Raw genomic sequence first — 144,179 nt, 5'->3', positions numbered from 1 at the left:
AGGATTTCAATCACCCTGTAAGGAGTGAGCCTTGTTAAAGGACTTTAGACCATTCACTTGGAATGTCACCCGGTTAAAGGATTTACAAATGACTATTAGGTCAACCTTAATCCAAAGGATTTACCCTAGACTGATACAATTATTAGAGAGTAACAATAAGGCTTTGATTTAATAAAAAATTACAACTCCATTTGCAGATTACAAATCTTTATTTCAGTCCTCCATTCTGCTTGGCTTTCACACTCTTCAGCTCTGATAGTTTGTTCACCCTTCAAGAATTCATACCCTTAAGCCTTCTTGCTTAACATGCCAATGTAGACTCTTCACTTAGGTCACTTGATGAAGCAATACCCTTGACTCCTTTTCTTCCTTAGGTTCTCGCACATGATAACCCTTTCTTCTGACCAGTCATCCGTATAAATAGAGAATTAAGATCTTGTGTCGTTTATTCTCCATCGTCCAATTTAGGGTTAGGATAGATTAGGTAGGATTCAATGAATCTACTCCTCATTCCATATCACTTCTAGAAATCCTCTTTAAATTTGCCTCAAAATGGTTTACCATGAATTCTGTGCTACCAACTCATAAATCTTATCTTCCACCTAGTTCACACAATCCAAGAAAACAAACTTGTCGGCTCAGATCCATTGAATTCATGATCTGTCTAATAATGATGGCACTCAAAATTATCTAGCTTCTGATGCTCGACACCAACTGCATTGCTTAAGATCCACTAATAAATCACTTGGCATGAACTAAAGTTTACTGGTGCTCGACATCAACTAAACTTTACTTAGCATCTACTATTTTGCTTGACATACACTAAAATGAACTTTTACTCAACTCCAACTGATTTTCTGCTCGGCTTGCACTAACTTTGCTCAGTACCTACTATCCATTTGGTCAATCTTGGTAGACAAGCTTAGTTTAACTTGTTCTTCTGAACTTTCTTAGTGTAACCAACCTTTGCAACCTTAAGTAGATTATCAATGTACTTTGATATCACTGTGTTAATTGATTCTTGTACTCCTCTTTATATCATAACTCAACCTTTCCTCTAGGTGCTTTTGTTACATCTTTTTGATCAAATCATCTTCATCAATCAAGCAAGTGATAGTACTTAAATCATAGAAGTAGTTGTCTTACCAGCAAAAATCAGGTTTGAAATCAAGTTTTCAACAATTATTTCAGCAAACCCACTAATAAACTTGTGCACAAAATTTATCTTCCCAAAGAAAGATTTGATCTCTTTGTAACTATGTGGAGGTGATAGCTTTAGAATGGCTTCAATTCTCTTAGGATCAATGGAAATTCCAACTTCAAAAATAATATGACCTAAAATCTTTCCTTTTGTGACTCTGAATGAACACTTTTTAGGATTTAATGATATGTCATATCTTTGACATTGATTGAACACTTGTCTTAAATCAGCAACATGAGTGTTGCAATCTTTTGAAAAGACAATTAAGTCATCCATATAGATCGCTATACACATGTTTATTAACCCCTTGAATGCTTCATCCATATAGATCACTATACCATCACTTGATTATACCCTAAATATCAATCTAGAAAAGACATCATTCTGCATCTGTTCACAATTTGTAATACTTCATCAAGTGAAGGTAAAGGATAATTATCCTTCAAAGATGCTTGGTTCAAATTACAGAAATCCACACAAAGGTGAATTTCTCTAGTATTTTTCCTTATTGGAACCAAGTTAGTGACCCATGTAGAATGTTGAATTGGAAAATTAATTTTAGCATCAAGCAACTTCTTAACTTCATTCATTATCAATGGTTCAATAATGGGATTGATCAATCTTTTCCTTTGACGAAAAGGCTTGGCATCTAGTTTTAATGGGATGTCATGAGTAATGATTTCAAGATCATAAGTTGTGAGTTCTTGATAACTCCAAGCTATGACATCTTTATATTCCATAAGCAATTGAAGCATGCTTTCTCACTCTTGGACAGTACAATCCTTTCCTATTCTTACCATCTTAGGATCTTCTTTCATACCCAGATTGTGTGAATCACATTCCTCAATCCCTTTCTCTTCAATAATTCTTTTAATGCAAGATGATTCATCTCTATCAAATATGTGTTCTAACTTAACCTTACCCTTAGGGATAATGTTAGTTTTCAAATTGATAATCCCATATTCATCTTCAAGTTCATCATCCTCACTTTTTCCATTAGGACTATCATCAATCTCTTGCCCTTTGAAAAGAATGTTACACAATAAATTCAAGAATATGCTGGTCATCTTGGAAAACTTGAAAGTTCATGATATTGTCTAGGATAGATGGGGCAACAACCAATTCTTCTAAAAATCTTTTCAGTTTCGTTCTTGCAACAGGTTTTAATGCACTAGCTAAAATTGCCAGGGCATTTTCTACCATGTTTCTCCTTCTTGGAATGGACTTTATGTTCAAAGCCTCAAAATATTCCATTAGATCCCATACTCTTTTCTTGCAAGCAAGTAATTTTCTATCATTGCAAGAGTAGATTGATTTAATCTGTCTAGTCACCAATTAGGAGTCTCCTTCAATAATGAGAGTTTTGACTCCCTTTGCTAATGTGAAGAGAATTCCACGAATCAAGGCTTCATATTCAGAAACATTGTTAGTACTATTGACACAAGAGTCTGCACCCTCTCCTGAGGAACTACATCTCAGGAAACCTTGTGCAACATAGAAATGACCTCCAAGTGTGGGAGTTGTGCTATGAGGTCGAATCTCTAGAGAAGGTTGGTTTCCTTACTTTCAGGGTGCACCTAAACCACTACTTGAGAGGAAAAGGGAGAAGGAGAATTGAAAGAAAATACAAAAAGGGAAAGGGAGGGGGGGTGATGCATCAAGATAGAATGGTGGTTATGACTCTATCCATGTATGCACAACACATCAATGAAAATTCTAGAATACACTAGTCTCGACTCTATTCCATCTCCAAGAATCCACATGTAGGTTTGAATCTAGTTGAAGTGCTGAAAGGAAAAATATCTTCACTTATACAAAAACCATCAACAGTTTGGACACAACATACAAACCTTGAAAACTAGAAAGAAACACCCACCAAAAGGAAAGATACATGCACATTTGACAAATGGCAAGAAGAGGTAAGGAAGGAAAACTATTTCATTAATGGAAGGCAAGGAATACAATTGCAGAGCACAAGGCTATTGCAAGTAGACATAATAGAACATAGAAGAACCCAGAAAAAGAATTTATAGCTGCCTTTTAAAGAGTTTAGGCATAACTCAGATCTTAACTTGAAGTTCAAACCCCACAAGATGGAGTCAAGTTGCAGAGAGAAACAATAAATGGATATCAAATCTAAATCTGATCATGAAATACAATATGCTACAGAAGTGACGGGAAGAAACCAAAATCAATGCATCCAACAGTAAGATATCAAATTCAAAAGATATGATCATTACATATAATAAAGAAGCATGGAGATGCATAGATGGCATGGAACAAGGCCCAAAGAATGTCATTCAAAATTAAAGATCAATCCTTGTAATGTGCCATGAACGCAACAAATAAATCCACACCACTGTAAAAAATGTGAGATGGGATAACACGCAAGTTAACCTGCTGCAAAAATATAGAGTTGACCCACACGAAATAAATTTGATTTGCCCCCAAAGGTTTCAACCATTGATGTAGATCTTCATTTTGGAACGAATGGCTCAGATGCTATGAAAATCTCCCCAATAGAAGAATAAAACACAACCATAGATCCAAGATCTCCACATAACCATGAACGACTAAGATGCATCCGTAAATATCCAAAGAAGCCCCAATATCTAATGATCATCATATCTTCGCAAGAGAAAAGGGTAGCAATGCAAAAATATGACCATCATCTGATTAAAAGCAACCTAGCATAAGAAGGATCTGCCATGTGGCATGCAACAGTTGGTCGGCACATTGCTTGAATGTTCAGTTGAAGAGACAACAATGATTTTGAGATTTCAAAAAGAGTAGAAAAGTCACTCTCTGAAATGGAAAAAATGGTTAACGCGAAATGTTAACCCCAACATAAAATGCGCATTAACTCGTAACTCAGCACATGAAGGAAAAATGAGCCAACACGGCACATGAAGGAATTGAACTAGCTCGGCACATAAAAGACCCAAGTTAACAAGAGATGTTAACCCGATCGAAAAGCATGTTAACCCACATCCAAGAATCTAGGCCATTGAAGATCTCTCAAGTCGATTATCAATGATGGGCTGAATGGGGGGGCAAAATGGCCAAAATGTACATCTAAACTGTAATCGATATGCTTCATAAAAAGTCCTACCTTTTGGATTGATCAACTCAATACTTGCATTGGCTCCTAATTTGCATTTAGCACCGTCAAACCTAAGTGTCCAAATTAATTGTTCTTGTTTGGGCTTTCTGGACTTGTGCTTATTCGTTTGAATCTTTTCTTTCACTTGAGCTTTGAAGGATTTTTTCTTGGGGACCCATTGTAATATCTTATGTGGGGGGCTTAGCGAGTTGCCATTCTTTATCTTTGATACGGGGGATGCCTATTTTTCTTGTTGGTCTTGAATCTTCGTGATCAATTATGTAATCTTGTCAATTTTAGGTCTAAGATGAACAACCACAAAAGTACAACCTTGACCTTTTATGAAACATCTTCTCCTTTGAACTTTGATCATCCCTGGTGGTGGAGAAGACAAAGCCCCACCGTTAGAAGAGGTATCACTATAAGACACATTGAAATCTTCCAGTTCCTCTTCAACATTTTGCACATCTCCTGATATGTAAGTGGAACTTGAATTTTCCATGGGTACTTCAATTAAAACTTGAGCACTTTTGAATTGTGTTATCTGAGTCAACACTCTAGCAACTACTTCGTGGCAATGCAAACACTTGAATTCAGAATGACTAACTTTATGTAGCCTACAAAATCCTGAAAGGAGCAAGACATTTGGATCACTTTCATCACCTAAGTATTGTAAATTTGACACCATGTTTTCTATGAACTAAGTCATAATATCTTCTTTTGGAATAGGGATCATGGGTCTTTCCTTTCAATCATCTGGTGTTTTGGTTGAAGCTATTTCAAAAGCCATCACTTTGTAAGAGCCCAAATCTGACTCTAGAAATGTCACCTCGTTTGGTGCATTGTATTTAGTGATCATAGTCTTCAACTTTGGCTCAACATTTATCTTGATTTTATTATTCAACCCATTGCAAGGTAGCCACAGTTGAGTAAAGTCAGTTGAGAATCATCATCCTAAGCATTTTGTCCATTCTCTACTTCGCAAATATTTGTGTGTTTTAGGAATTTTAACCACATGTATGTCTATGTTTCAAGAAGACATTTTCATAGACATTACCCCCTATATCTACTCTACTCATATGATTTTATCTTGGACAAAAAGTTTTTGATGTTGGCCTTCTTACTTATTAGAACATTGGAGAATTCTTCAAAAAAATTGGAAGATTAATTTAAATGAGCACTCCTGATTAATCTAGTTAGCTCACATTTACCCTTCCCTATATTTATGTTACCCTAGCTGATAATGTTCTTAAGATATTGGAAATAATCATATCAATTATCATGTTGTCATTGATGTCAAACCTTAATTCGTGAGATATTATGCTAATTTAGTATAGTGTCATATTATTTGATTGATGAAGATGATTTGAAGAAAGTATAATGATGATGAAAGTGTTGTTAAATTTATGGAATTCAATGGGCACTTGATGACTTAGACTTTGACAATATAATGTTGATTTGATTATTTTACTTTACATGATTTTATTTAAGCATTGAGATCATGTATAATCAAGTGAGGAAGTCATGAAGTAGATGGGTAGTTGAATGAAGATCCTCACAATTTATTGAGCTACTATAGTGCTCACTAAGCACAGGTTAAAAAAGTGAAGGATGGATAGTAGTAACTAAGCAAGAACAATGTTAACTGAGCGTAGCATTGAACAAGTAGATGTAATGTTAATTGAGTAAGGAAATGAAGAAAAATTTGGAGGAGAATTGATTTGAGGCCAACATTTGATGAAAATAAAGACTATTCAAGAAGTTTTGAAGATAAAGATGAAGTTAGTTATGAGATCTATAAATAGAGAAATTCAAAGAAGATCTGATGGAGGATATTTGATGATTTGAATTAAAGCACAAATTTCAAGATGGTATGATACTCAAGTGTCTAGATTCAATGAATCTGAGGTAGATGAAGATTAGATGATTGTGATTAAGTGGAAACACATGGAAGAATATGATGAAGCAAAAAAAAAAATGTGATCAATTTGAAGAAGAAGATTGATACCCAGAGGATAATTGAGCAGAACTGCATTGTGAAGATCAATCAAGAGAAGTGTTATGTGTATGTGAGTGGATTAGTCCAAAGGAAGAAAAAGGAAGAAAGAGGCTGCAAAAAAGAAAGAGATTAGAAAAATAGAGATCTGACCAAGAAAAGGTAGTGCTACTATCAACAAATCATTTCAATGTTACTCTCTAATCATTGTAGCATAAAATCTTTTAACCGAGTGGACCTAATAGTCTTAATTGTAAATCTATTGTATGGTGACATTCAGTTGAATATTTTGTAAGTCTTTTAGAGAAGACCACTCAAAATATTTTGGAATGATAAGGTCTAGATGATCTTTGGGGAAAATCCTCTAAAAAGGTCACATTAACAATGTGTATGTAACATTTACCAAGATTGGTTCTTTAAAGAGCTCACTTCAAAAGAGTAAAATTTTGGGGTTGCCAGTCCCAGGTGGTTTTCCCCTTAACAAAGTTTCCTCACTAAAAATACTTGTGCCAAATTGTGTGGATGTTTTTTGCATTGTATGTTCATTCCATGTTTACTTTTTATTTCTACAACTTGGTATACTCAGAAAGTTTACTTGATAATCAGTATATGAAGTTAATAGTTTAGTGGAATGATTAAGTTGAATATTTGATTTGTTTACTGAGATAGTTAAGTTAAAGTTTAAAGTGTTAAAGTTTATGGGAAAGTGTTCAAGGACTCATCTAATAACTAATTCACACCCCCTCTCTATTATCTAACAATTGGTATCAGAGACAAGTGCTTGAAAGAGAAATTTTTAAGGCACTTAAGCTAAAGATCTGAAGATGTATAAGAGAGAGGTACCTAAGTTGAATAAGGAGAGATTTTCATCATGGAAAAACAACATTATATTGTACCTATCAAGACTTGGAGATTATGCACTATACTATTTGGACAACTAGTATCAGTCACCACAACTTGGCCCTATGATAGTGGATCAGATGAAACAAAAGCAAGAACACAATATCCTAATGATGGAGATTGCTTCTTCTCTAAATGATGTTGATTTTGATGAAGTCAAAGATTGTGCTACTACTAAAGATATGTAGGATAAACTAATACTTGTTTGTGAAGGAGATTAAAATGTGTTGAGAGATAAAGCTAAAATTCTAAGAGGAAAGTATGATGACATGAGGACAAAAGAAGGAGAGAACATTTCCCAAGAAAATAACTGAATCAAGGAAGTTGTTAGTGCCATCAAAGCTAATAGAGTATTCATAAGTGATGAAGAGGTTTTAAGTAAAGTACCAAGAACCTTTTTTCCTATTTATGCAATTAGAGTATTGGCTATTCAAGAATTTAGCTATGCTTGGTAATGTTCTCACTCTTGATGCTTTGGTTGGTAAATTGACTATATTTGAGTTAAGTAACTTTGATAATAATGTACCTAAATTTGAAAATGATTTCAAGATATCACTAACTATTGGAAGTTTAAGGAAAGATAAGTGTAGCAAGGATGATAGTGATTCAAATTCAAATGACAAAAAGATGGATGAGATTGAAGCATTGCTGGCTAGGAAGCTACCAAGAGGTAAAAGAAAGTTCAAAGGTAAACTATCTCTAATATGTTTCAAATGTAATGAAGTTGGTCATATTGTAGCTAGATTTTCTAACAAGAGTAGGAGAGATAAGAATGACAAGAAAGAGAACAAATATTGAAGGAGAAAAGACCACAAAGACAAAGGAAAGACTTCATGTTACATTGTCGAGGAAGAACACATCGAGTCAGATTACGATGATGAGAATGAAGGGGAGGAATTTGTATATGTTACTTTTAATGAAGATTTAGAGGAGGAAAGGTATAAAGAATAAAAGAACCCTTATTTTTCATGTTAGCAAAAATTATACCTGGATTATTAATAGTGTCTATTCACATCACATGACTGGTGACATAGATAAGTTTGGTAATTTAGAGGAATATGATGGAAGATTTATGAAGATTAGAAATGATGTTTCATGTGTAATGAAAATTAGAGGTTCACTGATGTTGAATGACAAGATAATATGTGATGATTCTTATTGGGTTCAAGGTTTAAAATATAAATTGTTGAGTGTTGCACAACTGAATAACATATGTCACCAATTGGTATTTTAGAGCATAAAGGTAAAAAATTTATGATGTTGATGGAGGCTTGATTGTAACTAGGGAACATACAAGAGGTAATCTAGTTTACCTACATTCCACTATAAGTAGATGTTTGTTTGCAAAAGTTGAAGATGCATGGTTGTGGCATAAGAGACTATGTCATGTGAACTTTGATAATATGATTGAAGTGAGTAAAAAGAAGAAAGTGAGAGGTTTATTGAACTTGCATAAACTTGATAATACTATGTGTAAACAATGTCAACTTGGTAACATGACCAAGTCTAGTTTCTCAACTAAGTTGAATTCATCTAATGATATCTTGGAGTTGATTCATACTGATTTGTGAGGTGCCATGAAAGTTGAGAGCTACTACGGTGATAGATACTTTATTCTATTTGTTGATGATTATTCTAGAATGATGATTGTAATGTTTATGAAGTTCAAATCTTATGCATTTGATATGGTCAAATGGTATAAGGAAAGAGTTGAGAAGGAAACTGGCAAATAGTTGAAATGTTTGAGATTTAATAGAGGAGGTGAGTTTATATCTAATGAATTTACTAACTTTTTAATTGAGCATGGAATTAAAAGGCAATTGAATGCACCTATAACACCACATCAGAATGGTACACCCTCAACTAAGTTAAGTTGAAAAAAGGTACAAACAAGACACCATATGCACTCTATTATAGTCACACACTAAATGTAAGTTATTTTAAATCTTTAAAAGTAGGTGTTATATTCATAAAGATGCAAGAAATGGGAAGTTTGATTCAAAAGGCGATGAACATATATTCTTAGGATACTCTAATAGGGGCAAGGCATACAAATGTTTTAATAAAGTAACTAACATAATGGTTAAAAGTGAAAATGTAAGAATTGATGAGTTTGTAGATAAGAATGATGAGTAGAGAAAGAAATAGCCAAAAGATTATAAAAAAATTGTCTATGTACAAGAAGGAGCACCTAATATTGTACCCAAAACTAAACTAAATCATTGCAGTGGTACACTGTGAAACAACAAAAAGAAACCGAACAACTTCATGCATTACCTGAGCCACATATAGGGCACCCCAAGCACAATTTTGAGCCCCAACCGAGTGCTAATAATGCTAGAGATCATAAAACTAAGCCTATTTTAGCAAAGTATGTCAAAAGGCATCATTCACATGATCAAATAATTGGAGACATGAGTGCAGGAGTTATGAAAATAAATAAGTTGAGAAAAAATACATGTTGAATTGTTGATTTTGAGCCTAGAACTGTAAAAGATGCACTTGAGAATGATGTCTAGATCAATGTTATGAATGAAGAGATATATCACATTGAAAAGAACAATACATTCATACTAGTATCGAGACCCAAAGACAAAAATGTGATTAGAACTAAATGGATATTCAGAAACAAGTTGAATGAGAAAGGAGAGGTTGTGAGAAACAAGATCAAACTTTTATGTAAAGGTTATGCACAAGAAGATTGAGTTGATTGTGGAGAAACCTTTACACTTGTTTCTAGATTGGAAGAAGTGAGAAGAATATTGGCATATGAAGCTTACAAACTATTCAAAGTCTATCAAATGGATGTCGAGTCTGCATTTATGAATGGAATTCTAGAAGAGGAGGTCTACAATGAATAACCTGAAGGATTTTTAAAGCCAAATGAGAAGCACATAGTATGTAAAATCAACAAATCCATGTATGGATTGAAGCACACACTAACAACATGGTATGAAAGATTTCATTCCTATTTGATTAAAATTGGATTTGTTAGAACAAGTGATAATAGTAACATGTACTTGAAGAGTGAAGTTGAAGATATGATCCCGATAATAGAAATATTTGTTGATGACATAATATTTGGAGGTAATAATTTGTTATGTAAGTCATTTTCTAATCAGATGAGTAAAGAGTTTGAATTGTCCATGTTTGGTGAGATTAAGTTCTTCATTAGTTTACAAATCCATCAATCAAAAGGAGGAATATATGTGACTTAGTCAAAATACATCAAGGAGATTCAGAAAACATTTGGCATGGATGAGTCAAGACCAATCGACATTCCTAGGGTCACTGGATGTAAATTTTCTAAGGAGTACAACTTGGCTGAAGTGAATGAGACTCAATACATATCAATGATTGGAGTGTTATAGCATGTAGTTCATAGAAGACTTGATATTGCACATGTTGTTGGGATAGTTGTAATATTTTTAGCCAATCCTAAGGAAACACATATGATTGCTATCAAGAGAATACTCAAATATTTAAAAGGGATAGAAGATTATGGATTATGGTATAAGAAAGAACATGATTTTGAGCTAAGAGTCTATATTGATGCTAACTTGGCAAGAAATGTTGATGACAAAAAGAGAAAAAGTGGAGTTTTCTTTTAGGAGAAAGACTAGTAACATGGATAAGAAACAAACAAAGTTGTATATCACAACCTACTATTGAAGTTGAGTATGTTGTCATTGCAGTAAACTATTCAAACATTGTATGGATTAATAAACTATTGGAAGTTTTGCAAGAGGAAGTCACCAAACCTGTTACTATCTATTGTGACAATAAAAGTGCTACTAACATATCAAAGAACCCTATGATGCATACAAAAATAAAGCATAAATGTATCAAGTATCACTACTTGAGAGAATTATAAGTTAATGAAAAACAAGTCAGATTGGAGTATGTGAAGTCCAAGGAGAAAATAATAGATATATTCACAAATCCATGACGAAGGATGATTTAGAGTATTTGAGAGGTAAGTTAGGGGTCCTTCCCCTATCAAAGATCCACTAAATGAAGATCAATTTTGCATCAATTCATGGATTATCAAAATATATTTATGGAGTTCACTCTATAGGAATTATTCCTAGAGTTGTGAAAATGTTTGTAATGAAGAAGATATAATTATTACATGCAAGGTACAAGGTATAACTAAAAGGTTTTATAATTTTCTCATTGAATCTTATAGTTACCTTTGGAATTTCTATCAAAGGGGGAGAGATTTAGTAAATGGGGAAGAGACAATGAAGCAAGGAAGCTAATATCCTATGGAAGATTAGGTAAAGGGGGAGAGATGTGTGTGCATGAAAAAAGAGAATCAAAAGTAGGAAAGGAGAGTGATTTTAATGTATGGTCAAAGGGGGACTATGAAGAAATGGAGTTGATGTTGTATGAAGAAGATTATTATTGTATGAAGATGTTGCTAAACACTGAAGTATATCCTAAGGGGAAGCATAAGAATGTTGCACATTGAGAAAGAATACCTTATGCAAAACATAGAACCTTATAAAGAACAAAGATCATGAAGTTGCAAAGTACCTGATGAAGACAAGGGTAAGTGCACAAAGTTGTGGTGCCAAAAGGGGGGTATAAGTGGACACATTTTTCCTAAAATCTGCAAATTTTGAACTTCAACAAGAATTTGAAGATAGTTACGCTCAAAATTTTCAGATATGACAAAAAAAAAAGTCGTAGTCCTTTGAATCTAGTTTCTAAACTACTATTTTTTTTTCAAAATGGTTTAGTTTTAGGTCCTCAAAAAAGGGGGCCACAAAAAGTGGTACTATTTATTCCAAAAAAACATAGCACAGTACAAAGTGTGGCCCCCCTAAAAATTTAACTTTTTTTTTGAAATTTTTTAATCGCTCTGGTCAAAAGTTACTTAACACTATGTAGTTTTTCACAGATTTTTCGAGTAATTTTATAATTTCTATTTTTTTTTAACGAATTTTTTAACTAGACACATCCCTAAAACATGAAATATCTGTGTGCTCCCCCTAGAAATAATTGAAAACTAATCTAAAATCAAAACTTTTTTTTTTCAAAGTGTGTAGAATGGAGTCTAGTTTCTAAAAAATTAAGTTGTTACAAAATTCGATGAACAAGCTAAAATCTATAGCCCAATTAGTACGTGGTGGTTTTTGACAAAAAATGAACATACATTCAAAATAAATTATAGATGAAAGGCTTGAAATAGTTCAAATTAAAAATAAATTATATGGTTAGATAGCTAACATAGAGAACTATAATGCTATGTAACCTGATCTTATCGATACCCAACCACGAGAAATCTTGAAGGGGAGCACAGAAGAAAAATAAATCATTTTTTGTATGTTTGCTGGAAAACACGTCTTAGGCCTGTTCATCAAATCCAAACCTTTGGGTTGGATCTCCAAGGCAAAACCAAGCCTTAGGCTTGGGTTTGATTAAGGTTTAAATAGTGCATGCACCCTATAGCGCGCACGCGCTATAGCGTGCACGCGCTATTTAAACCTCAGCTCTAAATAGCGCATGCGCACTATAGGGCGCAAGCACTATAGTGTGCATGCACTATTAAGATGTAAGTTGCAAAAGAGAACTAGGTGGGGGGGGGGATAGGGGAATGGCTATGTGTGTGCATGAAAGAGATAGAGAGAAAGTAGGGGATAAGAGAGGGGAGAGAGTACAGGATGGGAGAGAGAAAGTGAGAAAGATTAGGGGTGGCAAAGAGAGTATAGGATGAGAGAGAGAGAGTAGGGGTGGCAAAGAGAGGAAGTGTGAGAGAGAGTACGGGTGGAAAAGAGAGAGTGTGGGATGGGGGAAAGAGATTTAAAGTAGGGGATGGGAGAGAGAGGAAGTGTGAGAGAGAGTACAAGTTGGGAGAGAGAGATTAAGAGTAGGGGATGGAGGAGAGAGAGAGTAGGTGATGGGAGACAGAGTGGGAGAGGAAGAACTTGAGAGAGAGGAGGATGGGAGTGCATGTGTGTGAAAGAGAGAGAGTATGGAATGGGAGAGGGGGAAGACAAAGTAGCTCAAGAGAGAGTAGGGGATGGAAGAGAGAGTAGATGATGGGAGAGGGAGTGGGAGAGGGGGAGACAGGGGAGAATAGAAATGTGTGTACGAGAGAGAGAGAGAGAGAGAGAGAGAGAGAGAGAGAGAGAGAGAGAGAAGGGGATAGGAGAGAGTGTGAAAATTTAAGAGGGACTAGAGGGTAGTAGAGAGAGAGAGAGAGAGAGAGAGAGAGAGAGAGAGAGTGGAGAGGGAGAGAGTAAGAGTGAGAGTGAGAGAGAGAGAGAGAGTAGGCAGTGGGAGAGGGAGTGGGAGAGGGAGAGAAAGTGAGAGAAAAAGTAGTGGATGGAAGAGGAGAGAGGGGGGATGGGTGTGTGTGTGTCAAAGAGAGAGAGAGTCAAGAATGAGAGAGGGGAGAGAGAGATAGAGAGAGTAGGCAATGGTAGAGGGATGGGAGAGAGAGGGAGAGAGTGAGAGAGAGTGAGAGAGAGAGATAGTAGGCGGTGGGAGAGGGAGTGGGAGGGAGAGAGAGGTGGAATGGAAGTATTTAAGAGAGATAGAGTAGGGAATGGGAGAGAGTAGGCAGTGGGACAAGGACTACGAGAGAGAGAGAGAGGGGAGGAATGGGAATGTGTATTTATTTAGAAGAGAGATAGAGTAAAGGATGGGAGAGAGTGTGAGAGTTTGAGAGAAAGTAGTAGGGGATGGGAGAGAGAGTGAGAGTAAGGGATGGGAGAGAGAGAGAGAGAGAGAGAGAGAGAGAGAGAGAGAGAGGAAGAAAGAGAACTTGAGAGAGATAGACAGTAGGCAGTAGGAGAGGGAGTGGGAGAGGGAGAGAAATAGGGGGGATGGGAGTGTGTGTGACAGATGTAGAGAGTAGGGGATGGGAGAGAAGAAGAAGAGTGGGGGGATAAGAGTGTTTGTATCTATGAAAGTGAGAGAGTAGGGGATGGGAGAGAGTGTGAAAGTGTGAAAGTAGGGGGTGGCAGAGAGAGAGTACGATGATGGGGGAGAGAAAGTAGGTGATGGGAGAGGAAAAGAGAGAGGGGGGAATGGGAGTGTGTGTGTGTAAGAGAGATAGAGAAGGGGATGGGAGAGAGTGTGAGAGTGTGAGAGTAGGGGGTGGATGAGAGAGAGAGTACGATGATGGGGGAGAGAAAGTAGGTGGTGGGAGAGGGAAAGAGAAAGGGGGGATGGGGGTGTATGTGTAAGAGAGATAGAGTAGGGGATGGGAGAGAGTGAGAGTGTGAGAGAGTAGGGGATGGGAGAGAAGAGAGAGAGTAGGGGATGGGGGAGAGTGTGAGAGTTTGAGAGAGTAGGGGATGGGAGACAAGAGAGAGAGAGAGCAAGGGATGGGGGAGAGAAAGTAGGCGATGGGAGAGAGAGTGGGAGAGGCAGAGAGAGCTTGTACAAGATGGGGGAGAGAGAGTAGAGAGGGAGAGAGAGAACTTGAAAGAGAGAGATAGTAGGTAGTAGTAGTGTGAGGGTGAGAGAGAGTAGGGGGTGGTAGAGAGAGTACGCCAATGGGGGAGAGAAAGTAGGCAGTGGGAGAGGGAGAGAGAGGGGGAATGGGAACGTGTGTAAGGGATAAAAAGTAGGGGATGGGAGAGAAGAGAGAGAGTAGGGGATGGGGGAGAGAAATTAGGTGGTAGGAGAGGGAGAGGGAGAGAGATAGGGGGGATAAGAGTGTGTGTGAGAGATCTAAAGAGTCGGGGATAGGAGAGGAGAGGGGGTGAGAGAGGTAGAGAGAGTAGGTGGTGGGAGAGGGAGGGTGAGAGAGAGTAAAGGATGGGAGAGAGTAGGAAGAGAGAGAGGGAAGGGATAGGAGAGAGAGTAGGGAGGATGGGGAGTGATGTGTTTTGAGATAGTGTGTACGCACTATCTCAAATCACCAAAAAATGGCCAAAAACCAACCTTGGGGCCCATTTCATCCATTTTTAACTTTCGGTCTATTATGCTCTCTATCATTCCGACAGAAAACACGGGTTTCAACATCTAGCAAACACTATTTCAACACTTTTGGAAGCTAGCAAACACCAAATTCAATCATTGGATATGTGATTTGAAGAATTTTTGAATATTCTTTTAATAGAAAAGGTTAGTGCAATCCATTTTAAATATTGTTTGTCGATATATAGATACAAATTTGATTATAATTTGATATGTTATGTAATATATATTGAATTCATTAAAAATTGTATATTTGAATGAAATGTTATTTCGAAATGGTTAGAAATTTGACAAGTCATTTGATATATATTGTGTATTCATTCAAATAATTATAATTTTTATATGTAATTGAATAATTTGTAATTTACACATTTTAAGTAATTCGGATGTTTGAATAATTTGACATGTAGAAATCATCATCATGCCAAGGAAGAAACCAAAGATTCAAACAAATGCAGATAGGGAGAGAGATTTCACAATTAAAAGAGATAAAATGAAATTACTACGTGAATAAAGAAAATTTCAAAGCAATGATGAAGAATTAACTTTCAAAGAGGATCAAGAACCACCAGTACAAAGAAACAAAGAGGAAGAATTAGAAAGACAAAGAGAACGAATGAGATTGTTATGCTCAAGAAGACAATTGAATTGTGAAGCTACACCATCCTCCAATGTTGGAGTCATATCGTCCGCTACACCATCTTCGAATGTTGGAGTCATATCATCCACTACACCATCTTGCAATGTTGAAGTCATATCATCCTCTCATGTTGAAGAGACACTGATTTATAGATCCGACGATATACACACTCCATCATGTCATGTTGAAAGCACAACATCAACACATCAAGTAGGTGATATTCCATCTTTTACATCTTATTGCCAAGGCACATCGTCTTCAGTTCAAGGTATGCAATACACTCAACCTTATATTGATGTTCAAAATGTTGAGAGAATTGAAGAGATTAGAACACCTTCTAGAATTCGTTTTAGAAAACCAAAATATTTGATTGATATTGATACTAACATTTTGAAATCAATGCCTGACAAGATTAGCAAGCGTACTTGTCAAAGAAAAGTTAATCATATGTGAAGATTATTTTTTGAAGAATTAAATATTACAGGTCAATGCCAATTATTTGTTGAAATGATGAGGAATTTGAAATTTAGGCCTATCATGAAGATTCTTGGGCTAAGAATGATGGATGATTCAAATGAAAAAAATATTGTAAAGAATCTAATGAGTGCTTATGACAAAGTGGGTTCTAAATCACGCACCAAAGATAGTAATATCACAAGACGAGTACTCACATTGACAATAGTAAGTAGCCAAATGAAGAAAGCTTGAATCATGAGAAAGACAAGAAAAACATTAAAAATTGGTAGAGGTACCTTAAGGAGAGCCATGCTAAGGCGTGAGAGATTAGAAGATCCAACAAAAAATGAGTTATGGACATTTAGCAGTAGACTACCATGAAAGGATAAAGAAATTAGTGAAGCCTTGAAATCATTGATCGAAGATTTTTGGAAAAATAACACATGTGTTTCTCCTAATCAAAGAGATGTTGTAAGAAGGAGGATTGGTAGCCAAAATCGCGAGCCACATGCGAAACATTTTTTGGACTCAACTCAGACACAATTTTTTGCAAAATTTATTGGTATGTATCCTCAAATTTGAATAAGTCAAAGATTTTTTGAGATGGGTAAACCTTTTTATGTGAAAATAAATCACACACGCACAACTTGTTGTTGTAGGATACATATTGAATTTTCTAACCATTTTGATGTTTTTAGGCACATATGCGTAGTTTTGCATTCTCAGTTTGTTTTGCAGGATTGTGACATAAAAGAGCCACCAAGATCTTCAAGGGAATTCATATCCAACATTTTATGTGAAATAGGGGACGGCCAACAATTTTACAAGACATCACGCTTGGATGGTACCTGCTTATTTTGTGGTTCTTTGCAACTTTTATCAACTTGTCAACATATGGATAGTACACATGCAATTGGAAATGAAATAGTAGATTATGAAAAATTCAAGACAGTGACATATGCTCTAAAAGATGGGAAACATGGTAAAAGATGTGATCTAGTTATTGAAAATATTCTAGTGTATGAGTTCATGAAGATTTTTCATGAAAAGATTATGTACGAGCTCGATGGTTGGATTTGCAATTCAAGTTGTGCAAGGATACATTTCCATTGGATACCATTGTTTTGGTTGTAGATTTTGCAGAGAACTACACACTACAACCACAAAATGAGGTGCAAGCAAAGTATTATACATCTCAATAGGTTTCTATATTTGTTCACATAACATTCATGCATTCACCTACAAGTATAGAGGATGACAGGAAGATTTTGAGGGAGTACCATTTTTACATTAGCAATGATCGATCACATTCTACGAAGTTTGTACATGGTTGTTTTCAACTATTTTATGGAGATTTGGCAAACAGGGGCATATCATATCCTCAACACATTATTTGGTCGGACAGTTGTGCATCTCAATTCAAGAATGCACAGATGTTCTATTGGTTGAGTAGGATGCACAGGTTGTGTAGAATTCAATATATGTGAAATTTCACAGAGGCTGGTCATGGTAAGGGAGAGCACGATGGTGCAGGCGCATGCATTAAAAGAGCCTTGGCTCGTGAGGAACTAAAGTAAAAAGATGGAGCAATATTGATAGATGCAAAATCCATCGTCCAATGGTGTAACGCTACAATGGGTCCAGGTAAGGAAGGTGAGTCTACAGTTTGTAGATTTTTTTGGTTGATAGATAATACTAACATTGCACCATATCAAGATTGTTGCACACTAACAGGATCTAGTGAGTTACACTCTTTTAGAAGCTCTGATGCAGGTTCATGGAGTATCCACACAGGAAAAATGGCATGCTATTGTCCATCATGTGCAGAAGAAAATTGGGATGACTGTGAGTCAATTGAATGGGTGGACAAATGGGATATACGGGTTTTGGACCCAATTGACACCTATCATCCCCAATTGACACCTATTATTTGTGTCATTGTGTTGAAGCCAAAAAAAAATTGGATCACTCGATTATAGATGGTGAATGTTTAGAGTAACATGTCGGTGCGGTGGTTGTAATAGGCACATGGCTTAGACGATATCCTATGAAGAATCCTAACTTGTGGTTATTCGAGGATTGGCAAACAGAGAGGAAGATTCTTCATTATTCAAACCTTGTTGTCGCATCAAATGTCCACTTGATAAAATATGGTGGCAAACCACATAATAAGATTCTTTGGAAAGTTCGCGAGTCAGACCATGAGGCAATACTTGAGACATTAAAATGTTGAGCAGATCCAGTTGGCTCATTAGATTGAATTGGGAGAGAGAGAAAAAGTGATCAATTGGATCCAAATACAATGTTACAACCTCTTCCCCAAGACTATCACATGACTAAGGTGGACCGTATTGTTATGATGTATAAGTGATGAGATTTAGTTTTGATTTGTTTGGAATATAGATACATTATTTGAATTTATATTAGATTCTTTAATAGGACCCATTTTTTTAATCTTATCTTAGATTTGTTATTGTGCTAATTCTTCATTTGTAGGTCACCAAAGAAGAGGGCTAATAAAGTTGATGCACAAGTGATAAAGGGCGAGATGCCAAAATCATCTGCGAAATGGTATTATCAATTCACATCCTCAATATTTAATAGTGTTCTTTGTTCAAGTACCATTGTATGATAATCATCTTATGCCTGGAATTGCAGAGGTTAAATTATGTCAATACTAAGGTTTGTAGCATCAATACTAAGGTTTTTAGTATCAATTGGTCACGCTAAGTATAGTAGTTGTATCATGAATCCTTCTGAACCAATATGACTAAGATTCTTGGAAGAAGACTAAACCATATCATCTGTCTACTCCCTCTTTATATAAGAGTTTTTCAAACAATGAGAATGAAACATTGATTATTACTCCCCCCTCAATGTAAAATTCTCATTGATTGCATTTAGTAAAGTTTTAAGTCACTATCAACCTCTATATCATTGTATTCTTCTTATCATCAAATTACACAACAATGAGAATATGAATGATGACTTCTTCACATGAACCTGACAATTATAAATGCTACACCTTAATAAATGTTTGGGCTTGGTCTTTACAATTCAAGCTTATAAAACAATACATTGGCTTCATTTTTATTTGGAAGTATTTATTATGTTTGTTCCAAAAGTCATTCTTCATTTGCCAATATGAAAATGCGACTATCATGAAAGGCATAGTCTTATAATTTGTAATTTGTATAATGGTATAAAAGCTTGGTTGTGGGTTTGAATCCATTTCCCCCATGACCCTCCTTCTCATGCATTTATTCTATTTATTCTTCTACCTCCTCCTCCGCTTGGCCATTTTGCAACACCATCTGGATGGAACTCTAGTCTTCCTCAAAACCATTATACATGACCTCTCCTTCTTCAAGATATTCTATAAAAAGTTCCTCAACCCTTGAACCTTTCAAAACCCCAATCTCAATGGAAGGCTTCTAGACCAAAGGAACTAGTAGATCCAGTTCTTTAAGAGAAAGAGACAACAAATCCAATTTTCTAGTGACTAGATGGAAAATTGGGGAAATCATTTCAATTAGTTGTAAATAGAAAGGAATTATAAGTAAACTATATCAATATAATAAGTAACTTAGTAATTATATCAATATAATTTAATTACTAAGGAAATGAATTTATTACTCTAACATATAGTACATTATTTTGCAGACAAAGGTGTTGAATTTGATGCTTAACAGATTTACATACATGTGTAATAAATAATAAGTGTTGTAGCTTTGGGATCAACACTATAAAATGAAGGATGTCATACTACATTCACAGAGGTACCAAAATATTTTATTTGATATGGAGACAAAAGAAAATGTGTATTCTTCATAACTGCATTTGAGTCTCATGTATTATCATTTTCAGCTATTGACATCAGAGATACTTTTACATCTTCATCATTGTATTGATCAACGAGTCCTTATTGCACTCACTAGTTCTAAGCCAATGACTAAGCTATGAAGGAGTTTACATTAAAATTTCATTAGTACTAGAATTCAATATAAAATTCATAGGCACAATCGAGTGGTAACTTTGATAGTTTTTGTAGGGTCTTATTATTCCTGACCATCAGTGTATCCCTGAGGTGTATATATAGAGGAATTATCAACTAGCTATAAGAAAATATTAAGTTTTATGTGTAAATATATTTTATTTTTTTATATAAAATAGTTATTTATTCATATATAATTTTGATTGTAACATGTTGAGTTACAAAAGATTCTAGACTAATGGACTAGTGAGCATGTTAAGAAGACCTCATTATATACACTGGTCATCTCCCACTTGTTGGCAATTAAAGACAATTAGGCATTTATTTTGTTCCCCTAGTTGGAAAGAGTATATATCTAATGATGTACATTTTACACCTATATGGCATTATTGGGCATATGTTTTGTATAATTTTTTCTATGTATGTCATTTTTTACATATATTTCATGTATGACATTATTAGACATATGCTTATGATGTTTCAAATTATTGATAAATGAATTATATGATATTGTTAGACCTTATGGAATCAACTTTGATTTTTTGTTATCACATTGGTTTGATGCTTGTATTCAATCAATCAACATATTTTCCTTTTAATTCTTCCACATTTGGCATATCCATCTAACAATGAACTTATGATACTCCCATCAAGAAGTGCATGATTGCATGATTTTATGGTAGATGTCCCTCTCTTTTTTAAACTCCAATTTTATTCATCTACATGAGTAAGGGAGATCAATTCCATTTCTTTCAATTGTATTTAAAGGTCATTAAAGTTTTTTCAAACAATGTGATTAAATAAATATTATTCAGCATTTACCTCTATCATCAAGGTTGATTCATTCCTCCTCTTATTTTACCAAATAATTTGGATGAATCGCCCATGGCTCCTTACATTTCTTGAAGAAAATTTTCAAAGACTTTGCAACATGTCTTCTCTTCTTCCATATAGTTCATGTTCATTAAAGACATTTGGTCAAACAATATATATGCTTTGTATATTCTCACAACACCAATAGTCATGGTACAATGCTTACAAGATCCATAGTTGAAGAGAAGCTATGTGAAGCTTCTAGAACCATGGACCTATAATTAATTTAGTATTATTGCATCCATGTTACTTATGAAAGTGGAACTTTCACATAGATAAGTAGGGAAACCAAAATTGAAAGCCAAACTTAACATAGAAAAGTAAAGCAAGCCTCAACTATATTCTCATTAAACACTATGAATTCAAATATCTTTGGCAGAGCATATCTCGGAGCTCATGCAAGATATGGATGAGGTTCCAATTCTTATAGGACCGTGTTGCAGAGACCTACAATAACCTCTCTCACTTTTTGGAGATCGCATTCCGTTTTCATTCTACAATGCCATCTCGAGTGATGTTGAAACTTGCAGTGTTGGCCAGTACAAAGTTGCCAACTGCCAAATCTCTCTCATCTTTCGTCATGGGATCAAACTGTCTGCTCCATTAGCTCTGGGTGGTCGGGTAAACGCTAGCCCCAACCTCGTCTTGTCCCCTTCAGTGCTCGAACATTCTTAGGCACGCTGAACCGGAATGTCCCTAAGGGTCACTAAATGCCACAAGGCTGCAATCTTTGACGGGGCATATCTCAGAGCTCGTGTGAGATATAGATGAGATTCTAGTTCCTACAGGACCATGTTGCAGAGACCTACAATAACCTCTCTCTCTTTTTGGAGATCACATTTCTTTTTCATTCTACAATGCCATCTCGGGTGATGTTGAAACTTGCAGTGTTGGCCAGTACAAAGTTGCCAACTGCCATATCTCTCTCATCTTTCATCGTGGGATCAAATTGTCTGCTCCATTAGCTCCGGGTGGCCGGGTAAACCCTATCTCTAACCTCATCTTGTCCCCTTCAGTGCTCGAACGTTCTCAGGCACGCTGAACCGAAATGTCCCTAAGGGTCACTAAATGCCACAGGGTTGCAATCTTTGACAGGGCATATCTCGGAGCTCGTACGAGATATGGATGAGATTCCAATTCCTATAGGACCATGTTGCAGAGACCTACAATAACCTCTCTCTCTCTCTTTTTGGAGATCGCATTCCATTTTCATTCTACAACGCCATCTCGGGTAATGTTGAAACTTGCAGTGTTGGCTAGTACAAAGTTGCCAACTGCCAAATCTCTCTCATCTTTCGTCGTGGGATCAAACTATTTGCTCCATTAGCTTTGAGTGGTCGGGTAAACCCTATCCCCAACCTCGTCTTGTCCCCTTCAGTGCTCGAACGTTCTCAGGCACACTGAACCGGAATGTCCCTAAGGGTCACTAAATGCCGCAGGGCTGCAATCTTTGATGGGGCATATCTCGGAGCTCATGCGAGATATGGATGAGATTCCAATTCCTACAAGACCATGTTTCAAAGACCTACAATAACCTCTCTCACTTTTTGAAGATTGCATTTTGTTTTCATTCTACGACGCCATCTCGGGTGATGTTGAAACTTGTAGTGTTGGCCAGTACAAAGTTGCCAACTGCCAAATCTCTCTCATCTTTCATCATGGGATCAAACTGTCTACTCCATTAGCTCCGGGTGGCCGGGTAAACCCTATCCCCAACCTCGTCTTGTCCCCTTCAATGCTTGAACGTTCTCAGGCACGCTGAACCGGAATGTCCCTAAGAGTCACTAAATCTCACAGGGCTGCAATCTTTAACGGGGCATATCTTGGAGCTCGTGCAAGATATGGATGAGATTCTAGTTCCTACAGGATCATGTTGTAGAGACCTACAATAACCTCTCTCTTTTTTTGGAGATCGCATTCCATTTTCATTCTACAACGCCATCTCGGGTGATGTTGAAACTTGCAGTGTTGGCCAGTACAAAGTTGCCAACTGCCAAATCTCTCTCATCTTTCGTCATGGGATCAAAATGTCTACTCCATTAGCTCCGAGTGGCCAGGTAAACCCTATCCCCAACCTCGTCTTGTCCCCTTCAGTGCTCGAACGTTCTCGGGCACGCTGAACCGGAATGTCCCTAAGGGTCACTAAATCCCATAGGGCTACAATCTTTGACGAGGCATATCTTGGAGCTCGTGCGAGATATGGATGAGATTCTAGTTCCTACAGGACTATGTTGTAGAGACCTACAATAACCTCTCTCACTTTTTGGAGATCGCATTCCATTTTCATTCTACAATGCCATCTCGGGTGATGTTGAAACTTGCAGTGTTGGCCAGTACAAAGTTGCCAACTGCCAAATCTCTCTCATCTTTCGTCGTGGGATCAAACTGTCTGCTCCATTAGCTCTAGGTGGCCGGGTAAACCCTATCCCCAACCTCATCTTGTCCCCTTCAGTGCTCGAATGTTCTCAGGCACACTGAACCAGAATGTCCCTAAGGGTCACTAAATGCCACAGGGCTGCAATCTTTGACGGGGCATATCTCAGAGCTCGTACAAGATATGGATGAGATTCCAATTCCTACAAGACCATGTTGTAGAGGCCTACAATAACCTCTCTCACTTTTTGAAGATCGCATTCCATTTTCATTCTACAACGCCATCTCGGGTGATGTTGAAACTTGCAGTATTGGCCAGTACAAAGTTGCCAACTGCCAAATCTCTCTCATCTTTTATCGTGGGATCAAACTGTCTGCTCCATTAGCTCTAGGTGGCTAGGTAAACCCTATCCCCAACCTCATCTTGTCCCCTTCAGTGCTCGAACGTTCTCAGGCACGCTGAATCAGAATGTCCCTAAGGGTCAGTAAATCCCACAGGGCTGCAATCTTTGACGGGGCATATCTCGGAGCTCGTGCGAGATATGGATGAGATTCCAGTTCCTACATGACCATGTTGCAGAGAACTACAATAACCTCTCTCACTTTTTGGAGATGGCTTGCTTGAGAAAGATGTCTGTGTTCTTATTGATGGGTACTAATGACTGTCCACATTTAGTTCTTCAATATCCTATTTGACAAGCTTTCCATAGACATTTCTTTGCCATACTAAGTATTTTTGAAAACATATTTGAGTAGAAGCACTATAGTAGATAATACATGATGTTTTAAAAAATAAAGTAATGGGTTAAAGACTATTATTTTCAAGGTATTATGTCATAGTATTTTAATTGTAATGATCTTAGACTAATGATATTCTTGAAGGTAACTTTGACATGCAGCAAGAAAGACAACCTACAGCCAAGGCTATATTGTGCCTACAACCAAAGCCATACATGCTCACAACCAAAGCCACTAGTGCACATAGCCAAAGCCATGGATGCTTATAGCCAAAGTTACAAGTGTTCGCAGCCAAAGCCATGAGTACATGAAGTCGATGATCACAATTGTTTACAACTATTCACCAGAAACAACTCCTTTGCATTTTTTGAGAAATACTAATAAAGCAAAAAATAACATCTACTAGTTCATAGACATAATGGCAACTCTCTAGCAATTGAATTTAGTTTCATACATACACATATCTAATTTAATGTCATACACAAACATATCTAATTTAACGTCATACATGAACAAACATATAATATAAAATGATAACCAATAATGTAATATACATTAACAAACACATAATATATTATGATAACCAATAATGTCGTATATGAACAAACATATCATATATTAACCAATAATGTCATACATCAAATAAATGTCATACATCAAATACAGAATGTCATATGTACATCAAATGTATGTCAAATATGTCTCTCTGATGCCTATATATATACATGGGGAAGGAAACAAGTCTCTCTATATATATATATGTATCGAATATCTCAACTACATCTTTTCCTTCCCACGAGGGGAAGGAAACAAGTCTCTCGACATCCTCTGCCGTCGTGTGGAGGGAGACAGTGGAGATGACAGGGCCCTCCTGACACGCTCACTTGACCTCTTGTTGAGGCTCTTCTCCAGGTCCAACTAATACAAAGAAAGTAGATATGAATCAATATTTATTATATGTTGAAATCAAATATATGTACACACAAAATCAATTATTTTCTTACCGCCAACAAATAGTCACTCTGTAAGTCCACCTCAAATGCTCATGGACGATCAGGCGTGACAAGACCCTACAACAATTCAATAAATATAATCACTTATAAATAACATTAGAAATTTTGAGATTAACTATTATAAAAAACAACTAAAATGAAGAAAATTCTATCATACCTCCATCAGTGGCTGTGAGCTAGCCACAGCTGCGACCACTCCACTATTAACAGACTCTTGCAAATGAGGAGGTGTGTCTGACATCATGAGCTGCATGTCATACAATACACGTTATATCTAACATGAAACATGGAATAAATATAATCAAATGAATTAAATTAACATGAAACAACTGTACCTGTGTGAAGCTCGTATGATGTCTCTGCTCTGTGTCTATGGTAAAGGTTGAGGGTCCTGTGGAGAACTGATGTACATGCATAATTTTTTTGTCAATCCTTAATATGATTACATAATAAATATATGTATTAATTTAAATGATTAAATTGATACATACCTCAGGACTCGTCGAAGGGACAAAAAATGGGCCTGGAGGATTGCTGCTAGGTCCAGCAACACTTTGACCCTAAATTTTGAACAATGTCAATAAATGCTAATTAATTAATCATTCACTATACATATGAAATGTGATCAAATTAGCAATTTACTTGTGTGTCAATGCCAAATGTCTCGTTCAAGAACTCATCGGTGACAAGCCCATCATCTGCAGCATCTCCGGCATGAGTGCCAAATGTGCACAGGGATCCGCATGAAGTGCACATGTGACCATGACGCATAGAAGGATGCCCCTCAACTAATGGGCTCGTGGAATGGATGAGGGTCTGCGTCAAAGCATTAATGGTCCCTAGAGTGCTGGCCTCTACATGTTCCTTCACAACTGAAGGAATAATCACATGCTCGTGCTGTGGATGGACCACAAGTGCCCTAACTACATTAGGGTCACGACATGCTCCTGGCCTCTCAAATGATGACCCCCCACCTCTACCTTGGAAGTCTAACATATCAAAATAATTGGGGATCTCCCCAAGGACAAACTCACAATATAATTTCTTCAAAAAATACATGGGGACCTCGTGATTGTTGCAAGGAGGGGCATCAAAAACCATCCACCATCTATCCCAAAAATTATTTCTAATAGCATCGTGTATACACCAATGGATGGGGAACCGTTTAGTACCCTCTCTAATAGTATTTGGCTCATTGGGTTTTCTAAATAATGCACATATACTACCTTTTGATATTTCTTTTTTTTTTAACATCTTCATATGACAATTTATTTGCATAAAATCTTTTTTGTTCATCCCTCTTAGCCCGCCAAATATCTAACTGACCACTAACTGAGGCTATTTGAGTGTTAATGGATTCGAGGGATGATGCCAATTGAGCCCTCATTAGATTGGTTTGTCTGGATTCTTTCAACCGAGCAATGAGTCTTTCTAATTCAGTTTTGCCTCTCTGTATTTCATTTCTTATATTTTCTTGTGTGCCTGGTGGAGGTCTTGCAATTGGTTCGAGTTGTGGAATTTGTTGTTCTTCTTGAGGAGGGTTTTGATTTTGAGGTTCTTGAGGGTTTTGTGGATTTTTCGGTTGATTATGGACATTTCCTGATAAAAAATCAATTGAAATCCAACTAAATAAATAAATCTAAATGAAATTTGTAAAAACCCTACAAAAGAATATCAAAAACCAATAAAACAATATGGAAAACATATTAAACAATGCAAAGTTAAGTTTATATCACTTACCTCGTCGCCGTTAGTGTGTTCGTTGTCTTGGATTTCATCGGTGAGGAGGCATTTTGGCAAATGGTGGTGAATTTTTGCTATCAAACCCGCGTACGCGCTGTTGGAGAGCCAAAAAGCAAAATGAAAATGATGGGCCGTAGGTCTGCAGCCCATCATATAACTTTTTTGATATCAGAATAGCTCGTACGCGCTCTTGAAAATTAGAAAAAAAAAAAAAAAAAAAACCTTGTCATCTTTTTGGCACCACAACTCGGTGCATATGCCCACAAAGAACTGAAGATGTTTATGGTATCTGATGATTTATTGTTTCATAATGTAATGATATGTAATAATGTGTTTCCATCAATTCCAAAGGGGGAGATTGTTAGCCCCAACTGATAATGTTGTTAATGTATGTGAAAGAGTCATATCAATATTTATGGTGTCACTGATATCAAGCCTTAATTAGTGAGACATTATGCTAGTTTAGTAAAGTGTCAGATTATTTAATTGATGAAGAGGATTTGAAGAAAGTATAATGATAAAGAAAGTGTTGTTAAGTGTATGTAATTCAATGAGCACTTGATGATTTAGACTCTAACAATATAATGTTGATTTCATTGTTTTACATGATTTGGTTAAGTATTGAGATCATGTATAATCAAGTAAGGAAGTCATGAAGTGGAAGATAGTTGGGTCACTAAATGAAAAACCTCACTATTAACCAAGCTACTAAAGTTGTCATTGAGCACATGTTAAGAAAGTGAAGGATGTATAGTATTAACCGAGCAAGAATAATGTTAACTGAGTGTAGTATTGTTTGAGTAAATGTAATATTAACCAAGTAAGGAAAGGAAGAACGATTTGGAGGAGAATTGATTTGAGGTCAACATTTGATGAAAAAATGGATTGTTCAAGAAGTTTCGAAGATAAAGATAAAGTTAGTTATGAGATCTATGGCTAGAGAAACTCAAAGAAGATTTGATTATTTGAACTGAACTACAACGTTCAGGGTGAAGGTGTGATACTCGAGTGTCTAGATTCAATGAATCTAAGTTGGATAAAGATTAGAAAATTGTGATTAAGAGAAAAACATGTAAGAATCTGGTGAAGCGACAAAACATTATCTATTTAAGGGATGAACAATTTGTTCATTATTGCTGATCGGTTTGAAGAAGAAGATTGATAGCTAGAGGATAACCAAGCAGAACAACATTGTGAAGATGAAGAAAGAGAAGTTCTAAGTTGATGTATATGTAACTAGATTAGCTAGAAGGAAGAAATGGAAGAAAGACTATGAACAGAGGAAAGAGGATGAGAGAAATGGAGATCTAACAAAGAAAAGGTAGTGCTATTCTAAACAGATCATTTCACCGTTACTCTCTAATCATTGTAGTAAAATATCTCTTAATCGAGTGGACCTAACTATCTTATTTGTAAATCCATTATATGGTGACATTCAGTTGAATGTTTTGTAAGTCCTTTAGAGAAAAATACTCTAAATATTCAGGAGGGATAAGGTCTAGATGATATTTGGTGAAAATTCTCTAACAAGCTCACTTTAACAATACGTATGTAACCTGTAACAAGGTTGGCTCCTAAAGGGATCACTTCAGTAGAGTGAAATTTTTGGGTTGTTGGTCCCAAGTGGTTTTCCCCTTAACAAGGTTTCCACATTAAAATTACTTATGTCAAATTGTGTGGATGTTTATTATGTTTCATGTTCATTTCATGTTTACTATTTATTGTTGCAACTTGGTATACTCAGAAAGTTTACTTTGATACTCAGTATATGAAGTTAACAACTTAGTGAAAAGATTAAGTTGAAGATTTGATTTGTTTAATGAGCTAGTTAAGCGAAAGTTTAAAGTGTTTAAGTTTGTGGAAAAGTGTTTAAAGACTTGTAACATAAGTGGTTATAATTGATTCACCCCCCTTCTCAGTTATCTAACTTATATATTGACTCTCATATTAAATTGCAATGTTTGTATTTCGAACCTCATCGATGCAAGAGCATCTAAGATGTAAGAACAATCTTGCATCACTCAAAAATATTCCCTTTTCAATAAGGGCCAAGAATGTCAAAGTTACTATTTCTAGTAAGTTAGCATTTATGCACACATAGACATTAAAACTTATTTAGGCCCTCATAATGGTGAAATGAAGTCAATTGTGAAGCAATTGTGTCAATATGATTTTTCATTTAAGAGATTAATATTTTCATTTTTTAGAACTTCAAAAAAATATTCAAAGTCAAATTTAAGGCACTTAGCGCCCGTTTGGTTGTAGGTATCAGAATTAGAAATTAGAATTAAAAATAGGAATGGGAATGAGAATGAGAATGAGAATGAGAATGGGGAGAGAATGATAAATGACAATTCTATTCATGTTTGATTTACCTAAATTTGATTGGAAATATGTTAATCCATTGATTGATTATACAAAACTAAATTGGAATAAGATTAAGTTTATATATTTTTTATTTTATTTGTTTTAATTTATGAGGTATAAAATCAAAGAGGAGGTTCTCAAAATGGGGGATATAAAATGGAAAGATCAAATAAGCAGTTGGTGTTTTTATCCCTCAGAGTCATCCTACAATATGACCGAATGGTCACTGTTAAGCACCATCAATTTGCATAATTTATATGGACAAGCATGATAACCACATTTCAATTCATTATCTGCATACAAATATTGCACAGGAAGACCAAAATGCATTACCATTATTTTGATTACTATGGCAGTGAAGAGAGTTGTCGTATGGTAATAGGTGCAGATTACACATTATCTCTGAAATACAAAAAAAAAATGTAGTTTCTTAATCAAACTAGAGGATCGAGAAAAATCTTTTATCTATAACCACACCTTAAAACTTCAATCTTTCATTCCTCTCTGTGCTAATCCCAGTGAATTAAAATTTGTATCCATGTGTATATGAATGGCTTGTCCTCAATCATTTATTGTGATAATGATTCTTCAACTACTGTTATCACTTTAGTTCCCAATTGATACATTCACACGCAGCTTATAATGGAACTCCAAATGGATAAGAAACTACAAGTGGTGCTTGCAGATGCAACAAATATGGGGGAATGATGAATCTGCAAATAGCCATAGGATGTAACTGAAAAATATTCCTCTAAGCAAGGGAAATGTGATGTGGATTTGAATTTCAAAGTGAAGCTGGGTGATTTGGGGCTTGCTTGAGTGGTGGTGGCAGCAGGAATAATTGAACAGCTGATGTGGCATCACATCATTGGTTACTTTTTAGATCAAATGGTACATTTTCATTCATTTTTTGGTAATCATCATTGTACTAACAACTTTAAAGTCACAAGTATTGGTACAATGTTGTCAAAAAAATTGGACATTAAGTCAGCAAGTGTAGGTATAAAGTAAACAATTTCTATCACAACCATTGGAACCCGTTCAAGTACTAGGTCCTCTCCCCTACTGAACTTTTTTAGGAAGCCCCCCTCCATGAGACCGCACCCTTAGAGGATGTTGATGGAAATAAAATTTGGTTAAAAATAAAGCGTTCCTTGATAGACAAATTTTATTGAACACCTATTCTCTAAGAGATTTCCAATGATATATTATAGTTGAAAATAAAATGGTGAGATCAAAAGTTATGACCAGAAGCGGTTGTACTAACAAAATCCATAAAATTGTCAAAATATATTTTGACGGAGAAAATGGATGGTTAGATTTATGGCACCCAAATGGAAATCACACTTTCTAGAATATTCTTGTGTGGTTAAACATTCTAGATAAAGAACACAAGTTAGGGGGTTCTAGATTACAACTCTAATAGTGCAAATCATGGCTTTGGCCTAGTTGATTATTGTAATGAGGAGTCTATGTGGCTAGAGCATGCTATTTTTTAGGTGCTTTAGTTTTCTTTTAAGAAGATAACAAAAAACAATTGTTTCATTTTTCCCATTTACTATCGATATTTGTGTTTGGGTTTGTAAGGGGAACACTCTTCATTAAATCTTATCAAGGTTGAAGCTCCGAAGTGTAAACAAATTATCAAATGTCAAGTAGTTTGCACCAAGACTATGGTTGTGGGTTTATGATAAACTGGGAGAAAATGCTTCTATGAGTTGTATGAGGTAGGCATGGTAGAAGGAATGTCGGTAAAAGAAATATTATTCTAGAAGAGGATTTTAGAGTTCTCAAAAGGAAAGAACATGCACTACACAATGAGTTATGAGGAAGAGTGGATCTAAGAACACAAGATGTAAGTAGTGACAAGTTTGAAAAACATCGATCCAAAGGAGAAAATGAAGAAATAAACCATAAAGAGAATAGGGCCCTAAGGGCCATCTCCAAGATTCAGAAAGACCAAATATTGAGATATCTACTTTTTTTGGTAATCTAAATGCATAGGAGTTGATTGATTGGATGAATGATCCATAGGAGTATTTTGAATACAAAGAAGTAGAAGATCCTGCAAGGGTCAAATCTATTAAGACCAAATTATAGGATCATGAAAGTATTTGGAGGAAAGAAGTCTAGTTAGAGAAACATATAAGAGGAAAATAAAAAATAATAAGGGACTGATTGGTAGATAAGTCGAAGAGAAAATTCATTCCTATGGTATATGAGTTTATTTTGTTGAAAAGGATACAAGGGTTTTAGTAAGATTAAAAATTAGTCAAGGAGTTCACAAAGGAGTTTAACCAAATAATGATCAGAACAAGTAATTCTAAGACCAAAAAGTAAAAGGTTTCCCATTACATAATGGATTGAAGTCTAGTACCCAAGAGGAGCTAAGTTTAGTGAGAATATCTACTATTGAAGTTAAACAAAATATTTTAGAGAAAGCAAAGAGGAAGGGGTCATGATAGAAATACTAATAGACAATCTTATGGATAGAAATACTAATAGACAATCTTATGGGGTTGTAATGAAAAACAAAAGATGAATGAAGAATTGATGAGTGATCAAAATCAAAGAAGAGATAATGCCTACCATATATGAAATATTGGCAAAGAAAAGTAAGGAAAGAATAATTAAAGACAATATATTGTCATGCTTCATTTGTTTCATTCAAATACATAACATATATATATATATATATATAGGATTTTGATCTCCTATAATGTAGGAACCAATTCCTAATAATTTGAGTTTTTGTAACAACTCACACTTGAATCTCTTGCATGACTATTTATATACATTATTTTTAACAAACCATAAGTTAACTATATTATAGTCTAACAATAATATAAAGTTATTTGTCAACAACCTTGCATAGCTAACCTAAACACCTAGACAAACAATAATTCCCAACACCCCCTTAATAAACATGGGGTGAAAGTACATCACGATACTTGATGACCACACTATTATCAAACTCTATATATTTTTATTTTAATAGTAGGGACAAATACATCTACTCATGTCAAACAATAGTAGAACTAGCCTCCCTACAAATATTACTTTCATCCAAAAATAGGGACAAATGCATTTACCCATGGAGTATCCATTAAGGATAGGTACTAAAACACCTAATGGATATGACAAGCACATCTATCCAAAACCAACATCATGAACAAGAGAAAACATATACTCATACCAAATATGATTGGGGACAAACACATTTAATCATAATTACCAACTCGTGTGACTGGGGACAAATACTTCCAATCACTTTACTAACTCACTAACTCATGTCCATTCACTAACAACCAAGAAATGTTATTGGGGACATAGGCATCCAACCACAATATAAAAAGTTTGAGAATCAAATCATCATTGTTGTGTATGCATGCACCATTGTAGATCAGTGCTACTCTAACCACAAATGATACAAGATGCTTGTCATTGCCCCTTTCAAACCGATCTTGGCTTTAGTCTTTTTGATACAAGTAGTTGTCACTAAAACAATTCGGCAGCCTTGACTCTTGAGAAGTCACTAAATGTCCTCTAGCCTCCACTGCCTCTATCCTCTAACATAGCTAACAGAGTTGCTACTTAGAAAATATTCATTTAAAGCTCAATTTAAAATGCCTTCAACAAAATGGATGTTGTCTATGAGTGAGAGAGTGAGAGTGCATCCAATTCTTTTTTTTTTTTATACAACTGGACTCAATGACGCTTTCAAATACTACAACAATTTAAATTCAACCTGTAGATTATCACTAATACTCAATCTAAAAAGAGTGGATTCGCCAAATTAGAAAACCATGTTGCTTTTCTGACGAAACCACCCATAGAAAAATGAATGGGCCTCCAATGAATCATACACAGGCACAAAATGAATGGGCCTCCAATGAATCGTGCCTGTGTATGATTCATTGGAGGCCCATTCATTTTTCTATGGGCGGTACCTTCTGCATGTGTTTCTTTTTCTCAGCTATAGTAGCAGCTGCCCACCATGCACCTTGCACACTCACCATTGGTTGTGCATTGATAATTCCAGACGTGATTCCTTCAATAGAACATTCAATTGTGTGCAGAAAAAATAAAACAAAGGCTTCATCATAATCTTTCTACTTTGTTGCACCGACTTCCTCTACATTTGCACTACGTGCTCATCTACTAATCTTATATGGCTCAGCGTTAGTCTCTTGTTATTGCATATCTGAACATAAATGACCAGCACTAGGGGAAGCTGCTAAGGAGAATATGGGTAGACACAACTGAAGCAAGACTAATTAAAAATAATATAATGTTGTGCTTCATTTCATTCAAATACATAACATATATAGGATTTTAATATCATACTAATAATATGAGTTTTAACAACTCACACATCTAAAATCTCCCATACAACTAATAATCAAATTATTCTAAAAAATTATATTGACAATATTATAGTCTTAACAATAATATAAATTTGTTTGTCAACAACTTTATAGATAACCTAAATATCTATGTGAACACTAATATCCAACATAGCATTCTTGTAACCAAAACAATGAAGATCAAAGAGGAAGGGGAAGAGGAGGACAAGGATGAGGAAGATGAGGCTTCCATGGAAACATGTTTCTCGTGGAGAGGAGGAGGACTAGGGTCTTGAGGGTCCCCAATGTCAAGAGAGAAAAAACCAAAGAGAGTGTAACGCACTAATTGCCCATGTATATGAAGATCTCAAGTTTTCAAATTCAAAGGATAGAAAGAGAGGAGAGATTTTTGTTAATAAAAGAACCTTGTTAAGCGATAAGAGCAATTGGTTTTAAGAAAGAATTTGCTTTACACAATGTGTAAGTGTAATGGTAAAGTATGCAATGTTATTAAAGATTATGGTAAAGTGTGTGATTGGCCTTCATAAAGAATTTATGCACATCCTTGATCCATGAAACATGATAGGGTTTAGGGTGTCTCAACCTCTGCAACTGCAACTTTGTAACCAGCTTCTTTGATGATAAATTTGTTGAACTACCACTATCAATGATCACTTTGCAATATTTTCTTGCCATCTTACATTTGGTTTTGAAAAGACTTCTCCTCGCGACAAGTTGTTCATCAACTCTTTCACTACACAAAGTTCAACTTACCATCAGGTTTTCTCCAGCCTTTGGTCCACTTGGTGAACCCTCAAGATCCCTTTGAATCACAACATTTCAGCCATTATTACCTTTACTCTTCCTTCCAGAATGTTTATATTCAATGGCTCGATACCCTTCTTCACAACATTTAAAATAGTTACCATTAAATCCTCCTCTTCTATAACCACCTCAGTAAGAATTATCTCTTCCTTGGTAAGAACTACCACCTTTCTACTTGGTCTTTCCTTTCTCATCACTTTTCCATTTAGATTTGTCTTTATCTGGTACTATATTGTCAGATATGCCACTTTCTCCATAAGATCTACCTCTGCCTCTATGAAATTTACCACCTCTACCTCTTTATCTTTATTTATGCTTCTTTGTCAAGATCTCAACTTTCAAAGCATATTGATATGCTTCTTCTACACTATCTAATTTCACAAAACTTATCACATCTTGAATTCCAGATCTCAATCCATTCAGTTAGATTACAATTTTTTCAACCTCATCATCCATGTGTCCATATCTGATGTCCAATCTATAGAATTCCTTAGTGTATTCATGACTATGTATTCCTTCATAGTCATGTCCTTTTGTCTCAAATTTTGCATCTTTCTCGACAAGCTAACTTGGTAATCAACAGGGAAGAACTTCTTCTTCACCTTGTTTACCATTTTCGACTAGGTTTAGATCTTTTCTTTTCCTCTTCTCTATCTGTCAGTTTGCAAATTCTCACACCATAGTGAGGCATGACCTTTCAACCTAGTGGCTACAATCTTTTGCTTCCTATTATCAGGGGTTCTTTCAAACTCAAATAACTTTTCCATATCAGAGATCCAATCCAAAACAACATTCATATCTAAATTTCCATCATAAGGAACAACTCCAACAACATGTTTTAAATGTTCCCTAGATGGAACTCTCAACAATCTTTCCTCGTCTTAATCTTCCTTAGGTTTTGGATTAAGGTTTGGTGCCAATGCTTCATCATCACTCACATTATGAAGATGTGCTCCTCTCCTCTAGGTTGTCTTTGCATCATCTAATTTGGTTGCAATATGTCTCAACATGTCCAATATGGTATTATCAGCATTTTCTCTACCTCGAACCATTTTGATGAAAAGGTTCTCGCAAGATTGTAACCCTCTGTTAGTTATAGGTCAAATCCATAGACCTACAACCAAAATCAATCAGGGTTCTACATGATCCAATCTCCTTGAGGACAAATCTCAAGCTCTGATACCAGCTAATGTAGGGATGGTTGGAAAGTTAGGGCCAAAGGCACACCTAATAGTCCAAACAACTTGTTGAGTAAACACAACAGAAGTAAATAACAAAGAACAACACCAAGGAGAGAAGAAACAACAATATCTTTATTGATCCATCATAATAGCAACAAACATGCCCAACTATGAGCCCTTCCAAGTTACGGCCAATACAAGATCAGATATACATCAACATACATCCAACATGATAGGACTGTGATCAAATATCCCGACTCTCACTTGCTAACTTCTATGATTCTTCTACTTGATCTTCTAAGTCATTCTACCTCTAAACCTAAACTAGACTCGCTACTTATACTTGACAAAAATGGCTTACAGAAGATTCTAGATCTTTATAATAGAGAAGGTCAACCTCACAACGGTCTACATGCATCCCAATCCATGATCCTTACATTAAATTCATAGCTTGAAATAAATCAACAAGTTGGCTCTTTGTAAGGACCAACACAGACAAACTCGGTCAAAGAAGGAATCAAGCATCAAAAAACTGGTGAGGTCTGTAGTGCCTCTCCCATTCGACTTTTGTAAGTCGTCTTGATGGATGCAACCTTGCTGATCTTTTGTTGTGATGGATCATGATTGTGACCCTGAGTGGTCTACACCGTCGAGGTGTTTGGATTTATGTTTCTTTATCAATTGCGTTGATTATGCTTTTGACTGATCTTTGAGATTATGATGTGATTTTTGGTTCACTGAGGTTTGTGCCAGTGGTTACCCGGATCGATGTGGTATCATGAGGTTGTTCTGTGATTTCCTTGAGATGTGTGCAGAGATTGCACTGTGTACTGTTACCATGCTACACTGGACTAGGTTCCTGTAGCAGTGGTTAGTCATGTTTATGACTGTGTTCGTTTATGTGTTTTAAGTGCCTTATTAAATGCATTAATGATTAGAAATGGATTATTCTTGTTGGATTCTTTGGTTATGTGTTGCAGACATTTACCTTGTTATATTTCTGATTAGAAAGATATTTGTTACTCATGTTATGTTCACATTTGAGAGGACCTGAGGGTCAGATGTTCACTTTGATTTCAGTATCATAGATTTTAGACTACTATGCTATTCAGTTAATCATATTGCATGATGATGCCATTTTGAGATGACAGTGTGTTTCATGATAATATCTGGTTCTCTGGTATTTGGACATACCTCTGATTTTGTTATGTGATGGAATTAATGCTATGGTTAGATTATTTTAATATAATTAAATAAATGGTTAAATTAGGTGATTTAATGCATTTATTGCTTCGGCTATGTTATTATATGCAATTGCACTTGATCGTGTTGTTTAGTGTGCAGGATTTATATCCCTAGCAGTGGCACATGGAGTTAGTGATTCAGCCTTTCATATTTTACCAATGTCGTCCTTGTATGGTCAACGTATCCTTTATTAAAATGTTTAATTTGAACCTTTCGGTGATTATTAAATTCGAACTTATTTGCATTGTGTGATTAGACCAGTAAGCGTGTCTATGCATTTAGAGGTTCGCATTGTCGCGAAAGTTGTTTAGGAGATTTATGTGTTTTGGGTTTTCGGGCTTTTTAATTGATTTATTTTAATTTCTGGCAGCTTTGCCATAGATGAATTCCTATTTATAGGAATAGCCTGTTTTCGTTTGGGTCAATTCAAGGTTTAACTAGATTGGCTGGTTAAATGCCCTAATCGATTATTCACCCGAAAAGTGAATAAGTATCCAAAAAGGAATTTAATTCCTCACTTCTCACTTTCAAATTGGAAAGTTGGAGAGTAAAACCCAAAATCCTCTTCATGAGGATTTACTGTTTTGTTCGTTGCGGGAGCTACGGGCGTGGGATCGTCGCAAGGTTGAGTTCGTTGGATCTAGCTCGGGGAAACTTTGGATTGCCGCAATTTTCAGCTACTTCTGCGAGATATTTATTTTATGGTTCAGATTCCTGTTTTGCCCTTTTGGCTGTGAGGTAGGGCTTTCCTATTTTGTTGTTTCTGCTCTGTTTCAGCTTCTATTTTTGGTAGCCATTTGTTTGGAGGCTGAGAACTAGTGTTCCCCTCCGTTTCTGTATGTTAGTTCTACCTGGTTGGGCGGGTATGAACATTTCCCTGTTTTTGGGAAGAGGGTTTGGGATTTTACGCTATTATGCTGGCCTTTTTTACATACGGTGTCCGATTTCATTTATTTTTGGATTTTTGGAGTTTTTGAACCCAAAGGCCAAATGGGTTTTAATTTTGTAGTTTTCCAAATTTTTGGGGTTTTTACCTCGTTTTGCATGCCGCCTTGTTTTCTTGAGTTTTCTTAGCACAATGTGGGTCGTGGACTTGATGATCCATTTGGATATCAGTCAAACCACTTTTGCACTTTTATGTTGCATTGGGATGCGTGTTGCATCCGTACTCCCGACGTTGTGTTCGGTTGAGTGATTTTATACTTGTTATGATTTTTGTTGGACCTTTGCTTTCGTTTCGTGAACGCTAGGATTCGTGTAGAATCCATACTCTCGGATTGAGGCCGGTTGAGTGAGTTCATGATGTTTGGTCTTGTTACATTATTGGGATTCGTGTAGAATCCATACTCTCAGATTGAGGCCGGTTCAGTGATTTCATGATGTGTGATTTTATTAGCTTTGGGATTCGTGTAGAATCCATCCTTCCCGTGTTGCTTTCAATTGGATGTTTTCTTTGCATTGTGTTCTCATTCCTATCTTTGTGTTATGATCTTCGTGATGGTGGTGCGCCACACATGAGTACGTACGCGTACATTTGTTGGGTGACTTGCGAGGCCCGATCTTCCGTGGATTTTTCGGAAGCTATGATCATTGGGGTTGGGATGGGAGTATGCATGCCCACGGGCACTTGTCGTAGGATGAGCATGGGTAGGGTAGGGTAGCATATGGAGGGGGCTTCTATCTTGTAACCTGGTGACTACTTCCCGGTTGGCAGAGGAAGTTTTATATAAGTCATAATTAAATTAAAAATTTGGGTGGTAATAAATACAAGATAATTAAAATGTGTGGGTTGTGTGCCTTCCGTTGTGAAGAGTAGCTGCCCTAGGTTGTGCGCCTTTTGTTGAGAAGAGTAGCTGCCTATACTAGCTTGGGCTTGTCGATGCCAAGTGACTCTCCATGATGTTAGTCTCTACATAGTAGCCTATTGAGTGTCTGACCAGGACCTGTACTCCTTGCATTGTCTTAGGTGCTTGGTTGCAGCCATCATACTATCTGGCATGAGTGTTAGCCATGGATGTTGTGTTTTATGTGTGTTTTGTGGTTGGATCATTATCTCCATCAGCACGGCAGGTGTGGACCTATGGGTGCCACGTGGTTGGGAGGCGTAGCTACCTTCACCACTGCTAGGGATCGGTGTACAGAGATGATCTTTTGTCCTAGTGCGACCATTGCTGACTTGGTACTTCGAGTTCTGGAGTATGCTTTCTTGTGATTTATGCTTTCATTGGGATGCTTGTATATCATGTTTAGATGATGTTATTTTATTTGGCATATTCCCTTATTATGATGTTTAGCATATGATTAGATGATGTGATTTGCTTTAGTAGTATATCTGGTGCTTACTGTCGTTTAGCATGTGATAGGTGATGTTATCTACTGTAGGATTATCTTATGCTTTACTACTAGCATGTTAGATTTCCTTGTGCTTATATTGTTGCATGTTTTTAGTAGTGACGTCCCTATTACGACAGTACCGACGATCTGGTCTGTGGCTTGGGATGTTACGTGCGGGGGATGGCTAGGATCCACGATGGTCTTATGATGCTATTGACGGTTGGGAGGAACCGCGTACTTAGTTTGGTTGTTTTGTTCCTGAGATGTATTTTTGTACATTGCGATGTTGCTTTTGTTCTCTGCAATGTTTATATTCAACGTGTTCTTTGCTGTTGTAGTTTAGATGGTTTGATGTTCTTCATTTTGTGTTGTTCTTGCACTCGAGTGTTCATTCCTCGAGCCTTTGTGGATCCGGTACTCCCCGGTGTGGAGCTTCTTTGCTCTATTTTGGTCCTTTTTGCTTCTGGGAGTGTTATTGTGTTTCTATGGACGACATTTGTTCAGCATGGTGCGACACTTTAAAAAGTATCGCACGCCCATGCAAACTATGTCGTACGACACTGTAAAGTATCGCACACCTTCTTGAGAAATGTCGTACGACACTGGAAGAGTGTCGCACACCTTCTTGAGAAATGTCGTATGATGCTGAAAAGTGTCGCATGCCTTCTTGAGAAATGTCGTACGACACTGGAAGAGTGTCGCACGCCTTAAGGAGAAGTATCGCCCTCCCTTAGTAAAAAGTGTCGCACGGTTTTTGTGAAAAACTTGCGCGTGCCATCAGCGAGCACTTTTCTTCATGATCTAATCTTTTTGAGAGTGGTTTTGGATACCCTTTTGGGCGTTCTTCGACCCTATGCTGTTGCATTTTGAATTTTGTCGGTTTCTCTTGAAATTGAGTTTTCGTGTTTCTGTTTTAGTCTCTTGGGGTTTAAAATATATCGTTTAAGTATAAGTTCTTATACTTAAGATATATTTTAATATATGCGACAAATCGTTTGAGATAGGTTTCAGACCTCTCAGAGATAAATTATGGATTCTAGGAAATTTCAAGGCTTTAGAAATCTAGACTTAGCCAATTTTCAAGGCTTCAGGATTTCAGGCTTAGCTAAATTTTAGGATTCTGCATTTTACCCCAGCTTGGTGTTTTATTGATGAGTGGTCTTTTCTTGTGCCCTCATCTTGTTGTGGTGGTTGTTAGCTTTTGTTTGGGTGTGTCAGTTGGGTAGTGGCATTCGGAGGTTCATTGGTTGTCAGGATTGTGTTGAAGTCTTCCGTTGTGATCTTTGTGATCCTTGTATGATGTTGTCTTGTGCATTCATACTTGTAAAAAAAATATCTTGGCTTAATTTGAATCCTTGTTTCCAAGGATCTCCGGGCGGGGCATTACATTTGGTATCAGAGTCCATGTTCAAACATTGGGATCTCTGTGTTTATGTTGCCATGTAGTTGTTGCTACGTTGGTTGAGTGCAAGTTTCTTGGTGAGAACTCGTGATCTTTGTTGCTTTGGTATCTTCTTGTGATGGACTTGCTTGTCTGGTAGATGTTACTAGAGCAGTGTGTGGAGAAGGAAGTGATTCTTTCTGGCTTTGTAGGTGGGATCGTTGTGCCTTGTTTGGTTGGTTGCGTATGTGACCCTTTTTGGATGGATCCATTGATTGGTTTCTATGGGTTGGCTTGTGTGCCTCTTCTTGTTTCTCCTTGTGGGGTTAGGTGCATTGTTTCCCTATTTTCTCCTTATTGTAAGTAAATAGACGAATCTTATTGTGATTCTTTATTTTGTTGTTATAATGATGAAATGGTTCCTTTCTTTGGAAATGAGTGTTTATTGTGAATCATTGCAAAGTAGTAGTTTTGCATTATATCTGTGGGTTAATGACTTAAGTCCCCAATCTGATTGTTTCTTAAGCTTATGTAAAACTGTATTAATTTGATGGATATCTAAATGTTGCATTGCATAGAAATTATTGTTGTCTGCATATGCATGAGGTTACTGATGGTATACTTCTTGATGTGTGTGAGCGTGTTCTCTAACGATGCTAGGATGATGTATTCCTTAGCATTGGGTGGTGATTTATCCCTCTTGTGTGACTGTACTCAGTCATCACTTGTAATGTGATTTGTTTGATGCCTTATTTTATTTGGTTGGAGGTACTTTCCTCATGTTGTTGGGCTAGCATTGGTTTTCAGTATTTTCCTCTCTTGGAGTAGTCATCAAATGTTATCTATCACTCTCTTTGTGACAGTTGTCACATTTGACTTATTGTTGAAATGAGCTCTTTTTGGTACTTACTGCTGGAACTGATAATTCCCCCATTTGGGCTTTTGATTATGTTTCATGATGATTATTCTGGATGTGTTTTATTACTGCCCAGTTGTGTGTTGTGATTCTATCATGTTCATCTCGAACCTCTGGTAGTACGTTCAAGGGATAATATCATGGAGAACATGCTAGTGTGTCTTTGTTAGATCTAAAGTTGTTATTGTAACTGAATGGTTTAAATGGTGATTAAACTTAATGTTATTTTTGAAAGAAATTGAAAGGTATGTACTTGTTCTATAGTGACTCTTGGACCCTTGCTTGAAAATCTTTCAGTTCATTATGCATTAGTGCTTATATTATGCTTAATTAATGAATTTATGAAAGAAAAGTAATGATGGTTTCAATGTGTGATTTACCTTTCATTCCATGCCTTATGTTGTTTTGGGCATGTGTGCTCTTGTGTGGATTTGGACATTTCGTCTGTTGCTTGTCTTGGTGGCCAAGGCTGTTGGTTTTGTCTTTGTTGTTTTGATTTGAGTGGTGGCTCAGATCGTAGGTCTTGGTCTCTCTTAGTTTCTTCTTGTTGTAGTCCTTGTCGATATCTTTTCGACGCTTTTCAAATGGATTCAATCTGAGTCCGACTGTGAGGCTTTGGCTTTTGGAGTTGTTGATCGATGTTCTGGGTACCTTTTCGAGTAGAGGCCAATTCAATCATGACATATCGTATTTATGGCCATTGGAGAAGTTTAACTCCTCATGTTATTCATAAAGTAAGAGTTATCTTGTCTTCATAATCTACTAGGTACTTGTTGGAGTTCGTGCTTGGGTTTTTGTGTTTCCTATTGCACTGACCCACCCTTGTGAGGTGTAGTGTGGTTTGTGAGCGTTCCTTGTTGTGGATGATGTTGCCTTATCATTTGGGAGTGACTCAGTTCTTTGATGAGTCTACATTCTCCCTTCTGGATGTTGACCTTGGCACATCTCCGTTTTCTTTCCCTCTTGAGAGAGTAGGCTAGTGTGGTTATGCCACTAGCTCAGTTAGTGTTCTCTTGTGAGTATGTTGATGGTTAGGGGAATTGTGAGTTCCCTAATACATCTTGGGCTGATTTTGTGCAGAGGTTGAGAGAGACTCCCTCTCAGTCCTAATACTCTATAGTATCCTTCTCCCTAAGCTTATATCTTCATGTGGACTGTCTCAGTCAAGATTTCTCTTAAATCATTGACTTGAGGCTGGAGATTAAGTTTAGTGGTAGTTTGGGTGTAGTTTTCCTAGCATGGTGCTAGAGGGACATGGTATCGTTGGACACATGTTACCATCTTGTGAGTTGGTATGCTGACATTTCGTGATTGTGTCCACTGACGAAAGTCTTTGAGCCTTGTGAGAAGGTGATATCTTGTCTGGTTGGGTTATGTTACCCTAGTTTCTAGTGGTAGTTGAGCTTTTGTGCCTTGGTGAGGTGTTGTGCTCCTACGCTTGGTGGTGAGCAGTCTTTTGGAGTGTGTCCTTTTGTTGGTAAACTTTCATCCTCTTTGTTCTAAGGGTGAGTTTACGTGGATTCCAGAATGATCATGTGTGACATGATAGTATTCTTGGGAGTTTGGGATGGTTATTCCCCATGATTCCAACTTTTGTTGGAAGTGCTTAGTGTTTTAACTTGGTTTTGTGGTCATGTGGTTGGGCACTTGTTGACAAGGTAGAATGGCTTGTTCCTTACCTTGTATTGTTGACTCTATGGCTAGATGGGTTCTTCCTAGCGCATAGAAGGTTCCTTGTTGGAGGACCTTGTGTCGGTGTGACACCCATTCTCTTGTGGTTAACCTATTTGGGGGCTAACGTGATGGTTTGAGAATGTTGGAGTGATTTGGGTTTGACTTGTACAGAGTTGTTGAGTCATTCCTATTGCTTGCTTTTGATTTTTTTCTTGGTGTGTTTGGTTTCTATTCTTGGATTGCAGACTTGCAGACTTCCAGGAGTAACTCAGTCACTATCGTACTTGACAATCACTACGCTCGGCCAATACTAGAACTCGCCAACAACTGCAACTCAAAAATAACTAAAAGAATGCACAAAGTAGGGTAGGATATCAAGACAACCCATGATGCTCTTGAATCGCACATCAATGACCAACTCCATGATCTACTCTTTCTTTTACTTCACAAAAAGGTTACATATTCACTTTTACAAATTACAAGTATTCACCACATCATGTTTACATATACATTTTACATTTCCCTCTTCAAGGATTTAATCATATAATACAAATTACACCAATGATTCATCGTCATGAAGCTATACAATTAGATACAATGAGCCATAGAATCCATATAGCCACAAGAACATAAAGTTGTAGTAGGATACCACATCACATAGAATGATCCTTACTATAGTAGTGAGACTTGTTGTTGGGAATCCCCACCATATCTTTTCCCTCTAACCAAAGGGTTTCCACAATAAATAAAAATTGGTGTTACTTCATCTCTTGTGTGGATGTTTGATTTATTTTACTTCTATGCATTACTTTTGATTGCATGTTTAGTAATATGGAATATATCAGTTAAACGATTGGATTTTTTGGTTGCATAGATACACCTCCCCACACCCTCTTAGTGTTATATAACATCAATAGATGTATATGAATATAATCTAGAAAAAAAATATATGCTAAAATTAAGAAAGAAATATGTGTACCTCGAATGTGGAAGAAGAGGAATAAATAGACAAACTAATTTTTGTGCTTGCTAGAAGTCTTGAATTTGATTTTTTTTGCATAGCACAACAATAAAACCCAAGATCCAAAATTGGTCTTTCTCAATTTTGTACCAAGTATAGGTTTCCAATGGCACCCTTTACTCGAGTATAGGTCTTTTGCACCCTATGCCCAAAATTTCAAAATTGAATAAGCGAAATGTTACACCAAAAACTTTGGCCAACCAAATCGGCAATCAACAATTTGTTCTTGCACATAGAGAAGGGGAAATTTATTTCGAGGAAGGGGCTTTCGTTGGTCAACCCTATTTTATGAATTGACCTTGAATTGATTAAAATAAAAGGAACGATATCACATAGTAAAAAGTAAACAATAATGAAGTATATCATACCATGTAGATGTGATTGATGCTAAGCATATGATCAATAATGTTGATGCAATAGCCTTCAATCAACACAAAACCAAAAGGAAATTATTGATGACAAAACCTTTTTTACTAGATGATTGTAATTTTCCTCAATAAAGAATGAAGAAGAAGAAACATTTCAGTAGATGAATGGTAGATCTTCTTCTTTAATGGACAACTTCTTTGTCTCCAATGAAGAAAGTAGCTAGGTCTATGGAAGGAAATGTTTGATGAATGATGAAAGTCTTGAATTCTCAATGAATTATGATGGATGGATGCCTTTGAATTCTTTCTTGAAATTCTTGAATGCTTTCACTTGAGAGCTTGAGTTTTATTGTTGTGCATGGATGTCAAACTTGAAATTTAGATTATATGCTTAGTGAGAGATGTGAAAATGAGGGGGAAAGGCTTCCTTATATAGTGATTTTGGAGGTCAAAATAATAAAATGTCAACCCAACCTGAAGGAAGGAAATAAATATTTGGCATTGGGCCCCAAAATGCCCTATAATTAGATCCCTTAAATATAGGATGTCCACGACGACTTATATGCAGAGGCACAAATGTTTAGGTCTCGATTTGGAGTTCAAAGAAATGTACTTCTCTCGGGGTAAAAATGGAAGAAACAAAGGGTAAATCATGTGAAAAGGCTGAAATGGGATCAAAAGTTAGTGAACTAGGTAAATAGATGGATAAATGAGAAATTATTCGTAGGGTTTAGAGCCAACATAGAGTTTTGAGCAAGATTCAAGGAGAGATAGGTCCGTGATTTAAATGAACATTGCAATTAAATGCAATGGAAGGACCTAATTTAAGAAACCACACTAAGGATGGCTAAAATGGTCTCAAAAAGAGCACAAGCTAAATACTTAATTTTTAAGAATATACATGAATAAATGCATATTGACTCTAATAATGTCAATTTGGAATTTAAGGCCACAAAGAAGATATTTTCATATACAATACCCCCTATATCTACTATAATTATATGAGTGTATCTTTGACGCAGTTTATTTTTATTTGGCCTTCTTACTTAATAAAACAGTAGAAAATTCTTCCAAAAAATTGGAAGATCAATTGAAATGAGCACTCTTGATTAAGCTAGGTAACTCACATTCACCTTTCTCCATATTTATATCTTAACTCTCATATTCAATTGCATTGTCTGTTTTTCCAACATCATTGATGCAAGATAATCTAGGACGTAAGAACAATCTTGCATCACCCAAAAATATTCCATTTTCAATAAGGGCCAAAAAATTTAGGGTTACTATTTCTAGTAAGTTGGCATTTATGCACGCATAGACATGAAAACTTATTTGGGCTCTCATAATGGTGAAATAAAGTCAATTGTCAAGAAATCTCAATATAATTTTTTATTTAAGAGATTAATATTTCCATTTTCCAGACTTCAAAAAAAATTCCAAGTCAAATTTAAGGCACTTAGAGGTTGTTGATGGAAATAAAATTTGGTTGAAAATAAAACATTCCCTGACAGACAAATTTTATTGAACACCTATTCTCTAAGAGATTTCCAATGATATATTATAGTTGAAAATACAATGGTTGGATCAAAAGTTATGACCACAAGAGGTTGTACTAATAAAATCCACAAAGTTTTCAAAATATATTTTGAGGGAGAAAATGGATGGTTGGATTTATGGTACCCAAATGGGAATTGCACTTTCTAGAATATTCTAGTGTGGTTAAGCATACTAGATAAAGAACACAAGCTAGAGGGTTCTAGATTACAACTCCAATAGTGCAAATCGTGGCTTTGGCAATAGAACATTCAACTGTGTGCAGGAAAAATAAAGAAAAGGCTTCATCATAATCTTTCTACTTTGTTGCATCGACTTCCTCTACATTTGCACTAAGTTCCCATCTACTAATCTTATATGATTCAGTGTTAGTCTCTTTTTATTACATATCTGAACATAAATGACCAACACTAGGGGATGTTGCTAAGGAGAATATGGGTAGACACAACTGAAGCAAGACTAATAAAAAATAATATAATGTTGTGCTTCATTCAAATACATTATATATATATATATATATATATATATATATATATATATATATATATATATATATATATATATAGAGAGAGAGAGAGAGAGAGAGAGATGAGTTTTAACAACTCACACAACTAAAATCTCCCATACAACTAATAATATAATTATTCTAAAAAATTATATTGACAATATTATAGTGTTAACAATAATATAATTTTTTTTGTCAACAACTTTATAGATAACCTAAATATCTATGTGAACACTAATATGTAACATAACATTCTTGTAATCAAAACAATGAAGATCAAAGAGGAAGGGGAGGAGGATGAGAAAGATGAGGCTTCTATGGAAACTTGTTTCTTGTGGTGAGGGGGAGGACTAGGGTCTTGAGGGTCCCCAATGTCAAGAGAGAAAAAACCAAAGAGAGTGTAATGTACTAGTTTCCCATGTATATGAAGATGTCAAGTTTTCAAATTCAAAGGATAGAAAGGAGGAGAAGTTTTTGTTAATAAAAGAACCTTTTTGAGCAATGAGAACCAATTGGCCTTTAGAAAGAATTTATTTTTCACTATATGTAAGTGTAATGGTAAAGTATGCAATGTTATTTAAGATGGTGGTAAAACTTGTAACATTATTTTAGAAGTAATGGCTAGTAAAATGGAGTTAGAGACAAGAAGGCATCTAAAGCCATATTGAATTGGTTGGTTGCAATACCACAAGGTTTTGGTCAACGAACAATGTTTAGAAAAGTTTAAAATTAGTAAGTATCATGGTGAGTTTATGTGTGATATTATGCCTATACATGTATGTCATATGTTGTTAGGAAGATCATGGCAATTTAATTGTCATGGAATTTATGATGAGCATGCAAATAATTACTTGTGATGACTCCTTATAGGATCTTACCTATTTTTATTTTTAATTCCCCTTTTAGGATTTGAAATGTACAAGTAGGTCCATGGTATTTTGTAATGTTTTGGGCTAAGTGAATGTCAATTATCATATGTCAACATATTTTAGAAATGATACATACTTAAACTTCAATTCTTAATCCTCTTCTAATCACTAACTCTAAGGTAAACGGTAGAATTATTGTTGCTCAAGTACAAAAGCAATCAACTTCAAGCTCCCTCATGGTTCTCACCTATACTTGGACTCCTTCACCCCAAAATGGTTGAATTACTCCTTCCCTTGTGCAAACTTTTTATCCACTTGGTTCTATTAGAGAGTGATTAAATAATTGATTTAGTATATATTATCATCTTTACATCACAAATATATGCTAGTGGCAATGCTTCTAAATAAGCATCCATGTTTGTAATACATTTAGAAATTATTTAAGTCTCAATTCCTTACAATCTCTCATAAACTCAATCCTAGGGAAAGCATGGATTTATTTTTCGTAGGGGGTTTGATGCCAGTACACTCTTTGGATTTACTCTATCTCGCCCTACACAACACCAACTATCAACTCCGAAGACTATATCAAGAGAGTAATGACCCTCTTGCATATATTCACACACACACACACACACACACACACACACACAGATATATATATATATATATATATATATATATATAATCCCTTATTGTCATTAAATGTGCACTTCTTAGTATATACATAAGTCGCCTTCATGTTTATATGGGAATTGCTACTCTTTCAAAAAATCACAACACTTCATAATCACTGTCCTTTTGAAAAGTCACAACCCTTCATAGTTATAACTCTCTCAAAGAGTCACATCCTTTCATCATTGCTTCCTTTAGGAAAATTCACTTATTTTCTTCACATTCCTTTCCTTCTCTATTAATCCTTCTTTAACTCTTCCCTTTTCCTCCTCTTCTTCTTCCCTTTTAAAAATGAACTCTACTCTATGTTATATCTTATTCTCAAAGAGTCACATCTCTTTATTACATATCTCTTGACCTTTCTTTTAATTTAGTTTATTTATATTATATTTTTGATTTACTTATTTATTTTATGTTTATTGTCATTTATTAATAAATTATTTAGAAAGGATACAATAATTTATTTAAATTTTTAAAATGATATAGTAGACATTTTTAGCAAACTTTGCTTGTAATATTATCTACATTTTCACAGTATTGTTTGGCCTCCCCCCTTCCTCCCATTTTTGTGTCTCCTCTCCTTATATGGAGAATGAAGATTGCCATTTTTTCTTCTCCCTACATTCCAACTACTCCCCAGTTTGGCAATCCCTAGTTCTAGGTTATCGCCAAACAAGGAAGAAACTCCTCTTCAAGAATGCCATAAGTGTCATTCATAGATCAACCATGGCTCATACAAAGAAAATCCCTCTGTTGTTGTCTAGATGGGAGTGGTGAGATTGTGCTAAACAAATCAAGAAGAATCTCGTGGCCCATGTTATCCCCCTTAACCAAGCTAGTCCACGCAAAGTGGTAAGTGTTGTGGTCATTCATGTTTTATCCTCAATCTCTTCCTTTGCTACTGGAGCTAATAAAGTCCCTTTAAGTAGATCATTTAATGACAGTAGTAAAATTGTGAATCCATGTAATTTGGAGCCCCCCCAAAACCCTATTAGCCACAATAGAGAAAGGTGAATGATGTTTCAAGTATGGGTTTTGATGCTTAGACTTCATCAAGTTCTTACAAACTACTGGCACACTGGAATGGTAGAGATCATTCAAAAATGGTGGATTGGTGGGTCATAGCTTCCTTTAAATAGGTAAGTATCTCCTACATTGATTGTGACTTTTATTACCCAAAAAAATTAAATAATTTTCTGATAGAAGAAGGCAAGATATATTGTGAGGGTTCTCCCTTCCTCTTCTTTGAATTGGATCCCATTTTCAATCACCATTACTATGTTTTACAAAGGAAAATTATTTGGTTTAATTTGGGGACTCTCCCATTGCCCCTTCTTAACAATGATTTCCTTCAACACTTAGGGGATTGCTTTGGCTCTTTCTTGGGGTTTGAAAACCCTAGCTCCCATCAAGAGGAGTGTAAGATTCTTATCTTAATTAATCCCTTCTTTAAATAATCAAAGATGACAATTTTTAATGGAAACACTTCTTTCAACATTTTTTTGAAACCCTATTATGGTGTCATTGATGATATAAGGGTTTATCTTTTGGAAAAATTTCTCTTTGCAAGATATTCTACAATCCCTAAATTTAAGCCATCTGACCCCCTCTCCCCCACGTCATGCCCCCATTATCAACTTCACTAATCTGCACATTTTAGCCTCTATATATATACACCAAGCCTCGTCTTTGCCTTCCCACCCATCCCCTGCGCTAGCTTTATGGTCTGTAATTATTTCCAACAATAACCTGGAGAAATTAACATCCTCTCCTCCCTCCCCTTACTAGTCTTAACAATAGTGAAATAGTCATTTCTTCTAACACCCTACATCAAAATATTCCATATGGGTTTTCCCTTTTGGACATGGAACAATTAGTTTCCCCTCCACTGAATGACCCCACTTAGGCTCCACCAACCCTCACAATTAACAAGTTTGACACTACCACCAAAGAGGAGGCTAGAGACATCATTAATTCATTGCATACTCGACTGATGCAAGTTGATGATTTAATGGGGGAATTCACATATACCCATAAAGAGGTTCAACAAGAACTTTTCATGTGGAAGGAACTTGAATCTCACATGCTTGTTGCCCAACCTAAGGTTGATATAGTCTTTTAGGAGTAGACAAATACTGAACAAATTCTGATGGAATTGAAATCAATCTATGCTATGACCGACATCAACCATATGGCTAATCTTTCAGATATTTTGTGCTCTCCTTCGTCGAAACCTAACTCCAACCCTTGTAATATAAATGAGGAGTTGCCTTCAAATTTAGATATGGGAATGGAGCACACGGAGTTGAGTTCACCATGCCCTCATCCATTCCTAAGCTTAGCTAACAATACGCAAGGGGAGAAATCTCCTAATTGTGCAAAAATTGCTAAGAAAAGAGGCAGGAAATCCAAATCAGATCTTAGGAAACTAGATGGTGAGGCTAGTAACCAAGCCAAACTCACTGCACTTTTTTAGAACGGGAAGGGGAAGGGCCTTCCACCTCTCAGTGAAGATTACATCTTGGAACATTAGGGGATGTAATGCCCCTTGTAATAAATTCTTATTAAAGTGTTGCCTCAAAACCTTAGCTTCAGCAATAATCCTCATCCAAGAAACAAAATTGAACTGATAAGAACTAACTAGACTTGATAGGAGAATGGGCATATGGAAGGTTTGGGGTCATCTAGTTATTTATGCTTCTAGGGATGCTTATGTGTATGTGGAACCGAAAAATGGTTCATTGAATGTCACCCAAATTGGTTGAGTGGCTAGGTGAAAAGCTTATCCTCTTTTCTTTCCTTTATTCTTATCAACATCTATGGTCCCATATCCTCCTCTGGGAAACTTGAGGTATTGGGGGGAGGGGGGGGAGGATATCCAAATTTCTTTTGGCACACCAAAACAATAATGTCATTTTAGGAAGGTACTTCAATACCATCTCTAATCTAGATGAAAAGATAGGTTATATTAGGAATTTGAGTCAAGCATATCGAGATTTCAACCAATGCATCATGTCATGTAACCTTCTAGATATCCACACCATTAATGGGGTGTGTACTTGGAATAAAAAGAGGTCTAGATCATATCTCAAAGCTAAAAGATTGGATAGATTCTTGTTCTATGGGGATCTAGCCTCCTTCAATCATCACCTTTCTACAGAGATCAGTGCTCTATCAGGCTCAAATCACTTCCCCATTAGGCTCAATATCTTTAAAGAAGCCAAACCCAAAAGAATCCTTTCAAGTGTGAGAACATGTGGTTTCAAGATTAAAACTTCCTATCCCTCCTTGGAAATTGGTGGAATGGGTTATCATTTTAGGGTTCCAAGATGTTTTGTTTTGTGTCTAAATTGAAGCACCTGAAACTAAAATTCAAATAGTGGAACAAACTCTCTTTCAAAAATATTTTTGAAGAACTCAATAAAGAAGACCTAGATATCATGGAAATAAATGAATAAGTATTAATTAAAGGTATGGATAATGATCTTTATTTTTGGGAAAAGGAACTTCTAAACAAGAAAGTTGACCTCCTCACAAAAGAATAAGTTTTCTATAAGGATAAATCCAGAGAAATGTGGCTTTCATGGGGAGACAGGAACACCAAGTTCTTCCATAATAGCTCCAAGATTAGATACTCTTTAAATAGAATCACTAAAATTAGAAATTCACAGGGTATCATGGTGGATGAACTTGAAGCTATAGCTTTGGAGGCCATCAATTACTTTAAGGAAGTTCTTAACAATTTGAATTTCTTTGATCTAATGACAGGATCTGCTTTGCTAAACAACATTCTCCATCTGGTAACTAATGAATACAATGCATTTCTGAACAAGAAATTCACCAAAGAAGAAATCAAAATGGCTATTTTTCAGATGCATCTAGATAAGGCCACTTAGTCCCAATGGCATCTAGGCTGGCTTCTTTAAAATGTATTGTCATTTCCTAGGTGTTGAGCTTTGGAAATCCATTGAGGGCACCAGAAACTCGGGCAATCTCCTAAGAGAAATCAACCACACCTTCCTCATTCTCAACCCAAAAATTAATGAGCATTACACTTAAGAGAATTTAGGCCTATAGCTTTTTGTAACACCATTTACGAGATTCTCACTAAAGCCTTGTCCAAGAGGTTGAAAATCATAGTCGCTCTCATTATCTCATAGGAGCAAACAAGTTCCATCCCCAATAGATCTATCATGGATGGGATTATCATCATTCAAGAACTTATTCACTCGGTTCAATCTAATAGAACCCCTTGCATGTTAGTCAAACTAGACATTCAAAAAGAAAATGACAAGGTGGATTGGATTTTTTTATGCAAATGTATGGAGGCATTTGGGTTCTGTAGGCAATGGATCCATCTCATTTTTAGTTGTATCTCCTCTCCCAAAATGTCCATCCTCATTAATGGGACTCCTGAATGACTTTTTAATGTTTCTAGAGGCCTTATACAAGGGGATCCTATCTCTCCAAATTGTTTGTAGTTATGGCAGAGGCCTTTGGTAGACTTGGCAATGCCTCTCATGACCAAAGCATATTACATGGCATCAAAGTCACTGATGGTGTACCTTAATATAACTCACCAACAGTTTTCAAATGATACCATTATGTTTGCTTATTGTTCTATAAATGAAGTAACCTCACTTAAGAACACTCTTGAGAGTTATATGAAAACCTTAGGCTAGATCATTGATGTTGATAAATCTGAAGTCTTTTTCATTAACTCGTATCGGTGAATTGAAGATAGGATTTGCAACATTCTGGGTTTCAAAAGAGAGGCATTCCCATGCAAATATCTTGGAATACCCTTGGACAAGGATACTAAGTCAAATAATGTCTTGTCCCATATTATCTCAAACATGCATAACATGATGGACAACTGGAAAATAAGGTGGCTATCTAATGCAGGTCGTTTAAGCATGATCAAACTATTAGAGTGGGGTTATTGTTACACCAAAAGATCGATCTGTCAATGCCCAATACAACCACTCAACTTATAGTACACAAGAGGCGGTTAAGCCCTTGTCACAAATCCTGAGGGGAGCGCTAAACAAATTTCCAACAATCTCCCACTCAGCGTTACCCGAGGGTCTGAGGATTTGAACTTTGACCAAGCTTTGATACCACTTGTTAGAGTGGGGTTGTCATTGCACCAAAAGACCAATCTATCAATGCTCGATACAACCACTCAACTTATAGTACATAGGAGGCGATTAAGCCCTTGTCACGAATCCCAAGGGGAGCACTGAACAAATTTCCAACACAAACCTATCTTTTTGGCCCTACCCTTGTATCAAATGTCTTACCTCCCTTTAACCTCCAAAGCCAACTCTGAGTTGGAGAAGAAGGCTATGAATTTTTCTTAGCAAGGGGTATCCTAACAAAAGAAGTTGGCCTTTATCAAGTGGGTCAATATATGCAAACCTTTCTCATGCAGTAGTATTGGGATTAAGAAGTTTTTATGGAAAAACAAATCTTATGGTGCTAAATTGGTTTGGAGATTGTTCAATGAGTCCAATAGAAAATGGACACAGATAATTTATCATAAATACCTCTCACCTCAAGACCCACTCTGCATCTTTAGGACAAAATCTCCACCCAAAGGATCCAAAATTTGGATTTTTATGATAGACAACAGGCATATCATCAATCAATACCTAACTTGGGACATCGGGAATGGCCACTCGACCTTGTTCTAGCAGGATTTGTGGGGAGGTTTCCCTCCCCTCAAGTCAATTATCCCCATCACCATTGTCAATTCCATGTCAACAACATGGGGACCCCATCTTAGTGATTATATTACTATATCTAACAATGATTGGGACATTGATTGGAACTGGAAATCATGGGAAGATACCACCATTTCCCCAAAAGTAATAGCTCTCCTGGACACAATACTTATGGAAAGATAGATATTTCCTAAAGCCTTAGAGTATTCATTGATTTGGACCATAGCCAAATTTGGTAAATATAGTGTCAAATATGGGTACAAAGCTATAACTTCCCAAATGCAGTGGTCATCTACAAAGCTCCCCTTATATCTATGTTGGGATAAATCATGTCTGCCTAAGGCTGGAATGTTCCTATGGGTTGCCACCCAAAACAAATCACAATGGATTGGTTCAGTAAAATTGGTTTTGAAGGTCCCTCCCGATGTGTCCTATGTAAAAACCATGAGGAATTAGTGGATCATTTTCTACTGCAATGCCCTTATGCTCAACAATCCTAGACATGGCTCTATAACAAGTTGCATTTCCAATTAGCCTTACTCAATAACCTCTCTAGTCATCTCAAAGCCTAGCCCACTAAGTCCAACAAAGATACTTATGATGCTTTATGGAGATCTACCCCATCAATCTTAATATAGGAACTATGGAAAGAACGCAATCAAAGAATCTTTTAGAACATTGAAATGAGTATCTCCTCTTTGCGTAACAAGATTGAAGCTTGTATTGTAGAAATTATTAACAATAGACTTCGCTCCATTAATAATTTTGAAGGTAATTTTTCAGACTGAGATTCTCTCATTAAGAAAGAATTATTTGGTCTAATTAACTTTTTTGTGGGGAAAGGTGAAGCCACCACCAAGTTTAATTGACAAAATTGTATATGGACCCCTCCACCTCCTTCACGCTTTAAACTTAACTTTGATGGAGCATCAAGGGGTTATCCTAGGACTATTGGGATTGGCTTTATCATCCATGCCTGAAATGGTAAAGTTTGTGGTCATGGTACTAAATCTATCAATCCCTTGACAAACAATTTTGTTGAAATGGAGGCTCTTATGGAAGGTTTAAAGGCTTGTAGATTCTTTAATATAAAAAATTTGATTATAGAAGGTGACTCCTAGATCATTTTAAATGTCATCCAGAAAAAAACAACCCTTAATTGATCTCTCAATTCTAAATTAGCAAGAGCACTAACACTTATAGACATTCTTAATAAATACAAAATTGTCCATATATAAAGAGAGGGAAATTTTCAAGAAGACTCCCTAGATAATCAAGGGGCAATGGCACCCTTATCCTTGAATATCTACATAACTTTAGCCTCTAACTCGTAAACATTTTTCTAAACCCCTCCTAATTTCAACCCCTTTGCATAGTTCTTTTACACATTCCTTTATAATTATCACTCAAAATCATTAAATTGAGGTGCCTTGTTCGCTTTTGGGAACGATGATTTAATGCCTTCTTTCTATGTGCTACGGAGATTTATGCGATCCTTCTCTTTGATAGTTTTATCATTATTTATTGATTAATTTAATGCCTCACCATAAAAATAGTGGGAAATGACTTCTCCCTGTTGGAAATGGCTTGAATTATGCAACATCCTCTTTAAGGCCCACTTGGTGGCGAGTTGGGTCTAATCTTGAATAACATTGATGCAAACCTCTGCATACGGAATTACAGTGATTTTGGGGTTTTCAATAGGATAGTAGAAGTCAAACATATCCTTGTCATCAAGAATGAGGTAGAATTTAACTTAAAAATTGCCTCCATTCGTTTAAGCCGATGGTTTCTTTGGATGTTATGAATATCTACAACCCTCCACAATGTCATGGAATTGCACAGTTCCTTCCTGCAGACCATGTGGATGATAGAAAAGTTATGCTCGACTCTTCCTCTGATGAAGAGTAATGGGGACTAGCTACTAGTTTTTTGCATTTTTGGTTTCTTACTTCCGTTAAAACTGCACCACTCGGTTACTATTGTCGTCATAAATTTTTTTTTCAGATACTTATATATGGTCTCATTAATACTATCTTTTATGTTGGTATCTTCTCTAATTCAATATCATATGCTTTACTTATTTTGCAACCTTACTAAAATAGGGGTAAAATTTTTATTGAATATCAAAGAGAGCTGAACATCACAAGAAACAAAGAGAACTACATAGCTTTATCCTGGTCCACAAGTTGAACCAACATCTGAGATAAATCAAGGGGAAGCATCCTAAGATCAATAATGTTCGAAGCCAGCCCCTACTCAGAGACCCATTTAGCCAGACAATCAGCCACACCATTCCACTCACGAGGGATATGCATTACTTATTTTGCAACCTTGTTCTTTCCGTTATATTCCAGTTATATTAAGTGCATTTGGTTTTTTATGGCCTTTAGAACCTCAATATTACAATGGGCTTGCCATCTCTCCATAAATACTTGATTTCATTATATGGGGAAAGTTTTCTGTAATTTCTTTTATTTGATAGTGATGCTCATTATTGACGACCTTGTACCAGTGGGCCTCTGGAAGGTCTAAGTAGTAATGGGAAGATGGGTCTTTCTTTCTATGTTTCGTTCATCTTTATTCAGGTGCTAGACACCCAGCTGCCTCAATTTTGTTGTCTAAAAAGGGGCAGAGAATGGTTATCTTTGCACTATGTGATGGCCACCTATAAATCGATGATTGAGTTAAAATTCTTCATATTATCATGCGGTTTATGGGTATGGATGCTTAAGAAGGTTTGATATTTTGTTTCAACCACAATTATTTTGGCCATTAATGCTTTTCTGGTTAGGCCACGTAACTCTCACGATTTATGTCAGATTGGTAGCTTGAGCTGGACTTCAGTCCAGCTCTTAAAATATTTTGTCTGACCTGACATGCAGCCTGTGTAACATTAGACTCATCTGGATATTTGGAATAACTTAGGATTATATTTGGCTTTATATTGTTACTACCGGTTGATATAATTCCATTTTGACATGGTTTGGTAGAGCTTTAATGGTTTCATCTTAAATATCTGCTCAAAAGATCGCTTCTAGGAGCAATCTATCATCCCTTCGGGGCAGTCGAGAAGCCTGTTGGAGCCCTATTTCCATTTTCTGGAACCCTCATTCTTAAGGGCTTTCTCCCCATATATTCCCCTGCTCCCCTGCTATATTATACTCCTGTGCTCTCGGCAACCATGAGTAGATTTTCTTGACCATTTTATTTTAAATAGGTATTGCTTAAGATGTTTAAGGTATATGGTTCCAGAAAAAGCCAGTCAATTCCCTTTCAATAATGAATGCCTTTACTTGTTATTCTGGTGTTGGAGCAAGCACCCCTCTGGTGCTCAATTTTGGATACTAGGATGGTGAATTTGGCTCTCTAGCACAAGAGTTGCATGTAACCTTTATTGGAGCTGAGCTTCGTTTTGGGTCTCCTTGTTTCAAATTGGTCTCTTGTCAAGTGTTGGGGAAGGTATGTGGGCTTGCCATTATTAGTTTAAATCTGCAGGATTACATGTCTTCCACCCAATTTGGCAAGTGAACCTCTTCCCCATTTAGGGAGATATTTTATTAAGACTCAAGGATGACCTGGCGATTCCCATCCTGATATCCTTTCTTGGTTGTATCATCTTGATGCATTGTTTTGGTCTCACAAGTAAATTCCATTTAGGTTGTTTTATCGTTGTATGGATTGATTTAGTTCCTCATTATCTCTAAGGGAGGGGGAACTATTTAACCTCTTCTAATAACCCCTAACAAGGTCGGTCTGAATTTTTTTTCCTAAAAATTCTCTTTTATGATTTGAAATGCATTTAGATCTATGGTAATTTGTATTGTTTCAAGCTCAGTGAATGTCGATTCTCATATGTCAACATATCTAAAAATAATACATACTTAAACTTCAATTCTTTAATCATCTTCTAATCACTAATGCTAATGTGGATGGTAGAATTAATGTTGCTCAAGTAGGAAAGAAATCAATGTGAGGCTCCCTCATGGTTCTCACCCATATTGGGACTCTTTTGGCCCAAAATGATTGAACTACTCCTTCCCCTATTGCAAACTCCCTACCCACTTAGTTGTATTGGTGAGCCATTAAAGAATTGACTTAGTATATATTATCACCTTTATATCACAAATATATGCTAGAGGTAATGCTTTTGAATAAGCTTTCAATTTTGTAAGATAAAATTGAAGACATTCCAAATAGTCAAGTGCATTGCAACATAACGAATTAGCAATACATTGAATATATGGTAAAACATAGAGGAATGCATGTTTAAGACATCCTAGTTGTCTAAGACTAAGGTTGGCCAGCCTGGTTTTACTCTCTTAAAATATAACAAGGTTACTAATCAAATTACCCAAAGTTTCTAATATAAGAAGATTCATGTTGCAAGAGCAATCTTGAATCACCCAAAAATATTGGTCTTTTTCAATAAGAACTAAAAATAGTATGATTACTATTTTAGTTATTTGGCATCTATACACGTATGGACACAAAACTTATATAGACATTTAAGAAATCACTTTAATATCATTTGCCATTTTATAAATTTTAATATTTCCATATTTCAAAACCCTTTGGAAAATGTTCAAAGTCAAATTTGAAACGCAACTTTTAGATGGGCCAAAAAATTATTTAAAAAAGAAGAACTTTCCTTGATAACCACATTTTGTTGACCACCTGCTCTTTAAAGTGCTTCCCAACGATATATTATAGTTGAAAGTCTAATGATTGGATCAAAATTTATGGACCCGAGAAGTTGTACTACCAAAACCCACAATATTTCCAAAATATCTCCTTGGATTGGAAAATTAACAATTTTATTTTGGAGTGCTTGAACGTACGTTACACTTTCTAGAGCGTTCTAGCGTGTTTAAACATTATGAATAAAGAATGTAAAGTGGGGGATTTCAAAAGAAATCTCCAATAGTGCAGATTGTGGCTTTGTCCTTGTAGATTATTATAATGAGAAAGTTCATGTGGTTGTAGCATGTCATTTTTTTTTATTGTTGTAATTCCATATCATTGTATACTAGAAAACATGTGTTTTCCTTTTTGGCATTTTGTGTTGTCATTGTGTGTTTGGGTTTGTAAGGAGTAGTACTCGTCATCACTCATCATCACTTATATTGTGAGAATCCATAGTAACAACATAAGAAACAAAATTTATAGTTTAAATTTACCATGTATATATAGTGTGAGAAAAATTGAAACCTATAGTTAAAATTTATTGTATATACATAAACCAAGACAAGCATTTTTCTTTCCTTTTTCTTTTTTCAAATTGAGGAAGCATAGAAATTGCTTGTACAAAAGTTAAAATCCTTGTTCTTTCATCCTTAGTATTAACATTTAAAAAGAAATCAAAAACTTATCTCTAAGTAAAATACATTATATTTCCACAATCCATTGTAAGTGCAAATCAGTTTCGTGGTTTGATTGTGTGCATATTTTTATCATCAATGTTTCGGATCACACATAGTGACCCATCATAAGAATAAGGAGTGCTAGAGGGAAAAAAATGTAAAAAAATACAATACTAATTTTTTTCTTTTTCATTTTATTTTTTTCTCACTTCAAATCTCTTAAGCCACAAAAAATTATATCATCTTGCAAATCAACGTTCTCTAAAATTATATTTTGAATTCAAAAATACCTAGTGTTTAAACATTAAATACTCAAACAAGTGTTGCAACCATGAACAATTAAAACAAGATTTGCACTTGATGTTCAAGCTGAACAAGATAGAGCAAATACAAGATGGTAACTGCCACAACGGGGGTGGCATAAACTTAATTTGGATCTACCATACCGAACCCAAACCAACTGGTTGATGATTGTGGTATTTGAGAGTCAAATGGAGATGAAATTGCTCATCTCTCTATGCCTTTAAGGCAGACCAATAACACTGTTAGTTCCACACACTTTTATTGGGCCTAAGGCTAGGTAGGGAGCCAAGATTGACAGACTCCAAAAATGAAGGTGACTCAACAATTGTAGTCAATGCACTATGCATATGGACCACTTCAAATTGAAAGAAAAATGCATGATTGAGTTCTCTTTGGAACTCTTGAACAACTTCTTTAATGACTACACAATACACCATGTTTACTGTCAAGCCAACTTGGACAACTTGGTTGTAGATGGGACTTTAAAAAAAAAGTAATTCATGCATTATTATGCCCTGACGTGACTAGGCGTGATTAATCATTAAGTTTCTCATAATCAACTCAGAAAATACTGGAATGGGCTATTCATAGATGTGAACATTTCGATTGTATTGCCTTGTTTCTAAAGTCAATTACCATCATTCTAAAATCACGTGGTGAAGATGTTAGAATATAAAGTCCACCAATATAATTGAGAGGGGGGGAGGGGGAAGTGAATTAGTTATCCAACTATTATGACAATTATCAACTTTATTAAATCTTAACCATAACAAGATACTCATACACAATAACACGAGATATGTTTAGGGAAACCCTTGATTAGAGGGAAAACCCAGGTGGGGATGGTACCCACAAGATGATGTACTAATATAAATATTTCTTGTTTGAGGATGGACCCTGTTAGGAGTTTATGAAAACATTTAGTACATATTAGTCCCTATTAGGAGTTTCCAACCCTGTTAGGAGTTGTAGAAGGCAAGTGGACCCACTGTCCAAACAATTTCAGGGGCAAGACCAATGAACCCACTCTCCAAATGATCTTTGTATTATTCCTTGCAGAATAATAGAATTGAACTATACTTCTCCTTCCTCTTCCTCTGTCATGTCAACCAGACTTCTACTCCTTCTTATCTCAATACCAGATTGCCAACTTCACATCCAATGATCCCTTAGATTGCTTACTCGCATTTACCAAATACTCTGCTTCTTGTTCGCACTCTTCACACTTGATTCACACTGAAATCATGCTTTACAACCAAGGAAAATACTTTCCTTTATACCAAGTCCTCAAAACAATTCCTTGAGTTGGCCTTGAGGCTTTCTAAATTAATTATAATAGGACCACAAGATAATTAATTATTTCGTAATCACATAACATTGTCAGCGCATAGTCTTGACAAGTTCTCACGTGTGCGACTCTAGGACTTATGCACTCGCTAACATCATCATGAGACTGTCCTTTATCACTATCTAACTTCGCATGTCATGATTATATCTTTGTTAGAAGATACAATCTAATCATCAAAAATTGCTTCTTAGGCACTATGTCTCTAGATTGCTCTCTGTAAATCTTGCATATCTTCTACATAACATTGATTTACTTTATGCGCACTTAACCTCATCATTAGGACATAGTGTAGAACACATCTTAACCATCATCTGATCATCAAACCTCTATCCGTACAACCACAATCTCTGTCTGCTACTTTGTCAATCTTCATAGAAACCATACTATGTTCTCATCAATGACAAACACAATCATGAATGCAACATGTCAATCATGCTACATGTACTCCAATGCTTAGGATACTCCCCCAAAGGAATACCATCAACATTCATGCTAACAATCTCCCCCTTTGACATTGATGGCAATATAGATGAAAAACATCTAAGTTCCCAAAATACCAAACATTACTCTATTGTAAGTGTTGTTCTAGTCATCTTTTCAAATCCTCTTCATCAATCAAATTTGAAATCCTTTAGATCACTTCTTTATTCTCATCTTTTAGGACTGGCATCAATTGTTCACATGCTAAACAACTCTTAGCTTCTCCTCCATACATTAATCGGTACTTATCTTCCCCTTTAGGCATTAATAACTCTTCAGGATGTGTATCTCCCCCATAGAGATATTCCTTCTCCTTACAAGAATCTTTCTAAATCCCCCTAATAAAGATATTCTCATCTATCCATTAGGAGTTCTTTCATACGTCTCCCTCATTGGTATACAAAGAGATGTTTTTCATGTACACATCTCCCATATTGACATCAATGACAAAGGCCTCATTATATCAATCATCTGCTCCAAGTGTTCAACTAGCTCATGTGTCTAAAGACATTGTTCAAGTCCAATTACCAAGAGTCCTTAATAACTCTTCTCATCACAGATACTGCCCCATACAAGAAGCATCAACATTTAGTCCAATCAAACAATAGTGCTCTGCACCATTGGACTGATGCAATCTCTGCATCATCTACTCTGAAGTAGACAGGGGCATAACCCCAAGCATACCTGTCAAGTACTCAAATGTATCTTTAGGCAAGAGCTTTGTAAAGATATCTACAATTTGATCTTTAGTACTGACATACTCTAATTTGATCTGTTTCTCTACAACCTTCTCTCTCAAAACATGATACTTAATAGATATATGCTTAGTCTTAGAATGCAATACAAGAATTTTAGACATACTTACTAACTTGCGTTCCACAATATATGATAATAGGTTCTAAAAATTCTATCACAATGTTCTTAAGCATGTGCTTCATCCACGTGACCTGATTATAATTATTTGTAGTTGCTACATACTATACCTCAGTTGTACTCTATGAAATGCAATCTTGTTTCTTGCTTAGCCAAGAAAACAATCTTCCTCCAAGAAAGAATGCTCCACCACTAGTATTTTTTCTGTCATCCATACTACCTACCCAATCCGCATCAGTATAAGAACATAAAGTGAAATCACTTGATTTGGCATACCATATCCCATAATCAGATGTTCCCTTCAAATATTTGAATATCCTTTTTACTATTGCATAATGATACTCCTTAGGATCATCTTGAAATCTAGTTACAATCCCAATTGCATTTGTTATATTTGGTCTACTGTGAGTCAGATATTACAAACCTCCAATCATGGATCTGTACTTCTTTTGCTCAACTATATGTGTCTCATCTTTGCTAGATAACTTATGACCAGTTATCATTGGTGTACCAATAGGCTTGCAATTTTATAAGCCAAATATTTTCAACAAGTTTTTCAAATACTTAGCTTGTGAAATGAAAATGTCATCATTGTTTTGCACAATCTGCAAATCTAGAAAGAACTCCATCTCACCAATTATGCTCATCTCAAACTCATTCTTCATTTCTTCAACAAACTTATCACTTGCTTCATCATTGCCTCCAAAAATTATGCCATCAACCAATATCACTATTACCGGTAAACCATTCTCAATTTCTTTCAAGTACAAGTTACTATTTGTCGTAATTTTAGCAAATTCAAGCTTTTCCAAATACTTGTCCAATCTTGCATACTAAGTTCTAAGTGCTTTCTTTAGATCGTATAGAGCTTTCTTCACTCTGCATACGATATCCTTGTCTTCTATCAAAGGAAATCCTTCAAGTTGCTCAATGTATACCTCTTCTTCAAGTTCTCCATTTAGAAATCATATGAGCAATATAATCAGCAACCATAACAAGATACTCATACGCAATAACACCATATATGTTAACTAGGGAAACCCTTGATTAGAGGGAAAACCCCAGTGGAGATGGTACCCACAATATTATGTACTGATATAAATATTCCTTGTTAAAGGATGGACCTTGTTAGGAGTCTATTAAAACATTCAATACATATTAGTCCCTGTTAGGAGACTTTGAATCCATGTTAGAAGATTCCAACCCTGTTAGGAGTTGTAGAAGGTAGATGGACCCACTGTCCAAATAGCTTCACGGGCAAGACCAATTAACCCACTGTCCAAATGATCTCTATATTATTCCTTGTAGAATAATAGAATTGAACTATACATCTCCTTCCTCTTCCTCTGTACTGTCGACTAGACTTCTAATCCATCTGATCTCAATACCAAATCACCAACTTTGCATCCAATAATCCCTTGGATCCCTTACTCGCATTTACCAAATACTTTGCTTCTTGTTTGCACTCTTCGCACTTGATTCACATTGAAATCACGATTTACAACCAAATACCAAGTGCTCAAAACAATTCCTTGAGTTGGCCTTAAGCCTTTCCGAATTAATTATAATAGTACCACAATAAGATAACTAATTATTTTGTAATCACATAACACTGTTGGCTCACAGTCTTAACAACTTCTCACACGTGCGACTCTAGAACTTGTGCACTTGTTGACGTCATCATCAGACTATCCTTTGTCATTGTCTAACTTTGCATGTCACGATTATATATATGTTAGGAGATACAATCTAATAATCAGAAAATGCTTCTTAGGTACTTTGTCTATGTACTACTCTCTGTAAATCTTGCATATCTTCTGCACTACATCGATTTACTTTATACACACTTAACCTCATTATCAAGACATAGAACACATCTTAACTGTGCGTCATCTGATCATCAAACCTCTGTCCGTACAACCACGATCTCTCTCTACTACTCTACTAGTCTTTATAGAAACCATACTATGTTGTCATCAATGACAAACACAGTCATGAATGCAACATGTCGATCATGCTACATGTACTCCAATGCTTAAGATTATCCCCGAATGGAATACCATTAGCATTCATGCTAACAAAAGAGAGATCTCATTGAAGATATAATCGCTACACTAATGTGCAATATCAATGACAAACACAGTCATGAATACAACATGTCAATCATGCTACATGTACTCCAATGCTTAAGATTATCCCCGAAAGGAATACCATTAGCATTCATGCTAACAAAAGAGAGATCTCATCGAAGATATAATCGCTACACTAACGTGCAAAGATTTCATAATTGCCACATAGAATGGATCACATATTTATGAATCCAACTCGGGTGAATTTCATTAAGTACCTATTGCCTTGGCTCACATAAGTTTGCAGAGGGAAGCCACCAAAAGTCTTTAAATCCTCTTGCCTAAACAATGAATGACATTTCAAATGACACAAAGTTGGAGGATTAAAATGGCAGAGCTAAATACACATGTAGGCTCGCTCGCTCAAAACTGCCTCTCTTTCTTGGGGGACTTACAAAGCATAAATTAAAGATGGTGTTTATAGCGCCTAATAGCTTTGATTGTAGCAGCGATTAACATGATCTTGACTGCAAATTTCATGTTGTCTTTGGGCTGGCACAAAGTCAACACAAATATATCCTTCCAATTTGTTGCCTCTTTTCTTGACTTGGAGGTGTCAAAAGCAGTTGTTGCCTCTTTTCTTGACTTGGAGGTGTAGGAAAGTGATACATCTAATCTTTTTGGGTGGACTAGAGGAGGTAATCTAGGTGACACACTTTCATGAACAAATCCCCAACCTCTTGGACATTACAAGGCTCTTAGAGCATGGAACAAATGTGTTGGCATAAATTCATCGTCAACCTATACTCGACCTCCATTCAGCAACCAAATGGAGGATTAAGTTCAAATATTAGTATTATACCTTGGTAATTATGTCTCTTTTGGGTGGTTTTGTCAGCCCCTTGCACCATTAATTAATGTAATATTTTTTTCCCTAATATATATAATACAAAGTAACATGATGTTGTAGCTACCCTATCCCAAAAAACCAAGAGTTACAGTCTAAGAAAAACATTCAATAATAACATATAACAATGAAAATGGAAATATATTGTCAAAAATATTGAACCATTGAATACTTAAAGTGAGAAACAAGAATGTATAAGTAAATCTATTAATGATTACCTCGAAGGCCTAATGAACGCTTTAAATGTTAATTCATTAAAATTGTGAAATCTTCTTTCTCCTTTTCATTTTTTAAGAACCCACGTTGTTTGTGACTAATATAACCTTAATTTTTAAATGTGTTTTGTTTATAGGGGATGGTTTTCTTTCAAGCAGTTTCTAAGGCAAGGTCGGGGGGATGAGTTCTTGGTAAGACAAAAAAAATTTGCCAACTTTGGGAATGGCCAAAGGGCGACAAAGGGGACATCAAAATAAATAGAGTAAAATGGAAATATATAGGAAATTTTCCATATATACATTACATTCATAGGAAACATTTATAAAGCATGTCATTTATAAATCATATCACCTTGACATATGACATTTCAATAGTCAAACTCAATGTTCAACATGCATTTATTATTTGGAATTATTGTCACTATGCATGTAATTTCTAAATAATAACATAAAAATTTGAAATACACATTTATAATCCATTGTCAATAGCAACAAGAACAATAACCCACCTTCAAATTAGAACACGCTTCTATCATTTAATTCTGAAACTACTCCTAAGCCTACACCTTCAACTCATTATAAGTGGACTAATATTAGTACAAAAATGTTTGTGACACAGTTCCAATCATGATATAGGCCTATTACAATCAAATGTTACCTTAATGCAAGCTCCATTATTCACCATATCTTCCACAAAGGACTCGAATCAACCCAGAACCAACTCGACACTAATGTATTGCCACAAAATGACATAAAGTGCATTTTCTAGGTCTGTCATGCACTTTCCAAACTTTCCCAATACCTTGGTAACAGTATTCTATATGATTCTGAGTATATAGAATGATTGTAACAACATTCTTAATTTAAATATTCTTAATGGAATATTGTCAAATACTAATCAGAAGTCCCAAAAAAGAAAGAACAACTCCTAAACAGTAATAAGCATGTTAAGGCAAACTTGGAAGGAGGGGCCAACTTTAAAATTAAAAAAGATTGGAGTTCTATAGTAGAAAAATGTGTTTTTTAAGTGTTGGTGTTGCCTATCTCATTGGGGACGCCCATCCGTTCCAGGGACTTCCAAGGCATTCCCCAACCGTCCCCAAAGAAAGGGCATCCCCAAACAAGATTTCTGAAGTCCCTGAGTTTCTCAATAAAAGAGGACGGGTTGGGAACGCCCCCTAGCTGTTCATAAGTCTTGGAAATGATTCTGGTCTAGGGATGGGGGCTTTTAGGCGAGGCTCGTGTCCCCTATTAATTGCTTTCTAAGTGATAAATAACATGATTGTGTAGAAATATTTGTATATGTCTTTTTGGCATTATGTTTCATTATCAGTACCATATCTAATGAGTAATTTATTAAATACAAATTGAGATTATATGATGGGTTGTTACACAATTAAAATTAAAGATGTTCAGCTAGCAATTAATAGGATATAGTATTGCTATCCAACTTTACTTATAAACGTGTTAATAAGGTGTAGGAAAGTAATGGTGCCAGTAGGAGAAGAAAGAACCATCTAGAGCAAATTAAAAGACTTCTTTGTAAATATATTTAACCATTACTGAATTAGGAAGCAACAACATTACTTCATTTGGTGACTACGGTTGGGGGGATTAACTTATAGGCACTTAATTTTGAGTCGTGTCATGTGTAAGTGGGGTTTAGGATTGGGGAACCCCTAGATTTAAAATTCGGATGAAACTTTGAATGGCTCATTAAGGAGTGATGTTTCGTTTTCTTGTTTTAAATGCAAAAATGGATCCCCAATGTCTATACCTTTAAGGTAGGGACTTATTGGGCATGACAATCTTGCTCTTACTAAAGGCAATGATGAGAGTGTCGGTGATTTGAACTAGGAAGGAGGGTGTACGTAATAGTTTTTGCAGGATTTGGGATGTGAGAAGACCCATTAATACTATAGGGTTAGTATCCCAAGTTGTCTCAAGATCATCCCTCAATGTCCCCAATAAGTGGTAGAGGGAGAAGTCTCAACATTGTTCCCTGGTTATGTTAAGCATCCCAGAAATCTCCCTGTTCTATTGTTGGCAGTGATGTGCTCACAAACATCCCTATTGCCATCCCCCTCTTTAAGTCTCTAAAATAACTTGCACTTAAAGACAAGGGTTTTGGCCCCCGTGGAACTACAATAATCACTCAAATCAGTACTTAAAAAATGTATTTTGAAGATTTGAACTTGTAACTTTCCTACAAAAGCTAATTGATTTACTACTTGAGCTCAGACCAACCAGATGTATTATTATCCTAGTTTATTTGCAGATCATGTTTCCAACTCGTCAGATTTGGAGAGGCATTACATGAGGCCAAAAATTATAATGTATTAATAAATAAATAAATCAATATCACATCAAAAAGTAGTTAGAACACATCTGAAAAAGCACCAGTGTTTGACTGTACCATGTGACAGAACTATCTCAAATTGTGATATTGCTATCAGGATTTAACTGTGTGATTTTTGAGTCAAACTCATTGACCCATGTTTCATGAGTAGTGATTCAACATGAATCCATCTCTCATGAGAATAAATGGAACACTTGGCACTCATTGGATCTAGGTGATGCTCACAAGGGTGAAGCACCGGGACTTCCCGAGAGGTCACCCATCCCAGTACTACTCCAGCCTGAGCATGCTTAACAACGGAGTTTCCTCCATGGTTAAACCCAAAGCTTGCAACCCCATTTGCAAAACCTTCACCAATTGTTGTGTCTTATGAACCATTCATCAGAAAGCCCCTTAAGCTCATCAATTGATAAGTAGGAGATGATTTCCACAGCAAGTCAAATTGTGATATTGCTATCAGGATTTAACTGTGTGATTTTTGAGTGCTAAGTGTTCCATTTATTCTCATGAGAGATGGATTCATGTTGAATCACTACTCATGAAACATGGGTCAATGAGTTTGACTCAAAAATCACAGTTAAATCCTGATAGCAATATCACAATTTGACTTGCTGTGGAAATCATCTCCTACTTATCTCAAATTGCTCTAGTTTAAGGTTTGACAGCAGGTACCCAGTTTATGAATCTTCTCTATTTCTAAATTAGAGGCATATGTAAGAAAGACAATCTTGCTCTGAAAATTCCAAATTGTGAGATTTATATAGAAGACGCAGAGACACTGAATTGTATTCAGTAGTCTAATGCAAATCTAGAATGCATTATTTCAAGTTTTCAACAATGCTAAAAATATCGAATTTCAAGATATGGTAACCATATATCTCATAAGTAAACTTTTAAGAAGCAAACAATTGAGAAGACATTAATTGAATGAGTAGATAATTACAAATTTCTGAGGTCTTCTTAGAAGCATACAAATTTAGCTTGCCAATTAGTCCCTAGCCAGAAATGGCAATTACTAAATTTTTTTCACTCGTACAATTTAAGATTAATGTGTACACTTCTCATTTGCTGAACTACTACACTAATCAATAAGTTAAACTACCATACATTTGATATTTCTATTTGTAATGAAACCAATGAATATCCCAAAGCACCCTAAGAACATTCATATTCACTTAGGTCAAGATAAGAGAACTTTTGCATATTAAAAGATCTAACTACACACTTGCAAACTGAACAGCAAGTTGGGGCAAGTTGATTCCCATGGAATAACTTTTTATGTAGACATGCATATTTGACACTTGGATCTTGCAATTGCCCTGAAATGGCTATTGATTGAGCATATTCTGACAATTTTTCCTGCGAATGTCCTAACTTTTGAGTGTGATACTTCTTATAAAAGGAAATAAGAAGCTACATCTTTAAGGAAATATTTTAAGCATTAACAAAATAACTTCAAATGATGTATGTCTAATTCCAGAATTAGTCGCTTGTTGAAGCCTTAGGAACCATATAGGAAGAATGTGCTATAGAGTATAAAATAAAAATGAAAGGTTTGCACAAATAGATTGGAAAGAAGACGTATATTAGTATAGTTGTGCCTGTTCAGAATTGGAACCATTGATGCTTGTGACTCTGGGCTCCATCTTAGATTCAGAATTTCGTAGCTGTGAAAAAGGTTTCCTCAAAAACCGCCACTTTTGAGGCTTACTCAATCCCAGAATCTTCTGCTGCTGCTGCTTACGGAATATTCTGTTGGCACGCCATTTACCACCTCGCCAGCCAAGCCCATAACTGTCATGCAACACCAAAGATTATTTTCGTTCCATTTGACAACAACAGAACAAAATGACAAAATATACTTGAATAGAAGAAAACAGAATAATGACAATCCAACAGCACACAGGCAGATAAGAAATTGTCAGGCACAGTAATAGAAGCACCAACCTAATTATCGACTTTGAGAAAAAAGGGCAATTATAGAATATGATAGTTTTGAAATTCCTATTAGGCTTTCTGAACATCTTTACTTTATACCTTTACCATCACAAAGGATATTCCTGTTGGCTAAGCCTAACACTCTGCAAGTAATATTTTCATATTATTTTACCTTAAAAAGAACTCTTATCACATCAGACAGGTTTAATGTGCACTTTGTCATTAATACAATATTTATTACAAATGAAAAATGTCAAACTGGAGTTGATTTATAATTATTTTCTTATCACACCAGCTAATCAAAAGGAAATAAGACTGGCAAATTACTAAACAATGATTTTGTTGATAAGAACAATATTTGCAGCATATAAAAAATTATAACATTTCATTAGGATCAAACTATTTACTTTCTGATTTAGCTTAGTTACTGGATTTGCATGCTGGACACTGGACCCGGATTCGGGTCCGATCCGGGTCCAGATCCGTGAGGATCTGGGCAGAATCCGCAATCCTGCTTGTGGATCTGTCAGGTACTGCGGCCCACAGATCCTGATGGATCCACAGGCAAGATAGAGGATCCTGCCCAGATCCTCGATGATCCACTGCCGATCTGCATGAAACAGAGCAAAAAAAAGATTCAAAAGTGGGCCCAATGAAGTTTTTAAATATTTTTTCTTTGTCCAAACCCTAAAAACGACCCTTTAAGTCATTATGCAAGTTCATTTACACTCACACTTTCTCTCCATTTTGCTCTCTCGTAATTGCTAGTTTGAAGTAAAGTGCTTGGATTCAAAGAAGATCAGTTGTGGAGCACCAAATACCTTGCAATAAGTGTTTAAGGTATGCACTTCAACCATATTCTTTAGTTCTTTCATAGATTATTGATTTATTTCTAGTTTTCCAAATTTTCAAATTTTTGTGTATGTGTGAAGCATGGCTTTCTATCATTTTTTTTCTAAATTGCAAGAATAGAACAATGAGTAGTCAAGTCTCAGTGGGTGGGGCTGGATCACCAAGCTTCAAAATTGATAAGAGTCTCCTTTATGGAGACACACAACGAGTCACACAATGTCCTGGGGGTGGGGCATACATATGGAAATGTAAATATTGCAATATACAACATAGAAGCTCCTATTCTCAAGTGAAACTACATTTTTTGGGCCCTGCAAGTGAAGGAATTAACATGTGTTAAGGTAGTGGGGAAGATAAGAAGGGATTACCAGCTGCACAAATAACAGCGTTAGCAAAAGAGCAAGAAGATGCTGATAGAGCAGTTGCAAAAGCAAAATGTGGTGCTTCCAAAAGAACAAATACACCAGCACCACCATCCAATCAAACAAGCACAAGAACACATCCTTTTTTGTCTATGCCAACTACAAATGATGAAGATGTAGACCCATCTCCACTCACCCACAAGAGAGGCCCACTAGATAGGGCATTCCAAAATGAATTGAGAGATGTTGCTAATCACAAAATTGGACATTGTTTAATTGCACATGTTGTTTCATTTAATTTTTTGAGATCACCTTATTTTAGGGAGATGGTGCAAGCAATAAATGAAGCACCCCGTGATTATAGACAACCTGGTTATGAGAAGTTGTGCACTACCATACTACATGATGAGAGGAAATCTATAGAGGTTGAACTTCAACCAATAAGAGATTCTTGGGTTCAATCAGGTATCTATTATTTCAGATGGTGGGAAAGATTGTAGAAATTGTCCATTGATCAATGTTATTGATGTTCTTGAAGGCAATTGATTGTGAAGGGCAAGTGAAAGATTTAGAATTTATTTCACGCATTCTCATTGATGCCATAGAGTTGGTGGGTCCTGATAATGTTGTCCAAGTGGTCACGGACAATGCAAAAGTTTGTAGGGCTGCAAGGATAATTGTAGAGTCTAGATATGCTCATATCTTTTGGACACCATGCACTGTCCACTCTCTCAATTCTATGATGAAATCAATTGACACCGAAATAGATTGGGTGAAAAAGATATATGAGGAAGCTTAAGAGATTCAAATGTTTGTGACAAATCACCACATGTCACAAGCAATTTTTAGGAGTTTCTAGGACTTGGAATAATTTAAGGTAAATTTGTATATTTAATATTCAATTATATATTATTGGATTCCATAATTTATTTATTTTTTGTTGTTTACATTAACATGTTTTAATTTTTAAATGTATTACTAACTTGAGTTTAACATGTTCTTAGGTTGCTGAAACCTGCTTTGTCTCTCACACAATAAAAATGATGCTAGATGAGGATTGGTGGGATCTTGTGAGTTATGTGTTAGAAGTCACCGATCCAATAATGGCAATGCTTCGCTTTGCAGGCAGTGATGAGCCATGCCTTGGGATATTTACGATTCCATGGACACTATGTTGGAAAAAATTAAAATGGTAAGTTTTACACTCTTTTACAACAATTGTTTATTTGAGAGATCTCTAGATTCTAAAGTTTAAATTGACATAATCACTAATTATTATTATAATTTATATCCCATATCCTAGGTCATACAAAGGAGGGAGAATGATCCTTAGGACAACGAAGCAATTGTTCATCGTCAATGGAACAAGATGACCACACCTTTGCACCTCCTTGCATATGCTCTATCCCAAGATACTGTGGTGCTTATCAAATGCTTGCGCTTATGTTATCCAATGTTTGTGCTATTGATATTTGATAGTGTTCAATTGTCTTTTGTTATCCCCAGGTACTATAGTGCAGATGTACTTCACCTTCCAAGTAGAGTACCACAATTTAGAGATGCAAAGGTTGCAAATGGGTATAAGAGGGCACTAGCTAAAATATTCCAAGATCCAAAGATTGGGGCAATTGTGAGGAGTGAATTTGTTGCCTTCATCTCAAGTGAGAATTTCTACCCTGTTGCTATAGCAGACCAAAGCAGGATGGATGCCATCAAATGGTGGTACCTTCATGGGCAAGCCTTCATGTACCTCCAACCTCTTGCCATAAAGGTTCTATCCCAAGTAAGTTTGTAAAATTTAGCACCTAAAGTTGATTTCTTAAGCTTAAAGTTAACAGTCTCAATTCTTTGAATTTATCTTGATTGTTGTATTGATATTTATTATTTTTTAATTTCTCTTTAGGTTGCCAGCTCATCTGCAACTGAGCGGAATTGGAGTACTTACTCCTTTATCCACTCAGTCAAACGCAACTGGTTGGCTCCAAAAAAAGGAGACCTTGTTTTCATTCACAACAATTTGCGCTTGTTGTCACAGAAGGATCCTAAGGACAAGAAGGGGCTCGAAAAGCTTTGGGATGTAGCACCCGAGACTCTTGATCTAGACATGACCATTCAGAATCTTGTTCGATTCACTTTGATTGATGTGGATGATGATGAGGAGGATTATGAGTTCACAATCCCCTCTACTACTAGTGGTTTGGGTTCCTCTATGATATAGATGTTCAACAATCTTTTCAGCAAGTTTGGATTTCAGCAGTCTTCTCAATAGAAGTCATATGCTCCAATTATACCAGTGATCCCTGTACAGACACCTCTAGCTTCTCTTGTAAGATCACCCAGATTTGTAGATGCTTCACCTAAGTTTGATATAGATTCTTAAGATGAGGAACTTGATCATAGAGCATCTCCTGACACTAATGTTGGTCATTCTCCTCTCCGACCTAAGTGGTGGGCTAAGACACTTGTTGATCTTTGTTATGATGAGCTCATTGATGGGAGAACTGCTCATAAGAAGAGCAAACCTACAAAGTTTGTTAACTTTGCTATCATGGCCAACATTCACAGTGCATTTGAACCTCAAACATATTTTGAGGCTAAAGGAATCCCAGAGTGGGAACAAGTCATGACATTTGAACACCCGAGCCTATTGTAGAATAACACCTGTGTCCTTTTTGATCTTCCACCAGAGAAGAAACCCATTGGCTGGAAATGGGTTTACAAGATCAAATACAAATTTAATGGTACTTTGGATAAGTACAAAGTTGGTTTACTTGCAAAGGGTTTTTCTCAACGTCAGGGTATTGATTATGAGGAGACCTTTGCCTCTACTACAAAGATGAGCACAATCAAATTAGTCCCAGCGATGGTAGCATAGTTTGGCCGGAAGGTCCATCAGATGAATGTCAAGAGTGCTTCCCTAAATGGTGATCTCCACGAAGAGGTCTACATGACGCAATGTCCTAGTTTCAAGGTTGTCGGTAAAGAACATCAAGTTCTCAGATTAGTAAAAGCTCTCTATGGCTTGAAATAGGCCCCTAGGGCATGGTACATGAAAATTGATAAATACCTCAGTGATCAAGGCTTCTAGAGGAGTTCTTCAAACTCAAATTTGTACATCAAGACTACTAACAGTGACATCATCCTTTTGATTATTTATGTGTATGATTTGATCATCACTGGCAACTAGTGGGCAGCCTCATCTATCTCTCTGCTACTAGGTCTGATATCAGCTTCACAATCAACTACATCTCATGTTTTATGACAGCTCCTAAGGTTGATCATTGGATGGCAACAAAGCGTGTGCTTCATTATGTCGTTATGTGAAGGGCTCTATAGATTTAAAACTTCTTTACTCTCAAAGTACTAATCCTAGACTCAGTGGGTTCACAGATTAAGATTGGGTAGGCTCTGTTGAAGATAAAAAGTCAACTTTTGGATATGTGTTCAGTTTGGGATTCGGTGTTGTCACATGGACCACTAAGAAGCAACAAGCAATTTCTCTCCTCTATAGAGGCCAAATACAGAGGGACAATCAAGGCAGGTTCTGAAGTTGTTTGGCTTCATCGGATGCTTGGGGATATGCAGATGTCACCAGCAAGACCGACCACTTTGTTTGTTGATAACGAAGGCGTTATTAAGTTAGCACGGAATCTAGTCTTCCATGAACGAATCAAGCATGTGGATGTTCATTGTCACTACATATAACAGCTGGTTGAAGACGAGAGAATGGACTTGCAGTATGTTTCTACCACGGATCAAATTGCAAACATTCTCACCAAGCCTCTTGGTCCTGATAAGTTTGTTAAATTCAGAAGACAGCTTGATGTTGTGGATAGATTAACCATTAAGGGAGGGTATTACGATAATAGATAAGCTTCTATTATTAGTTAATGGTTGTTTATTTGTAACCTATTGTAAATATTAGAATGTTCCTAATATTAGTTAGTTTGTACTTATCTATTAGCTTTCTTTTAGCTAGAATAGAATGTTTCTATTCTTAACAATTTTTTCTGAAGGAAACATTGTTCTATCCTTTTGTGTATATAGATCTCTCAGTCTCTATTAATAACAAGCAAATATTTACCAATTACTTCATAATAGTTGTGAGGTTTTCACACCATGGCCCCATTGCAAATGGGGATCCCTCTCTTTTTTCTTTAGCAATAGGGGTAATTGTCTTAGATGGTTGTGGTTGGTAGCAATTTTCAAGTCTCCTATTTGAGGAAGTGAGTTTGTGCAATTTTGGCCTGCTAGAAGTCAAGTCTCTCTGGGATGTAAGCAAAGTTGGGCTAAGCTAGTCATAAAGATGGAGTTGGCATCTAGTGGTTTGTGAGGAAATGAGTAAGAATCATTAGAAAATCCTTGTTCTAGCTTCAATTTGACCTTAGAAAGCCAGGATAGGTTGTGGGAGTTAGCTATGCTAAGGCTTGTTGAACCTTAAAGTTTGACTAAGGCTGGGATTTTTTGTAAACCCCCAAAATCTAGAATCGTTATAATAACTACTATGAAGCTGAAACCTATATCAAACATCTTGACGGTATTTAACTAAGACCTAAATGTTATATTTATATAAATCCTCCTGCCTCTTGAGTTGAAATTATGATTTCTGGCACAATTCCTCTGATTAGAGGATTTCTGCCATGAAAATTCCTATCAGAGGAATCTCCACCCAGCTTTGAATCCTCTTTTTTATGCAAATTCCAGTTTAAGGAGAGGATTTGGCATCATGATCACCTAAGAAAATTCAGATTGAGATCAAACAAATTCGATAAATTAAGTCCAAGAATTCAACCTCGTGACAACGATGTCAAGTTCAAGAGTGCATCAAATTCAAATGAAGCTTGTGAATAGAAGTTAGTAAGTTTAAGTTTAATCTTAAGTTTAAATTTAATATATCTCATAAGCTAGAAAGATCAAAAATCTATTTTCATTGTACATTGTAAAGCCAAATCTTTAGAAGTAGAAAAGTTGATATCCATTGAATGAATAGAGTAAGTCCCCTAAGTGATTTACAAAAAATCACATTATTTCATTGAGCAGGTGTCCACAAAAGATGGAACCTTGAAGTAATTTTCTGATCTTACACTACAAGGTTAGCATGGGAGATGGCCTTATATCAAGAGAGGATTGAACAATTGGTGTTTCACTCAAAACATTGAGTGTTTGATTTTGCATGTTGTAGTGGAATAAAATCCACAACAACAAGTGGCTTACTTAATTTGAGGTAACCAGCCTGCTGCCTCTACCTAACTTATTTTATTCCACTTCACATACAATGCCTTGAGATAAATTTTACTAATAAAAGAAACATTATAGATTGACAAGTTTATTAATTCTTGATCAAAGATATATAATAACATCTATCCACATTGCATACCAACTAATTGTCAAATCACAAGTTTTCTGTTTGCCTGAAAGCCGATATATCTTATATCAATCTGATCTGCTCTTTGATGCCTTTTATTTGAAAAAAAGTTCTTTATTCTTCCCTTTCTTCCTTGATCATTCCATCCCTTTAATACTTTTTTATTTTATTGAGGATAAAGGTCTCTTTAAAAAGAGACATCCATTTAAAGGGGGTCACGTCTCCTCATTGCTGCCATATTATTCAAATGAGATCTGCACTTCTGATTAGAGATTGAATTCTTGTTTTTCCATCCTCCCCCCTGTCAATTGAATTGATCTCCTCTTTTACATCTTTAACTATGGAAAGTCACACCTCTTAATAAGAAATGAGTCATAACTTTTTATTGCTGCCTTTTAAGAATAATTAATTATTTCCAGACTTATCTAATTTATATTTGTTAGTTATTACTCCATGAATTTCTGAAACGATGATTCCCCCCTTCGATTATTGACATTCCCTCTCATATACCTTGTCATGCTCAAAGGACGCATCCCTTTATTTTCTGCTCTGTTTTAAATATAATTTTTAACTTTTATTGATATTAGTATGATTATATTTTAGTATTTAGAGAAATTGCAGGAGGCAGGAGAATAGCCCATGAATTTATCCATATTTCAGATTTTATTTTTATGTCTGATCATTGTCACCTGAGTCTGTTAATCAACACCTTAACAGAATCACAGTTTTATTCCATCACTCAAGTCTAAGGATTACGATTTGACTAGGAAAAAGGCTGCAATCTAATTGTTATACAAGCTTCTATCTATCTTGTAATGGTTAAGACATGACACCTGTAATGTCCCCTTCCTACCCAATTAGCAGGGTGAACCATTAGCCTAGACAGTCAAGTTTCTGCAAGCTAATGGGTAAGCGAATAAGGAACTCTAGAAGCGTTCTACTTGACTTTGGTGTAATATTATAATTTAATATTTTATCATTATGCGACCCAGGACTTCATAATTAAATAAAATAAGGTCCTAAGTGAGAAATTAAAATAATTCATTTGTGCTATTTAATTAGTATAAAGTAAGTTAATCAAGGATCCCACCATCAAAAGTTGTTCTTAAAAGGGGGACCCCTAGGGATTGGAGAGCAAATAAGTGTGAAGGTCCTTAAGTCGTCATGACCCTCTGTCAGGCTTGCTTCATTGGAAGATCGATCAATGAATGCATCCATTGGCTATGGTGATCATGTGCAGTAAGATCTAGATAGCAAGATCTGAACAGTAGTATGCAACATGAATGATTCTCTTTTCAGTGTTCTTTGTTGTGCGAATAAGAAGAAATTTTACATTAACCAATGTTCCATTCCCATATCGTGCTAGAATGACTAAAGAATAGGCCAGCTTCCAGTGGCAGCAATGGTTGTCTATGGTATTTGAGATTGAGTGACAGCAATGGATAACAATGACTACAATTAAGAACAATGTGCTCTTATGCAATGTGCTTTTTAGATTTGTGATATGTATGTTGATTTCAATATAACTTCCCTGATGTACAAGCATAGTGTTGAACAAAAGCACCAGAGTAAGTCAGTTAATGGATCTTGGAAGGGTTCGTGTGAGGATCCAGAAAATCACACGAAGTGGACAGTTGAGAGAGTCTCTTCTTTGAAGGTATTGTGTTTGTTATGAGTTGGTTTAAACAACTCACTAGTTCTAGAGTTAGGCAAAACTGTTTGGAGATGGAAGGCATTTTCCTATATTTATGATATGTATTGAGTGTTTTGTGTGTAGAAACAAGAAAGACCGTACATTTTGTCACTTCTCTGACTTTCCCATATTTTCTAATACACCTCTGGATGACATCATTCATCCTTTATTCATCATAGAAAATTGAACGTCTTTTGTCTCACAGACCAATTCCCAAGAAGAGGTGTTAGATGATCAACCTGGTCTTTTACACAAATTAGAGCCACTTTTTTATAGAACGAGTATTTGAATAGGTAACTCAGGGCAAGCCAGTTTCCCTCTGTAATTTCTCCAAAAATTCATAATACCTATGTTTGTCTTAATTTTGAGCTTTATTTATATGAGAAAACAAAGATTAGGTAAATGGAGAAAAAACAAAAATCCCCCTACTGTCATAAAGGGAAAGAGGCCATACTTTCCTCCATTAGGAAAGGATTCTTGGTGACTTTTAAGAAGTCAAAAAAATTGCTCTTCCCCTACTGTCATAATGAATAGAAGCCATACTTTCCAACGTTAGGAGAGGACTTCTTGGTGACTTTTAAGAATTCGACACTGCTGAAATGTGGTAAGAGGTGAGAAATATTTTGGTATAACAGAAAGCATGATTTTATCTTCTAATCAGGTCACCTGATAGCCCTAGACTATGTTTCAATGTTTGACCCTCGATTCCATGAGCCCCACACACCCCAATACCATATCAGCAGGAATATGTTTGAGATCAGTTCCCTACAGAATATTATACAACCAACATAGGAAAGGTTCAACTGGATTTTCAGGTCTTAGAGGAAAGACTGCTACAATCTACTACTATTAAAAATGCAACGAACAAAGAAAATTGCAAGAGTCTGAGAAGCAATGAAATAGGAACCAGCAAGCATGTGGAAGCTTCAAAAGACCTACCCTTGTGGGACCTTAGTTTTCTAGATCCTTTCTTTGCCTTTGTCCATTATGATACAAAGCAATAAAACCAGTAATCCATTTACATTCTAAAGTTGTCTGTTGCAAAAAAATTGATTATAATCTGACAAGTAATGTATTGTTTAAAATTGGTGTAATTTTGGATCAGGGCAGAAATAATACATAATATATTCAGCACAAACTTAAAACAAACATTAAAGCAATCCAAGAGAAACATTAGGAAAGGATCTTGGTATACAAATATTCATTTTAATCCCATTTGTGAATGTGAATAAATGAAAAGGACCTCCCAAAGCAATAAAAATATTGGCACTAAATTGATCCTAAATAATATCCTGTCAACAAATAAAATTTATAGACATACCCAACAATTAGGGAGGTTGCTGCAGTTGCTGCAAGAGCTTCATAGCTAACATGTCCAGCATTGACTATTTTCTTGATTTGCTCCTGCTCTACATGATGAGATTTGTTCATCTGCAGGCACCCAAGTATATCAGTTTTCTTTCAGTTGTAGCATCCATAAAAAGACCTGAAACTGATCGAATTACAAAAGAGCTTCACTCGATACAAGTTTCTCAAACAGTCAATCTAGACTATAACCAATGCTCTGGCTTTAAAAGCACAGACTTTCATTCCAAAGAATATGAAGGGAATCCTGCATTGCATGCATAGAATACAGGTAATATGGCCAAAAATCTGCCATGTTGATTGAGCCATATGGTACCATGACTAAATAAGAAAAAAAAATAGTATGTGTACATAGATTGGCTACTGTAACAAGATAAGTAAATATGATTAAGTTCCATTGACCTAAACTTGATTAAGACATTTACAATGCTGATAGTCTCTTTGAGCACACTGTGAGGAACCTGAAATCAGGCTGCCCATGCTCTACAAGGCCACCAATCAAGCCAACGTGCACCTATATTAATAGTAGAGGAGAGATGTAAGGAAGGCTACTGTGAAAGACACAATGATACGTCATCAATTTGCTATTAAGGGACTTGTCAATTCATAGAGCAATTCAGGGGCCACAACGATACGTCATTTACTCCACATGAATTAACAAGCATCGAAAAGAATGTGATCATATGAGTCAGTCTCGGAATTCAACAAAAGATTCAACAAGGTGTTAAACAGAATCCCAGGGAAATCAGGCCGGTGGATTCTTTTTTTATTGACTTTTATCTAAGCGCATTTGATAGTAAGACTCATTATGAGATAAGGCCTCATAGGCCTAGTTCTCTACCACAAGCTTTCAAGATATCCACAACAATAGAGAATGACAGAAAAGCAGCTGGTAGAGTAAACAAGAGAGATGATGTAAAGTTGTATAATCCTAAAGCCCCCAAAAAGGACAAGTTAAAAGAGATTATGGATATGCTTAAGGATATAAAGAGGAGGCAAAACAGAAATGACAGACCGAGGTTACATGGCATGCCATATAATACAGATTGGAAAGATGAAAAACCAGAGAGACCAAATCATGTTTAGGATAATCCTGATCCGTTGAAGAAAGTTAACATAGTTGAAGATGAAGCATGGTGTGGAATTTGCAGATTACCTCACACACCTGAACATTGTGTTGTTGCACAATATAGTTTAGAGGAATAAAACCAAGAGATGGAGGATCGACATACAATTAATAGTTTGTCATCCAAACCTTTATGGGATAAAGATGATGAAGAGTATTGTGATGAGGATCGTGCTTCAGATTTATATTCAAGAAGACTTAATCAACATCATCATGTTCAGCAGGTGTTTTCTAATGAAGAGGAAGTGCCTAATCTTACAAGGTTGACAAATGAGGAAAGAGAAGCCTATAGTATTGCAGCTATTGAGCATGCCAAACAAACGTACCAACGAAGAAATAAACCCACTGGTACGGATCAAGGTAATCTTGTTGGCATATTTGCAAAAGCGACGCAGCAAGGAGATACATCAAGGAAGGTCAGTAATCAGACCCAAACTAAACAAGTAGACAGCTTTCAGCCTCCTAAAATAACCAAGAAATCGATCAAGCAGAATACTTGTAAGCAAGCTTCTAACTGTCACTCTTTTATGGATCATGCATTGTCTCAATTAAAAATTAATGTCCCGCTAATGGAAATGATGAAATTTCCTGATTACAAGAAGGAGACCGTGAAGACTATATCTATTGTAGAAGATGTAAATGATGAAAATGATAAGATGGATAATGAGGAATCTCCTATTGTGTATTTAGGGACTACATTAAATAAAAGCCCTAATCAAGTGGATCCTTTTTATTTAACTTTGTTGATTAATAATAGATTAGTTAAGAATTGCATGATTGATTCTGGAGAAATGGCTAACAATATGTATGATAATGTAATAAAGGAAATTGGTCTAAAAGTGGACACTCCTTATGGAAAATGTTATGCTATTAATAATAGATCTGTTCCTATAGTTGGTATTATGAAGAATGTTGAATTTAGATTTCCTGCATTTCCTCAGATTTCACATAGGACTGACAATACTGTTGTAGAAAATCCAACAAACTATGGCATATTACTATCTCGACAATGGTCAAATGTGGTCAGAGGACACGTTTAGCTAGATTTATCTTATGCTACTATACTAGGAGGTGGCAAAAAAATCAGAATCGAAAGGAAGCCAAGATCATATTACTTAGTTGAAGATTTTAATGTTGATTCCGATGTTAATCTGCGATTCTAATATGGCTAACTTTCAAGAAAGTATAACTACACCAGCTTTAAATATTGTTGACCCGATTGGAGTACATGTGCAGGAAAATCATGGTAACATATGGCGAATGTGCTTTGATGGGGCATGCAGCAAAGAAGGTAATGGGGCTGGTGTCATCTTTGTTTCACCATCGGTTAAGACCTTCAAATATTCATTTTTACTGAATTTTGAATGCACGAATAATACCTCTATATACGAAGCACTAATCATTGGTCTAAACATTGCAAAAGTACATGGTATTAAATTGCTTTTTGTTCTAAGCGATTCAGATTTAATTGTATCTCAAATCAGAAACAAGTTTACAACTAGATATCTTAAATTAAAACAATATAGAAATTATGTTTGGGATTTAATAGAATACTTTGATGCATTTTCCATTAAATGGATAGATAGATCTAGTAATTTCCTTGCTAATGTAATGGCTAACCTCGCAATTAGACACAAGGATTTTCTCCTTGATGAAATTGTGTAGGTGGAGATGAAGAATAGGCCATTGATACCTGATAATGTGCAAAATTGGCAAGTACGATAAAAACATTGATTGGAGATTCTAGACTTGCGAGGAAAATTATGAAGATCAAAACATTGATTGGAATGGGTATGTACAAGAACAAGATGGTAAGGAAGTCTTATTTGGTAAAGAAATAGTTCAGCTTAAAACAAATAAGATTCCTAAAGCTTTAGTAGCTTTGTAAAGAATTTTTTATGAGCAAGAAAGTTTTAAAAGAGCAAGTTTACTAAAGTTCAGAATGATGTTGAAGAAATTAATTTACGAACCGAACATGCTCCTAAAAATGTTTTCATTGGTAGAAAGTTATCCTTTAAAATAAGGTCTGATTTGGTTTCACTGTTAAGAAAATATAGTCATGTCTTTGCTTGGAGTTACCACAAGTTGAAAGCCAATAGAAGGACTTTGTTCCAACATGAGAAACCTTTACAGCCTGATGCTAAACCTTTTAGACAAAGACAACGACCTATCAATCCAACTTTAGCCTCCAAAATGAAGAAATTATTAATTAAATTAAGAGAAACCAGAATTATTAAACCTATACGGCATTCAACCTGGGTATCTGATCTCGTTCTAGTTAGGAAGAAAAACAGTGATATTAGGCTACATGTGGACTATAGAAACTTAAATATTTCATACTTTAAAGATAATTATGCTCTACCTGATATGGAAATTTTCTTACAGAAAGTAACTGAAAATGAGTTACTATTCATGATGGATGGTTTCTCAAGGTACAACCAAGTTAAAGTCAAGGAGTTTGAACAATACAAAACAACATTTACTACTCCTTGGGGGACTTATGTCTATGCCAGAAATGCCCTTTAGTTTGACTAACGCAGGGGCCACTTTTTAGAGAGCAACGGAAGTCACTTTTGAAGGATCGATTTTATTTTAGTAGTGTATCAGGATGACCTTACTGCCTACTCTAAGAAAGCAAAAGACCACTGTCAACACTTCGAGAGTTTTTTTATAAGAGCCCTTGAATATGGAATTTCCCTCAATCCCAAAAAATGTCACTTCGAAGTAACCAAAAGGAAGCTTTTAGGACATATTGTATCTAAGGAAGGTGTAAGAATAGATCCCAAGAAAGTGGCCACCATCGATAACATTAAAATACCTAAAATAGTTAAAGCTATTGAATCATTTTTTTCACAAATTTATTTTGCAAGATGGTTTGTATCCAACTTTTCTGAAATCATCAAACCAATAGCTAAGATGTTGAAAAAAGGGGCTAAGACGTCATGGAACAATGAAGCCATAGACACATTCGCAGCAATAAAAAGGCAATTAAATCTCCTCATTTTAAGAAGCCTTTTTTTCCTTTTGCGTCTTACCATGCTATAGTAGTAGTGATGCTACAAAAGAATGAAGAGGGTCATGAACAGCCAATTGCTTTCTTCAGAAAAAGTTTGCAAGCCGCCGAGCTTAATTGTGACATAAACAAAAAACAAGCCTATGCTCTTAACAAAGCAAAGCAGAGATAGTTGCTTATGTACCTAATGCAGCTATTAAAGACATATTTAGACAATCAAAAAATAGTGGACAAAGATGTGGATGGATAAATCAAATTTAAGAGTTTAACATTCATATTCAAATTACAAAATTGGTCAGAGGGTAGGGCTTAGCTAAACTCATGGCAGAAACAAAATTGGAAGCTGCACAAGTAAAACAAGTTGATCTCAAGCATACCAGCGTTAGTATCGAAAGATGTCCTTGGTACAGTGATATAGTTTTCTATTTAAGTCATATGAAATGTAATGGAAACTTCAATGACAATCAAAAAATAACCATTAAGCTTCAAGTTGCAAAGTATGTCCTAACTTAGGGTGACTTGTACTAGAAAAATCAAGATAGGGTTTTCCTTTTCTGTTTAGATATGTATCAATCTGAGACTATTCTCAAAGAAATGCATGAAGGAGTTTGTGCTGGCCATTTTGTAGAAAAGACTACAGTGCATAAAATCTTACATGTAAGGTACTATTGGCCACAGCTTTTTAAGGATTGTCATACCTATGTAAGAAAATGTGAAGCTTGCCAGGAGTTTTCTAGGAAGCTAAAATACGACGGTGCCCTTCCCTTAAAGACCTTACAAGCAGAAGAACCCTTTTAGATGTGGGGGATCGATTTTATAGGAGAGATAAGTGACAAATCGAGCGGAGGTCGTAGTTGGATCTTGGTGGCAACCGATTACTTCACCAAATGGGTAGAGGCCATAGCTACCCGATAATCCACGAGCAAGGTTGTGATTAAGTTCCTTACGAAGAATATCTTAACTAGGTTTCGAGTTCTGCAAAATATTATTGCAGACAATGGTATGTGTTTTAGGTCTAATCTGCTTTCTGATTTTTGCAGGAATATTGATATAATCTAGCAACAAGAATATCCTCAAAATGATTAGAACGTTGGATAATAACAAGCATGCTTGGGATTCTAAATTAAACTTGGCGTTATGGGCTGACAGGATTACAACTAAAAAGTATACTGGCTTTTCTCCTTTCAACCTAGTCTAATATGAGGAAGCAAGACTTTATCTCAGAAATTTATTGCCAGTTTATAAATTTATGAATGAAGATCGACTGGAAGATATTGATTTTATGGAAGAAAGGTTGAATGCGTTGGTTGAACTTGATGAGGCCATGAGGTATGCACAGGAACAGAATATCAACAAACAAAAGCAAGTCAAATTTCTCCACGATAAAAAGGCTTAAAACAGATCTTTCAAGATAGGTGATTGGGTTTTTAAATGGAATGCCAAAGATCAAGATAAAGGTAAACATAGTAAATTTGAGGTCTTGTGGTTAGGACCATTCATTATTTTAGAAAAGGCAGGACAGCACTCTTCTTTTTTTGCAGGATACGTACAGATACATGTTGGATTTTCCTGTTCATGGACAATACTTGAAGCCATTCTTCCAATCAGGACATTCAGGGGATTCTCTGTTCCTTTTTCCATTTTCTTTTTCATATTTATTTGAAATCTTTTTGGTATTACTACATGGACTAATTGCTGCTGTTTGTTTTGTCTTTTGCTGGTCTGCTTCACACAGAGATAGCTGGGATGCTCATTGTGCCCACAAGGGGCATATGTCCCCAACAAGAGCCACTGATGGAGCCCCATTTTTAAAAAAAAATGGGCACCTCCTTTTGAAAAAATCACTAATTGACTAAATTGTCATTGATTTTAAAGCTATAGTTTACATTGCATTATTAGCAATACCGTAAGATATAATTGAAATACTCTTCATTGTTGTACAATCTGGAAGTATTACCTCTCTTGGAAAATAAGTTCTTTTCACAAGCTGTATGGTCACCACTAGAACAGGAATGCAATGTCCACATGAATTAAGAGATCTTCAGATGTTGGAAACTTTATAATTTATAGTTGACTATATGTGCAGTTGATTTGATATCCTTTGTGAATACTAAAGTCACATTAAAATTGTCCACATTTTATAACATATGGAGCGTGCAACTTCAACGAGTATCTATAGAATCGCAGGATGTTTAGAAAGTCAATCTCTATATGAATCATTGGAGGTTCAATCTAATAAGCCAGACATGTTGCTTCTTCAATGAAGATTTGCAATAACAATGAACTACTCATTCTTGTTGTTAGTGTATATCTTCAGCGGTCAAAATTCTGCTTCACGTTGTCAGCATGTTAATTGGCGGCAGGTATGACATGCAAAATATGAATATGGGGCTAAGGTTATTACATAAAGACGATACACATGTAGGTCCCAACAAAGCCTTTAATGTCAATTGTCAAGAGTGTTGGGTGTTCATTCCCAAACAACTTGACTCGTCAACAACGCCTCGTGGTGCAACAGGGTTCGGGCCCAACAGGGCTCTCACCCTCTCTGGCGCCCCTGTCCAGGGGACTTGGGCCTAGTCCGTCGCTGAGGACGCTTCTACAGACTACAATTCGACAGGCGCGGCCGTCAATTTTCATGCTAGGCTCTTCCCAGTTTGCTCGCCGTTACTAGGGGAATCCTAGTAAGTTTATTTTCCTTTGCTTATTGATATGCTTAAACTCAATGGGTATTCACGCCTGACTTGGGGATGCGGTAGAGATGCAACATGCCTGCACTGCGGCGGGCTACTGGACCCAGAATAAAGTTCCTCACGAGGAATCGTTCGATCAGCGCAAACCAACGCCGACCTTTGGGAGCCACTGCTTGTCGCGACAGATCAATGGACCTCGTGCTCATTTCAGCCAACCGTGCCACTTGCAGACACGGACGGCCATCTACGCTCCTCGCTGGGGAGGGCAATTTTGTAGTGCGACGCCCAAGTAGACGTGCCCTTGGTCGAGGCCTCGGGCGCAACCTGCGTTCAAAGACTTGATGATTCATGAGATTCTGCAATTCACACTAAGTATCGTATTTCATTACATTCTTCATCGTGGCAAGAGCCAAGATATCCGTTGCCGAGAGTCGTGATTTTGTTATGTTTTTGTCTTTCGGCGACCTAAGTGCGCAAGGCGCTGGATCGCACTTCATTCTTTGGATTTCTAAGGTGCGCGATGCACCCGCGTGTTGGCTGTTGACACATCCTGAACCCCAAGCACCCAATGGGTGCGACGAGGAACACTGTGGTGTGTCCCCGCCCCATCACCTCACAAAGGTGGTAGTCGACGCATGGGAGAGCCGTGTCATCGGACGGGGCCTTTACCCCGCAAATCACGCGAGTGCAACCATCCTAAACATAGAACGCTCCAAGCGACAAGTTAACACACCTAGGCAAGGCAACAGGGGGTTGCGGCAGTCTCGACTTGCCACCGTCAAAACGATAGATCCCTGGCACAACGCCGCGCACGCGATCGGGCCATGAAATCTCAACGGGGGACAAGGCCCGAACCCCCTCTGAACTACAACCGAGTTGGGACCTCTTGCTCTAATGCAGACGTTGTTCGAAGGCACCAATTGTAATCTAGATTACATCCGAGTCTCTTCGCCCTGCGGGGAATCCACACTTTCGATCACGACATTCGATGTGACCCTCGACCTTGACGCCGCTGGAACCATAGCTTGGCTGTCCAGCACATCGTTGCAGGGCCAAGTGTCCGCGCGTCTCCGAGATTTTGGGAGCAGGGAGGAGGCTAGCTCCATCCCCTACACGATTCAGGGTCTCGCATCAACAATGATCCTACCGCAGGTTCACCTACGGTAACCTTGTTACGACTTCTCCTTCCTCTAAATGATAAGGTTCAATGAACTTCTCGTGACGTTGACAACAAGAACCGTCGTTGTCATTGTGATCCAAACACTTCACCGGATCATTTAATTAGTAGGAGCGCTGGGTGGTGTGTACAAAGGGCAGGGATGTAGTCAACGCGAGCTGATGACTCGCGCTTATTAGGAATTCCTGGTTGAAAATCAATAATTGCAATGGTCTATCCCATCACGATGCAATTTGGCAAGATTTCCCAAACCTTTCGGGCTAGGGAGAGAAACTCATTGGTTGCATCAGTGTAGCACGCGTGCAGCCCAAAACATCTAAGGGCATCACAGACTTGTTATTGCCTCAAACTTCCATGGCCTAGGAGGCCATAGTCCCTCTAAGAAGCTGGCCACGAAGGGGAACCTCTGCATAGTTAGTTAGCAAGCTGAGGTCTCGTTCATTAATGGAATTAACAAGACAAATCGCTCCACCAACTAAGAACGGCCATGCACTACCACCCATAGAATCAAGAAAGAGCTCTCAATCTGTCAATCCTTACTATGTCTGGACTTGGTAAGTTTCCCCATGTTGAGTCAAATTAAGCCGCAGGCTCCACTCCTGGCGGTGCCCTTCCATCAATTCCTTTAAGTTTCAGCCTTGCGACCATACTCCCCCAAAACCCAAACACTCTAATTTCTCAGAAGGTGTTGGCAGAGTCCTTAGAGCAACATCCGCCGATCCCTGGTCGGCATCGTTTATGGTTGAGACTAGGACGGCATATGATCGTCTTCGAGCCCCCAAATTTCATTCTTGATTAATGAAAACATCCTTGGCAAATGCTTTCGCAGTGGTTCGTCTTCCATAAATCCAAGAATTTCACCTCTGACAATGAAATACGAATGCCTCGGACAGTCCCTATTAATCATTACTCCGGTCCTGAAGGCCAATGGAACAGGACCAGACTCCTATCGCGTTATTCCATGCTAATGAAGACACCAGTTGTATAGGTGGTTGAATATAATGGCCATGAGTTCAAATTGGTATAGAGAGTTCCAAGTGGGCGGCTTTTCTTATATGGATAAGGAGCATCAACTAGTGATTGTAAAATGGAGAATATATAGCGGTGTGACCTGTTTATGAATACAACAATAAGATGAAGCTTTGCAGATAAAATATTTACAAGAATACGACATCACCAAATCAAAGGATAAATTGAGATACTTGCGATCAGTTTTATAAAAGAAATGCTCAATGAAAAATTCATATGCTATGTACCATGTCAGCAAAGAGTCAGAGTTTGTGCATTTACCTTAATAGAAGAAACTGGAATATGAATGCCCGGTATGTTTTTGACAAGGATCAACAAGATAGTATATTGTCAAGAGAAAAAGGCATACTTGTGCGATGGGTGAAATATTTGTGAAGTAGGTGACAATGAAAGGAAGCCTTGAATCTCAAAATTTTATTGTACCAAATAACTGCAATAATGGTGCAAGGTAGTAAAGATCTCTTCTAGCACTCTGAACGTGTTGTCTCTTGTAAGAAAGAAGCCCAATATTGTCCCAAAGAAATCAAGCCAGTATCATCTGAAACGGAGAGAACTGAAAGTTGGGCTCAAGCAGAAATTTATTCTCATGTTTTTGGTCCATCTCATTCAGGAAGATCCCTTTCTCCAGCATTGATATGAAATTCAAGAAGCTACAAGCCGTATTATCTATTATTAATCATTAAGGCATGATCTTTTGTCATTTATATCTAATGCTCTGGTTCTATTGCAGGTTTAATAAATGTACAAGGAGGAGCAAGAGCCTATGTAGATGCGGAGCATAAGAATTCCAGTGAATGCAGCACGAATTACTTGAACCATGTTTTGGCCACCGCTTAAGAGCATAAGGCACATAATCATAAACTGCCGCTTATACCAAAACAAAATTATATTAAAATTTTATGTTAATTATGGTCAGCTATTTGTTAGAGAGGGGTGCGATGCTCTAGAAGGCCCCCGATACTCTTCACAAATGTATAAATATGGAATATTAAAGAGAAACAAGGACACAAGCAATATATATTTTAAGGATATATACAAAGAGAACTCTGAAAACTTGAGAAATGTTAATTAGTTCCAGCATGCTGATGTCCGCTATTGGAGCATAAAAGTTCCTTTTGATTAATACAGTAATCTCTGCTCTTGCTTTAACAGAAGCAAAAGATTTAAATTGCAGACAGAGTTGATTATTTATAGTTGCCACAAGGATTGGCGAATTGTTCATAAAGAATTCTGGTGTTGTAGACCTTTTGTAAGCATTTTGAGTTCGAATGTCAGGGCTAGCATGAGATACTTGTATGTTTCCGTAACCCTGTGTGATTGATCTTCTCTTGCTAGAGGTTAAAATTCATTCATACTGACTCAGAATTGCATATTCATCAGAACGTTTGCATACTGGATTTGAGAGCAATTGATAATTATTATCTATAAATATTTTGTCCTATAAAGTTATATCTAAAAGCTTGTACTGCAATAAATTTTTGTTGCCTAGGTAGAGCAAGGCATTTAACGTTTAATCTTCTAGATTAACTTATTTAATTTGTGGCACCAGATTGCTGTTTCAAGTTTTTGCATTCCACCTTTACAGGAAGCACTTCACTTATGATTGTAACACAGTACATTTTCTATTTTCCTTAAGCACACGTTTTTAATGAGTTCAAATAATCTGATGTTATATTATTTTCACAGCAGTATAGTACATATTTATAGCAGTACCTATTCTTTGAACGGAAATATATAGCAGTACCTATTCTTTGAATGGAAATATACACTCTTAAAGGGCTGAAATAGATCTTTTACGTAAAGCCTAATCTCCATCAATATTTGAGGCTGAAGGCTCATTATTTTTGAATAAATCACCACTACTTAAATAAAGGATCAGTTGTGAGTGTGATTGAAGTATCATTTACTTGGCTCCTGTTTAATTGGCTCTCCTTATAAAATAGAATTAAATTAGATTGGCGTTGCGAAGTTTCTCAAATATAGGAGATGTAGATAGTGTCGTTTGCTATCCTACAGGATTGTATGCTGAAACTGTTATCAAATATTGACTTTATATGCCCTCTTCTAAACAAGGCACTGATCCGAGAATTGTTTCTTAAATTCTGGATCTATCTTTAATTGATATGCTTCTCGTTATATCTATCATTCCATAGTATTATGAACATCTCTACTTTCAAGTAATTATATTCGTAATCATTTGAATTTCAGAATTAAAGAGTATTTTATCAAGAGACATTCATATTTTAAAGCTGTCAGTAAAATCTGAAGTGGGCGTATCTTCATACATCAGTCTTCAGTGGTGCATCTTATAAGTCACCTTAATTTCTTGCCATTTGGAATATTTTTATTGCATTTTTGATCAAATCATCTGCTATAAACATCCTTGGACTTCAGTGATTTGTTCGGGATAAGGTACATCCGTCTTGGCCATGAAGAGCCAAAAATGTGGAGGACTTGGATTGAATCAATCAGTTCTGTCAAGTTGGCCTTCAACCCATTGGAATCCCAGCATTGAGTTGAAAAGGCTCATAGGATTCCAATCTGTGGTTCTGGGAACCAACACCAGGAACACCTGAATAAGATTCAGGATATCCGTGATCAGTTGCTTACCACTGGACACAAGATGGAGGAAGAGGACATTGTGGTAATAACCCTCAAAAGTTTACCCAAGTCCTCCTATGAGCATTTTATCGAGACTCTCAACATCACTTCTACTAGTGTTGATCTGAAGTTAGCAAATCCCTCCACACTTACTGCTTTAGCAAGATCGATGGAACAACAAAAAAATGTTTGAGGAAAAATTATAAACCCACAAAGGAATTCCATGCAACTTTGCAAATTACAGAAACATAGTTTTTTTAAGCAAAAAAATTAAAATTATGAATACCCAATAGATTTTTTTTTAAGGAAAAAGTTGAGAAAACCCATTAGAATTTTTCTAAGGAAAAAATTATGAAAACCCATCCGAATTTTTTAAGGGTGGCAAAACACAAGAGTTTGCATGTAAACTAGCAAATGCAAGCAACATGCAAATACATGCAACAAACATGCAAATACATGGAACCCTCATAAAATACCTCCAACGATTTTTATTTCTAAAAATCAAAAAGCAAACAATTTTATGAAATCCCATCGAACTATTCTGATACCATGTTATGGTAAATCAATGTTGCAATTGTATTAAACAAAGGAGATGAAAGTTCCTAATATAAATTTACAAAGACAATGTTTCTAAAAGAAACAATCGTGAATTAAAGACGGAAATAGAAACTACTAAATAAACTAAAGACTAACTAAGATGACAACTAAAGAAGCATTATAATATTCTAACAGTATAGATACATTAGAGCTTGTTGGGTCTTGTTGATGTCAGTTTTATACCACTACATAACATATAGCAATTGAATACTTGATATAGAATACCAAACACTTAACCCTCTCTTGAAAAGAAAATACTCATGAAAAACATGAGAAAACTCCAAGGTTTGAAGCACCACGTCTCTCAAGTAATGAAATTTGATTTCTATGTGTTTGGAATTGTTATGGAAGACAGGATTGATAGATATTTTGATACAGCTCTCATATTAACAAAAAATTGTGGTAGAATTCAAAGGTTTTCCGAATACTCCTGTGAGAAGTTTAGGAAGCCATACAACTTCTCGATCTGTTGTACAAACAGCCACATATTCAGCCTCAGTTGTGCTTTGAGCAACACACTTTTGCTTCCTACTACACCTTGAAATCATAGCACACCCAAGGCTGAAGCAAAAGCCTATTATACTTTTCCTGTCCATAATGCATCTAGCCCAATCTGAATCAGAAAAACCATGAAGTTGAAGATCATTGCAAGAAAAATTCAATCCATGCTTTAGAGTGCCACGAACATATCTAAGAATGTTTTTAGCTGCGATAAGATGAAATTTCCTTGGCTCACACATAGACTAAATCAAGGTATTAACTGCAAAGCAGCGAAGCAGATATTAGGCCTAGTATTGACAAGGTACACGAGGGAACCAATCATCTGTCTATAGAAAGTGCAATAAATCAAATCTGAATCAGCAGCAACTTCTTGTAGTCTTTTCAAATTTGCCTCCGTAGGAGTCACATTTGGTTTGCAATCACGCATTCCAAATCTTTTAAGAATATCTACAACATACTTGCGTTGGCTGAGAATAATCTCATCAGACTTTTGCCAAATTTCCAACCTAAGAAAGTAGTGCATTAATCCAAGATCTTTCATCTCAAATTCAGAAGTCAAGTCTTTCTTACATTTGCCTATCAACTCATCATCATCAGTAATAAAGAGATCATCAACACAAAGAACTAAGATCAGCATGAGATTATTATACCTTTTAAGATAGATATTTGGATCAGCTCCACTTTTTATAAATCCCAAACTCAAAATATATCCATTAATGCAATCATAACAAGCTCGAGGAGCTTGCTTAAGACCATACAATGCCTTTTTCAACTTGCAAACATGAGAATCTTTGTCATGAATTACAAATCTTTCAGGCCGTTCTACATAAACTTCTTCATCAATGACACCATTAAGAAAGGTTGTCTTGACATCTATTTGGTGTAGCTTCCATCTTTTAACTATTTACTGCATAGGTTAATTAAGAATTGCACACAGACAAAAGCTATTAATTAAGAAACGCACACAGATAGTGAACATGAACACGAACAGCAGAACTCTTCTTATTTTATTCGCATATGCCAGAACATTACATTATGCTTGAATGATCAGATCAATACAATGCTTCCCGAAGGGGTTATAAATACTTTCCGAAGAACTTTCCCGAAGGAGTCCATCAACCATATACAACATGTCGCTACATAACAAAAACCTCTCCAAAGGGACCTGTCGGCTACATAACAAGAACCTTTCCAAAGGGACCCGTCGGCTACATAACAATTTCCTTTCCAAAGGGACCCGTCGGCTGATACACAATTTCTACCAACGACATCATCCCCCCCAAAAAGAAAAGTCGTCTCCTGACGACTACAGAACAAAACTCAAACAACTAATACAACAATATTGATCTGCCACATCACTTTCACATTCATCCCGTTGCATCTATAGCCTTTGCTAACACAATACCGACTCCTCAAGTTGACCTTGATAGCCACCTGTGTTGCTTTCTTTGCTTCCAACTCCTCGATACCCTAAGCCAAGTGTCGTTGCACTGCCTCCAACTGGATGATCAGCTCCTCCCGAGCTCTCTACGCATCCACCAAGATAGCCTCATGGCCAACACCTACTCTTAGTGCCTCTGGTACACAGACACTACATGCCTACAGCAGCTCCAAGTCTACTCAATTGGTCAGACTCCCACGACTGATATCCGCAATGACTGGGGGTCGACGGGGTCGAGGGGCAACGCCGCGCCAAGACCAAATTAGCACTCCGAAACCCACACGAAACTTCATGGAACACACTATTTCTACAATTTCTCCTAATCCCACACTCTTTCTGGCAATCGTTAGTGCTTCCCCTTCCCTATGGCATCATTTGATACTCATTTTGAGCATTCTTGATTTGTCGACTTTTTATTTTATTTTAGAAAACCTCCTGTCACTCTTCTGTGCTACCAATGTACAGCTACACCATACATCCTCCACCGTATCGACTCCTTCCTTATGCAATATCCTCAAATGTTACTAAATCAGAATGTCATATCTTGTAGAAGTCGTACGCCCAAACCTGTGTAATCCATATGCCATAAAAACCCATGCAACATTTTATGCAAAACTCAAACCTCACAAGGCAAAATCCGTTCAGCAACAATATTTCAAGCATATAATGAAATCCTATTAAACTGCAATCGAAATCCGTACGGCTTCAATGCTTCAGCCCACACCCAAAATCCGTATCCCAATCTTCAAAAGCCTAAAATCCGTACAATACAAAATCCAAGTCTTTAAAAAATTCGTACACTACTTATTGAAATCTGTATGGTGCAAAAACAGCTAGCGAATCATACGCCAAGAAAGTCCATTCGCCAAGTTTGTATTTGATGTGCTCTGCAAAATCCGTATGGCAAATAGACTTTTATAACATCCGTATGGTGTGATTTAGAAAGCCATACAGAGCACAAGCTTAAAAGCCGTACGGTGGACCTCATTAGAATTCCCGACTTTGGAAATCCGTATGGTGACTCTCTCAAAAATCATACAATGTCTGTCCTCCCAAAAACCGTACGATAGCCAAAACCGTACATTGCATCTTCATTGAAATTTTCGTACGCTACTTTGTCATACCTTCAGAATCTGTACGTCGTACAGCAAGCAAACAATAAATTCCGTACAGCGAGGGTGTTAAAAATCCGTACGGTGCTCCAGTAAGCAGCCTTCAAAAACCGTACTCTGCCTCTAAAAACCGTACTTTAACTCCAAAAGCTTAAAAACCGTACACCACTTTCAAATATTAAAAACCATACACTAACTCCAAAACCGTACGGTGAGCAGATTAAGAATCCGTACGGTGCCTTTTTTCAATTTTTAAAATTTTTTTTTTTGCTTTTTTCTTTTTTTTTTTTAATTTTTTTTTTTTTTTATGAATAGCAAAGTCAATTTTCCCTTCGACCGTCATCATTGTCGGTTTGCAACGACGAAGGGGTCGCCCGAAGGCCATTCTGTGACGCAGAAGTCTTCTAGCCGTGGTATACCTTCAACTTCAAGCCATTCACCGCCTGAGGCACTTCCTGTCCATCCAAAGTCCATAATTTTATTGCTCCATTGTCCCCTACTTCCCGGATCTGATACGGCCCGACCCACTTAACTTTGAACTTGCCTGGTTTGATCTCATTCCGGTCATCGTACTTCAACACCCACTGTCCGAGTTGAAACCTGCTACGCCTATTCTATGTCATCTCCATATCACCCAATTTGTTCCCGAAGCTCACTACCATGGACTCCGTCAGCCGTCCCTTCTGTCCGTCAATAACACATTCACTCTGTACTGCTACAACTTTTATTGAACCCTTCCGCTTTGTTTCCTGTGCGGACCGTATGATGTCTTCCTTGCTACTGGCACCTTTCTACTATATCTGTGGTTTGACGTAATATTTTCTTCTTACGCGATCGTACAGTGGAATCTTTCCTCCTTTCGGGTTCATACTGTGTGTTCTTCCCTTCAGCTTCAGTCATACCCGCGTTTCCTTCTTCGGCTTCTCTGTGTTGCTTCGAACATTCATTTCCTCCTTTGGTTTCTCCAAGTTCCTTCGGACATTCATTTCCTTCTTCGGCTTCTCGGTGTTCCTTCGGACATTCATTTCCTTCTTTCTTACCTTCGTCGACTCATAACATATTACAGCTCGAAAAGAGTTCGTAGTCCTCTATCTGCCAGTGGTAAAGACCGTTCACTAAATCCAAATCGTCGTCTGTCGATCCTCCTTCCAACCGCAAGACTCCCTCCTAATCTGGTTCCATATTCTGCCTCCTTTCATCCTCTTCTTCTTCGAAATCTGACGATAGAGCTTCTTCCCCGACCATTTGAGTGTGTAAATCAATGACGTACTTCCGGCCTTTGCTTTCAAGCAATAAAGTATTTTTCTTCCAATCGTGTTTTGCCTTGGCTTGTATTAGCCACCCTCGGCCCAGAATGGCATCATATCCTCTCTGCTTCAGTGGGATTACGACAAAGTCCAACAGGAACGGTTGTGTTCCAATCATCACTGGTTGCGCTGTGAGTACTCCCAATGGATTGATTCCATGTTGATCGGCTGTTAACAACTGGAAGGTAGGTGGCCACAATATCAACTGTCCCAACTTTTTCCAAGTATCCTCTGGCAGCACATTGACACCAGACCCTCCGTCCACGATCATGTCCGTTAGCACAATCCCACGAATGCCCATTTCAACAACCGCCGGATAGCGTCTGGATAAAAGAGCTAATAGCATCAAATCTTCTGCACTTGCGCCACTTTCCTTCTCCTTTTTGTCCGCTGTACTTGCTCCACTTTCCTACTTCCATGTTCTCTTGGTAGTTGAGCAGCAGGAACGATGTTTGTGAGTGTCGTTCAAAGCTGAGGCATAGTGAGCAATAGATCATTTATCCTAACGGGTATCTTGGCTTACAATATTTGCCGTACAATATTTTGTTCTGCGCAGTTCCGTACGGAGGTACTCGGCGTGTCCTTCAGGTGTGCCATTTCTATTTGCGTTGCTCTCTGGATCTTTGCCCATGCTTCCTCCAGTCTCTTCTTTTCCTCCGTCGGATCAGGGTATAGCTTTACTTGCGTCCGAGTGATTGCCAGAACTTCTTCCTCGTCCGTCCCGACGGTAATCAAGTTTACTCCAGACTTCGAGCATTTAGCATTGTCATGATCGCCAGGTCCACACCATCGGCATAGCAACTTTGGTGTGTTTGCCATTGTGCACTCTCAGGCGAAGTGACCCCACAGATTGCATGTGCGGCATTGAACTATCGGCCGACCATTCGCATCATACTGAATTCGACTCCTTCCGCCATTATTGTTGTTGCTGCTATTGTTGTTGTTTTGACCGTGTCGGTTGTTTCTATATCCACCCGATGTGGCACCTTCCGTATTGGTGTTCTCGTTCCCTCCTGAAGGGGATGCCTCCTGTGTCAGGAACACTTGCTGCGGTGTTCTTGTTTTCAAATTGAAAGGGCATTCCTTTACCGAGTGTCCCATAATCTGGCAAATCTCACAAAATTGATCTTTTGGGCAGGATCCCTTCGTATGGCCTTCTTTCTTGCATTTCATACACCATAGGTCATTTCCCTTAGTCTCTTTGTTCATGTTTTTGAACTCTTTCATCATCCGAAGCATTTCCTTCTGAAGAGAACGGACTTTCTTGCTGCTGCCTTCATCGTCGCTGCTATCTTCTCCTTAAGGCTCATCATCATCTGAATCAGATGAGTTGGTTTTCTTCTTCTTCTTTGTCTTTTGTTCACTTTCGAGGTTTAATGCCCAATTGTATGCTTTAGTATATGTCGATGGTGGCACAATCTTCATATCTTTCCACAACTTCAGGTGAAGGCCTTCAATGAACCATCTTTTCTGGAGCCCATCTACCGGCTTATTCTCCATTTTACTGATTAGGTCTTTCAACCTCCTGGCGAAGACCCGTACTGTTTCATTCTTCTTCTGCTTGGTATTGAATATCTCATTGACGATCTCATTATCATCGCGCAATATTTGAAATTCTGCACAAAACTCCTTAATGTTATCCCAAGTGTTTAATTTCTGCGGATCTGTGTCAGTAAACCAATCAATCGCAACACCCCTTAGGGTGGCTAGAAACTGTCGGACCCATTTGTTCGCATCTATTATGCCATTCGCTCTCTAGATCGTTTCACATGTTTTACAATGTCGAATGGGATCAGCTACTTCATCACCATCAAATTTAGGCAACTTTTCTTTCGGACCTGCCATTATCACTGTATGTTGGGGGTTTTGTTGTGTACCTGCGCTGTTTTGCACTCTCGCGCTGTTTTGAGCACCCGCGCTGTTCTGAGCTCCCGCGCTGTTTTGAACACCCGCACTGTTCTGCACACCCGCGTTGTTTCCAACACCCGTGCTGTTCTGGACACCTGCGTTGTTCTGCACACCCGCGTTGTTTTCGACTTCCGCACTATTTGGTGAAAAAGAGGTTTCGTCAACCGAAGCTGTCCGTTCCGGAAGTATATCTCGGACGAAGAGGTCACTCCATGCTCGTGCTGCCTCGACACTCCGAGCCGTGCAAGTCGATCTCCTTCCGTCAGGATTCTCTTCCCGTGGCGTATGCAGGTTCAGAGACTCCTCCCTCGCTTCTTCCACCAAATCAAACCGTTGTCGAGTCTCCTTCAACAATCCTTCCGCACTCTTGTTTCCGTCAGCAATCTTCTGAAATCTCCTTCGACGCTCTGTCTGCTGTGCTAGAATTCTTTTTCCTTCAGCTTATCCTTATTCTTATTCAACTGATTCGGCATTTAATTTTCATTCGCTTGCCTGCATACCAGGTCCATCGGGCAACGGCGCCAAATGTTTACTGCATAGGTTAATTAAGAATTGCACACAGACAAAAGATATTAATTAAGCAATGCACACAGATAGTGAACACGAACACGAACAGCAGAACTCTTCTTATTTTATTCGCATATGCCAGAACATTACATTATGCTTGAATGATCAAATCAATACAATGCTTCCCGAAGGGGTTATAAATACTTTCCGAAGAACTTTCGCGAAGGAGTCCGTCGGCCACATACAACATGTCGCTACATAACAAAAACCTTTCCGAAGGGACCCATCGGCTACATAACAAGAACCTTTCCAAAGGGACCCGTCGGTTGATACACAATTTCTACCGATGACATTAACAGCTGCAATAGCAATTATAGTTCTAATAGAAGTGCATCTAGCTATAGGAGCAAATGTCTCATCATAATCTATACCTTCTTTTTCAAAGAAACCAATAGCTACAAATCTAGCCTTGACTTTGTCCAAACTCCCATCAGCAACATGCTTAATTTCGTACAACCACTTAGAAGAAATAACTGATTTACCTTTGGACGAGGGACAATCTCCCAAACATCATTTTTCATAGTTGAATCATATTCCTCCAACATAGCATCTTTCCAAACTTGTTGTCCTATAGCTAAATCAAAACAACAAGGTTCAGAGTCAATGATACTACACATTAAAGCAACATAACCATCAAAATTCTGAGACCTTTTACTTTCTCTAAAAGTTCCTCGAGGAGCCGAATATTTTTCAGCATCTTGCACAATATTTCTAGCCCACATAGGTCTTTTCTTTTCATTCAATGGAACACTAGGACCAGCATCTGAATCAAGCTGAATTTTAGGAGGAAAATCATTAGGAGAATCCTCCCTCTCAAAGTGGCTAGGAGAAGAGGGAGCAGCAAGAGGAAGATCTTGAGAGATTTCTAGAGCTTCCACATCAAAGTCTGAAGAGGGTTCAAAAGATCTTCTTCATACCAAATTTTCTTCAAAGGAAACATCACTGCTTGTCTCAATCATCTTTTGACCTGGAATGTAAATTCTATAAGCCTTAAAGGATTCACTGTAACCAACATAAATCCCCTTCTTTCCAAAGAATTCTAATTTTGATCTCTTATCTTTAGGAACATAAATGTAAACTGAACAACCAAAAACTTTAAGATGACTTACATCAGGTTTGGAACCAGAAAGGCTTCTTCCAGAGTCATGTTATTCAGAACTTCACAAGGACTCCTGTTTTGAACATATGTTGATATGCTACAAGCTTCAGCCCAAAGAAATATCTACAAACCTTGATCACAAAGAATGGCTTTAGCAACCTCAACTATGGCTCTGTTTTTCCTTTCAGCAACACTATTTTGTTGACGATTGTAAGGAACGCAAAACTCCCTCTTGATTCCTACTTCAACGCAAAAGGATTGAAATGCACAAGAAATAAATTCACCCCCATTGTCAGATCTGAGAGTCCTGATTTTTTTCTCTGTGCTGTTTTCAAACAAGAGCTTTAAACTCCTTAAACTTAGATAACACTTCATCTTATTCCTTAAATTTAAGAAAGAAAATCCAAGTCTTGCAAAAAAATCATCAATAAATGTGACATAATACCAAAATCCACTTGAGGAAGTTGAAGACATGGGCCCACAAAAATCAAAATGAATCAACTCTAACACATGCTTAGCTCTACTTTCACTTGAGTGAAAAGGACCCTTAGAGAATTTACCCAATGCACATCCTGTGCAAATACCATCATGAGTAGCACTGAGTTTAGGAAGACCTAACCAGCTTATCCATAGTAGAGAGAGATTTGAAGTTGAGATGTCCAAACCTTTTATGCCACAACAAATTATTATCACAAGCATCATTATTCAAAACTTGGATTGGATTTGCTGAAAGTTTGTAGAGACTTTCATAGCAAACTCCAATCACTTGAGCTGATTTAAATTCAGAATTTTTCTTCTAGGCAACCACTTTTTCATTAGTGAAAGCAACATTAAAGCCACTCTAAGGCTGAAATAGAAATTAAATTCCTCTTGATTCCAGGGACAAATAAAACATTGCTAAGTAGAAGAGGTATACCAGAGCTTAACTCGAAGGAAGTGTTACCAGCCCCTTTAATGTAGTAGGAAGCATCATCTCCAATAATAACTTGTAGGTGAGAATCCTTTTCTTCCAAATTTAAGAGGTACTGCTTATAGCCTGAAATGTGACACAAAGCACCACTATCTATCAACCAAGTATTGCAATCTGTTGGAACATTACTGGACAAGGCTGAAATGAAAGGAAATCCTTCTGGATAATTGTTGGAGTCCTTGAATAGAGACGAATCTTTCACATCAGAGATAGTCACTTGGTGATTAAAATTCATAGTACACTTTCTAACATAATGACCATATTTTTTACATCTAAAACATTTCACTTTGGACATATCTCTTTTCCTTTAAAAATTAGAAGAAGAAGAGGAGGGATACCTATAATCAAAGCTCCTAAAATTCATTTTCTTTCCTCTTTTCTTAGAAGTATGAGTAGCAAGCACTTGATCCTCCTCATTATGAGATTGTCGAGAATTTCCTCTTGCCTCCAACCTGCATTCTTCTTGAATAAAATCAGATCTTAGACTATCGAAATTTGGAAGCTCACTTCTACCAGTGATACCTTGACTGAATGATTCCCAAGAATGTGGGAGACCACTCATGGTCAACATGACAAGTTCTTTGTCATTAATAGATTCTCCAATAGTATCCAATTGATCTTAAAATTCTGAAATTTTCAAGAAGAAAGAACTAATGGAGTCTCCTCTACCATTTTGATATGAAGTTGCATGCGAAGGGCAAAGCTTGTGCTAGTTTATTAATCTCATACAGCTTGTGAAGGTAGTCATACATTTCTTTAGCCAATTTTAGCTTAGATATTGCAAGTACAATGTAATGTCCCCTTTTTGGGACATTAGAAATATTTAAGTACACATTTATATGATATTAAAATTGACTATGAAACAGTGGACTCTTATTATAAAAGGTCAATTTAATATTCAAAGTGGACTAAAGATGACAAGGAGAGATAAGACGAAAAGCCAAGAGGGAAGTCAAAGAGTCACAGCTGTGAGAATAAAAGAAGAGACTCTTTCATTTGGATGTTTTTGGTTTTATGATTCAAATTACAGTTCCTCTCTTGCGAGAGTTATTCGGAAAGCTTTAGCTTTCAGCCAGTGTGAGGACGTAGCCTTTTGTGCTGGCAAACAGTGGACGCAAACACATTGTTCGTGGAGATGTCAAATCAAGTGGCTCATATGCGCTTATAGATTCTTCTCTTAGTGTTCCAATTTGACTGTAAAACTGTGTTTAAGATTGGGTTTTGAATGTTCATTATTGTATTGCTGCTGTATAATGCAATACCAAGTTTTGAGGAGTTGTATGAGAGTTTACTGGTTTTATACTGTTGGTTTGTAATACATTTTCACACGCTTGAATTCTGAATATTATTTTGAGAAAGAGCGGGTTAAAATCTATTGGGAATCTACTAGTTTCTATTGTGTTTCGTAAGACATCTACCTGTGTTTAAGTTCTGAAGATATGGTTGAAAGGAAATCGGGTAAATATCCTATTCAGGATATTTCATACAAGAGGATCCTTCATAGAATCAATAATGATCCTCTTGGCCATGATTTTGTTCTTCTTCCAAGTTGCCTTTGCTACATCATCAGCAAGCTCTATAACTTCAGATTGCACAGAGTCAAGGAGATCATTTTCTTCAAGAATTAATAAAATCCTAGACTTCTAGTATACAAAGTTTGAGGCTCCCTCCAATCAATCTTCAACCTTAAGATAGAGTACCATATTGAAATGAAAAAGAACTTGCAGACTAGACACAGGAGAGAAACATTGGTTCAAGCTTAAAGATACTAACCAGGCTCTGAACCATGGTAAAACTAGAACTAGAAAATAAAGTTTAAACATTGCAAGAAATATACCTTGGGAAAAGACCCCTAAAGAGAAGGAAACAACCCAGCTTCATTGATAATCACATAGAGTTATACAATCATACATCGATGCATATCAAAGATGTATAAAATGCATAGAATTCATCTCCAGCAGTCAAAGAACTGAATTCCCATGAGACAAAATACTAATGATACAGCCAACGATCATGCTCAGTCAAGAAAATGCACTGAAGCAATCAATCGAACCACATACCCCCAGATGGCCGCTACAATAAAAATGAAGATGATATGTGATCTTTTAACTACACCAACGCAAAGATTCATTTCATCTTCTTAAATGTTTATGAGTGAATTCTAGAAGTGTGGAAATGAATAACAAGGACCCCATTTGATGAATTGTTCTTTCCCGCACACGAGATACACCAATGCATTTACACAGTGAGCATAGTAATGTATCAACACATATACCTAATGTATCAACACATATACCCATCTTTAACACACAAGCATAGTAACATTCTTTGAGCAGTGGAAGAGACAACAGGAGACTCCTTGCATAAATGAATTTGTCGTTGTCATTACTTGGAGATGACGGTGATAAGAGAAGATACCACCTTCACGTGAGCAGTGGTTAGCTGGAGACAAACGAATTTCTGCAAAATAAATATGACAAGCTGACACCTGTCTATAGGTTATTGTAACAGAGACTGTTATATACAGAGTTCTAAACCAATAAAACCATTAGAATAATTACTTAGAGACTGATATATACATGATTGTAAGATTAAACATATCCGAAGCTAAATGTCATAAATCCTTTGAATTTCATATAATGCTATAAAATTTAACAAGGGGCAGGCCAGTTTTAGACCAAAGTATTCCATTTTGCAGCGTTACTCTCAGATTCCTACTTGAAAAAATATGGAACAACCACGGGAATGATGGTTTTTGTTGTTTTGAGGACTTTAAAAAGGCTTTTGACACGGTGTCGCATGATAAACTCTAGTATAGAATGGAAGAGTTGGAAATTCCTAAGGAACTTAGGGATGCAGTTCATAGACTATATGGTCATGTTAAGGCTAAAATTAGAACAATAGAGCGGATGTCGAAATGCTTTGGCGGCGACATTGATGTCAAACATTGTTGTCCGTTATCACCAACTTTGTTTGGGTTTTACATTGACAAGCTGGAAGAATGGTTAAACAAGTCCAATGGTGAGGGTGGTGCAGCTAGCTAGCTATGTGATAAAACTACTTTTATATGCGGATGATCTCATCATTATTGCTAAGACAACCAATGGCTTGAAAGAACACCTGAAAGCATTAGAAGGTTTTTGTCAAGAAGTGGGGATGCAAGTAAATACCAGCAAAACCAAAGTAATGATCTTTTCTTTGAGAAGAAATAGGAAACCCTCTGGCAAATTTCTCTTTGAAGGTAACCCTCTTTGTAATGTTCCGTTCTAGAGTTGCCTTATAAAGTCCTGTAGTATGTCTCAGGTAGTCTTGTCGTGTGCTTCAAGTAGTCTGGTTGTGTGCTCTAGGTAGCATCGTTCAGTGCTTCGAGTGGCCAGTGCTTCAAGTCCATATGGTATTACCTTGATGGTCGTACGGTAGAGTGTATGGCCATATGGTGTATAGTTGTACGGTGTAGAGTGGAGGCTACAGAGTGAAGATCAAGTTGTGAACCGGATGGTGTACGGATTGTAGGAAAATGGCTAGTAATGCAACTAGGACTTAAAGACCCAAATTCATCAAATAAAGCCAAAACACGAATGGAGATAGAACATACATAATCTTCAAATAATATTTGCCACAAGATGGTGCTCTGATTTGCCAAAACTGAGCGAAGTATTACAAGCAACAGAATAGGGTGAGGGTTGAATCCCACCGAAACTAGAAAAGCCAAGTAGGGAAGACCTTTCACTTCCGAAATGGTGAACAATAGAGAATCCCAACGGGAATTTGCAATACAAAAGAAATAATCCAAATTGCATACCAACGACTACCTACAAGCTCTACTTAAATTACCGTCAAGGAAAAACCTTTTCGAGGGTGTACAAAGATAGCCGACAGCAACACTTACCAACAGAAACTAAAATAAAAATAGGTCCAAGATATATTAAATTAATCAGAACCACAAATACAAATATTAACTTGGGCCCCATATTTATTGATTAAATTAAACTATTAAATTAAAAATTGGGGACATTACACTCTTGAGATAGTGAATGAATACAAATATTTGGAAATCGATTTTCAAAACAAGCTCAACTAGGAGACATGTAGAACAGAAAGAATTTAGGGGGTTGGAAAGCAGTGTATTCTCTATAGATAGGATTGCAGAATTATGGGATTGGAAGACCCAAAAAATGTTGTTTAGTCTACTCGTCACCTCAGTGGTCTTGTATGGGTGTGAAATTTTGGAAAGCAATATGTTGAATCAAAATTGGAGATAGGTTGAGAGAATACAAAAACATTTTATCATCAGCAGCCTCAAAATCAAGACAAATGTGCCTTACCAGATCTTATCCCCTTAGAAGTCGTTGCAATGGTTCAACTACTAAGTTACCTAAAGAAAACTCTGGGTATGGAAAACCACCACTGACCTGAATTGGTCGTGGAGGAAAGGCTAGATAGGAGAAAAGACACATGGATGAAGCAAAACGACAAGTGGATGAAAAAATGGGGCATTAACATTCAATTACTAATGAAGAAATAAAAAAGTTTGCTTGTGAAAATTTTGAAATATCATATGGACAAAGCACAATGGGTGGAAAAAATCTTATTATATCAAGGAATTTAACCCCACAGCAGATCATATGAGGAAAAGGCATATATAAGAGCAAAGATTGAACAGAAAGCAAAAATGCTCATAGCCCAACTTAGAACCGGCTCCCATCAGCTGAGATGTGAAACAGATAGAGGGAGGGTTCCAAAAGAGGAATTGGAAAACTGGCCGTGTGTATTCTGTGACATGGGGGCTATTGAGACAGAGTACCACTTTATCATGGAGTGCTCAACATACAAAGACATCAGATTTGGGTATGCAAATATTCTAGAGGGCAGGCAATTTGAACCAAAGTAACAAGAATCGGAATCGGATCGGAATCGGCAAGGCTGAATCAAATCGTGAATCGGCCATGAATCGGAATCGAATCGGCCATGAATCGAAAAATTTAAAAAACCCTTGAAATTTAGTGAGTAACTTATTTCATAAACCCTTATCGCTGATTCGATTCACCGATTCACAAAAAATCGTTTGGCTTGAATCGAATCGCCGAATCGCGTGAATCGCATGAATCGCCGTGATTCTTGGAACTATGATTTGAACTACATATTTGAAGAAAAACAGTTAGGCAACACTACAAATTTGATTATCGAAATACACTGACAAAGAGACGACTTAATCAAGAGGTTACAACTTGCTTAAGTTATCTTCCTCCTTTCCGGGAGTGTGTACTAGCTTGTGGGTCCCATAGGTTGCTTTGGACTCATAGACATTATTACAACCTTTCATTCATTCATTCATGGATTAAGGAGCTTTCAAGGTCGATAAGGCTCTCCAATGGGGATGGACAACATTTTCCAAAATTCTCGTGCAACTCATTAAGTGTTGACAATAATTGCTTTAGGAGATATTTTGTATTTATCTTTCTATGTCTGAGACAATCTGCAAGAGTATTGCTGGTTCCTATTTTCACATAGTGAGTATGGTATCATGTGATGCTGTGAAGTTGAGTAGACATATTGTTCTATGTTGTTGTGGTGTTGTAGTTTGACCACTGGTTTTATCTTATATGTTTTCTTGAATTCTGCAAAAGTATGAATGATAACACTCATTGTTGATGATACCCAATGAAGACTTACTGTCAGACATTGAGGCTGAGCGATCATGTTTCAAATAAGGAAATGCAAAGAAGTTGCTAGCTAGAATTGATGAATCTAGATTTGTACATGCTGATTGCAATCTCTCTAAAATTCTATGCATGAATTAGAATCAATTCTTGAGGAAAATGTATTTCAAAATCTTTTGGGGAAAGCGTTGCAAAGTGTGCATGTATCGTAGTTTGGGGTTACCTCTCGTAGAATTTTGCAAAGCCCTTTCATGCTTGTGAACAAAGTTCCGTATAGCTTTTGAGTTGTTTCAGATAGATATATTCTTGGGGGCGGCATTCAGCATTTGAATTGTTTGAAGAATTATATACTTTGGTGGCTATATTTGAATTGATGAGTCTGGCGAGTAAAAGCTGAGTATAGCTTGATGGTGATAATAGTGAAGAGACCAAAAATTTCTAATGTTAACTGGTTCATCTGCTTAAGCTGGCATTTCCCTTGAGAAGAAGGTATCTCCAATCATTGTATTATCTGTGATTCTTGCTAAGAGGCAGTCTTAGTGTGATTCCTCTTGAGAGGGAGTCTCGACTGAGAGGAAGTCTTAGCATCCAGTTGTTCTTATTATGTACTTCAATGCATTTTTGTCTGCCAATGAGATATTTGAGGTAAAAGCCCCATGTTAATGTGTTCTTCTCTGCAAAAGAAGTTTGAGGTGCAAGCCCTTGATAATGCATTCTTCCCTGCAAGAAAAGTTTTAGTTGCAATCCCTTGCTAATGCATTCTTCCCTGCAAGAAAAGTTTTAGGTGCAAGCCCTTGCTAATGCATTCTTCTTTGTGAGAGAGAAGTTTGAGGTGAAATCCCATGTTCCACCCTTTGGGAGTAGCAAAGGTGGATCCACCCTCTGGAAATAGCAATGGTGGATCCACCCTCTGGAAGTAGCCATGGTGGATGCCATGTGAGAGACTCCATGACTTAGCACTTGTGTTTATTCACCCCCTTGGAAGTAGCCATGGTGAACATCATGTCGAATGACTTTGTGATGCTATCCATTGAGAGAATCCGTGAAAAAGTTTAACTTCTTCAAATATGGATGTAGCCTTTGTGGGTGTCATGTTGAGAGACTCTATAACATGAATTTCTGGAAAGATACCTCCCTAGCTAAGAGGGAGTGTTGATGTATTGGCACCGGGAGCTTCTTTCCCTCCTAAATAAGAAATATTTAGGGTTAATATATGAAGTGACTCTCAGTTGGAATCTAAAGAGTCTTCTGCATGAAGACAAATGGTTCTTGTTGTCTCAGCAATTTGAAATATATATAAATATTTGTCTTGTGTGTTGTGTGGTAAGCTAGCCACACATTGTAATGCTGGTTTTGTGTGTAGTTGTTGGATTGTTGGTTCAGTTTGGAACATTGTACTGAGACTTACTATTTTATCAATAAAACATCATTTTTGTGTGGCTGGGTTTCTCCCCTCAAGTTGGAGGGTTTTCCCAAGATAAATGTTGTGCTTAGTGTTCTTCATTCTGACATGTTTTGCTACTTAGTTTGATTCCTGACTTAAAACATTAAAATACCTAAACTAACAATGTAGGTAGTAAGTTTTAAGGCACAGAAACAAAGAAAAATACCAACAATAACATTCAGATATAAAGAAAGCCTGAAAAATGCTAAGAAATATTTTCTAGTTCTGTTTGTTAATCTAGAAAAGTGAGTACATATTCGAATATTGTACCCATAACACTAAATGTTTTTTCTATTAATGATATATCTATGCATCTGAAACTATTCAAAAAATAAAAATACAACCCAAAAAAATTCTCAACATATAATAACCTAGTTTGAACAACACACCACTGTGAGTTCAAACAATATAAAATGAAGATAAATAATAAGCTAAAGTTCTTTGCAAGTTTTATACAAGTGGTTGAGTGGCATTCAAAGAAGATGCAGTAAAGACCTACAGCTTGCTCAATTGAGTCAAGGCGCTGTTCAACCTTTGATTGATGAAGGTATCTTAAGGAATACCCTGCAAGAAAAGTTGCTTGAAGTCAAAGAACTGTGCTAGTAAGAGACAAGGATTATGGAAGCCTATGAACTGTTGAATATATTGAAAAAAGACAATGAAAACAATCAAACAAGTTCTAAACCTGTTTCCAATACCATATCTAATATATTCAAATTAGGATATTGCTTGATGACAATTTTCTCATGCACCTTCAAGCAATATTAGCATATTCCACAATTGTTTCTTAAGTATATAAGTTCAGATTTTTCATGTGTTCATTGAGAATACCAACTGATAGATTAATGCAGTGCATTAAAAATGAGAGACATAATAGTTACAGATTATGCATACTAAAGCACAGCAAGACAATGCTTAGTTACAACAGAAAACAGAAACATCTAGATATAGAATCAACATCTTGAAGAAGAAAAAAACAAGATATATTGATGCCTGCAAAAAAACAAAGCAGGTCCATGGGACTCCTGAGTACAACAAGCTATAACAGCAAGTAGTTCTGTAATGAAATAAATCTCCCACAAAGATCAATATGATTTGTGAGTATAGCACCAAATAGTTGTGTTAAAATAGCTACAAAGAGCTGATGAAATAAATTATCACCAGAACAAACTAGATTATGCAAGCACAATGTTAAGGAACCCTACAGAAGTGGAAAATATAATGCCATATATGCTATAAAAATAAATTGCAATGAGAAAGGAAGGCCCCTAACTAAAAGCCAGTTTGAGTTGATAATGAAGTCCTGAGGAAATGAAGGACCAACAATTTTGTCATCAAACACAATATGAGAACCAGTATAGACCTAATGATGCAAATAAAAGAATGATCTAAGCAAGGGTTCTGGGAGATCATTTCTAAATGATACATGCTGGAAAACATAAAGCCATGCTATAAAATTAAATTACAATGAGAAAGGAAGGCCCCTAACTAAAACTCGGTTTCAACTGGTAACGAAGTCTAGAGCACATCATAGTCCGACAACTTTGTCATCAAACATCATACGAAAACTAATATGGGTCTAATGATGTAAATAAAAGTATGAACTAAACCCAAAGGGTCCAGGTGATCAATTCTAAATGACACAAGGTATTCCCTTTAGAACCTCTTATATTCTATGATTGACAAACTTCTGGAGATCGAGATCAAAATCTGTATGCAGAGAATACCATTGGCCCTCTAAGATGAAGACTAGCTGACCCTGACAAACTTATGGAGATTGAGCTCAAAATCTGTATGCAGGGAATACCATTGGCCCTCTAAGATGAAAACTAGCTGACCCACCACATCTGAAGCAATGGTAAAAAGACTCAAGCACCCTCATGGGAACTTGTGAAGAGGAATGTCATTCACTTACATCACCACTTATGTGTGAAATTATCAAAAAGGACAATTAATGATCCCAATGGCTGGAATGAAAAGAAATAAGGTAACCAACCTAGTAGTCCTGGAAGCCTTATAAAGCCTGATTTATAAAAGTAAAGCCGCTTAAGTTAAACAGCCAAGTATTTAAGTTAAGATAAAAAAAAAGGTTACAATGGAGCCTTTTCACATTATCCCCAACTCCTAGAATACCTTGACAATTGGCAGTATGTATCAAATTCTAAGTAGCCTAGAAGGATCACATGGACATAAGACCAATGATGTTGGAGATAGCTAGGATGGAGGGCAGTGCCATTAGCAATCTATGAGAAATGCTTGTAATAGAAATCTTATCTTAGGCTTTAGAGGTTGCAGGGAAGATGCCATGCACCTGCCATGAAAGATATCAATGCCATTGAAAAAATCTTCTTGCCTTGAGACTTCACGACTATTTTAGAGGAGTGATCAGTAAGTATGAATACAAGAACAGTGATTCAATCAATTAATGAACTGCTATTGGATTATTATTTGAAAACAGCAATGTATTTGTTTATGTTAGCAGCGATTAAAATGCAGGCAGTGATCATTATCAATGCCTATAGCAGCATCCATTATTAATGTCTTAGCATAATAGAAGAGATATAAGAAAGGAACTAGTGATTAGTTTGAAATTAAAATAAAAAATTAATATTTAGAAGACAGCAGTTTAGGAATGCCTGCAATTTATGAAGGGTTGTGTCCACTTCTGAAGGGAAAGCATCCCCAAAGGACACTCATTCATTAGGCAATTAAAATATATAAAGAGGGCTAAGATGGATTAGAGAGCAGGACAAAGCATCAAAGAATGTCAGCAACTTCAGACCAGCAATCAGGGTCAGATCTGTTATTAATCAAGAAGTAATAACATTTCCTTTTATTGTGGTATGCAAGTATATGTCTATTTAAATGTATGCATGTTATATGCAGCAATATAATTCTTAACATGCTAACATAGAATAATAAATAATTGGGACATAACATTTTATATTGACATAAGTGAAAATATGGATTTCAAAACAGCAACACTTAATCATGGTAAGGTAAGGTAAGGTAAGGAGTACTTTTCAATCAGTTATCCAACTATTATCACAATTATCAACTTTAAACAAACTTAACCATATAAGCAATATAAACTGAAACCACAACAAGATACTCATACACAATAAAACCAGATATGTTAACTAGGGAAACCCTTGATCAAAAGGAAAACCCCGGTGGGGATGGTACCCACAAGATGATATACTAATATAAATGTTTCTTGTTAGAGGATGGAACCTATTAGGAGTCTATAAATACATTCAGTACATATGAGTCCCTATTAGGAGACTTTGAATCCCTGTTAGGAGTTGTGGAAAAAAGTTGGACCCACTACCCAAACAGCTTCAAGGGCAAGACCAATGAACCTACTATCCAAATGATCTCTATATTATTCCTTATAGAATAATAGAATTGTATTGTATTGTTCCTTCCTCTTTCTCTGTCTTGTCAACTGGACTTTGGCTCCTGATCTTGTAACCAGATTACAAAACTCGCATCCAATAATCCCTTGGATCACTTACACGCATTCAGTGAGCACTCTACTCCTTTTCGCACTTCGCACTTCATACAACGATCATAACATATATTCCCCAGTACAAACAAGGAAAACATCTTTCCTTTATACAATGTCTTCATAATAATTCCTTGAGTCGACCTTGAGGCTTTCCCAATTAATTATACTAAGACAATTAATTAATTACAATTACAATAGCATTGTCGACTCACAGTCTATACAAAACTTCACTCGTTTGATAATATGGCTTGCGCACTCGCTGACGTCATCAGCTGACTGTCCTTTGTCACTACCTGACTACGCATCTTCTCATTGCATCTCAAATATAAGATAGCAAACAAACATCAAGAACTGTTTTCCCAATACTCTGTCTCTGAACTGCTCTCTATAAATCAAGTACAACTTTCGTACGTCTTCAACTTAGACTCTGCGCACAAGATCATGTCATCAGAACACAGTGTAGAACATGTCCATGACTACGCATCACTAGGCAATCAAACCATTGTCTGTACCATTAAGATCTTTGTCTACTACTCAACTAGTCTTTACAGAAACCATGCTATCTTGACATCAATGACAAACATAGTCATGAATGCAACATGTCAATACTCTCCAATGCTTAGAATACTCCCCAAAAGTAATATCATCAACATTCATGCTAACACAATCTACCTTAATATATTGTGTACATATGCCCTTGTCAAGGGCTCCTTTGATCTCACCCTTTGTGGGGAAAAGATGGAATAGCATCCAACGAACATTTTTATTGAATTGGTTCATAAAGATATTAGTAGACTCAAGGAAGAAACTAGCCTAGGAATACCAACATTTGCATGCTTCTACAAGAAACAGACAAAAACCCTTTTCAACTATGTTACCAACTTCGTGGTTTAGGGTCTAGGTATGGGTTTAGGTTTGGATTAGGGTTCCTTTGGCATTGCCTAGGTTTCAAACCCTGGTGCCTAGGCCAAACTTGAGTGTTTCCACGAGTCTAAAAAATTAAAAACTATAAATGCCCCCAACCCTAATTGCAGCTACCATTCCTTCTTTTTGTTAGTTCACCTCATTTTTTCAACACAAACTTCATTACCACCATTTTTTTCCTCTTACCTAGCGTTGAAGGTTGTTGATTTAAATGTTACAATTACACAAATTGCCCAAGTCTCTATATGTGAGGAAGCTCTTGCACTTGACATAGATGTAGCTAAGGGATTAGCAATCTTATGGATTGCAATTCAAATGAAGTTGAACTGAATGTTAACATTGATGCTTCTAATGAAAATGTTACAATGCTTGGTGTCATGTAGGCTTGAGTCTTTTCTAACTGCAACGTTTTGTAACCTTGATCCAACTTCAATTACTTCTTTTGAAATTATCTCCCTTTGATCATTTTCTTCCTTCCATGTACCTACTTGGGAATTCATTTTCTTGAAATAGATTGAACCTTCTTGTTGACAATTTTGTCATTATTAGACTTCTTGACTTTTGATCTTGGGTCTGAACCTTGAATGCCTTGAATCAGATTGCTTGAAACTTGGACGTCTTCAACACCAGAACTGAAATTTTGGAACTTGAATCTCTTCCTTGAACATCTAGAACTAGAATCTTCTTACAGAATAAAATAATTGACATAGAATCATGCAAGGAATTTAATAAATAACACAAAAGTTCTTCCTTATTTCTCTCTCTAAATATCCTTTCTTTCAAAATTATTTCTCTTTGGAATTTCTCTCTACAAATGCACCTCTCCCTTCTTAAAAGCTAATGTGTAACAACCACTTTTCCCTAGTCTGAACTAACATCATATCATATCAAGGAAATACAGTTAATACTTCATATTCATAGGAAGATAGTTATAACTGATACGTTCATGTGTATGAGATTAACAATTGCAATCAGTTAAATAGAAATTTCATAACTAACAATTGAAGACACCATCAATGAATTTAACATGGAATTTAAAATCTACATACCATAGAATTCTAAACCGAAATCTGTCTAGGGATGTTTCACTGTATCATTTAGGGCGTCAATTACGATTGTATCATTTAGGGCACTAGATAACACTGTATCATTTAGGGCGTTAAATACCACTATATCATTTAGGGCATCAGATACCACTGTATCATTCCTTTTCTTCCTATTGCTAACTGTGGCAATAACATAAGATTACAAGATATGTTCATAATCATTATTCTTATAAATTAAAGACTGAAATAACAATCCATTAGATAAACCTATCTCTTGCATATAGATATATTCCATTTTCAATTGGAAGATCAACCGATCTAACTGGTTACTAATTACATTGATGAGGAAGGTTGCTTTCATTAAAGGAAATAACGGAATTCAACAATATAAATTAATCCATCATATCTTCTACTCGTATAAACATCCTAAAAGTAAAATACCTGTTATCAATTAATGTTTGAATGCATAACTTATCTTTTCCTGGTGCATGTCTCAGCATCTTGTGGAGAGGGGAAACATTGTCAGGGGCTTAACCTCCCAACCATGGAGCTTAAACTTCTTCACACACTTTCTCTATCTAGAAAGGCCCTCCCTACCCAAAATAGACATGGAGCAACTTGACCAGCCACTGAGCATCCTGGTTCTTAATTCCACTACTCGACTTGCCAACTAAGTATACCTGGACAATCATGAGCTGACTTGGATATTTTAGTAATTTCTTTTTAAGATGTTAACGAAATTCAAGAGTTTGATCATAATTTGTTCTTCCTTGCAGGATTCCTCTCCTCTTTACCCATTCACGCGGCTTCGCTAGCCTCAGGTGCATCACAGGAGACTGCTATAAAATGAGATCTTTAACATATGGTTTCCTTGAATACCTTCCTAATTCTTACTGCAGCTGGTATACAACACATACCAGTGAGTAAGTCAGAGTATCATAATATAAGATTCAGATTCTCACAAGATTACTTTATGCATAATATAGTAAAGAACATGTTATAGAACTATGATCTGCCACTGTATAGTTATCATGCAAGATCAGAAATAAAAGAAAGAATCAAATCTTATGCCTCATATTAAAAATAGCTCCGCATGCAACATACATGTTACGCATTTACAAATGATAGAAAGCAATTACAATGATGTCCATCACGCATGAGGGTGCGGAGTTGTATTAGTAATATCACCCAAGAATCTCAAACAAAAGAATAACAAAGAGAAGAAACAACTCATGTGCTTTCAAAATCAATAAGCTCTTGGCCTTTTGGTTACGGCCAGTATGCATCATACAATCATGCCATCGTTTTCAATGTTCCACAAGATAAGTACAAATAAAGGGAGCTGATTGAACAGATTTCATGACTTGGATATGTTGGTTATGATCAATATCATGGCCTGGCTACCCCAAGCTTCCATCATGTAACTAACTTCTGAATCGTGAGTTAAAGCTGGTAATAATAGTGAGTCTTCGACTCAGAGAAATCAAGAGCCATTTAGAAATGAACTTCCCCAGCGCAATAACTAAGGCAGCGGGAAGTGTATAATATCTCCCCATGCGCTCCATTTATCAAGAAGGTAGGTGGCAGAGAGTTACAAGGCCAACACTCAAAGAAATTGAAGCCACCAATTCAAATACTTGACTTATTATCTTCCAACTAGTAAGCCCAATGAAAGAAGAAAGAATATTAATAATAATAATGGCTCATCCTCCTAATGTTTTAATATATTTTAATATATGGGCACCATGGTATGTACGTCTACCTATATTTGCACATACACCTACACATATACATGCGTAAATTTCAATTGTATATTTCTCATGTATACGTTCTTAATTTGATTTCCCCCATATATACATATACATGCATGTACAAGTATAGGTATCTAGGCATCATGGTGTTGATATTTTAAGAGATGTCTAACACACCAGGAGGTTCCTCAAGTATCTCAATTAATAAAGGTAACAACTTGTTCTCACTTTAATAAATGCTTAGTGTTCTCTTTTACTATTATAATTTAACAGGTTAGCTCATGGTCGTCCAACTACCTATTTGCCCAGTGATGGTGGTGCCCCCCATGCCCAATTCCTTTCTACTAATGCTTCCCCCCCTTCATCGTGCTCATGCAAGGGAATTCTCCACGATTATATCATATTTACCATAACAAGTTATTATTCATAAACCATCATAACGATTAACTATCATTCCAACTTCATATGAAATTATAACGATTAACCATCTTACATGATCATAACAAAATTTAACTGTCAACTGACTTCACATGAAACCTCAATGGCTATATGAACATTTTAAATTGGGTAAAAATTTGGGATGTAACATAATGCCTTCTCTCTCCAAAAACTCCTTTTTCTAGAACCTTTTTATCTCTTAAAAATTCTAGTGCCTTATTTCTTGCTTTAAAACAAATCTTTCTCTCTCATCAAAAGTGAAATGGATCCCTCCAATTAATGGCTTCCTTAAGTTTAACTTTGATGGTTCTTCTCATAGTAACCCAAGGTCTTCAAGAATTGGTGCTTGCATTCGAGACCATAAAGGAAAGTTGATTACCTTATTGGCACAACCTATTCCTCTAGGTACAAATAATACTTTTGAAGCACAAGTTGTGCTCAGTGACCTAACTCTTGCAAAAAGGATGACTGTGGACAAGATTCAAATTGAAGGGGACTCGACGGTGATTATCAACGCTTGTATTAATAGATCTTCAGTAAATTGGAGAACCAATTCCATCTTACAAAGAGCTTGGAGTCTAATGGATTCATTCGCAGAATGTTCTCTGCCTCACACATTGAGAGAGGGTAACCTAGTTGCCGACGTGCTAGCAAACATGGGCTACAACCCCATAACTTTGAATACCTCAATACAAAATATTATATTGAAGATTTTCCAAATCTCCTATCATGAATTGCACAAGAAAAGTTAAATTTGCATGCATAGCTCCAAGGAATAAAGCAATTAATACTTAGGCTAAAATCGTTATCGATAAGTGAGCAGTCATATTTATCTAAGTACTTGCTTTTAATGAGAGGTTTTGTACTATCTCATGTATGTGTAGTGAGATAAGCTTTCAAACCTGGTTACCTACATCACTGCTCTGCCATCAAACATATTATTAGTAATGAGGTAATCTCTCCATCAGAATAGTGATTCATTTTTCCCTCGTAGCTTGTATCAATTTTTCTTTCTATTATCATGAGCATAGTCCAATCATGGACTATCTTGGAGGAAATCATTAACGGAACAATTAGTGAGGAAATTTGTAGTAATATTAACTTGCTTCAAATTATTAAGAAATACGACCTATCGAAGGGAAAAGCCTTGGTTGCAAGATTGTTTCCTCATAAGCCAATGAAGGATAATTGGGAATTTAAGTTGGTTTTTTACAATATGAAAAGGGTGATAAGGTTACGAGACTTGGGTACTTTCCTAAATGTAACAAGCAGTGTAGGTGGGGCTTTCCCTGTGGAAATTTGCAGCCAAATTTATACCAAATTAAAGGTTGTTCCAAAAAGTCTTGGGCATGTACATCATGCGAGGCCATCTACTTGGGTTGGTTTTGAGAAGTTTGTTCTAATGGGTGTTATTGACACAAGAAGGATGGCAGTTGGTCAATTGCATATTTCAGACCAAAATGAGTATGGGGATATTCAACCCATTGAGGAACAAATCAGGTCATTATTCTTTCACAGTTTTTGGGTAACATTTTTGGATTTTTGGGAGATTTGAAAATTCAAGGAGGTATGCTCAAGATAAAGATCTTGGTGATTACACTATTCTCTTACTAAGGGTGCTCATTTTGAAGAGGTGGTGGTTTCCCGATAAGAGTCTCCTCTCAGCCAACAACGTATTTGTGGTTTTTTTCTTATCGGGTTGTGGGCTTCTTCGAATGCCTTTTCAGGCCGATATGGGGCTTTTTTGTTGGTTCTCCAATAGGGATTCCCTTCACTACCAATAAGAGGCACTTCTTAGAGTTAGAAATTTGTTCAGCGCTCCCCTCAGGATTCATGATAAGGGCTTAACCGCCCCTTGTGTACTATAAGTTGAGTGGTTGTATCGAGCATTGACAGATCGTTCTTTTGGTGCAACGGCAACCCCACTCTAACAAGTGGTATCTGAGCTTGATCACAAGTTTGAATCCTTAGACCCTCGAGTAACACTGAGGGGGCGATTGTTAGAAATTTGACCAACGCTATCCTCAGGATTTGTGACAAGGGCTTAAGCACGTCCTGTATACTATAAGTTGAGTGATTGTATCGAGCATTGACAGATCGATCTTTTGGAGCAATGCAACCCCACTCTTAACACTTAGTCGATAGGGTATTTTGTGACTTTTTTGCATTATCTAGTAGGGCTTTTTCGGATGCTTATTCAAATCGATATGGGGCTTTTTTGTCGATATTGTGCTCTTGATTTCATAATTCAACTGAGTTGTTTCTTTTGACCAACATGGTAATCGTAACTAGCTATTATCAGGTTGTGCTCATAGTTTTGCCAATAAGGTGGGTGTCAGTTCACCGATAGGGCAGATCACATTGATTACAGCACGTCATTGCTAAAATTCATTCTATCAGTAACAACATAAGCAGGATAAGCACATTGGCCAATAAGGAGGTTTTGATTACAAGATGCTATGGGTTAGCACTTGCTATCGGTGTTAGAATGCGTAGTTTACCAATTTGGTATGCTTGCTGATGTGGGTAATTTTGGTTAAATTAAAAATTATCAGTGTCTACATGCATAGTTTATTGGTATGGTATGATTGTTGATATGAAGTATCAGGGAGATCAGTTGGATGGTAGCTGACATGGCTGCTAATTAGCGAATTTCAGGGGCCTTCTTTTAGTTATTTGATTTGGTGGGATGTAGGCTTCATTATTGTAGCCCGTGCTATAAGGGCATTTTGTAGCTTCAACATTTTCTATATGATACTTATGTATTTGATGATGATTGCAAGTTTTCTTTCTGCTTTTTTCCTCCACAAACCTTTGAACCAGATTTATATATTTTAATAAAATATTAGTGGCTTGCCATTTTTGCCAAAAAAAAAATTATGGTGCATTTTTTCCCTCTCTAAAAAACTCTTCTCCCTCCTCAAAATTCTCACGCCTTCTTTCCCTCTTCAAAATTCTCACGCCTTCTTTCCCTCTCCATAAGTCCACTCTAGGTGCATACCTAAGGAGGGTGGAATTTCTTTTCACTTAGGGAAGTTTATGCTTGTCTACCCTGGATTTGTGCTCAAGGCACATTTGAGCTCTGCATTACAGGAGGTTCGACATCTATACAATTTTTTTCTTGCCTACCTTGGATTTGCTCCCAAGGCACATTTAAGCACTAGACTACAAGAGATTTTTCTGCAGCACAAGAAGTATTCAGCACTTAGGGAAGTTTCTGCTTGCCTACCTTGGATTCGCTCCCAAGGTGCATTTGAGAACTGCACTTCAGAAGATTTTGAGCACTGCAAGGGGTTTTCAGCAGTCAAACAAGTTTTGATTGCCTACATTAGATTTGCGCCCAAGACACATTCGAGCACTGCACTGTAGGAGATTTTCAGCACTACACGAGGTTTTCAACACTAAAACAAATTTTTGCTTTTCTGCCTTAGATTTGTGCCCAAGGTGCATTTGAGCACTACAAGAGAGCTTTTAACACTTAGGCAATTGAGCATTGCAGGATAATTTTTAACACTTGGGCAAATTTCTTCTTGCTTGCTTGGATTGCACCCAAGGTACAAATGAGCACTGCACTGCAGAAAATTTTCAGCACTACAGGAGGTTTTCAGCACACAGGAAAAAAATTGTCTACATTGGATTTGCACCCAAGGTGCACACAGGAGGCTTTCAGCACTTTGACAAATTTTTGCTTGCCTACCTTGGATCTGTGCCCAAGGTGCATTTGAGCACTGCACTGCAGTAGATTTCCAGCACTTAGACAACTTTCTGCTTGGATTTGCGCCCAAGGTGCATTTGAGCACTACATTGCAGGAGATTTTAAGCACTGCAAGGACAAACATATGCTTGCCTACCTAGAATTTGCACCCAAGCCTAATTTGAGCACTGCACTGCAGAAGATTTTCAGCACTGCAGGACTTTTTATAGCACTTGGACAAAATTCTGCTTACTCATGCTTTCAACTCGGCTCACTTGCATTTCTATTTTTAATATCTTTTTCAAGAAGTGCATTTTCGAGATTGCTTTTTTCAGGGGTTCTTTTTTAGGTTGCTTTTTTCAACTGTATTTTCTACAAATGCTTCTTCAGACTGCTTTTAGCAGAAGTGCTTTTTAGATTATTTTTTCCGGGATGCTTTTTTGAAGGCTTCTTTTTCAGGGATTTCCTTTTAAACTACACCATTTGATCGCATTTCTTGATACCCAATTTCTCCCTCTTTTGTTTGTGCTCATCATTATCTGAATCATCTGCTAAAAAGTAGACTTAATATAAATAGTAAAATTGTTCAAATAAAAAATTATGCCAATCAGAGATGCAATGGAACTTACTAAAAAAAGACACTACTTGTTGGCATCAAGTTATTATTGCCATTAGTGACAACACTTATCGATATCAATATAGCTACCGAGCTTAGCACTCAATTTCCTACACTCACCAAGCATTCTAGTGTTAACCAAGCTTCGAAGTGTTCAGCAGTTTACACCGAGCAAAACAGTGGCTACTGAGTGAATACAAGCAATGTGAAGCTTTGCAGTGTCTACCGAGCTTCGCAGTGTCTACCAAGCAGTAAGCTTGTGTCATGGAAATTCAGTGTAAACCGAGCATTGGAAGAAGTAGCGTTTACCAAGTGAAGCAAGGTAAACTCCGCATGCAATATCTACCAAGTGACACTACATCTACCAAGTCACCAGTGGTCACCGAGTTTAGAACTACATCGAGTGATCAGTATGGCCCGTGCCTTCACTTCTACCGAGTGCATGACAATGCCGTGTAATGCACTAAATGCCAAGTATCAGAAGGTCACTGAGTCAATTCAGTGAATCTGAGTTATTTACTATTGGGCCAACTTTGTAATGTGTTGTTCACTTGTATTTTGGCCGACCTTGCAGTTTTGTAAATTGGAAAGGTATATATGTAAGATGCATTGTAAGATATCAAAATATATTGAAGTACTAAAAAGTATTTTTGAAAAGTGCATGCGAAGGATTATCAGCAGCAGTTTAAGGAATGCAGCAAGGTCAATACAGAAGCAAAAAAGTCATATCTATCACTTAAGGTGATCAGTGCATAAAGGATCTTATCAACAATCAGTTGTAAGTAGATCCACTGCTTCATCCTAACAAGTGAATCAGTTTCTAAATCCTTTGACAAGGCAGACTTAACAGTCTTTGTATAAATCTGTTAACCAAGTGCATACTTCATTGTATGTTTGTAAATCCTCTAACAAGGTGGACATAGCAGTCCTTTGTGCTCCTAACAGGGCAGATCACCAGAAGTGGTCAATGTAAGCCTTAATAGGCCAACTTTATGCTGCAGTAGTGAAGTTTTGTGGGTACCATCCCCACCTCAGTTTTACTTTCTATTTGGAAGGTTTCTGGGCTACCAAAACATTGTGTTCTTTTCTGTGATGAATATTTTTCAGCACTATTGTATGCAGCAGATTAGATGAATGAATGATGAATGATATCTATAGTTAACTACAAAATTAATTCAAAAGTTTTGAGGTTACTGATTCAACCCTCCCCTCTTAGTAACCTAGCTAATCTTGATTATTTCCAACAATTGGTATCAGAGCATTGTGGTTCTCAAGATAAAGTTTAACAGCTTGAGCAAAGATCTAAAGGCAAGTGGAGATATTCAAACTTGACAAGGCAATTGAAAATGAAAAGCTAGATTTGGAGATGGCCATAGCTCAACTCAAGGAAGCAAAGGAGCATCTTTCAAATCCCTGAAAAGAAGGAAGGAACTTGCAAGACAAATGAATGACCATCAGTTGGTTGAAGAAAAGATTGAAGACCTTCTTCCTTCAAGCAACTCAGATTAAGCAAACAATGCAATCAAAGAACTCATAGAAAAGAATGGATCTCTGCAGGAGGAAGTAAGGAAACTCAAAAGAGAACAAGAAATTCAATTAGTCAAGCTATGTGAGATTCTAGAACAAAGGAATAAGGCAATAGAAGACTTGGAGGTAAGAAACAATGAAGAACAAAATCGATCCATTCAGCATGAAGACCTTATTGATCAAATCATTGAAGCAAATGAAGAAATCAGCATTCTCAAAGCACAGAATGAAAGAATAAGAAATGCTCTAAATTATGAAAGAGAAATTAATGAAAGAACAATGAGAGAACTAAGATCTGAAAAGCAAATCATTGAAAAATTGAAGAATGACCTAAATGCTGAAAAACAAATCAATGAGAGAATGATGAAATCTCAAGAAGACATGAATCAATTGAATCAGCAAAATGAGCAAAATCTTCAAAGGCAGAAAGGTAAAGCAGGACTTGGATACAATGAAGAAGAAGGTGAATCTTCCAAGCAAGGTGCAAAAAGGAATCAAAAACCCTCATGCAATCATTGTGGGAAAATTGGTCATACATCAAATAAATGTTGGAGCAATGGAAAAGCAAAATTCAATGGAAAGTGCTACAACTGCAATCAGCATGGTCACAATGCTAATGAATGCAAAGAGAAACCAAAATTTGAAGGTAAATGTCACAAATGCAAAAAGCATGGTCACAAGACATCTCAATGCAAATCAAAATCATTCAATCCAGCTGAACAACTTGTAAAGGCAATATTTGGATGGGACTACAATACCTAGTTCATATGTCATTATTGTGGAGAATATGGACACACTGGCATAAATTGTGCAAGGCATCAACTAAGAAAGAAGGAAACTACTATAAGGTGTTACACATGCACTGAACTCGGTCATATAGCTAAAAATTGCATGAATATAAGCAAAATTGAAGATGAAAAGAAAGCAAGGGCTGACAACATAAGGAAACAAATGAAGTAGCAATGGATTCCTAAATCTACTAAGGATACAAGCTCAAATCATGGAAGTGAAGTCACTCAAGAGGTGGGTGACTCCATCCTCTCAAACTGAATTCCTAAGATTGTGTTGGAGCTGTACTCAACAAGAAAATCATAAGCAGTTCCAACAAATATGAGGAATGCAAATGATCCAATTAGTATTCTAGATACACAAGGATCATAGAAAGGTTATCTTTCATCGAGTTGTATCAAACTTCACTGAGGAAAGTTGGTTCAAGACCTTACCAAGCAAGGTCGGGAGTAAAGGAAATTTGGTTTGTTTGCCGAGTTGATACTATTGCCGAGTTAGGTTAGTGGATGACAGTCTGTCACACACTATGTCATTATGGCGTCGAGCATTTATGAAAATTTCTCAACAAAAGGGGCAGTTTCGACTTCATTTTTCACCGCATTCATAGCATTCGTAGAACAGAGCAATTTGGAAGAGCATTATAGTGTTTTCGAGCGATTTAGCAGCGAGATCTTCACGAATTTCATCATCTACCGAGCAGCGATGGCGTCTACCAGTGGAAGCAGCACTAAACCAAAGAAGGGTTTTGAAACGCTGGTTAAGGGCGTCGAACGGAAAGCACCAAACTTCAAGCTTGTTCCGACTGTTGCTAAATCACTTGATCCTCACAATGCTCAGTCGAAAATCCCGTCAAAGGTACTCCTGATTAACGACATAAGAACTCATTTTAAATGTATTGTTCAAGAAGTAGGGACATCAGAAATGGATAATGCCCTAGCTGAAATGTGTGTTGACGGAGTTTTGAAACCCGAGCATAAGCATTTGGAAACGAAAGGATTAACTCATATCCGTCACTTGCCGTGAAATTTCCAAGTAAAATGGATAAGGTACATATTGAGTCGGTTCCACAGTGGACAATTATGATTGGAGCAACCCATTCTGATTACAAAGAAGATGATACACAGGGTTACGGGTCTGCCAATACTAAGCAAAGCTAAGACAACCAAAACCCTAGGTCGGGAGAAACTACAAAAGAAAACCCTAGCCAAGTGGGACAGTAGAGGTTTGAAAATAAACAATGTCACTGACATAGAGCTTAGGTTTGGCATCCACATCATTGCACACAAGATCTATAGCTCAAGTCGGTCAAATAGTGTTCCTTGTGAGGCAGTTGACCTAGCATACAAAGTTGTAAAGAAGAACCTTGAATATGATCTGTCAGATGTGTTACTGAAGCAATTGAACAAAAACATTGGTAGTGTGAAGACTTCTAAGAACAATCCCTTCAAGTTTGGTTCATTGCTTACTTGCTTATTCTTTTATGTTCAAAAATTCTTTCCATCTAAGGGCACAGTCGTGTGGAGGAAAGACACCCCTGTTCTTTATCAGATAAATGAATTTATTGAAGAAATGGGTGAAAATTTTGAAAGGGTGTTGGATAACTATTTTGAGGTGTTCAAGGAGAAAATGAACAACAAATTATGAATCCCACCCAAGCTTGTAGAAGACTACAAGGATGATATATGTTTCATGGTGGACTGTGACAGAGTGTTCATTCAAGCAGTCATACCAAGAGTGGCATGGGTAAAACCATTGCCTTATGAAATTAATATTGATGAAGCTAGAGACATCATTGAGGCACTAGTAAATGAGCCAACCAATCCTAATCTTCCTGCATTTGGCACATATGAGGAAGCCAAGAAAAGGATAGAGCATAGTATTAAGATTCCTCAAGCTCTAAGCAGAGGCAAGAAGAGAATTGCTAAATTAAAGACAGCTGAAGGTCCTCTAATGCTTACCGAGGGCAAGGGTGAGGATGAAGAGGAGGAATATGAAGAAGAAGAGGAAGAATCAGAGAAAGAGGAACCTGCAAGGAAGAAAGGTAGAGTGTTTATCACCAAACCTCAGAAGCAGCCAACTGCAATGTTCCCCAGGGAATCTAGGAAAGGTAAAAGTGAACCAATATTTGTCTTCTTTGCACCTACATTTGAGGAAAGAATGAAACAACTAAGAGTTGGAGCAGGAATTTGCAACTTCAAAGTTCTCTAATATGAGACTCGGACTCCAACTGAGCAAAAAGAGATTGAGGATTTAGTTATGGAAAAGATGGGTATTTGGAAATACTCCCCTGCACAAATGCAACCTCAAATCCATGCAGCTCTTTTTGATAAAATCAAAGTCAGATGGGAGGACACAGTGCAAACTATAAAGGACATCTTTGAACAACAGCTGAGATAGTTGATACCAAATCTGACTGATGCAGAAGTGAAGAAGGCAATAAAAGAGCATGAAGACAGAATGATTCTAAAGCTTAACGCATGCTTCATATTAATGAGGAATATAGAATCAGTGGTTAAGCATGCCTCAGACGTTTGGAGAGATATATATCATCTCAACAAGCCATTAGAAGAAACTGTTGTAATTAAAGATGATGAAAACAGTGACAATAATGATGATAATGACAATACTCCTTCAATCACAGTTACAACAGGAGAATTGCATGCTCTAATAGAGGAGAAGGAAGAAGAAGAAAAGGAGGAAGAAGTAGAAGAGGAAGAAAAGGATGAAGATGATCCACTCAGAATAGCAGCCGAAGCAATTGCATCTCTTCCTCACACTCCACCAAATACTGTCACATCTGTGGAGATAACTTCTACTAGTGAGACAGTGAGCACAACAGTAACATCAATTGCTCAATCTTCAACAGCCACCTCCCAACTCCAGGTATCTGCAATGGAAGTATCAAGCACTTCATCTACTGAGTTGACTGTTACTTCTTCAGCTACCGAGTTAGCTACCTCTACTCCTACATCATCAGTAAGTGCGACAATGAGTTCTACAATTTTGTCTTCATCTATTCCAGTTAGCTCTACAGTTTTGCTTTCATCAGCATTAGCTACATCCACTTCTATTCCAGTTAGTTCAAATATTTCTATGGGTATTCTACCAAGTGTGGCACCATTTTTGGGAAGTGTTTCAATTTTTGATTCAGTTAGTACTTCTGCTGCCATTCAATCCTTAAGTCCTATCTCATTTTTCACTGCTAGCCCTTCTATCTCCACTATTTTGTCTGTTCTAAAGGTCAAACCAGTAATCACAAAAGTAGAACAAAGGCAACCATTGAAACTTTTGATCACTGGAAAGGGAATCGAAAAAGATATTGACTTAGACACAGAAATAGTAATACCTAAGATTGACTTTGACACTGCTACTATTGAAGAGATGAGGTTAGCAAGTCAACTCATAGAGAAGAAAGCTATGCAGAAGCAGTTAAGGTTTGAAAGGGATAACGAGTATAGAATAATTGAGAATGCCAAGAATATAATTACAGAAGCTATAGGTGTTGAAGTGGATTCCACTCAACACATTTTGATTCAGTTAGAAGAGGTTGTACAGAAATATAATGAGGACTCTTCCAGACAAGAGGAACTAATTGAAAGGGCCGAAAGGAAGTTTGATGACAAGGTGCTAGAGCATATTGCTCAGTAGATTGCAATCAAACAAGTTGAGTTGTCCGCATTTTTTGGTAACTTTGAAAATTCTTTTAATAGTGTAGCATCACTTTTTGCCAAACTTTGTGATGTCTTCGGTTTTACTAAAGAAATAAAGGAGAAGATAAATAAGATTGATGTTGATATGCAATCAAGTGCATCAAAGTTGCAGTCTAACCCCTCCTCCAGCTCCTCTCATCACACCAAGGTGAAATATCTAGCAGACATGCAGGCAGAACTTCTAAGAGAAGAAGTAAGAATAAGAGCAAACTTGATTGATATTCAAAACATGGTCTTACCAATAATGGATACAATGTAGAAACATATTGCTCATTGCAAAACATTGGTCTAGGATCAGAACTTCTCAGTGGCTGATCACATGATCAAATTATCAGTAGAAGTTCAGATTGCCCTCTCCACCTGCCAAATTTTGCAAGAGAATTGGGATAACTCATTTGCTCTCATTCTCAAGGTACATCAAGAATTTCTACCTCATTTTGGTTTAACTATATAAATAGTATATGTAGCTCTTTGGCATTACTGTCAAAAAGGGGAAGAGATATCAGTATAAGCAAAAAGGGAGAAACTTTGTATATAAGAGAGAAATATCAGCATAAGTGAAAGGGGGAGATAGCACTCAATAGAGTCAACATGTATATGTGTATAGCTATGTACATAAGTATCTTTGTATATACATTATGTGTCATCAAAAAGATATATGTAGGAATGTATATGCAGCACCTTTACAAAGATCAATTTTTGAAAAACCAAAATTTCGTGAGTAAGATTATGTACATATGTTTTGGCTTATTAGTGTTTTGTCACTAATGCCAAAGGGGGAGATTGTTGGCATCAAGTTATTATTGCCATTTGTGACAACACTCATCTATATCAGTATAGCTACCAAGCTCAGCACTTAGTTTCCTACACTCACCAAGCATTCTAGTGTTAACCAAGCTTCGAAGTGTTCAGCTATTTACACCAAGCAGAACAGTGGCTACCGAGTGAATACAGGCAATGTGAAGCTTTGCAGTGTCTACCGAGCCTCGCAGTGTCTACCGAGCAGTAAGCTTGTGTCATGGAAATTCAGTGTAAACTGAGCATTGGAAGAAGTAGTGTTTACCGAGTGAAGCAAGGTAAACTCAGCATGCAATATCTACCGAGTGACACTACATCTACCAAGTCACCAGTGGTCACCGAGTTCAGAACTACATTGAGTGATCAATGTGGACCGTGCCTTCACTTCTACCGAGTGCATGACGATGTCGTGTAATGCAGTGAACGCCAAGTATTCGAAGGTCACCGAGTTAGTTCAGTGAACCCAAGTTATTTACTATTGGGCCAACTTTGTAATGTGTTGTTCACTTGTATTTTGGCCAACCTTGCAATTTTGTAAATTGGAAAGGTATATATGTAAGATGCATTGTAAGATATCAAAATATATTGAAGTACTAAAAAGTATTTTTGAGAAGTGCATGCGAAGGATTATCAGCAGCAATTTAAAGAATGTAGCAAGGTCAATACAGAAGCAGAAAAGTCATATCTATCACTTAAGATGATCAATGCATAAAGGATCTTATCAGCAATCAGTTGTAAGTAGATCCACTGCTTCATCCTAACAGGTGAATTAGTTTCTAAATCCTTTGACAAGGTAGACTTAACAGTCTTTGTATAAATCTCTTAACCGAGTGCATACTTCATTGTATGTTTGTAAATCCTCTAACAAGGTAGACCTAGCAGTCCTTTGTGCTCCTAACAAGGCAGATCACTAGAAGTGGTCAATGTAAGCCTTAACAGGTCAACTTTATGCTACAGTAGTGAAGTTTTGTGGGTACCATCCCCACCCCAATTTTACTTTCTATTTGGAAGGTTTCTGGGTCACCAAAACATTGTGTTCTTCTGTGTGATGAATATTTTTCAGCACTATTGTATGCAGCAGATTAGATGAATGAATGATGAATGATATCTATAGTTAAGTACATAATTAATTCAAAAGTTTTGAGGTTACTGATTCACCCCTCCCCTCTCAGTAACCTAGCTAGTCTTGATTATTTCCAACACTACTAAGACAGTAAGTACTTCCAAACTCAAAATAAGGCCATTTTGTGATGCGGTGAAACTTTCTAAACATAGACATACTAAAAGTAGAGATTTCTCAAATAACAAGTATGTCAAAACATTCAAACTTAACTGGTAGTCCCTAAGAGTTCAATTCCTTCTCACACTTGACCTAATTCACTACGAACACAGTTTCCATTCTAGGAGCCAAAGGTAGACGACACTTCTAGAGTTCGCCAATTTCATCAATTCTCACTTGAAACATGAGTAAACTTGGGTGATCGAACCAAAAACTACCAAGAAGAAAAGCCAAAAGCAAAAAGAGGGGATCCCCATTTGCAATGGGGCAATGTGTGAAAAGGTCAAAACAAGTCCCTAATCAATTCCCCATTTACCCATTCAAACTAGTAAAATTTTACCTTACTTTAAAACTTGTTGAAAATGCATCAATCAAGATGAAATCAAGTGATAAAGAAATAGGTTTCTCACAATAAAGTCCCATCTTCATATGCTTGAGTGATACCTTTAGGAAAAAGCATTGAGTAGCCTGACATGTCTATAAAATTGATTGACAAATTACATTTAATTCTAGGTAGGGCATACTAAAAAAGAAGCCCATGCTCACGTGTAAATTTGATTGTATTCAATCCTAGGTAGGGCATACATAAATGGACAGAGCACATACATAAGAAGAATTAAGTAAATATCAAATCCCATTTTGAGTTGAGCATTTCCAAACAAATGAAGAGTGCTTGTGTCTAAAATTCTTGAACATATCATATCAAATTCTACATCATCAAACCTCAATAAATGATGCATGTACATGAATAATATAGAATGATATATCGCATCCGAATTTGGGTGAGGGTATACCTCAACAAGTAAAGTTCACATATAAATTGATTAACATATTGCAGATTTGGGTAAGGGCATACCTCAATAGGTAAAGTTCACAAACAAGATTATCAACATATCAAACCCAACAATTGGTTGGCTATGTCTCAATGAATAAGGCATGTCCATTTTTAAAATTGAGTAATATACCTTGTCCAATTATGGGTATGGCATAGGTTAAAGGACATGGCCTATTAAACTGAGTAATATACCACAGAGAAATCTAGGTAGGAAATACCTCCAAGGCTCCATGACCAAGGTATGTTCACATGTAAATTTGAATAATACAACACAATCAATTTTAGGCATAGCATAGCTAGATAGATAAGGCATGGTCATATTGAATCGGGTAATATACTACCTCCAATTCTAGGGAAAACACAGCTCAACAAGTATGAACACCTGTAAAACTAAGTATCCATCCAATTCTAAGTAAGGCAAGAAATGTTCATGAGATCCAAAGTCTCGATAAAAAGGATTGGTGAGACTAATGAATGAATTATTACTTGAAAATGGAAGACTTGGTACACAATATTTAAGGAAAATCCTTGAGATTGATATAGATGACAATGATGCAAATTCAGATGATCTAAAATCTCTTAGAAAAAGTCTACAAGGTAGACCTGACACACATTCCCACAATAATATATAAAACTATGTATGTGTAGTAATCTGCATGTTCAAATGTACAGTTGAGTAATATCTATCCTATTCTAGTTAGGGCATCTCAAAGAGTGCATGTTCATGTGTAAAATCTGAATTATATGTCGTATCCAATTCTAAGCAGGGCATTCCTCGAGGATCCGGCATATTCGTATGTACAATTGTGTTATAAATCCAGCATTTAGTAGTATGATATGTCAACAGACAAGACCAGACACAAGTCCAAGATGAACGAAACAAAATACATGCATCCCATTGGAGATAAAAATAAACACATTATAATAAACAAAACATAATAAAGATGTTGAAAAGGGATCTTAATTGCTCGAATTGAATTACGCTACGGTTATGCAAAGAATTATATGGGTTAGCACCGTCTAACAATGAAAACAGAAAAACAAAAGTACCTGCCCATGCAGTTGCTACTGAGGCTATGGATGTCCCGATAGTGAATACGACCCGGTGTCTCTCGAATACATCCTGCAATCAAATGGATGCCATCATCCCTTAGATAACATAATCAAAATTTCTATGGCACCTATAAACCGAAGCAATTTTTTAAACATATGTAAATTCGCAATGATTCCTCAGAATATTATTCAAAAGTAGCTGTTGTCCCCTTGGAACAATTCATGGATTCTAGGGCACCAGTAATAGATAAAAACACAGAGATTGAGTCAGTGATTTGGTTAAGACGGGTAGATAAATGATTAAAATACCTTGGTAGACAAATAGGTATCCTGAACCGCAGACCATGTATTAGAAGCTTTGCGCTTCACCTGTGGAATTTTGAATGATTTGAGAAAGGAAGGAGCGGAAGCTCTTAGTCGCTGCATTTTCACTGAGTCATTCAACCCAGGCTCTTATGCAATTCTCATGGTTTTCCATTCAACGAGCGCAGAAGGTCGTCTTTTTTTAAATGCGAGACCCGAAAATTCTTGAAGTTTATTTGCAGTTTTTAGTAATTAGACCGCTACGTTGAAGTTGCTTTTATTTATATTCCATGCATTCCTTCGTAAATACCTCATATAGTGTCTAATAATTATTGTTAAGAAATATTGGATTATTATTATTTGCAATATAAATATTTAGAAATAATGTAGTGCTCCTTGTGTTTGCAATCTTGTTATATTTTGATTCGAGAGATACTTGATATTCTTGTTATGTTTCTTTTGAGATGACTTGAGGGTTGGATGTTATACTTTGATTTCAATATCATAGATAATTTACTATTATGTTGTTCAGTTTATCATATTTGCATGTTGATGTCATTTTGAGATGACAGTGGGTCTATGATGATATCTGGTTATCTAGTATTTTAGACATATCTTTGATTTGGTTATATGTGGATTTATTGTTAGGTTTAAACCTTAGAGGAAAATAACAATTACATGCAAATATAAATAATATCAAAAAATAATAGATCACACAGAAAAAAAACACAAGACACCAAGATTTAACTTGGTTCACCCAATCCCTGGGCTACGTTCACCAAATAGCAAGTCCAATATTATTACGATATAGTGATTACAACCTAATTACAAATTGTAATCCCTTACAGCTCAATATCGCCGCAAGAACCAATTTTTGCATCACCCACCATGAAACAGTCCCTAACCATAAGCCCTTCTATACAAGTATTTTTACCACTTTAGGGTTATAATTAATAATTACATGTCAGCTCAAAATCTTGATATTCTCGGGGTTCTGCCCCTAAACCCCCAAATAGTCGAGGCCTAACGACCCCCGCTCGAGGCCTAGCCCTACCCCAAACCCGGTCGAGGAATTATGGAGTATGTACAGTACTTCCCTGATCAGTCACCACAATCTAACAATCTCCCACTTGGAGACTGATCCTTTGATGTTCTTTTATTGTTGTTTAGTCTAGAAGACCAATCGAAACTAAAGAGGAATTCAACTTCTCCCTTATCACTACCTTTGTAAACATATCCATTAGATAGTCATCTATATGTATCTTGTCCAACTTTAACTATCCATCATCCAAAACGGACTGAATGAAATGGTACTACAACTATATGTGTTTTGTCTTTGAATGCAGAGCTAAATTCTTTGCAAGATGAATGACACTTTGGCTATCTATAAACAAATAATTATCCTTCTAAGGGTGTCTCAATTCTTCCAAGAAGAATTGAAGTATTAACCTTCTGTAACCTAGAAACCCAACTCACAACTGCTCCACCAATAGTAAATACATAACCTATAGTACTCTGCTTGGTATCAATAACCTCGGCCAAATCTGAGTCAACATAGCCTTGTAAGTCAGTAGTAGAGCCCCCAAAGTATAAACACTTACTAGATGTTCCTCTCAAATATCTGAGAATTCATTTGACTACATTTCAATGCTCAATTCTAAGATGACTCATATACCTACTAACAACTCCCACTGCATGTGCAATATCGTGCCTTGTACATATCATAGCATACATCAAGCTTCCTACAACTGAAGCATAGGGTACCTTGGACATCTTATCCTCCTCTTCTTCTGTCTTGGGACACATCTCCTTAGTCAACCTCAAATGACTAGGTAAAAGTGTGTTGATAGCTTTAGCATTCTCCATATAGAAATGTTGCAAAACCTTCTCAACATAATCAACTTGAGATAGAATCAATTTCTTGTTATTTCTATCTTTGCAAATCTTCATACCAAAGATTTGTTTTGCTGCCCCCAAATCCTTCATAGAAAATACATGTGCTAACTTTCATTTCAGCCCCTTAACATGATCCATGTTAGACCCAGCTACAAGCATATCATCAACATATAAACATAAAATAATGTAGCTATCATCATCCAACCTCTTAAAGTAAACACAATGATCTGAATGACACCTACTATATCCATGCTCATGCATAAAACTATCAAATTTCAGATACCATTTATGAGGTGCTTGCTTCGAGCCATATAAACTTTTCTTCAATATGCACACTAAGTTCACCTTACCTTTGACCTCAAATCTCTATGGCTGAGCCATATATATCTCTTCATCCAAATAACTATGAAGGTTGTTTTAATATCAAAATGCTCCAAATGCAAATCTTCAATAGCCACAATAATTAAAATACTACGAATAGAAGTCATTTTAACAATAAGAGAGAATATCTCATCAAAATCGATGTCTTTTTTATGTGCAAATCCTTTAACAACTAACTTAGCTTTAAATCTTTTCTTACCTCCACCCTCTTCTTTTAATCTATAAACCCACTTATTCTGTAAAGCCCTTTTACCTACAGGCAATTTGCATAAATTCCATGTCTTATTTTTCAACAAAGAGTTTATTTCATCTTTCATTGCAAACTCCCACTGAATCTTAGTATCCACCTGCACAATTTCATCATAACATTCAGGTTCACTAGCATCAGTAAGTAAAATAGAATACAAAGAGGGAGAAAATCTTTCTAGAGGTATAATTAGCCTTGTTGATCATTTAACATTCACTGGTGTGTGTGGTATTTGTTGTTGTAAGTGTTGCACATCATAAGGACTGGTTGGAATATCATCTTGTGGAGTATCATCCAGCACTACATAATTATCTTCTTTTTTTTCATGTTGCTGCAATAGATCTTTGTACAACACTTTCCCATTGAATATGACATCCTTGCTTCTTAGAATTTTACAATTTTCAAAATCTCAAGGCCTATAATCAAATTCATTAATGTTATATCTAAAAAATACACATTTCTTTGACTTAGTTTCCAACTTGGTTCTATTTTTAGAATCTGTGTGAGCAAATGCTTCACAACCAAAGGTTCTGATAAAAGAATAACTCGCCTTCTTACCAGTCCATGCTTCCTCTAGAATACCACAACCCAAAGAAGTAGAGGGACCTCTATTAATCAAATATACAATAGTATTGATAGTCTCTGTCCACATGTGTAACGGCAACCCAACATGCAACCTCATGTTCCTTGCATGCTCCATTATAGTCATGTTCATGTGTTCAACCACTCCATTTTCCTGTGGAGTCCTTGGAATAGTTTTTTGTCTACAAATACCATTAGTGGAGCAATAATCTTCAAATTTATGACTACAATACTCACCACCATTATCATATCTGAGACATTTTAATTTTTTACCAGTCTTATTTTCAACCAAGCATTTCCATTTCTTAAAAGTTTGAAATACATCAAATTTTTGTCTAAGGAAATAAACCCATACTTTTCTAGTTGCATCATCAATAAATGTAACATAATAATGAGAGCCACCAAGGGAAGACGCCTGAGCCAGTCCCCATACATCAATACGCACAAGCTCTATTTTTTCTCTTTTATTTTCCTTCCTAGTCTTCACAAAACTCACTCTCTTTTGTTTTTCATACACACAACTTTCACAAAAATCCATATTGACACATTTCAGACCTGGTAAAACTTTCTTTGAATGAAGTACTTGCATACCCTTCTCAACTCATGTGTCCAAGTCTGTAGTGCCACAATGCTATATTAGAATCTACAATAGCTATTTGTTCAACCTGCTCAACTGTAGCAACTTCCTGAACATTCTTTTTTCTCTAAAACAATTAAAGTAGAAAGAATGATATGACCTATATAAAGATATAAGGTGCCTACTTTCACACCTTTTTCTACTACAAGGGAACCTTTTGAAACTTTTTAATTTTTATCATTAAAAGTAACTACACAACCCTCATCACCGAGTTGTCCTGCTGAAATTAAATTCCTACTCAGCCTTCGAACATTTCTTACCTCATGTAGTAGCCAATGACTCCCATTCTGCAACTTAATATTAACTTTTCTCTTTCCAACAATCTGACAGGGTTCATTATCCCCCAAATAAACAAGCCCCAAATCCCCTTGGACATAATCAATGAAATAACCTCTATGAGGTGTAGCATGAAATGAAGTACTAGAATCTAAAATGCATGAATCATCAACACTTTCTAAAGATAGAAGCAAAGCATCTTCTTCAAATTTGTTACTTACCACATTTGTCTCCTTGTCTCCATCTGGTTTATCTCCTTCACTTTTTTTTTGAGTCCAACAATCTTTGTTTTTATGCACTGGTTTCCCACAGTAGCAATAGTTGTTCAATCCTCTCGATTGAGACCTCCTCTCCTTTGACTTTCCTCTTGATTTTTCACAATTTTTAGAATTACTTCTCCTCTCAGTCATTCTACCTTTGCTTTGTGCATTCAAAGCACTTCTTGATGTAGATCCACCTGAGGATTTCTTACAAGTTTCCTCACTCAAAATAACACCAATCATATCATCATATTTTAGGGTACTAGATCTAGGAGCAAAATTACTCACAGCCATTACCAAGCCATTCCATCTTTCAAGCCAAGAACACAAACAAGAGAGCCCTAACTTCTTCATTAAAATTGATACCCATAGAAGATAATTGACTAGTAATACTATTAAACTCATTTAAATGATCTACAACATATCCACCTTCTATCATTTTTATATTAAATAAATGCTTCATGAGAAATACCTTGTTTGAAGCGAAGGGCTTTTCATACAGTTTTTGCTAGGGTTTGCATCAACTCTTTTGTTGTCTTCACTTTTGTAATATTAAATGCCACTGATGGTGCTAGAGATAATTGAATGTTTTCAAGTGCCTTTCTGTTCAAAAGATCCCAGTTGTTATTTGACATAGATCTGTGATTCTTGGTTTTGCCTTCTAATAGCTTCCATAAATCCTTCTGATAAAGATAGTCTTCCATTTGCATCTTCCATAATTGAAAGTTCTACCCATTAAACTTGTCAACCCTCATCTACCATCTCTCCCACTCAATCATGAGACTCCCACTCAACTGTGAGACTTTCCTACAGAGGATAACTAAGCTCTGATACCACTTGTTAAGTTTAAACCTCAAACAAAAATAACAATTACATGCTAGATCACAGAGAAAAGAACACAAGACATCAAGATTTAACATGGTTCACCCAATCCTTGGGCTACATCCACCAAACAACATGTCCAATATTATTACGATCCAATGATTATAACCTTATTATAATTTGTAATCCCTTACAGTTCAATACCATCGCAAGAACCAATTTTTGCATCACCCACCATGAAACAATCCCTAACCCTAAGCCCTTTTATACAAGTATTTTTACTACTTTAAGGTTATAATTAATAATTACATGTCGGCCCAAAATCTTGATAAAATAGGGCCCAAAAACAATTTCCCAAGGACTCTGCCCCCAAACCCCTAGACAACTAAGGCCTAATGGCCCCAACTATATTGGAGATTGTCGCCCCCAAACCCCCACTAGGGGCCTGGCCCGACCCCAAACCCTGTTGAGGAATTATGGAGCATGTACATTACTTCCTTGATCAGTCACCACAATCTAACATTTATGCTATGGTGATTTACTTCATTCTTGTTTCATTATGCTTTATGCTAACATGAGTGATGTAAATGGATTATTTCAGTATAATTAAGTAAATGGTTAAATTAGGTATTTAATGCATTTATTGTTTTGGCTATGTTATATATGCAATTGCATTTGATCGTGTGTTCTAGTGTGCAGGATTTATATCCCTAGTAGTGGCACATAGAGTTAGTGATTTAGTTGTTCATATTTTACCAATGTTGTCCATGTATGGTTGACGTATCCTTAATTAAACCTTTTAGTGATTATTAAATCTAACTCATTTGCATTATGTGATTAGACCTGTGAAAGTGTTTGTGCATTTAGAGGTTCGCATTGTTGCGAAAGTTGTTAAGAATTTTTTTTTGATTTTGGATTTTCGAGCTTTAAATTTTATTGAATTTAATTTCTGGAAGGTTTTCCATAGATGAATTCCTATTACTAGGAATAGCCTGTTTTTGGGTCGTTTCAAAGTCTAGCTAGTCTAACTGGCTATTTGCCCTAATTGATTATTCACTCAAAAAGTGAATAAGTATTGAAAGAGGAATTTAATTTCTCACTTCTCACTTTTGTAATTTGAAAAATTGAGAGTTTTTTCTAAAATCATTTTCTAAAGGATTGATTTTCTGTTTGTTGTGGGAGCTACAGGCATGGGATCTTCGCGAGGACAGACTTGTTGGATCTAGCTCGAAGACCTTGTTTTGCCATCATTTTTTACTATATCTATGAGTTATTTATTTTACCTGGTTGTTTTCCATTTTAGCCCTTTTGGTTATCACGTAGGGCTCTCTCATTTTCATGTTTCAACTTTGTTTTTGGTTTTTTTTTTTTTTTTTTTTTTTTTTTAAATAAATTTTCTGGTAGTTGTTTGTTTGGAGGCTAAGATTGGTATTCGCCTCCATTTTTGTTTATTGGTTCTGCCCAATTGGTGGGGTATGGACGTTTTCCCTATTTTTGGGATGAGGGTTTGGTGTTTCACACAATTATGCTAGCCATTTTTACATACGGTGTTCAAACCCAAATTTTATTGGATTTTCGAGGCTTTTGTGCCCAAGGACCAAATGGGTTTTAATTTTGAAGTTTTCCAAATTTTGGGGTTTTTACCTCATTTTGTGTGCTGCCCTATTTTCTCAAGTTTTGCTTCCATGATGTTGGTCGTAGACCTAGATCATTTTTTTGGATGTCAATCAGACCATGGTTGCACTTTTGTTGTTACATTGGGATGTGTGTCACATCCATCCTCCTAAGCTTGTTTTCAATTGAGTGATATTTTGCTAGTGTTCTCATCTAGCCCTTATTTTATGATCTTCGTGATGGTGGTGCACCACACATGAGCATGCGCACACGTGCATTTGTCAGGTGACTTGTGAGGCCCGATCTCCGGGTTGTGTTTCATTAGAGTTATGTTCATTGGGGTTGGGTTGGGAATATGTATGCCTATAAGCACTCGTCGTGTAATGAGCATGGGTATGTAGGGTAGGCAGTAGAGGGGCTTCTCTCGCAGCCTTGGTGACCATTTCCCAAAGGGTTGGTGTGAAGGAGTTTCTAAAAAAGTGATAAATAATTAAATTATTGGGTAATAAAACTAAGATAATAAAAAGTATTGTCCTTTAGTTTAACTATGAGGATATTGTGTGTTGGCCTTCAAGGGAGTCCCTTGAGTGAGTGTCTACATTTGATTTAGCTTGGGAATACCAAGTGCATTACTCTCCACTATAGCCCCAACATAGTTACCCATAGAGTGTCTGACTAAGACCTATAGTTCTTGCATTGTCTCATGTTCTTATTTTCACTCATCATTTGTGTCTAGTGTGAGTGTTAGCCATGGATGTTTGTTTTATGTGTGTTTGTGGTTGGATCATTATCTCCATTAGCACGATGGGAGTGGACCTATGGGTTTCACGTCATTGGGAGGCATAGCTACCTATACCACTGCTAGGGACCGATGTAAAGAGATGGTCTATTATCCCACTGCAACCGTTGCTGGATGTTTTCACTTGGTACTTCAGGTTCTAGAGTATGCTTTCTTGTGATTTATGCTTTCATTGGAATGTGTGTATATCATGTTTAGATGATGTTAGTTTATTGACACATTTCCTTATTATGATGTTTAGTGTATGGTTTGATGATTTTATATACTTGGTTGAAGTATCTATTGCTTTTGGTGTAGCATGTTATATTTCCTATTCTTATGATGTTATTACACTTTAGTAGTGACGTCCTTATAAGACCGCTTTGACTATTTAGTTGGCAGTTTGGGATGTTACATGCAGGAGATGGCTAGGACCTTCGAGGTTTCATGATGCTATTATGGCTAGGAGGAACCACACACTTAGCTTGCTATTTTAGTACATTGTGATGTTGCTTTCAGTTCTTTCCCTTCGCTACTATGTTAGATGGTTAGATGTAGTTTATATCTTGTAATTAGTGTTTTGAGTGTCTATTCCTTGAATGTGGATTTGGTACTCCCCAGTGTGGAGGTTCTAGCTTCTTGTTTTATCCCCTTGTTTTCCTTGGAGTGTTTCTTGCTTTTTCTAGGCAACCATGCATCAGCATTGGGCGATACTTTAAAGTATTGCATGCCCAAAGGAGAAGAATCGTGTGATACTGGAAAGTATTGCACGCCCATGGAAACTCTATCATGTGTTACTTTGAAGTATTACACACCCATTGGAGAAAGTTTGTATGCTACTTATGAAGTATCACACAACTTCAAGAGAAGTATTGTAGAGTGTTGAATTAAAGTATCGCCTAAGTCTTGGAAAAACTTGTCTAAGCGAACAACAAGCACTTTTTGGCTTGACTGGAAGTTTTCAGGAGGTGTTTTGGCTACCCTCTTCAGTGTTCTTGGATACCTTGGAATTGCATTTTGATTTTAGAATGTTTCAAATTTGAAATCGTTTGTGTCCTTTCATGGTTAGTCATTTTAGTCAGTAGTGGTGTTTGGAGATCCATTGGTGTTTAGATGTTTGTTTGGTCTTTCATTGTGACCCTTGTGATCCTTGTATGTCATATGTCGTGTGCATCCATGCTTGTTTAAATTTTTTTATCATGGCATATATTTATCCTTGTTCCAAGGATCTCCGGAGAGGGCATTACAAATAACATCTTGCCAATGTCTTGATTTTATGATGAGAACTAAAATTTTACATTATTGTATAACTTATATTTCTCAAACATAAAGATGTCAGAACTTAAAGTCTTGTAATGAAAAAATTATTGAAAAATATCATATTTTTAGATTAATGTAAAAACAATTTTTGAGGAGACCTAAAACCCCCAAACAAAATACATCAAGAAATAAGCATTCAACTCGAAATGTCATAGTAGCAAATGATACCAGGTTTTACAAGGACCTAGAACCTAAAATAGTTATACATCAAAGCATAGATCAAAAAGTTCCAAAGATAACCAAACAAAAATTGTTGGAGAAGTAGGGACCAGTAGACATGACCAGAACCAGAGACCAAAACCAACAACAAGAGACCAAATAGCTAAGACAAGAAAAAACAAACCACTAGTAGATCAAATAACTAAACTAGCTCTTTAACTACCTTAGCAAGATTCTTCCCAAGGCTAGCCACCTCTTCAATTGAATCTTTCATAGTTAGGCTAGGAGCCACCTCAATTGCCTTCTTTGTGCTTTGCCTAATATGCTTGCTCAGTCATCCACTTAAAGAAACAACAACAAGGGACAATTTATTTTATACTCCTCTTGCCCAAACTAGCAACAACTGCACACAGACTTGAGGTCATCCTATTTATTTTATGCTCACTATCTTTGATAAGTTGGTAGAGTTTGGCCTCATAATCGAAGAGTTTACCTATTTTATGTTCACTGTCTTTGATAAGTTGGTAGAGTTTGGCCTCATAATCCAAGAGTTTACCTAGAATATCCCCAATTTTAGTCTCCAACTCCATTCTTTTATTCTTCTCAATTTCCTAGTTTGTTTGCAAATCCCTAACCATTATTTTCAAAGAGCTCACCTTATTGTACAAACAATTATCAACCATGAGGGAAATATCAGCTCTCATTTTGGCCTTATGAAGAAATTCAAGGTTACCCCCACAAGCATCCTCAATCACATGTTCAAGCTCCTCAATTACATAGTTCCCCTACTTTGTTCCCTACTCAGTATTGATGTCTTCCATCCTAGTACCATAATGAGCTGTAAGTTGGTCATTTTCCTCCATTTCTTTCACACCTTCATCCAGTTCATTTTTGTTTGGTACATTTTACATATGTCTTTCTAATTTTTTAACTAGGGTCTCCTACAAATATTTTTCCTTGTCAGCCTGAGGGACTTCCTCCTTCCTTAAAACCTTATCCTTTAAATTCTTCTTCATAGAGTCCCCTTTATTATCTTTGGTTCCAGTTTTCTTCACATTGCACATATTAATTATTGGAGGTTCCTATATTCTACCCTATTTTTTAGCCTCCTCAAGGCAAGAACCTTTTGTGTCTTTCCTTTTATTTTTCTCAGATATAGGCATCTTAGAATTATCATCCTTTTTATCAAATATCAACTTTGAACCCTCATCATTTTTATTCAGAGACCTAGTAGAGGTATTGCCTTGGCTACCTAAAAAAACATCATTATTAGAGTTGTATCCTCCACTATCAATCAAATTATCATGTCCCTAACCACCATCATAATCCTTCTCTTCGTCCTCTCTAGGCTCCAAATCGTTCTCTAATTGAGTTTCCAATTCATGTTTCTTAATCTTCCTCCTACCCATTCTAGAACCCATCTTCCTTCTTGTCATAGAGGCCTTAACTAACTCTTCCTGAATATCAGACTCATCATCTTACTCTATCTCCACACCCCAAACCTCTTTGTCTTTCTTTCCATCTCCAAAAACCACTTTCCTTTTTTTTTTGCAGAATTCTTCTCCATCGCATCCTTGAGGGATTTATGTTTGAGCTTACCAGAAGAAACTAGAGCTCTTGGAGCCCTATCCTTATAGTACTCTACAATTAGTAGAATTAAACCTTCATGGAGGACATGTCTACTCTCTTTTTTATAGTGCACCTAGAGCCCTTGTAAAGGGGAATTCTTAAGAAAATAAGGAAAGGAGATTATATCCTTATACTAAAAATTCTTAAGGAAAACAAAATGATAGTTATGCACCCTTTTAGAATGACCATCCAAAATGAAATACTTCCTAACATAGGTTAAAACTTCTTGCCATAAATCCTTTATCAACTCAAGGTGAAAGAAATCCCCAACTTTAACTAATTTATTCTCCTCCTCCAGAGTTTTAGGGAATTTCTTTAAAGTAGAAGTAGAAATCTTAGTTTCCTTATTAAATTTTAGATCAGTATTAAGAAGCTCAGTAAAACCAACTAAAAATTTCTCATTGATAGTAATGGATACCCCATAGAGATAAAATGTATACCCTAACCAGCTCCCAAAGAACTCTTCAGTAATGTCAAGCTTACAACCATGGGTTTTCTCAAGGTAACAGGTAACCTTACCTTTAACAAGTTGATTCCAAACTGACTCTTTCTTTTTCTAGTCATTACAATTCTATGACTCATGTTTCCTCAGCTCACCCCCCATCATAGAAAACTGATTGAAAATAATCTTGAGCAGAGATAGAAAAACTAGAGACATTATCAATTAAATGAGGAAACAGACTTTTCACCCCACAAAAAGCCTTCATCAATACCCTGAATACTTGCCTTGTTAAGAGGGGAATAATGAAAAGGTACCACCTCGAATTTTGAACAATCCCCTCATAATAACCATAGCACCCACTAAATAAAATAAAATAATGAACTAATATTTCCCATGACTACATTTGTCATATCACAATTAATTATCTCTTTAAGCTATGATTAGACACTTATGTCATCCTCCCACACCATTTGCTTACCTATACTAACAACCATGTTAGCAATCCAAAACTGCCACCCTATTTGTTTCCTTATAACTATAGGAAATATAAATTTTATTAAAATTTTGGAAGAGCTTCTCAATTTCTAAAATAATAGAATCAATAGTCCAAGAGACCATATTTTTATTATTTAAAGTATAATTCTATTTAGAGAATTCCCTTTCAATCATAGATTCATATTAACATCTTTCACTATCATTCTGACCACAGACAATGTACTACAAGCCTCCACAACATGGCTTTAAGTTATCCCAAGGGGTACTTTAACTGCATCCATAACTCTTCCATTGTAATCCCTTAGAACGCCACCACATCCACCATTATCAAGGTTACCCTTCATATATATGTCAAAATTCCCTTTTACCCATCCATAGGGAGGAAAGAGCCAAACTACCCTATCTATTTTTGACCGAGGCTTCACATAAGCATTTCCAATCGAATTGCATATGTTTAAGTCTCCTTTACCACTAGTATTGGAGATAAAGTTCTCTTTAATTTCCATGATGATCTTAAAACCCACCACCCATGGTGGAGTATCTTTATCCCTAAATAACCAATTGTTTCTTTCTTTCCAAATGCCCTAGCACAAATGGGGAAGTGAGAAGTTCCAAAGAATTTTAACTTTAGAGCCCATAGGCATTTCCAACATTTAAAGCATTCAGCTAGACTCTCTGCCTAGACCTAGGATAGAGACCAATAGTCCAAGACAATTTTCCACACCTCTTGGACATAGCTACAGTGGAGAAAGAGATTATCGACACTCTCATTATTTCTCCTACAAAGAATGCACACATTGAAAAAATGAAAACCCCTCTTATTCAAATCATCAATAGTTAGGATTTTGTTTTGAAGAGCAATCCAGAAGTATAATTCAATCTTTGTTTCATCCAAATTTTCACCTAGAGGGGAGGTCTATTAGCATCTTTAGCCTTGAAGACCACTTTGAATTTACCACTTGGATGAAGACCCCAGATTAGGGAGTCATTAGAATGCATATTAATACAAATAGAATTGACAGAATTTTGAATGAGCCTAAGCTCTTGATAATCATGAACCGAAACTCCAAAGCCCTATTTTCACCTCTTAATAGTATCTATGTCATTGAAGGCACTCTCCAAAGGATAGTTCATCAGCCAACAATCCTCCCAAAACTTAACTCTCCTACCATCTCCCAATTTCCACCTACTACCCATGGCTACAGTGTCCTTAACCCCTTGTTCAACATTCCATATAGAATAAGCATCAACCACAAGAGGAAAATTAATAAAATCATGGATTGGGGGTGTATTAAAAATATATTTGTGTCTCCAAATAGTGCTCTACTCCTTATTATCCACAAACACGCTCCAGCCCTATTTAGCAAGATCAGCTTTATTCATAAGTCTAATACCCAAACCCCTTTTACTTTTAGGCTTGCATACCAAGTCCCAGGCCACCAATGGTAATATTTTCCTTTCCTTAGTCCCTGACTAGATAAAGTTCCTTTGAATTCTTTCAATAGCATCATCATATTTAGCTGAAATTTTAAAAAGACTAAGAGCATAAGTAGGTAAGATTTGAAAGAAAGATTTGAGTAAAGTCACTTTACCAACTTGGCTTAGTAGATTTCCCTTCCATCCAACAAGCTTCAAATTAAACTTATCTACTAGTGAATCCCAAAATGAATCAAGAGGCTTTAATCCAAGGGGAAGACCAAGATAAGATCCCAGCAATGAAGCTATGGAACAACCCATGATATGAGCAATCTTTGTCTACCTATGAATAGGGGTATTGATGAAAAAAATAGAACTTTTCTCCCAATTTACCTTATGACTAGAAATTAGAATAAAGATTAAGGGTCTTTTAAAAACTTCTAGCTTCTCTTACTGATGTAATACCCATAAAATATCGTGTCATCAACAAATTCTTCATGGGAACATGATAAGGGTTTGGAGGATGGAATTATACCATGAATAGAATTATTATTCAAGAGGCCTCCAATGTATCTACCCAAGCACTCTACCATAATAATAATTAACATAATAAGAGAAATAGGATCTCTCTACCTCAAACCCCTTATAGGTTTAAAGAAAAGGGATGAAGCTCCATTAACAAGAACAACCAAAGAAGCAATAGTGACCAATTGGGATATGAGTCGAATACACCTCTTACCAAATCCAAAGGCTCTTAGCACTTTGAAAATAAAACTCCATTCCACCTAATCATAAGCCTTAGACACATCTACATTTATCACAAAACCCTGGGAATTAAAAGTCACCATTGAGTGGATATTATCATGCACCACAATAATAGAATCTAGGATTTGTTGCCTAGTAACAAACCCATTCTGATGTTCAAAAATATGATTAAGGAGGACCTTAAGGATCCTTAAAATATGAACATTTTCAAATGATTGTATAGATATAATTACAAAGACTAATTAGTCTAAAAGAATCTGGGGAATTTGTACTAGCCTTCTTAGGAGTGAGATAGAGGAAGGTAGAGTTAATCTCCTTTAATATTTTCCTTGCCCCAAAAAAAATCCTTAACAACATTGCAAACATCCTTACCAATAGCTTCCCAAAGATGCTAGAAGAAAAACATTGGAAAGTCGTCTAGTCCTGAAGATTTATCTCCTTTAAAAGAAAAAATAGCCTTCCTAATTTTTCATTTGAAGGAATTGCCACCAACC

At 36.6% G+C, this 144,179-nt stretch overlaps 1 protein-coding gene, 1 non-coding gene and 1 pseudogene across 2 annotated transcripts; all 3 read right to left on the bottom strand.

Moving 5' to 3' along the window:
- Positions 1-69,042: 69,042 nt before the first annotated feature.
- On the bottom strand, positions 69,043-130,225 carry LOC149562527 (triacylglycerol lipase-like protein). Its single transcript, XM_089826003.1, has 5 exons — positions 129,973-130,225; positions 129,661-129,733; positions 108,192-108,256; positions 79,404-79,513; positions 69,043-69,666 (listed from the first exon to the last, which is right to left on the bottom strand). The coding sequence occupies exons 1-5, from the start codon at positions 130,087-130,089 to the stop codon at positions 69,459-69,461; spliced, it is 573 nt and encodes a 190-aa protein (XP_089682129.1). The 5' UTR covers positions 130,090-130,225; the 3' UTR covers positions 69,043-69,458.
- On the bottom strand, positions 86,559-86,712 carry LOC149562529 (5.8S ribosomal RNA). The gene has a single exon (XR_016364312.1). It is a non-coding gene; the product is annotated as a 5.8S ribosomal RNA (ribosomal RNA).
- Positions 87,415-88,675, bottom strand: LOC149562528 (18S ribosomal RNA; annotated as a pseudogene).
- Positions 130,226-144,179: the final 13,954 nt, after the last annotated feature.

This window comes from Cupressus sempervirens, chromosome 4 (genome assembly GCF_028749045.1).
Source record: "Cupressus sempervirens isolate cs-2001-9-10 chromosome 4, ASM2874904v1, whole genome shotgun sequence".
NCBI lineage: Eukaryota > Viridiplantae > Streptophyta > Pinopsida > Cupressales > Cupressaceae > Cupressus > Cupressus sempervirens.
The sequence above is the reverse complement of the archived record's forward strand: the minus strand, read 5'-3'. Positions and strand labels throughout refer to the sequence as shown.

Excerpts from the sequence above, each read along its gene's own strand:
- LOC149562527 (XM_089826003.1), bottom strand. The coding sequence starts at position 130,089 with ATGCAGCGACTAAGAGCTTCCGCTCCTTCCTTTCTCAAATCATTCAAA. Across the intron at positions 79,514-108,191 it reads TTGACTCAATTGAGCAAGCT|ATGAACAAATCTCATCATGT; the intron begins GTAGGTCTTTAC and ends GGGTGCCTGCAG. Across the intron at positions 69,667-79,403 it reads GCAACCTCCCTAATTGTTGG|TTATGGGCTTGGCTGGCGAG; the intron begins GTATGTCTATAA and ends GTTGCATGACAG.